Consider the following 144,179-nt stretch of genomic DNA (forward strand, 5'->3'; position numbering starts at 1 on the left):
CCTCAGCTACCTTGACTGTGTATTCACCCACTCCCGTAATGCTTTAGCAAATCTACAAAGGCAGGCACAGCACAAGTCAGCCCCCTGGCAAGTTATGTAAACTGCCACCACTCTACTGTATTTCTGCACAAGCACTTGGCAATCTCTCAGCTCTGGCAGGAAGTGCGGAAAAGTCAGATAAATAGCTTGCAGCTCCAAGGGATTAATGTCCTGGGCTGAAGGTTGCAGGTTTGATCATGAACTTCCCCATTCCGTCTGTGTCCTTGGGTGAGATGCTGTACTCAACATTTCCCCTCAATCTGCTTCTTACATTTGAGGCGTTTTAGATAAAACCACACTTGAAGATAACTTTATATTACACGCTTTTTTCCCCAAACAATTTCATGAATTTTAATTAGTTTTTGATTTCTGAGTCTGAATTTGCTCAAAGAAAAACATCAAACCAAAAAATAAATACATGTAATTGACCCTGAATAACTTGACGGTGTTAATAGAGTCAAATTCAGTCCACATCACTCCAATAAGCCAAAAATGTCATAACTGTATTGTCCAATAAAAAAGCCAACACTTAGTCAATTTACTTATTAGATAGAACAAAAAAAAACTATATTTTTACATTTTAACACACAATAAAAACTGAGTAATGGTTTAGAAGGATACACCAATTTCCACTGAAAAAAAGCGAACAATTTGATTTATATTAAAGTTTTCCAAAAGAATAAAAAAACGCCAATACCTCAGAAAAAACAGTTTTAATAATCCAATTAATTTCTATGACCAAATTTACGTAATTGTGTAAAACAGTCTTTATATATCCTGTCCTCACTTATATGACACATGAGGCAGACAACTCATGAAATCGAGATTAGACGGAAACCTCCAGAAGACCCAGACTCGGTAAGGACCACTGTCATCTAGGAGTCTCCAAATAAATAAATAAATCATTATGGACAAAACGTATTTGATGTGCTTGCCAAGTTCTTTTGTGTTTTAAATTCACTGGGTGCAAGGAAAGCAACAGTAAGCCTGTAAACATGGAAAGTTGAGGGTTTCATTTATGAGTGACCTTCACATTTTAAAAGTGAATCAAACTAAAGAAAAAAACAAAAAGAAGAAAACTGAATTCTAAAGATTTGCAGTGAAACGTTCATTTGACTTGATTTGGTTTCTTACAATCATATATGAGGCTTTTGTCTTGGTCACAACTACCCTTACAGTTTACACACGGGGATTAGCAAGAAGATATTAAAAAGCACATTTTTTCTACAGCTACTCTGCGGACGCTGGTCGTAGTGAACAAGGGTAAGTAAGAGTGAAGTAAGTGAGACACACAAAGGGGTCAAGTAGCAAGTGTCCTCCTTGCCTCGTACAGGTTTGCCCATTTTTTCACAGCAAACACTTTATCTACTTGTAAGGGCATTTGTGATTCTTTCTTTTACTACAGACTAGAGTGTGGCATAAGGACAGCAGCATCACCCGAACGTCATGGGGGCGTGGAACTCCCATTAGCCTTACAAACACTTCACCATACACTTACCACATGTATAACAGTGGTACGTTCCATTTCAGCAATCCTCAAGGGAACTGCAAGACACACCTGTGCTCCTCTTAAAGCCTTAGTCACAACTGCCCTTACAGGTGGATTTGGGCTGTCTGTTGGTGAAAAATGGGCAAATCTGTGTGGGCCACCTACATGTCCCTCAGGAATTTTTAAGATGGTAGACCAACAGGTGAGCCTCTAAGGCGAAATTTTCATGCACATTTTTCTAGAGGCAAGTTGCAAGAAACAATTTGTAGCGAACCTTATGAAGGTAAAAATGCTCCAAAAAGAACGCACTTGTAGATTTGATTTGAGAACTTGTAATATAGAATGTGAATACTTGTGCATCAAAAATCTGCATCTGTGTGTAAAAATCTTCTGCTGTGAACTGACAAATTTCCATTTGCATGAGTTCATTTAGAGTTACAACTTCAAATCTGTGATTACAACTACTCAAATGTGCTTCTGCGTGTGCTCGAATCTGCTGGCGCAAATCACGAGTGCGCTACAACTGCGCTCTGAATTCTGACACATTCCTTGGGAGAAACGTGTCAAAACTGATCTGTGTGCGAAAATGGAACTGGGGGGATGGAGGGTTAGAGGAGGCGGAGTCAACCAATCAGAGTGCAGCACTTAGAGGACTTGGTAAAGTTAGAAAGGTCTTCACAGATTCGGACTTCCTGCTTCAATAATTCTTCTGATAAACGTTCAAATGTGACAGCAAGTCTCTCAATCATTTTGTATTAACATGGAGAGTGAACTACAAATGCATTTCTAAAGAAAAAAGTCTGTTTTTTCCTGCATTTTAAAAGGAAATGATATCTTCGTGCTTTAAATGCAGACATGCAGCGAGACGGCTGCCAACGGACTGTCAACAGGAAGATCGTCTTTGTTGTAGCAGGACAACAGGGCCATGGCTTTTGAGCAGCTTTATTATAAATCATATGGAGTAACATTTTTAAAAAGATATATTAGATTAGATTAACGCGTTCCCCGCGGCTGTGGCAGACCCAGGCGACGGCACGGCGACGGCACGGCGACGGTGGAGCACGGCTGTGGCAGACCCAGCCCACTGAGCGACGGCTGGGTCTGCCCGAGCGACAGGCGTGCTCCGCCGTCGGTCAGCGGGATCCTCTGCCTCTCCTTCCTCCGCGGAGCTCGGCGTGTGTTAAAACAAAATGATTCTCAAATCAAATCTACAAGTGCATTCTTTTTGGAGCATTTTTACCTTCATAGAACCTTTATAAGCAAAACTTAAGTATGCGAGACAAAAAAAGTCTTATGACTTTTTTATTATTTACATTCTGGCTAATTGTGCGAATTAAGAAGCCCATTAGTGCTGTTCCAGGAAAAGGTGCATGTTTTTTTGTGTGCAGTTAGAAATAAAAAAAATTAGATAGTTTAGTTTGCCTATGGGCATGGAGCCAGTGCTCACACCTCACTAATCCCTGGAGTGCAGCATTAGGTAATTATATGACAGCATCAGCCATCCATCGTAAGCGTGTGTGACTTCCATCAGCCTTATAAATTCTTCTCATACACTTACCAAACCCACGACAATGTTCAAATTTCATGACATCCCTTGAGGTTGCCGCACAACCCTCAAGGCAACTGCAAGACACACATGCGTTCATCTTAAGATCCTGTCTGCGGACGACCCAAAAAACTGCTGCACCCGCACGGGTCCACCCCCCACGTTACAGTTGCATGTGACATGCATTTAAGAATGCACTAAAAGCACATTTCTGAATTTGCATTCACCTCTTGGTGTTCACACTGGACAAGGCAGGACGAGATTCTTCTTTTTTTCTTTTTCTACTGTCTAGTAGCCCATGTCCGCCACCTACAGATGGAAGAGGCGTTGTTCAAAATGTCGACGTAATTCAAATCTCGGCAATCTTGCTCCAGGCTTTTTCTTTCACAGCTTTATTCCAATATACAGTACAGACCACAAGTTTGGACACACCTTCTCATTCAAATGAATGGGAAGGTGTGTCCAAACTTTTGGTCTGTACTGTGTGAAAGACTTCGTGTCAGAATTCCGACCGCGTACAAACCGCAATTATTAAAATTCTCCTTCATGATCAATTTTCTAACACTTGGCACTTCGCTGAGTGGAACGCTACCAAATCAGAGTCCCTGATAGGTCAAAGTTCGAGCTGGTTAAACTTTCAACTTTCAGCCTTCAATGGGTTTTGTATGTAGAGTGAACTCAAGAGTTTTGAATGCAGCTGCACGTTGCAGAGGGTGGAGTGAATGTAGCTTCAGGATGTGCTTCAATCAGCTGCTCCTTTCCATGACTACAACGTTGGGACCATTTCTGTCCCAAAGTTGTTTACAACGGTTGTTTAAACCATTCACCTTCAAAAAAATAGTTTTCCAAACTAAATATTCAAAGAAGAAACGTTTTAGTTAAAGGTAGGCATTAAATGGGAAGGCTCAAATAGATTATTTGATTTTAACATGTCCGTCTTGTCCTAACAAGTGTTTTGAATCCACTGATCTGCTGCACCTAAAACCTCAGCACCCGTCCCAAATCAATATCAGACAGACTCCACGAGTTAAGACCCAGTTAAAGGATTTAGGGGGTAATGGGAATGGTAACTCCTGGCAGATCCTCCTGCGTTTTGCTTTTCATTTAAATGAATCCTGGGAATACAGCAGAAGGGCAAGGTATTTACCCTGACTGCAAGGCAACTGGTGTACACCTCCAAACAGCTTTGCTGCCACACTGAAGCCTCGGTAATGAGCTGACGGGTGCAGCGTTTAGACTGCGATTGCCACTCAGCTCTGAAGGGTTGACTCTCACTTGAGTGTCTTTTGACATTAATGATGCCAGCCAAAATGGCACACCTTCCCACTGATTGCCACATGTTAAAAAGGAAAACTAACTTGTTGATGGTGTCAGCTGAAGATCACAAAACCAAGATTTTGTTGCACCTTTGTCTCATTTCTTTATTTTGCAGTAGAATGTTGCTTTGTTGTAAAAATACACCCACGACTGTTTGTTTAAGGGACTAAAAGAAACAGTCAAAACTGGACTATAAATATATATATATATATAGTAATGCACGTCCACTTCTCAGCCCACGGACAATCACTGCAAAGATATGAGAGACAGGGAACTGTACATCCCGAAGGACGAATTCAGAGACTCTGAACTTGGCATGCTGTCTTCCTGTCTCCGCACTGTACTGGCAGAAGTGAGCAGTTTTGGGAAAAGTATTTCTATACCTTTACCTGTTTTGTAGGCAGTTCTACAGCCAGTGTGAAGGCTAACAAACTCAAGCAGGGCTTTGGACCGTACGAAGAACACTACAGCCTTAAAAATGAACAAGAAGTTCTGACACATCACCTTTAATGTGCTAATCACTGCCACACCGAATAGATTAAATTAATTTTTTATTTAATATTAAAAGTTGTTTTTTTTTTGATAGAGCAATTTCATACATTTCTGTCAGTTAAGGACTTTATGGTAAATGGAGTATACTTGCGTTTTACAGTCATACTCCCATTCACACACACACTTCCACCAGCGGCAAGATGGCGTCCAGCATTTTGCCCAAGGACACTTTAACACATGGGAATCTAAACTGCAACCTTCCGATCAGAGGTTGACTGCCTTACTACTGCACCATGGCTGCCTCCATTTAATTCCTCCTAGGCTTTATTTGCATCGATACAATACATTCGTTTTTGAGTCTTCTGTTTAAAAGAGTTTTGTTTCTGTGATGCTTCGTTCACACCGACCGGCGTGTTCAAGTCTATGTAAACACGTGTATTTGCGCGTTTCAGGCTGCTGCATTCAAGACTCTGGCGTTTATGCATCGCAGGTTTAAAAGTTTGTTTTTGGGCTTCACAAACAAAACGTGCAACCATTAAACGTGAACGTTAAACCAGTTGAATCTTGACCAATCAGGGACACAGATTTGGTAGGGACGTATGGGTAGCATCCCTCTTCATTCACAGAAGTGCCAACCGTTTGAAAATGGATCACGAAGGAGAAATTAATATTTACGGTTTCTACCCGACTGGAATTATACCGCACAAAGTCTTTCAATTATTGGAATAGAGCTGTGAAAGAAAAGCCTGGAACAAGATTCGCGAGATTTTCATTATTTCTACATTTCATACCAAGCCTCTTCCAACTCTGAGTATATGCGCCAGTATTGGGTAGACTTGAGTGAACACCGCATACTAAAAGCACGTAGAAAAACCCACGTTTAGCACATTCTTGAACATGCATCACATAGTCCAAGAGGGATGGCATGACACCACAAATGTCAGAAGTACAAAAGACAGAGTTAGTATAAAAGATGACCAACCAGTCAGAGTAAAATATCTACATGACTTAAGTATAAATCTGAAATTCCAGGAGATGCAACAGTGTTACTAAGTGTGGCAGGTCATGTTTACAAATCACAAAACAATTTTAGCTCTTTTTTTTTAACCAGGAGTTTGTGCAACATTTGCTCAAAAGCAATACATAATAGCTGAAAAACACTCATAATTTTGGTTTCTTGATGCCGCACAGTGAGGGGGAAAAAAAAGCAGCATTACCCCAAAAAAAACAACATTATTTGTCTTCAGCCAATGACGGTACGCAGACTCAAAACAGCGATGTGTCAAATTGTGCCTTATTCAGTCACAGGACTCCCACCGGATACGCTGTGGGCCTAAAGGCATCTGGATGCAGCGATGTGCAAGTGTTCTGCTTTGGTTCTAATATTCTTGCATCTGTGAATTTATACTGATGCTACTCTGACAAACAGCAGAACTCGTTTTCACTTTACATTATCTAGTAAAATCCCCATTTTTTTTTGGAACAACGACAGCATCATGAAAATCAAACAATATAAAAACAAACTGCGGTAAACGGCACTTTGACTTTACCAATGCAGTTTATGTCATTCGTATCTTTATAATGCCGATTGGTACCAATGGAAAAAGGTTCATGTACTAATACCATATAAGTACAGCTGTGAAATTAAGAAGTACACTTGAACCATCCTAATAAAGACTGATGATCCCAATATGGAGCTGCATGTGTCTTGAGGGTGAAGTCGGAATTCAGTCAATTCATTATTGACTAACAGTAAACTGTCAGGAACCCATAGAGATGGAGCCCAGAACAGAAGCCTGGGCTTGTGGGAGGAGTGGAAAAGTCTGTTCAATTTGTCAAAAACATTTAGCCTCAAACATGAGTCCATCAAACAAAATGAGAAAACACAGGTGACAAAGCAGGTGACCTGAAAATCTGACACTTAAATAGACTGAAGATCATCAACTGCAATGCAGACAGCTGTGGATAATGAACTATTTGAATCTGGTGTGACTGTGACAAGGGGAACTCACACACCATAATAGCATCATTCACATGTGTTTAGTTGAGTTGTTATCTTCTTTACTTTTTACTCTTCCAATTAGTTAAGACAATTATCCAAACTAAGTCTGATTCATCTACATCTAGATATATATATTTCTTTAGTTTTTTTTTGTTGTTGTTTATTTTGGTTGCTTAAAATATCTCAAATCCAAATTATACTATATAATATTTTCTTTCGGTCTTGTGTAGCTCCAGAGGATGACCTCATTGGCACTTTACCAAAACGTTAAGATTAAAGAAAGCAATGAACAAAAAGCACAATAAATGTGAAAAAAAAACTTAATTGAATATTCAAGCATGTGTCCAAATCTGAAGCTGGAAACTTCCGTTTAGAATTTCTGTGTTTGTTTTTATAAATTTTCTGTCACTCTATAAATGTTTCCAGGACGTTGTCCTTAAAGCCACAAAAAATCAAAACATAGCTTAGTTCCTCACATGAAGAAGTGACGTTCTTTGTGTTTTAGAGAACTCACCGTTTTCATGTGATGTCCCGGTTTTGCTCTCCTGATTATCTTTGTTTTATGTGGAAAAAGAAAAGTGTAAATTTTCATCTCTAAAAGACATTTTATTTTAAGTTTATGTTCAGATTACTGTAAATATTAGTGTTTGTGCCACAGGAAAGGAATGTATTTTGTTTATTAAAAAATGGATTGGATTGTGTTTTTTTTTCTTTTTCTTTTCTGTGCACTTCCAAGTCAACATATTACTTCAAACAGTCCAATGTTTGTTCTCTGGTTGGCAGAAAATCTAGAAACTCTCACAACAACTATGCTTAAAAAAAATAAAAATAAAAACTTTTAGCAGGAAAAAAAATAATTATTGTACTTTTCATTTGGAAGAAAAAGTTGGAGATGCATTGCTTTTATCAGCTGTAGTATTGCCCTTTGATTTTATTTGTTAAACTATAACAGTTTGTTATATATATTTATATTAAATCTATAAAAATAGAAAATATTGGACTGTGTGTGAGGATTGTGGTCATTAAGTAGGAACATTCTTTGATTTCTGTTTGTTTTTTTGGTTCATGTCATTTTCTCTTTGCAGGTTTGCTTCTAATTCTCAGCTGTTTCCCGTTAGTTCATTATCATCATTGGTATATTTAGGGCTTCTTTCAAATCATCTGTTTCTCAACCGTTTTGTTTCATGACTTGGTTTAATTGTGTTGGCAATTCAGCAATATTATGAAAAATGCAACTCAACTATTACAACCTTCTTTCTTTCCATAACTTTGTTTTTTAAACGTTTATTGCTGATATTTTTTTTATTTTTTATTTTATTTTATTTTATTTATTTTTTTATTTTACTTGTCCTGTCCAACAGCTAGGCAGTCAGATGAGAGCTGAGGGCCTCTTGTGTTGGACATATTTTATTTTAACAAGAGGGGTTATTCATCTTCAGACAAACCAAAGGTATGTCTGAATAAACCCCTTTTGTAATTGAGGCCAAACTTTATTAATTTCAACCATGTTTGAAAATCTTTGGTGTTGGACCGGACGGAAAAGGAAAGAAGGGAAGAAGAGAGAGGGACGTTAGAGAGAGGGGGGGGGTGATAGTGAAAGGGGGGGTAAGAGTATTATTGCTGATATTTTTACTCACCAAAAACATTTTAAAATGTCAACCCATCAATGTAAATAATCTCCTCATTAAAAATCCCAAGGTAAATTATTGTTCCCGAAATTTTCATTCAGTGTTGAAATGGTCTGGATTTTTGTATTTGTCCTCCCAAACCAAAAAACAAGGAAGGAAAACCTAAAGTGACATTCCCTCTGTTTATGTGAATGATGAGTGCTGACATGCAGACGTCTGTGGCCAAAAATTGAGACTGAAATAAGAGAAAAAGACAAATGTATTTTTGATAATTAAAAATTAGTCAAACCAGTTTTTTTAAGGAATTTCCTGAAAAGACTTTATATACTTTATTTATAATAATACTTTTTATTAGACCTTAGTTCAGGCAGATTCCTTGTTCCATCTGTTGTTTTTCTTGTTTGTCTTTGCTCTTTTATGTCATTTTGCTGTGACTACTATTTTTAGGACAATGGTTGCTTCTATTTTTAGGTTTTCCTCTTGTATATAAAGCTTTTCTCATTGTTCATCATCAAATGACTAGAAATATAGTCTTTTTATTATTTCTTGCTTCAGTAATTGTTCCCACAACTGTTTGACCACATCTGCACGATTCAGATCATCAAAATAAAAATAAACTCCTATTCACAGTAGGTGGACTGTAAGAAATGACTGTATAAAAGGGAATCATCTGGCTGGTTACATATTCTTACCCTCCAGGCATGCTCTTTGGATCCAAAGGCCTTCTCAGCCTTCATGCACAAATTTAGAAGTTCAGAAATGCATAATATCACTGACATGCAGATCGTGATGTGGTTTTTGTGTAGGACCTTATAGTTCCAAATAACAAACATTTAAAAGTTCAATTGTTAAAATCTAAATTGTTAATGGGTCAAAAGTTACTGAGTCACTTTCTGATTTTACTTAGATATTTTGATTTTTAACTGGTGTGTCTTTTGGATTTTTCTAGATTTGCTTCTTACAAAACTGATGTTTGACCATATTTTAACTGAAAATTTACCGGAAGACAATGTTTTTTCCATAGATTTTTTTTTCTTATCTCTCCCTAAAATAGGCAACCATCAAAATTCTGCTGACTTTACATTTAGTTGTCAATCTAAAATTTCATAATAAATAAACAAAACACCTCTGTCCACAGAAAAGCTCAGTGGATGGATGAGTTCTGAAGCCCCTGCAGTTTACAAAACCCCACTAAAAACATCTGATGGTCCAACATCTAAAGCTGACGATCCGGTTCTATAAAATGAAAGCCAAACCATCAGCAATTTAGCTTCCATTAAAAGTACACAGTTTCCTGTTTGGGCTTTAATAAGTCTCTGAGATAACAATACAGAACCTTTCCCTCTGATGTAATGAAGTTTTGATTGGTTTTTGTTTCATGTGAGGAGTAACTTGAAGGCACAGCAGAAGAAAAGCTTTCATATAAAAATGTGAAGCAAACAAATTTTACACATTTTCATTGAATTCCAGATGTCATTTAGTTCAAATATATGAGAAAACACTGCGGAACAAACAGTTTCACAATTTACAAGTTACAGCATACCTCTGTTTAGTTTGAGGTTTTTTGCTTTTGTCAATACAACCGGAGGAAAGGGGACAGAATCTGTGAGCCCCCAGTGTGACCCCCCATGCCATGGGCAATAAACCGTCTGCCACTCTTATTAAGGACATTCTGATAGCAACCAATTAATCAGCAGCTGCAAAGGAAAATAGATGCACTTAGATCAGTATAAATGTAGAAGTAAAACAGAGAAGAGAGTGGAGGTTACGCAATACCCGTTTTTGGAACACTATTAGAACAAGATGAATGTTGTTTACTTGGAGTCTATTAATATTTAATACATTTTGAAAGAGTAAGTTTACCTCTATACCTCCCACAGTATAGCACTGTTTCATGTAACATGTAAGAAAAAGTTCTAAAATGACTTTTTAAATGAGGTTTTTGACCATTAATGTTATTTTTTTTAAGCTATTCAAGTCCAAGTTTATTGATTCTTAATTATTTTCATTTACTTTATGCAAACTTGATTATATTTCCTAACTTCTGAGGTGTGAGACTAATGTGAAGCATGGACATGGTGACCCCAATGTCTGAGACCCTAAACATTATGTACAGTTTCATGATTTTCTTCATATTTGATGGTTCTGATTTAATAAAAAACTGCTAGCAACTCTGCATGGGGGTGTAGCGGTTAGAATCCTGCCGGGTCTATTGTGCAGAACTCGCATGTTCTCCTCCGGCATTTTTTTAAATGTTCTTTTTGAATCGACCTCAGAAAATATTTAATCAAGTATTTGTCTGAATGTTTGGACATATTTGCATCTGGCAGTCATGTAAAAAGGCCTCAACACAGTAAGATGGTTTTATTCTGTGCTTGCATTATTAGAGGGGAAGAAGCAAACAATGTTTTCTTGCTTCTCGAAACGTCTGGCTGAAACTCCCAGAGCTGTCTGTGTCTAATAGTGCTGGCTGAAGTATGGCTAACATATGCATGTCTCTAAAACAATCAGTCTTGTTTATCCAGAGCTCTTGAACCTCAGAGGATCAGAAAGTCTCAGCGATGAATTCTGATTTGCTAAATCCCGTTCCAATAAATTGCAGTCTTTCTGTTCAAGCTTTAAAAACTAACTTGTTTTCTATTTAAACCCCCTGCTGATACATTCAGGTGAGAATAACGCAATAAGAAAGGTTTGGATAAAAGATTCACCAATTGTGTGTTTTTAGCTTCACTTATGTTTGCTCTGTAACATCCTCTCTCCTAAAAAAGAAAAAAAATCACAACCACACTCCCCAAAAAATAAAAAGTAAAATAAAAAAGACACAGCAGGTGAAACTGTCATAAAAATGAGTGTCAGAATCTCTTAAAGGGCTTTAAAAAATAAATCTAAATCAAGTAACCAAACCACAACACATGTCAGGAAAATCCAGAGCAAACTTCAAAATTACTATGGGATGGCCACCGAGCCTACATCTTGGTGGCTTTTTTGTGGCAAAGTGTGAAATTTTCCAATTTTTTGCACAATAGGGGAAGAGAAAATGTTATTCAAAGAATCTTTACAAATTTTCACAAAAATGCCACCAGGCTAAGATTACAACCACAACCAAAGTTCTGGTTTGACCTCAGGATGAGGCTTCCAATCTCGAATTTTCTGGAAAAAAAAAAAAAAAATCACCTTTAATACATTCTATAAAGTTAAACTCCTCCCAGGGGTTTGCAGTATGTTTGCGCCCAGCTCCCCAAGCATCAGAGGCTACCTGGGAAAAAAAATATCCCTTTTTAGGTTTGTAGATTTTGAACAGCATTGGTGTAGGACGTTTTTTACCAGAATACGTTGAAAATTAAAAGCATAGATCGTTGGTTCAAGCTGAACAAAACAATATGACAGACAATATATACATATTGGCAAAGTGGGCGTGGTTAACAAAATACCTCAGTTGCCACGGACATCCAGATGCTTTCTTTAGCTCATTCTTTTACTTAGACCTGTTTGTCACCTCCAGGTGACCAACACATTGAATGGCTGCTATGGAGATAAAACCAACAGAAAAGCTGCCCTTTAGAAAAAAATTTGTTTCTGTTTTTTTGGTAAAATTAGTGGCATGCAGCTCTGGCCAGGCCAGAAGGGCTGAGTGAAGGGCCCCAAGCAGCCGTTCAGCCAGTGAGGGCAGGTAGAAAGGGGGTCATGGGGGAGGGGTAGAACTTGTGGGCCATACATTACCATTTACAGCTTTGATTTTAATGTGTTTTGACTTTGAAGGCCATATCAATCTTAAGTTTCCTTTAACTCTCATTTCTGAATTAAAAAGCGGTCTTCTGGATGCATCTGCGAGGTTTTGCTTGTCTCCAATGGGATTTTGGACCACTCTTCTCTTTTAATTATCTGCAAATGTTCAAAGTTGGAGAGCCTGATTGCCATCCCCATGGCTCTTGGCACCCCCAGATTCTCAACAAGACTGAGCTCAGAAGTCTGGCTGCGGCCATTTAAGACACTGGTTTCCTTTTATTTATTTATTTATTTGGTCAGCCGTGTCTTCACACTCTGGCTTGTTGTTCTTGGCTGTTTCTCTTTCGGGAAGTCTCGAATCGTCTTTTGGCCAATTGGTGAGCAGAATGTTCCTTTGATATTTCTGCCTGATTCACTGGGGAAGAAAACAGAGAAAAGAAAAAAAAAGTTGCTTTTTGTAAACACAATCAAATGAATTAAACTGGAAAAAAACACAACATAAGCTCATTTACTTCAGGTTACACAAGTCTCAAAAACCCCTGAAGTTGATTTTTGACAAATCAATGTCTCTGAAAGGTCAATAGGTAAAAACTGTCTTTATCATCTGAGGAATGTGTTGAAATCAAAAAGCATTTCATAGATCAAACCTGGAAATTATAATTCATGTTTTATCCTCTCTCATTTAGATTATCACACCCCATTTTCCACACTATAAGGTGCACCTTATTTTTTCTTCAAAAAAACAACAATGTCTTATAACTAGAAGTGGCTTATGAATTAACTCATTTAGCACTTTCTTTTCTTTCTTTCTTTTTTCTAACGTGTCCAAAAGCTGAGCAGACAGATGAGAGCTGAAAGCCTTTTGTTCTAGACATATTTTACTGTAACAATAGGGGTTGTAAATCTGCTGACACATAGGTGTATATTTACATAAACCCTTTTGGTAATTTAGGCTAAACTTCAAGTCTTTTGTTGGACCAGACGGAAAAGAAAAGGGAAGAAGAGGAGGGGGGGGTAGAACCGTGAAGCAGCACAAAGCAACAAGTTGCTGGATGTTTACAATCATTACAATCAGGTTTATAACTGATATAAATCCAGAAGGGGGCGGGGCCTGTCCACACACACACCCCCAAATGCCACAAACATACCTGTTGGCTCCAGAATGGCCCACATACAAGACAAAACACAGTTCAACTGATGTTCACACAAGCATACTTATGCCTTCAGATGTGAAATATTTCATTCAGTCACACGAACTAGTTGTGCAAATGTGAGCTAACACCTGTGCTCAAGTGAGTGTTTATGTTCCTCTAAAATGGATGATGGAATGTAAAAAGAAGGAGGGAGAGTACCCAGCCATCCCCACACCAAGACCCCCGCCATGGCAGCAGTGGCAGCCAGGACCCCCCCCCCAACACCCGCACGGTAGCAGATAGAGAACAACCCCCCTCTGGGCAATCGCATCCGCCACCCAGGCCAGGGCCAGCAGGAGCGCCACAGGGGCCCCCAAAGCCAGACAGCAGGGAGGCCCTGGGGACAGAGAGTGCAAGCCCCAGGCCCACCAGGAGAGCAGCCCCCAGCCCCAGAAAAGCAGCCCACCACCACCCAGGAGTTCAGGGCATCCCCCCAACTTTAGGAAACTAAAATGTAAATGGGGTTCCCATCAATTCTTGTTTACTTGTTTTTTCGTACACATTTAATTTACGCTTGATCATCTTGTAAGAAACACAAGGAATCTGGAAAACTTCACCTGAACTGTTCATTACCAAGTATTTACCTCTGAAGTTTTGGCTAACGATGTCCTGGATCGACCTTAGGTCAGTGAATCGGATTGAATAGGATCATTCCAAATGAAACACAATTGACTATAAATTGGATCGACAACCACAAAATTGGATTTTCTTTATTTATTTCCTTTATTTAATAAACAGGAAAAGATTCGATCAGACCTGACTCAGTTTAAAAACTGGTTTTCAGCAGGTTCCTGTTATGAAACAAAAATATTTGCTGCACTTCTAGTTATAGGTATTGTGAATACTCTAACATTGCTAATGTGTAGCATTAGTTCTAGAATTTCTATAGTTTTTTTCACATTTCTGTACATAAAACAGTGGTTTTATGTTCATTAACACCAGAGGGCTTTAAACGGATTTTAAACGGACAATCACTTACTTCTTTATTCATCAAATAGAAATAGTTATAAAACATATTAGTAGATTATTCTTCTTATCACATTGTCAGTGTTTTTGTAACACTGCCAAGGTCTCTTTATTATATTTTTAATGATGGTTTTCTTTTTTTTTATAGTTGATAAAGTCTCCATATACACACCAGGAAACAAAAAAGGAAAAAATGCTGCTAAAAGGACAAAGTAAAGTGATACAGTCCCTATCAGTCCATATAGAGCTCTCAGATGACACTTTTTAATCACATACACACACCAGTGGGCCATTATGAGGTGTATCTTATTGCAATGACGACGCATTACATTAGGACTTCAGCTGTAAAGGATATTCCATCAGCAAATTTCCGCACGGTTGTCCTCGCTGTCGCTCCGTTTATCATAACAGCTTGAGAGTAGATGACCCGCCAGATGTTTGTAATCTCACACCGAGGAGCTTGTGGCTGGGGTCACCATACAGATAAGGACACAAGCTGGGATTATAAATAACGGCAGTGGGGAAAAGGCTGTAGATTGCACCTTAATCGCAGATAACAGGCACATGTCCTCCTTTACTCTCATCTAAAATAGAATTTGCAGGATTTGTGTTCATGTTTATCTTTCACCTTCTTGAAAACAATATTGAAATGTTACAGCTGTGAGGGGAAGCATGTTTGTTCGATTCTCTTGCATCTTGGTGAGTGCAGTCAGGTTACTGATATCATTTCAGGAGTGGTTTTTAATCATAAACAGACTAATGAGAAGGGGTCGGGCAGAATTTACCCAGGAATAAAAGGCATCAGCACTTGTTACATCACCACCTTCTTCCCTCTGTCATCCTGTTTGCCCCGTTTTCTGTCTCCTTTCTTCAACACCTAAAAACAAAAATGAGGAGACATAAAAGTCATAAGGATTTATGATCTTGTGAAGTTGGCCTGCACAGGAAATGTGCTAAAACAATCTTATGGCAGCTTGAAGTATTTAGCAAATCATTTAAATCAATTTATGCATTTGACCAATCAGGTGGACGCCTTCACGTTGTTGACCATTCGGATCTCTTTTATGTTAGATGGTTGCCCCCTAGATCTTCTTCTTTCTCTTTCAGCTTTTCCCATCAGGGGTTGCCACAGTGAACAAGTCGCATGGTAAACTTGGCAATGTTTTATGCCGGATGCCCTTCCTGATGCAACCTTCTCAAAGCAACCGGGCTTGGGACCGGCACAGAAGTAAAGAAGGGAACAGGGAGCAGCCTGGATTTGAACCCTGGTTTCACGGACGGAAGGTGCCGCAAACCAGCACGAGCTAAACCGACTCCCGGTTGCCCCCTAGAGATACGAAAGTTAACTGTTATTTAAATTAAGCTGTTGCAGTGAATTGGAAATTGTTTTTTTTGTTGTTTTGCCAATTGTTCATGTATCACAAGTTATATCGTCATCGCAATATTGATCACCAATATCGTGAGTTTCTCACATATCGTGCAGGCCTACTGTGAAGCATTTGCACATTGATGTACAAAATGAAATTTCAATCAAAAAGGCTGAGAAAATACTGTCAAAACAAATAAATCATTGAAAAACTATAAACCAATGGCTTTCCGAATACTCCAGCCCTGCAGTGCCGCATGTGTTGTCCTTTTATACTCCACAGTTCTGAAACATGTTTCACTCCATTAGTGAGTGAAAATTGGAGCCATGGAAGTGTAAAGAATTGGACATCAGTCCCCCTAAGCCCCTGAGGTACATCAAGAACTGTTGCCTTGCCAAGCTCTTCCTGTTAAGAGCATGTTCTGCCTGTGAAGATGGCTTAGCAGCAGAGAGTACATTAATGCAACATGTTACTTTATGCCTGCTGAGTCCGGCGCTGCCATTTTAGTCTCCAACTTCAGGGAGTGGAAGGAAGATGCAGCTGATGAAAAGATCTGTGCCTTCCCATGCTGCACTTCAAGATCAAACGTTTATTTTATTTATTTATTTTTTAATAACCTTTGTGTACAGAAGTTGCCTCATCTCTTTATGCTTCAATGTCCATGGCATTTATTTTTAGCTGCACTGCTACACATGTATGCAAAAGCATGCATGGTTCTCAGTTGCTTTGCAATTGAAATTGCCTCAACTACAGACAGAAGTCAAATTCCAGGAGATGAGGTGTTTGTTCTGGGGCTGCAGAGCGACTGTCAAAGTAAAAGCCAAGCTTGCTTTATCCCCAAAATGCAGGTTAGGATACCTTTTTCTTTCTTTCTTCTAAAATAGAATAAAACATTTTAATGCATGTACATGCCAAAATCTATCAAATGTTCAGTTTGATACTAATTGTTTTTAGTGGAGTATCTGATTGGTCAGTTAACAACTTAAATAACTTGAACTACAGAAATAGAGGAAGAATAGTATTTTTGACTAATAGATGACTGACTGACAGCTATTTATTTATCTTCATTTACTGAATCTTAAAAAAGTAAAGATTCCCTTGTCCCAAGAAAAAAAAAGTCTTATTTTCTATATAACAAAATTATTATTAATTTTTTATATTATTAAATCTTATTTTTTGTTTAGCACAATAATCTTAGATTGAGGAAAACATGTCTTAGTGACTGATTTTTTTCTTTTTTTCTTAGACAGACCTTTTGTCTTACCCCATTGCCAGATGTTTTTTTTTTCTTTTGTAAAGAAAATGTGCCCATGGGGTAGGAATTTGTGACTTATTTCTACAGTGCCTTTTTTTGCAGTGTATAAAGCACTTTTCATACATATGTTACACAAAGTGGTACACATATAAAAAATGTAAAATAGATGTTCAATTTCATGATGTTAAACAAGTAAAATAAGAAAAGCTATTGTCTATAAATAGTCGATGGTTTTAAGTTACCTGATTTTTTTTCTTTTTTCTCCAAAGAAAATCTTAAATCCTCACAGAAAAAATATCAAGTAAAATCTAACGTTTGCAAGAAAATTAGCTGAAGTCAACAATAAAATCGTTTTTAGCTAAGACTGAATTGATGTAAGGTCAAACAGAATAAAACAAAGTAACACTGTAGCATCTGGACTATACATGAATCCTAACAGATCTATTTAATCGTCTGTGTTCATCATATTATAATCAAATGAAGTTAAAAAAAAAACTGCACCCACCCACCTATTTCATTTTGAGCGGCACATTGACGACAGACGGAAAAGGTTCTGGTGGAGACGGTGAGTTTCAACTGCGATGCTGTGAGATGTCGCTTCTCTAAAGTCGGCAACAGCCATCTTCTCTCATCTAAGTGTGATAAAACCCTCATGAGTCTGAAATCATTTATCATGGCACCTGTTCGACAAGCTGAAACATGAAGCAGGTATATTTTCAGCTGCTCCCGTCGCCCGTCGGCACATGTTCACATCTACAGTACAGATGACAGGCTGTCAGACTGACATCCCATTCAGCACAAAAAAACTCCCCTCATATCTCACCTGATATACTCTTGACACCCACAATGTGGGTCTGAACGCCGATCGATGGTTAGACCAGCCAACAACAGCCACCAGACAATAAAAAAAGGAACAAGCATAAATGTTCAGATTAAAACTTTGAGATCATTCTCGCTGGTTTGTATTCATATGTTACGCCACAAGGGATTAGCCTTCCAGAGGGCTGTTGGGTATTTTATAACTGGCGCGGCGCACGCTTTGGTCTCGGGCCGTGGACATCTGGCTCAGAGCAGATTACTGGATCCTGTGTGCTACTTTCCTTGTGACCAAAGCTACACATCGGCATCTTAACTGCGGCAGCAGGGAGGGGGGGTATGCTTTGCCTTTTTTTTTTTTAATCATATTAAGCAGGATCATTAGATAGACTCATTTACACAGTGCTTTCATGAGGTGTGTGAGTCCAAAATCCCATTGGACGCCGGCCCGATCTCTTTGTTGGCGACATGCATGCAAGATTAAACTGTCTGAATGCAGATAAAATACTAATTGCCTCTCTAATTTTTCCAAATCCAGATGTGATTTAGAAATTATGAGCAGCTCAAAAACTGCTCATTAAATTTTTTATAAACAAAAATATACAAATAGTTCTGTTGTATACCGGATAACCAATTAAGAGCATACATTCCTAAATTCCATTGTCACATTTAGAATGAGGCTTTAAACCAGAGTAATTATGAAGGTATTGGATGATAATGAAGGACTGCTCAACTAGTCTGGCCTTAGTCACTTACTGCCCTAATGGGTAGTTACGCAGAGAACAAATTTCACACACCTAGGTGGCAGTACAGAAACTACAACCTGCCTTTAACCTGTGAGAATTGTGCAGTTTCAGTGATGTTTTTGGTCCTGTTTTTGAGTTGTCCCCTGTCAGTCACTCCAGCTTCATGATATTCATCCACAGCTGTCTTCATTTCTGTTAATTGACTCCTGTGGGTGCATGTGACTAAGGCCTTGGCTGGAGCAGTGGATTCATGACCACTCTATCTATCCCCAAGCTGCCGTGCTCCATAAAAGCATAAAATAATACGATAAAGCATTTAGGCAGATCAAGTCAGACTTTACAATTACCTAGAAACAGGGTCTTCATGTTCAATAAGTCTGAAACCATCTTTGGGTGCTGCAAACATTGCAATATGAAATATAGATATGTGTCAAACTGAATGATTTCTGCTGCAGCACAGATCTTCTAGCAGGCTTTGCTTAATGGTGGAATACTCAATGTTAGGCCACTCCCATTAAAAAAAAAAATGCCCGTCGATTATCCCTTTGCAGCATTTCATGCTATGATAGCACTAATGGTAAAAATAGAAGCCTGATCCTGGCCGTTTAAAAGAGGATCAGCAGGAAGGTCCTGCTGGGGCGACCATTAGAGAGTTCTCTGGAGGCTAATGCCAATACAGTGACTGTTTTAAGCCGGCTCCAGAGACGACTACAGCAGACGAAGGGCAGTCGAGGCGCAGCCTCTCATTTACCAGTGATGCATGGATTGATGAATCCCACTGAGGAAGTTGCACATATGTGACATTTATCATATGGATGAGTGCACTCTCTGAGCTGCTTCATATGCTGACTAGATGGGCTAAATGGAAATAGATTCTGCAGGAATAAAGTCATACTTTATGTGTCTGTGTGTTTCTAGATGTGCTGCAAGAGGATAAAAAAAAAAGGTTTATTAATATTCATTCACGAGTCATTTATTAATACCGGTAACACTGATTCATATTGGTCTAGTCTCAAACGTATGTCATATATGAAGCTTACCAAATTCTAAAGCGCAGTAAGCCAGAAGAAAATAGTTTGTCAATCAGACTTTATTACCTGCGTTTGCTGTAACTATAGCATTAGCATAATCACAAAACCTGTAACCAGCAACCTTGTTTGCAAGATGTAAAAAAAAAAAAAAGAACTGTTCGACTCTCCTGCATGATAAACATGTTATTTTAAAATAACGCCCAACCTAGTTTGCAATTCGTAAAAAAAGACTGACATTCTGACAGAGCGCCGTGTACTTCTCAAAATCGCTTCGACATGAACAAGCATCAGAATTGATCAATGTCTGATGCGCTACGGATTATAAGGCGTACTGTTGGTTTTCTGGAATATACGGTTTTCTGTCCAATCAAATCAAATCAACTTTATTTAAAGAGCCCTTTTACGATTAAAGTAGCTCAAAGTGCTACACATAACACATTTATCCAAATTAAAAAACAAACACACAGCAAGACAAAAAAGAAAGAAATATAAAAAACAAACAATGCCCCCACACAGACACATCGTAGTATTAAATAATAAAATGAGACACTGATAAGATGCCAAATAGAAATCTGGCTTGATCCTAAGTGGGGAAATATGCAGCTGGAATTTTTATTGACTTAAAAAAAGCATTTGACACTCAATCAAGAAATCCTACTTGACAAACTGGAAGTCTATGGGATAGGAAGATTAGCGTTAACTTGGGTCAAAAGCTATTTAACTGGAAGAAAACAATTTGTGGTGTCCCACAAGGATCAATTCTGGGCCAACTGCTATTCAATATTTACATAAATAATATATAGTCATTTTTTTAAAACTTTTAAAACTCATTGTTTGCTGATGACACAAATATATTCTATTCCATCTGATCAGAACCGGATTACGAAAACTATACAAAATGATGAAATGAAATAACTCTTTTTTTCAAGCAATAAATCAAATGCGAGTTAAGTTTTGTTTTGTTTTTGTTTTTATCTGTGTATTTCATCTATTATATAATGACTTTGATAAAGCTGTGTTTATTAAATATATATTGACTACAATTAATAGTTAAAATAAATAAATTAAATCAAATCAAACCTATTGATACAAATATGCATTAAACCACTTCTAAAATACCTTAATTTAGCTTCTACCTATAAGCAAAACACACGTGATTTTGTTTTTAGATGGAAATATATTAACCCCTGATTTTCTCTCCAAATATAATGTATAAGTGTACATTTATGTATTGTTGAAATCTAAAGGTTGATTATCGTTTTTCAAACCATTGATATTTACAAGTTAGAGTTGTTTTTTATTTCATTAAAGTTCATTGTGTTTGTCTTGATATCTGACGTCTTCCGTTCTTCTATTATTACACACGGTTGTGTTTTTACACATACATGTTTCGACTCATGTCTTCCGCATCAGAGTCGTGTTCATGTTTAAGATTCACATTTACAGTTTTATGAGTTATGTTATAATCATGTACAAATATGATTTCATGCCTAACGTAGTCCAAACAATAAGGCCAGGAGAAGATTTTTGTGTTGAAGAAAAATCCACAACATGTGCACTTCAATGTAGCTTCAAGCTGTGTTCATCAACGAAATCTTACTGAAAATTGTCCAACATCAAAGCTAACTAGCTTTGGAAATCTGTCAGAAATGTTCTAATCACTGTGAAAGAAAACAAGAAAGTGAAAGCTGGAGAGGTGGAGAGAAATGTGGAGAACAAACGAGGAATATAAGATGCAAAAACTGCCTTGGCATGCAGAGGAGGAAGATGACCACTCTTTTAACCCCACTGTAACAGTCCTGTGCAATCAGCAATCTAAACCGTCTCATAGAAGCCTTTGCCTAGAGCTATGAAATCAAATATTACAGTCACCTTCACCAAAGATGAGGAAAAAATGACTTATTACTTATGATCAAAGGTTGGTGTTTTCTGCAAGAATTTGCATCAGCTGTTGAAGGAGGGTCATTTCCAGTAAATGAAAACGCATTCACAAACAGACCAGGATTTTCTTTTTATTGCTTTTGAAGTTTTAATTCACTGAAGGAAGTTATTGAAAGCAAAAAAAAAAAGTCTGTATTGATTTTAAATGTGTTTATTACACTTTTTTTTATGATTAACAGTCATAAAATACAGTTTTGTCATTGCTGTATTCGCTATTGTCATTTGGAGAACCTTAAATTTGCATTAAAATCTAGGAACAAGAAATCAAAATACCAACAATCCATGTTATTTCTAATTACTTTTTTTTTACACTCAAATACATTGTTTGGTTGCTTAAGCAACTGTTGCTTATGGGTGAACTTGCTGAGCAGCGAACCTCACATGGCTCCAGGAACTCTTGTCAAACAAGGAAACATAAGTAGCCTCTGTAATTACTAAGCCTTGACTGTGAATCTGGAGCGAATGAAAATGGTTTACTTCCAGTTCCAACGAAATGACGTCAATTCAGTCGCCACTTTGACAAAATAAGGCTGTCCCCAAGTTGGAACCAGAAATCTTTAGTTAGCAGTGGTTGATCCGAGTCGGTCAGAGTCATTTCTATGGTAACCACTCTCACCAATCAGGAGTGAGTTTATTGGAAGTCCAGACCCCCTTCCACTGAAAGTGAGCTACACAAAATCTATCAAGGACCACCTACTTTTATTGAAGCGTCTGATCATAATTTGAATAACTTGCAATAAAAAATGTAATTAGGTGTTAAAAAAAGGTATCAGAGAAAGAATAGTTGTTCTGACCATTAGAATGAATGGGTAACAGCTGTTCATTTTCTATAGAAGTCTGTGAGATTTTGGCTTCTCTGAGCCAGCGGTTACTTCCCATTTAGAACGCCAGGGGGAGGGACCACTCAAATCTGTTATACAGTTAAAAAATGTACCTTTTAGTTTTCTTTTAATGATCCTCAAAATACCTTTGATTTATAACTGGTAACTTTTATGTATTTGAAAGAGTTCCTGAATAAATATTTTGTTGGGCAGTCTACTTTAGTCAAAAGAAAGCTACATTTATAACCTTTAGAGCTTGCTTTCTTAATGTTTGTGCCTCAATTGTCCAGTTTTATATTCATGATCAAATTTATTCCTAAAAAAGTGACATGGCTTTCTTCTCAATAGATAACCATTAATCCTCAGCTCTTTAATTGCCTCAGTGAATGTTTTCTACCAAATATCAAGCTTGTTTGCCTCCAATATTTGTTCATTCAGTAAGTCAGATGAAATAAATTTAGACTATTTGAAAAGAGCAGCCCTGCATAATCTCATAGATGATATAAACACACCCAATGTCCCTTTGTTGCTGTCAGAACTTGGCCCTCCTCCCAACCTGCTCCTTCCATCCCTGGTAAAGATTCACCTGTTCAAATACTTTTATAACGTGCTGCTCACCTCCTCAGCACCAACGGTTGTCTAGAATTCTGTTCTGCCTGCCTAAGTCTGTCTTTGTACCTGATCTGTTCTGGACTTTTCCTGCAATTTTGTTACCAGATTTTCTTGCTTATTAAGAGAGGCTGTCTGGATTCCTTTTTTTTACTCTTTTACCCTAATATCGTGTTTTGTGCAAAAGAGCTGTAATTGAATATGACTGGATTTTGGAGAAAAATAGAGAAAACATTTTTTATTAGCCCAAAAGAACTAGGTTGTGCTCCATTGTGGTACCATGGATCCAAGAGGACAAATACAAAGTTTGATCATGCACTTCAGGCCTTTGCTTTCTGCTGTTGAAACATCAGAACCTATAAATATACTAAACGTTTCCATGAAAATGCATAAGTGCAGAATTCTCTGACTCCACTGCACCACCTGTTACTGTCATGCTTTCCCTCTCCCTCTTTAAATGAGCTGTTGAACATTCTATTGGTCTGGTTTTGTTGCATGGTGGAAGAATTAAGAGATATCAGTCTTCCACTGACAATACTGCTGCTGGCAGGAAAGTGAATGGAAGGAACGACTGCTGTTGCCAGGATTAGATTTGTTCTTTTCTCCACCACCGTCTCCAGAGAAGCCGAGCTCAGAACCAACTAAGAAATACTGAAGTACTTTGGAAACGCAAGGGAAGGCAAGGCTGAATTGAAAGTGGAGCAGGCAGTTGCAGAGTGAGGAAAAGGAAGATAAAAAAACTGCCAAAACGGAAAGTACACTGCATAAAAGTAAAGCATATTTTTACACATTTGTTTGGAATTTTGAGTTTGGAAAATATATAGAAAGGATATAGAAAAATGTGTTGCTAGTCAGAAGCTTTGACATGTTTGTCCAGTGGACAAGTCTAAAGTATATTAAAATTTAAAGGCAAAGAAAAATGTGATAAATTCAAGCGAAATATTCAAGTTCAACGAACAGGTTAGACTTAATAATTCTCATGTTTTCTTTACATTTTGTGTAGTTTTTACTGTTTTGGTGCTAAATGTATTTTATTGGGCTGTATGTGAGAACAGCTGACAATTTCATCAATCTTTCTTTTAGGACTACCCGGTATACTTAGCTTTCTTCCTACTTCTGTTACTCTGATTTTCTGTCTGCCATGACTTTGAGAATTCAACAGCTTGAGATTTGATCTGCGCCAGCCTGGAATTGCCTCTGCAAAGCCCCCCGTTACATTAGAAGTGTCAAGTAAAACGGGTAATGACGTTTTTATCAAAGACATGCCTTTCAATAATCCAAAGTGAGAGTACAGCTGGGGGTTTCTGTGTGTGCATTAAAAGGATATTTATATACATGAATGAAATGAAAGGAGAAGTTGTGATTTGTATGAAATCATTTGAGCAATGCTGCGCCACCAACAGCTGACTCCCTGGGAGGAGACAAACAGAATGAGCTTTACTGACTCAGTGAAACAATGACCTGGTTTGGCTTGCAGCTTCCCCTGGTGACAGAAAACAGCAGGATTTTTAAATTGGAAGCTGTACAAAGATAAGTTTGTCAAAGTAACCTGTGTATAAGTGGTAACATTTGGTGTTTTATATGAAGGTGATATTTTCCTCTCAGTTTTGCATTGTTATGAAGAAGAAAAAAAGGAAACTGTTAAAACAAATCTAAGTGGCGAAAGGTGATTGTGAAATTCTAAAAAAAAAAGTTCAGTAAATCTTTGGAAATGAAATTGCCAGGTCTTCAATGGAGAGGGCAGGCTCACAATGTAAAGCCTTAGTCGAATGCGCCCTTATGGAGGGTTGACCCATTGGAGTGCTGCTGGTTTTGGGGTTGTCTGGGTCCACGGGGGGTCGTAGCTGCATCTTAAAGGTGTGCGTATTGTGGTTCCCTGGAGGCTCGTACTGCCACCGCTGGGTGTCGTGACAATGGAACATACCATTGATGTGTGTGGTAAGGGTTTTGTGAAGTATTCGTAAGGTACACTTGAGACGGACGGGTGATGCTATCATACGGTGTCCTTAACTCTAGAATTTAGTAAGGTGTAGGTACCGCCTCCTTACTGACCACACAGGAATGCTACATGCACAGGGTGTGTGTAACAAGAGAAAGGGATTCATAAAAGAATAAACCCAAACGTAATACTAAAATTTAGAGTCTGTAATCCACATTGCTGTTGTACCAGAGAGCATAACGCCAGATAAACAATCGGCCTGATAGAACACCTATCCTAAAACTCTGTGCAAGCAGGCCACCCTAAGTCCTATGGGAACCCAGATGCAACAGGTAGTTGAGATTCATGGGTAGAGCTTATAAAACAGGCCCACCAATGCGTCCTTTAAAGTCTTTGTAGAAGCAGGGGGAGGGGTTGAAAAAAGGAAAAATCCTTACCATAAGTGTCTCTACTACTTCACTTTTACTTACCTTTACGACGGCATGCCCGTAGAGAAATGTGCATAAACATTTTAACTTGGCAATTGAGCGGTCTACAACCTTGACTTTTCCTGCAGTCTACCCACATGCCTCGTCCAGGTTTGCCCATTTTTCGCCGGCAGGGAGCCCGTATCCACCCGCCAAGGCTTAAGGCGAGTGCAGCTGCAGAAACAGCAGGTCAGGAAGTCTTTGGCTCCTTTCAACAAAGGACTGGAAATGAGAAGGGCACTATTTTTACAGGAGGGGTTTGACTGGCTCACCGTTTCCAACATCCTGACAGTCAGCAACAGAAAGTACAGTGACTGTTTAAGAGGGGGCCTTGTTGATCTTTTTTCCCCAGTTGATTCCTCCCCAGGATCAATATCTTCTCAGGCCTCCTTCAGTTCTCTCACTCTCCATGCTTAATCAACAACAGGAGGCTCCAGGTCTCAGAGGAACTTCTGCTTTCTGATGCATTCATGTTGTGTGAGAGTTGTCTGCAAGATCTCTGCATAATCTGGTCCAGATCATAACTCTATTAAATTGACTGGTGGGTAGAGCCGCACACTCTGCTGCTCTGACAGGGAGGTTGTTACGTTGAAGTATTGCTATCATAGACTATTTCATTGATTTGAAATATATAGAAGTGTGGATGTTTACATTCTGAGCTTTAATGAGCATGCAGAGGCATTGCCTTCAGTATCATCATTATTGCATGAGCAACAATCATTTTAAACTTGCTAACGTAATGTTTGGACGGATGTTGACGCTGGATTTTTGTTTCCAACTCCAACTACTGCAGAGTCGGTAATTTGATAGTTGAACTATCAGAAGTTGAAGCCAGAACTGATAAAAATTGGGACATCAATTAGGCTTGTCTTCATTTTTTGAGCAGTAAAAGCTCAAAATTAGATCAACTGTTAGGACAAACGAACAAGAAAGTTTCCATTAAGTTGTGTTCCAGAAAGGTTTTTTTTTTTTTAAAATGTATTTTTTATTGCATATCTGCCATGTTTTAGCTTTGCCTAAACCAATTATGACAAATTTCATGACATGTGTGATAAAAGGCCTGCCTTTCTGGTCCAGTTGCCTAATGAGATTTACCCCTCTGACTATAGTTACATTCATCTGCTGAACCCTTTAAGGTGCTAAGCTATTTAAAGCATCTATAGGTTGACTTGTCTAATTACATAGCAGATTCAACAGCGGTAGTTGTGCAGCTTTGAAATGCTGTTGATCTGATTCACTGTGCTGCTGACATCAGGTTCTGTGCTCCAGTCATTTTCCTCAACCTGTTAAGCATTGTTGAGGAAAATCCATGGACAGAAGAGCATCTGCTTGCCTGTTGTGGTTGCCCTGCTTATAGGCGAGAATGGTCAAAACCATTTTCTAGCAAAAAGTAGCTTGGATTCAGAGCTTTGTACCAGTTTGTTCATTTATGTGCTTTAAATGACCACCACTTTGCAGTTTCTGAGTTTTGTGTATTCGTTGTATGTTTGCTTTGATCAGTACAACTTCAGTCTTAGTAACAACTGCCCTTGTGGGTGGATAGGGGGGGTCTGCAAGGGCAAAACAAGCATGTGCAGACAGAGAACTCGGACCTTCCTAGAGTGTGGCTAAGGAGGCTGTACCACAGCATCACCCCAGTGTTATAATTGTGTGCAACTTACATTACATACATTACACTGGAGCATACGAGGCAATAAATATGGAACGTGAGATGGCCGTACGAGCCTCAAGGGAACTGCACGACACACACCTATGATGTAGCCACTCCTCTCCATGACCCTCCACCAAAAACCCACGGCACTCAAATGGGTCAACCTGGCACACAGATCTATGTGACTAAGGCTAAAGCTAGCTTAACCAACTGCACTTTGCATTTCTACTGCCATTTTCTTGACCTAAGCATTCCCAAAATGTTTTCTTGTATTCTTAGCAGGCCCTATTTGATGGAGTAAATTTCCAAACAAAAGAATTTTGATCACATTAAAGCATTGTAGGAGTTTGAAACTACTATTGTATATAATGTAGAGGATGAATGATCTGAGTACAATATCATAATTTATATCCAAGGGGCAGGCGTATATAAATAATTTTTCTACCCGCTCCCTTTCAAACATCATTGTTTTGTATAGTTGCTTTTGTTGTTGATGTCATTGTCTGACCTATTGTGTGAGACTGTGCTGCTCTTTTGAACATGTTTGAAATAAAATATTAAATAAGGCAATTTGAGGGACACAAGTAAAACCAGAGAAAAGCACATCCACCACAATAAATTACTGTCTAAAAACGTTGTTCAGTTTGTTTGTAAATTATATGTTATAAAAATACTACGATAATCGTGAAATCAAACAGGAATAACACAATACAAAACTAAATACATTAACACCTATTTGGAACACTTAGTTATGTAAACTGCATTGTAGAATGTACTAATGCTGAAGAAATACTTCAGCAATAATAAATAAACTAATGGAGGCAGGAAATCCAGTCTTACCTGTTTCCCAGCAAAGATTAATTAGTCATTTGTTTTCTATCATACACAAAGGGGGGAAAGGCCTTTTTTTCAAAACACTGTTTGTCTTAAACATTAAACATCAAATTTAAAAACTGCATATTGTATTAACCTCTTATTATATCCCATATATCTCATGACACATCACAGGATGTATGAAATAAAAACTTTTATTCATAATATATCCATACTTTTACACAAACAAAATAAAATGCATATCTATAGTTCCATTGCAGTCTCCATGAACAAATGGGCTGCATTGTTTTAGAAAATGCAGCCCACATATCATTTCTTTCATGAAAACAAAACTAAAACTTTTGGAGGTAAAACATCTTCTTATAAACATAAAAAAACATTACCCAACAAATGTATGACTGAATAAATGATAAGGGGATTTTTTTTCTATATTAAACAGACCTAACATTCTTTGTGTGCATTCTGACGCTCATTTCCTTCCTTTTTTTATTATTCTTTTTATTGTTGTTTTGTCCTCCAGTGGTCTGTCTAAGCTATCAAAGCTTTTGAGAGGGAAAAGGTAGGAATTTTCAAAGTGTAGCTCAGACAGAGTACAGTTGAGTACATAGAGAACAAACAATTTTGGGCACCAAGTCATTATTTACACAAGATCTGTAGTGTTCTGTAAAGGCATCCATTTTGTTTAATGTACTCTTACGTCTCCATCACTGTTTGTCTCCAGCAATGCTGGGTCAGTGTGACTCCTCCCTTCTCAGTCACTGCCTGTTGGAAATGTCACTGCATCTTCCGTATCATTGTCATTAGCATCGACATTCTTGAGTCCTGTGTGCAGAGTGGCTGGATGGCGGCCCTTAAGACATGGTTAGAGATATCCAGGTCATGGGAATGATGAGGAACAACAGCATCTGTGAATTTGAGCCCTGGCTTCTGATGCAGTGGGTGTCTGATTTGGGCTTTTTGGAACATTTCTTTTTCTTTTTGTTTGATGCTGTAGACGACTCTGGATTATCTATAAATTCCGGGGTTAGGTCTTCCAATGACTTGTCCAGAGAGTTAGACAAGGTTCCCAGCGGCCCATCATTCTGCTTGTTTTGGGTCTCGTTTTTCGTTCTTTCCTGTTGCTTGTACTTGGTCTTGGACATGTTCTCCTTTTCCTTATGAGGGTTGTTAGTAATTTGGCGACTCTTTCCAGAAACAATAGAGGACTTATCACTATCTCCAAGACAACATGAGGGAATGGTATCTTCCAAAGGGCTTTCAGTAGAGAGGAAATTGCCCAACTGTGGCTCAGAAATGAAGAGGTTTGTTTGGATTTGTGACATTTCCACACACCCTTCCAAGCTGTCCCTTTTCAGTCGCTTCAGGTCCTCTCCAGCCAAAGACTCGGGAAGGTAGCATTCCAAATCAGAGCTGGAACCTTTGAAACGTTTGAACCACTCCCATAATGTCCTTGCCCGGCAGTCGCAGATCCAGCGATTCCCGTTCAACCGCAAGTACTGGAGGGAAACCAAAGGGCTCATAGTCTCTCCTGTCAGGACTGTAAGGTTGTTGAAGAACAAGAACAAGGACTTCAGATTTTTTAGATCACCAAAAGCTTGTGGCTGCACATAAATGACATGGTTTTGGTGCAGGAGCAGCCGGTCCAGGTTGACTAAGCCCCGAAACATGTTGTTTGTCACTATCTTGATTTTGTTATTGTGGAGGTACAGATAGGTGAGATTGGCAAGGTCTAGGAATGTGTCATCGTGCAGAGTCAGAATGATGTTGTCCTGCAGGTAAAGGTACTGCAGAGAAAACATTCCTCGGAAAACTCCTTCAGGAAGTTCTGACAGGCCGCATCTGTGCAGATGGAGGGTGTGCAGTTTAGTTAAGCCCCGGAAGGCTGTCGGGCTGATGGTGCGGAGATTGCTGTTGTCTCCAATGTCCAGTTCCTCCAGTTTCTCCAGGCCAATAAAGGCCCCGGCCTCAATGTAGCTGATGTTGTTGGAGTAGAGCCAGAGAACAGTGAGGTTATGGCACAAACTGAAACTGGTGGACCTCACCACTGTCAGCTTGTTGCTCTGGAGGAATATTCGTTGGCTCCGTACAGGGATATCAGTCGGGATGGAAAACAGTCCTTGTTGTTGGCAAGCCACAGTGAGTCTGGGCTCACTGTAACACACACACTTGGCAGGACAGCTTTCAGCTTGAGTCAGAAGATTCAGCCACATCACCAGAAAAAGGAGTCGCCCCCCTAAAGAAACAACAACAACAAAAACAAATCAGTGAATTAGCAGATGTAAATACTGTCATAGTCTGGTTGTCATACGCAGAACTGAAACAGCATGTCCTCCTGACATGAGCAACATCAAATTTCCAGCCAAAACATTTGGTTGCAAGGAGAGTAATGTTCAGTTCAGTTCAGTGATGGTAATTAAGCCTGATTCAAGCTGTGAAGCTGTTTGGATGTAAGGCAGCAGGGGTCCTCTGTGCTGCAAACTCATTTAAAAAAGTGTGGGTGGCTTTTTATATGGGATTATCTAATTTGAACAAGGCGGACAAGACTAATATAGTTGCAATTTTCCCAAAGTTGGCATTAAACCTAATAGTAGGAAATAAGGCATCATGACAAGCAAGAAGAAAGATGGCGACAGCTGAGAGCTGGTAGGAGGACTTTTACCACAACTCAACTAGGGAAGTTTGTTTTGTTTTGTTTAGCAGCGAAAAATTAATATTTAACTGCGCCTGCCTTTTAAAAGGATTTTGTTTGAGATTCCAGGAATCCATTAAAAAATATGTCATTTTTTAAAGGCCATGCTTAGAGTGTAAAATCACACAAAGATTGACAAACTGCTATCAAATATGAAAGTATACCCAAAGGGTGGCTCATCAAATCAGTGAGTAACTCCTAGCTTGATTTCCCAAAAAACAATTTGAGGAATGGTACTGTCAGGACTTAAGCTTCCTGGTTCTCTGGTTCTCATCTTCACTGCATCTCCCATCAGCCACCACTCACTGTTCCCTGATCTTCCCTGGCTTTTTTGCATTTGCTGATAGTCTGAGCATTGCTTCTCTGTTTGTCCTCTCGGTCTCGGTTGACCGTTGCCTTCTGTGACTTCGCTCTGCCTCGGCCACGACCAGTTTGTTTGGTTATGCACTTATCAGCTCCTTGACCATCTATCGACCCCTGTATGTGCTTAGACACAGTTGTACATGGATCCAAACGCCTCCGCCTCTTCGTCACAGCTACATTTCAGATCAGTGGGTACCAGAAATTGGACCAAGTCATTGTTTTGCAAGTCTCAAGTAAGTCTCAAGTCTTTTTCCTCAAGTCCAAAGTCAAAGCAGGCAAATCCCAAAACTCACATGACAGCACCCATCTGAAGAAAAAAATAAAACTACAGCTATGTGGACCTAATTTGATTGGATGTTGTGCTGACAGCGAGCACAGATGCGCGTGCACACACACACACACACAGATGGTGGTGCGGTCTGTGTCAATATATTTTTTCTTTTTGTGTTGGGGGGTAGCAAGTCTTTTTCAGTCAGAAGGCATAAGTCAGAGTCAAGTCACGAGTTACTGATGTTAAGGTCCAAGCCAAGTCTAAAGTCCTTAAATTCACGACTCGAGTATAAGACATGTGACTCAAGTCAGTTCCTCTGCTGGGTAGCATCCTAACCTGTATCTGCTGCGCTAGACTTAAACCAACACTTGACTAAAATGGTCCAGAATAGAGTTAACTTGAAATGTTTGAAATTATGAGATCAGAATTTTTGTTTTTAAATTTCTACATTACAGCTCAAAAACAAAATAGTCAGTCATACAATACGCAGTTGAAAACGCATGTGAATGGTGATGCACTTCCAATGTTATCACTGCTAAGCTGGTGAAACCTGCTCATGATGGAAAAATGATTGAAAATTAAAAAAAGACAGAAGTGCCATTGCTACAATAAGGCGCTCTGTCATTCAAAATAAACACTTTGGTGACCAAACAACAAAAGGTCAAAGGTAAATACCTGTTTTCAAACTGTGTCAAATATTTTTTTAACTAAATGTAAAAAAACAACAACAATTAAATGATGTCTACAACATGTCTTATGTCATGTCTTATATCTTTATGTCATAATGTTTCTTTATCTTATCTTATGTCTTATGGGCATGTGCCTTAAAATCTTACAATCCAGACATAAAGCAAACTAATTCCTTACGGTGATACAGATAGCAGATGTATTTGCCCTTGAAGGCATTTGTGATTTTAAATAAGGCTTATCTCTGTGCACTCTCATTGATTATTTTTTCTAACTTGGTTTCATAGAGCTCACTGAACATTTGTGTTGTACCTACAATGGGCTGGATCACCACAGGAGAACAATCCCCATCGATAACACGGTAGTGCAGAGTAAGAAGTCAAGGCTATCTGCTGCTGCATCCTTCATGTAGAGATGAAGGTATCGGGCTGTGACAAGTATTCCTGGTGTCATCTTATAATGACAGGAATTCCTCCGAATCTCTGAATCCTCCACAGCTCCTGTGCTCTCTGAAGACTTCCAATCTCAGCCCCGTGGAAGGAATCCAAAGCTTGCAGGCATGAAAGGTACAGAGTCTCTGGAAAAATGTATGAGCCTTGCTCATCCCTCCCTGCATCCACACGCCTCGCCCTCTCATTCGGCTGCAATGTGTCGTGCTGCAGCTCATCTGTGGACCTTGTTAAACGGAGCAGTGGTGTGGCCTGACAGCAGTCCTCTGCTGCGCTTTCCCTCCAATCTCTCTGCTCAGCCGTCAGACTGCCACTGGAAAGCTGTCAAGACTTTCTTCTCTTTCTGCATCGCAGCACTTTTTCCTCAGCACTGCTTTACAATAGCAATATTTTACCGCACAAGCCACTTGCTGTATCTTCTCTGCAATCTTTCCCCCCCCCCCCCTTCGGCTGTCTATTCATTAACAGACTATTTCCACCCACGCGTCGCATGTCAAAGCCTGATTTTCTCAGCTCTCAGCATAATATGTCTTGTCTTTGTTAGCATCTGTTAAATGACAGCAGAAACCCTCAGTGTCATCAACCCCTTGCTGATATTTCCTCCTTCTCATTAGTACGTCTACGTCACACAGATCACATTACTTTATGATACAGGCCTGCTCATCGCCAGACCTTTCAGGAAGTCTTCCTATCATCAAGACGCCTCAGTTACACCTTTAACGGCTCATTTATGATCCACAGATTCACTAATAATCTAGTGTCATGAATTCTTTTCATCCTGTCATTTGGATTAAAAACCTTGCTACTCAAATCTTGGAAAGCTTCATACAAACAAATTCAGAAATATTCATGACTATGAAAATCACCACCAAAATCTAGCTCCCAGCGCTGCTTTCTCTTTACAAAGACTCCTAAACTTTAGGCATATTCTGTCTTTTGTTATAAGGTCGGGCACATTCCTAAGAGTTCCATGAAATATTCAAGACGGGCCCCATCAAGATAACAGAGATCCAGCATGGCAGCCGCTCTTCAGCTCTGTCTTTATAAGTCTGTTCAGAAGAGCTGCTTTTAGGTTCAAAGGAATCCTGAGGGGACGTTGATGAGAACTTTAGAAGAGGGTTTGACCACCTGTCTCATGGCTCTGTACTTTCACAATAACCAGGACATCTGAACTGAATAATACACTAACAGATCCTAAAGTCTGCAACTATCAGGGAAAAATACTAATAAAAAATGATAATAATACATAAATCAACAAAGATGTAGACCAAAAATATGTATAAATCTATTACTTTCACAACAGGAAAACTATCAAAAACATTAATGGGGCCAAATTATCCTATGTGGCTAAAAAGAAAGTTCTAAATCAAGTAACCTAACAAAAACACACATGTAAGGGGATATCCAAAGAAAGTTTTGAAATTATAATGGGATGGCAACAGGACCTACAGCTTGGCAGCCATTTTGAGGCAAAGTGTGAAATTTGATCATTTTCACATTTTCCCTCACGGGGGGGACATTTGTTCGGCCGATCATCACAAATATTACAGCCACGCCGCCAGGTTAAGGCCGCTATCTTTTTTTTATTATTCTTTTTTCCTTTTTTCCCCTTTTTATTATTATTAAAAAAATAAAAAATAATAAAAATCATAAAAAAAGGGCTGCCAATTTCAAGACCAATCACTGTTGGCACCTTCTACAAATTTAAACTCCTCCGAGTGATTTCTGTCTATCACATCCTGACTCCTCAAGCATCACTGGGAGGCTACCAGGGGAAAAAAAAATGTTTTGGACGGCGTTAAAATGGCGAGCTCACAACAGTGGCGTTCTCCTGTTGCTTGCATTTTTTAACCATAATATTTTGAAAACTAAATACAGGAATTGTTGATTCAAGCTGAACAAAATATGAAAAATGATGTGATTATTTACCAATGTGGGCGTGGTTGACTAAAACCTTGGTTGCCAAGAAAGTGCAAAAATGTACTTTTTCAGATTTTTCTAAAAATGACACAGACCTGTCCCGCACCCCCAAGCGACCAAGAAATAAAATGGTTGCTATGGAGATAAAACCAATAGAAAAGCCACCATTTTGAAAAACCTCTGGTGAATTTGTCAGGTACAACTCTGACCAGAGGAGAGGGGGAGAGTGAGGACAGGATGCGGACATGCGGACCATGGAACACCCCTCGCTTTAATTTTATGTTAGATTCTCACAAATTGGAAAGTGAGACATGTGAGGGAAATGTTTGTGAACAAAGAGGAGGAATCTGTTATAAGAACAAACAACTGTTGCTGTAAAACTCATGACATTTGTGCAAGTCCTCCATAACACACAGGTGAAAGCCGTGGGAATCCATGCAAAGGTTGTGCTATACCGGTTTAAAGAAAAAAAACAAATAAACTATGCTAAATGGAGTTTTTATTTGCTTTAATTGCATCTTTAACTAGGCAAGAGACAATGAGGAGCTTTTTAGGCAAAGAAATGCAGGGTTTTACAACCAGGCCATTTCATGGTTCAGACGTTTTTGTACTTTACTTCAGGAACTTCATTGAAAAGTTCTAACTACTTTCTACGCACAAAAGATTTCCTTTTTTTATTGATAAAGACAATGTTTACAAGAGAGTTCTCACAAAGTCTTTCCTTTTTTTTAACAATCCGTTTAAACCAAATTGTTATCTGTGTTGAACACAGAAGTAAAGTGTTTGGATTCATTGAACAGGTGTTTTCTAACGTATCTTGTGTTTGGTTTAATTTCACAATACCCTCATTATATTAGCTTCTTTTCCCCTCCCTTCTTGGTGAGGATAAGCCTCTTATGCTTGCTGCACTGCTTGCAGCTGCAGATCAAAAAGACAGAATGTGTGTGCACTGTGTCCACTTCACTGAGTGAGTGTGTTCGAAAGTCTGAGCGCAGAAGTGGCGAGCATGTTTTCAGAGAGAGCAAAACGGCGGCGGAGCACGACTTCCATAAATTGCGAGAAAAGCGCGTTTGCTCTCTTAGAGCCATAATGCATGCACTTGAAAATGCACTTTGTGCACACAGGCTTTAGACCTGCTTTTGTTTCCGACTTCTTTCTCGCAGATTTGTCAACTGTACACACACATTTGCATAGAATTTCTCTCCTCTGTGAACAAGGAAGGTTGGCAGCAGCAAAAGCCTGTACTTATGCTTCGCTTTTAGCAGCCTTTGTGCACTTTGTACCTGCTAACGCCACTTCTTCATTTCGCCTCATCACAAACGCATTATTACACCACTTCTTAGTCAGAAACAGGAGTCTGTCTTGTTCTTCTTTACTTCAACACAATCCCTCAAGATATAACCATCAACCTTTTTTTGATTGACGCTTCTTGAGCAATGCTTGTTTTCATGTGAGGATTTCCTACACTGTTGCACAAAAACGCAGAGTTATGGCTTTAAATAAAATAAAAAAAGCCTACTTTCAGTATTTTTTACCTATTTCTCTACTTGCTTGAAACATAAATTATTCACCCAGCAGGAGAAAAGGGCCATTTCACCAATTTCAAGGGGAGTTCTTCTGTAATGATCTGTGGAAACACATCGTTGTTCACCTGGTGGACAAAGCCCCGTCACATTGTCACATCGTTTGCTACAGACATGCTTTGGGCAACTTATACAACATGCAAAGGAAGATAAGTAGGTGAGATGCAGATGTGTCGTACATATTTCCAATTTTTTCAAGACCCTCCAAATCGTGCACACTGTGCAAGGAGCCTATTAGTGCTGTTCATGTGATAAGTGTGTGCTCTTTGCGTGCAGCCTGACTGTTAGAAATGAAGAAATTAGACAATCAGAGTGTAGTTTGTTTGGACATCCTTCAGAATTTATATGGGCACTTATGCATGACGTGCACACCCCGTGTATGCAGCACTTGTGTGCAGTCAGTAAGTAGCAGCACACTTTACATACGGCTACTGTGGTGTAAAGACACCGTACGACAGCATCTCCTGTGCGTCATAAGTGTGTGCGACTTACAAAAGCCTTATGAATACTTTACGATACACTTACCACACGCACAATGGTACGTTCCATTTTTATGACTTCCCTTGAGGTGGCCCTACGAGCGTCAAGGAAACTGGAAAACACATCGGTCCAAGTCTAACAAAGTGTACTTGCCTCGCCCCTTTCAAACTGATCATTCGAGTGATCACTAAATTGAAACCTAGAATTAAAGCATTATTTTTTGCAGAAATAATGTGATTTGGTAATCAATGCGGAAGGCAAAAGCGGTTTAATCACAAATGATGTTGCCAGTCCAAATCATTGCCCTTTTTTCAGGAGGACATTGTAATCAGCTGCAAAAGCGAGATAGAGATGTCAACATAAGGTTTATGAGTGGGTGTAGACCCCTTCGTTTACATCTCAGCATGTCACTTTACAATATTTCTCACCCATTTGCATATTATCCAGGCTAGTTTATGGCTCTAAAAGAGGAAAGGTTGTTCTCACTGCTGCATTATCCTCTAGTTTAAGAACTGCATCAAGTGTTAGGACAGCTTATTCGCAGGACCCCCGATTTATCACGCTGGCTTTACGTTGAAGGGCTGGGGATTGGGCAAGGACAGCTAACATGACAGTCTTATCCCCCTCGGCCCGCGGAAGAAGTGATGTCTTTGTCAGAGATGAATCACAGCGGTTTTCCAAAGGGACTTTTGAGTCTCCTTCTAAAGTTATACATTATTATGATGCTCGGAGGCAAGCCATTTTTCAATATAGGCCTAATTTTACTGTTTTTAGGTCAGGCATCCGTAATTTCCACATACATTATGCCAAAGTGTTATCACAGTCGTACAAGATGAGACATTTGTATTCCAATTTTAGTAGAGCCAGTGCCGCTTTATGTGCTTTCAGGATTTCTGTAATAAAGGCTCATATAGTCCCTAAAGTCATAAAATCAAATGTTAATATGACAAGAATGCACAGAATAAATATTTCTAACCACCACTTAAGGACTTGACCCTATGTTAAACATTTATTTATTTGGGACAGTGTGACCTTTTGTGACTTTTGCAGCCCTGGCTGCTTCTCTAGTATAAATATATCCAAGCAACGTTTATAGTCCACTAAATTATACCAGTTGCTGCATAATTTGCAGAAATTCCTTCAATAATTTAACACTGAAGGTCTCGTACACAGAGGACGCCAATAATTTTGATAACCCAAACAGTGATTGTCCATTTATGGTATGGGGTATTCTTTCCCATTAAGATTTGGATACAAAAAGAGTCTTTGCTGGACTTTGAAGTTTCTTCTTCTTCTGCCTGAAACTTCCGGAGCGCATCGTAAAAGTTTTACGTCCTCATTCTCTCATGTGGAGTTTTCAGTGAACTTATACTTTTTTTCTAAAAAGTCAGAATTATAGAGTAGCCTACAGTCACTCTGCCATGGAAAAGAAGGGAGAAATTCCATTTAAAGCCTCTTTGAACCTCTGTTCCCTTCCAAAGCTTGAGAAAAGTTTGATCGCAGGGGAGAAATGGTCTTTACTCGCTGCTAGGGCATAATCATATGGAAATAAATGTCATAAAGAACATCACTTTAAATTCTATACTGTGTAGAAATGTGCCTTGTCACTCACAATATACTTTTCAAAGAGCCACTTTTCTTTTGATGGTTTTCAGAAAAAAAAAAAAATTCCAAGTAAAGGTAATATTTACAAACTCTTCAGACTAATTTATAAAGAATGTATGTGCTTCTCTCATGTTCTGAGTGTTAACATGAATGTTTCACTAAAATGATACCTTGGATTATTTCAGGAAATAGATATATTTCTGTTTCTAGAGCTTTGAAAATGTAATATTGTCCCTAAAATCAGTCTACAAGTGCTCCAATATTCACAGAAAACAACACAAAGACAGCCCCAACACTCAACCCTGCAACACAGATGCTACGGTCTAAAATAAAGATGCAACCAGATCAAACGTGTTTTTTAGGACAAGATGGACCAGAGCCCAAGCTGGAATCCCTCAGCTGCTGGTGATGTCTTGCAGGCGGATCAGCAAGCAGATGAGGACACAATTAGAAGATGAACAGGAGGGACAGATGAGGTCCTTTTTTGACGTGCATGTGACACAACCCTTGCCCGAGCAGATGGCTCATGAATAACTGAAGGAACCAGAGGTCGACTGGCAAAAGGAAAAACAGACATACAGAAGAATATGTGTAAAGACCAAGCCTCCACACTCTCTTCCCAGAATCAAAGCCATCTCTGAATTGTTGCAGTTCCACCAACGATCACTAGTGACTGGTGCATTAGTGAAGATTCAAGATTCAAAGGGTTTATTGTCATATGCACAGGAAGAAGCGGGTTTCCCTGCACAATGAAATTCTTACTTTGCTGTCTGCTCAGAATGCCAAAAACAGTATACAGGAAATTGAAAATTCACAAAAAACATACAAAGAAAAACACAAGATGTCAGGCAAATTCTAAATATGCAAAAACAGTGATAATAAACAGTAGCAAACAATGTGAAGGAATTTGCCTTGGAATTGTGTGCTAAAAAGTTATTACTTCCACCAGAAAAATAAACATTAAAAGTCTGGTTTAAAAAAATTCTGTTAATTGATTTGTTTTCAATTTCCATTTTTATTCAAGACAGCTCTGAGTGGGGTGAATTTTTTCTTGCCTGTTTTTATTTTTTTAGCTTATTGATTTCATTAGAGCTGAAATTTGTGCAAAATTATAGACATGTCTTTTTTTTCATTGACAGGTGCGGAACCAATGGTTGGACTCCATCAACCTTTAGTGTACTCAGTCTTATCCAAAGTTAAGGCTGTGTCCCACAGCCACTATGTCCCTTTTGCGCATAATGCACAGATGAAAACTTGTCATATGTGAGAATACAGGAAAAAAGTGAGAAGTTTTGGTTTTTTACGTATAATTTACACAAATGAACCAGGTTAAATCCACTGTAGAACTATTAATAACCCATGCAAAGAACACATAAATCAAGATAGAACATGAACTGTGCATGTTTATTGCGCTGATTATATGCAATTCATTAGTGATTTGTGTCTTCAATAACATCATTTTAATGTAATGTGTGCGCCATATACGAGACATAAAAATATACGTTGGTGGTCCATGCATGACAAGTCAGTTAGACATATGTGGAAAACTTTGTGGCTTTGTGACACGGCCTTTAAAAGCAGGTAAAGAAAACACTTCCCCTGTTTTTCTAACCAGAATTTTGGGTGTCTTGAAGGATCCAAATGATCACCAAAACAGCTGCAATTGCCAACCAATATAAAATGTAATGGAAAACGTGCCATCTTTAAATGATGTAGGTCTTCACGTAAACAATAGAACTTTAAAAAAAATGCACCACAATGTGGTACAATCCTTTCAGCTTCAAGAAATGGACACAATAAAAGCTGAATAGGGCAGTGAAGAGCCAGAAGGCAGCAAGGAAGCTAAAGTTAGTCAACTATGCCAGTGATTGTAACTGTCTTATGAGTTTTATTAAAAATAAAACACACACACACATGAAAGCAAAGCTCTAAATATGTTATTGAGAGTTGTGAAATCTGCACTGCTGTGATTCATTTTATTCCATTTCTTGGGTCATTTTATAAGCTATCAGTGAATTACAACAATGAAACGTATTTAGACTTGGAGCAGCAAATGGTTGGTAATTGAAACAGACATCATACACTTCTGTATGATTGGGAAAAACTATTCCAATACCAATGAATCTCATTCAAACAGTGATTTCAAATGTTTTAAGTCCTGAATTTTAACAAGACAATCTAGGTTCAATGCTCTAATGGTAGATTCCTTATTTTGACACATCTTCATAGAATCACACGATCACATGACCATTGTTCTCTTTCTGTATTTCACTGTATGTTCCAACACAATCGGCCATTTTAGAAACAGTTTGTTTCAAGTTAGTTTTACTTTAGAAACTAAACTTTTGTCGTTTATAGTCAAATGGGTAACTGTGGAGATTATCACCTCGGTGTACATACCATAACCTGAAAGAAGTCTATACTTTTACTCAACGTTCTCATCCATACATGAGAGCCTTGGTCTGTATAAGTATAATCAATGGTAATGCAACATATATTTCAAAACATTCAGACTCAGCAATGTTGTTAAAGGTAGATGAGGTGGTGGTTGACTGTAGCTACCAGGAAGTAATAGAGGTAGGCATAGGAAGTGGGCTGCTTAAATCCTGACATTGAAAGAATGAGCTTGCAATCAGAAAAGTGTCAGATCAAATATCTGCCCGACTGGCAAGCAATTGGAAAGGAAAATGGAGGTGAGAAGTGCTGCCTTTCAAAACTGCCATCAAATTACCATCGACCCCTCCATGATGCACTGACCTCCCAGATGCTCAACATCATTCAGCAGGTTAGCACAGACTGCAAGACTGAGCAGCAATCCATATACAAAAACTACTTTCGCAGTACACCGTGGTGAAAAGTACTTCAGTAATACATCTACTGAATTACAAATGTGCTTCAGAATGAAAGGGAAACTTGTTACATTACAATCTGAGGAGCTTTTCTTTAATGTGTACGTTTTAAGACAGAAATCTGCTCTAAAAATAAAATGTTACATGTTTTTGTAATACACAAAAAAATGTAATTGTATTTTTTGTAAAATCAGCAATATTACAGAATTTTACATGTTAATAGCATTATGGCAGGAAAAAAAACAAAACAACTAAAACTGTTTGCCCAAGCTGCATGAACTTGCAAAAACTAATTTTTCATGTGTACAAATACTGTACTATAAAAGCGATATTTTCTTTCTTTCTTCTGAAATCCGTTTGGTATTAATTTTTAGTTCATTTTCAAAGAAAGCACTGACAAACAATGGGACTTTTACCGCTTTGGCCCCCTTCACTGTATTTAGGAACTGGACTGAGTGAGTGGGACATCCCCCATAGAAAAAGGTTTACTTCAGGCTCAGATGAAATAAAGTCAACTTAGTTGCCATTTTTTCGGACTATGGACTTCGCCATGTTAGATGTTGTCAGTAAGCAGTGATTGGTCCAAGCCGGTCTGAGTCAACGTTTCTATGGCAACCACTATATGCAATTGTTTGAAGTCCACAGCCCCACCTCTTGACTACACAAAATTTGTCAAACGTTTTAAATGTAGGACATGGTGGCCAGCAGGCTCCACCTACTTTTATTGAGGGACTGAGTATTAGCTGCTTATTTTTATATAAAACTCTATGGGATTTTGGTTTCTTGGAGCCACCAGGTACTTTCTGTTTGGCTTCACTCACTCCAGTTCATATGTACAGCCAATTGTCCGATGTGGTCTAATTTGATAAAACTCTTAAAACCTGTATTCTCCATGCTAGCACACACATGGTATGCACAAGCCATTTGGTGACATGACGTTAAAACATACTGTTGGCACTTATTGGGTTTAACTTTGCTCATTTAAATCCATGCGACTCTTGGTTATGTGAGCAGTCAATCTCTGTAAGACTAGAATGGGGTTCCACAGGGTTCTGTGTTTGAAGCTGTAGATGTAAATGGTCACATTGGATACTATATTGTTCTGTATTTCAATCCTTTAAACTACTTGAATATCAATTGCCTATAATTGATTCTGTGGTTCTGTATCATTTTGTAAAGGCTCTAAAGGTCCAAAAGGCTGATTTGGGACCCTCTCCTTGTTTGAAAGCCTCTATTCTTAAACATGTCATTAAGAAGTGCCGTTCTGTGCTAGTTTGTAGTTAGTGCTGGTTGGATGACCCAGAGGCATCTTTTTTAATTATGCAGCTGCAGGCAAAGTCTAGGAGACATTTTGTGATGCAATGGGCGCCTCTCTGGTGCGCTGCTTTCTTTAGTCTTTGTGTTTTTCACTTTCTAACTTTGGATGTTTTTCCTTCCCTCCTAACCTGACCTTTTGTCTTTATTATATCTTTTTCTCCCCACACAGTTTTTAAACGAAGACCCATCCCTTTTATGTCATCAGATAACGATTATACAAGAACACTGGGTACGTTTAGCAATTTTTCTAAAAGGCTTTGGCTAATGTGATGAATAGAATTTAGCCACCCATGCAGAGTCCACCGCGTCAGTGACATTTTAACTTACATAAAGCAACCACAATGGATGCACCATTGTTTTACGGGAACAAAACTTGTTTCCGCTGGATGAGCACAATGCATCAAAGAGCTAAGTAAATTATGCATACTTCTCACCTCACTTACTGAGTACACGGGCTGCACTCTTGGAACTATTATTGCATTTATCTACTCAAACGCTTGTTATATTTCTTCTAAATGACATCATGGAAGGCTGACGTAGATTTAGGCGTGCTTAAATGCCACTAAAGTGGATTAATTAATGTATGGTGGAAGAGTGCCACTGGATTAGGGTGGCAAAAATGCCACATTACTCACAACTGCACTTTATCGCTGGCAGCAACCCAAGAATTCCTCCGTGTTCCTGACGGAGCTCGCTGTGAAATGCTCCGTGGAAGGCGTCGGGAGTTGAAGCTGCCCCAGAGGTTTTGAAGAAAAAACTCAAATCCAGCCTTTTACCCACCTCTGTGTGTTGCAGACATGGGGAATTTTTGATTGTGTATCCATGTAAAAATGGAAATAAGCTTAAAAAAGAGGCTGGCATCCCACAAGCCCGTGTGAGGATGCACGCCTCAACAGGTTTAGAGCGACAAACCAAAGTGCCCTACTTAAAGTTTAACTTCCAAATGTAAGATTAATGCCGTGCAAATACAGGGAAATCTTTTTTTCTGGTTTACACATTGCTACTTCAAAAATGTCTGTAGTACATCCTTAAAGAAGTCTTAGCAGTTTAAAACTTTTATTTCTTTTTAACTTTTTTTGCAAGTTCATCCTGACATGCTTTAAAGAATTTGGATTTCTTTTATTTCTACTAATACATGAAATATGTCTTAACAAATAAGAATGCTTTGTTCAGTGTGAAATCTGCCAACAGTCTTATTTATTCTATTTTTTGTTTAAATATCATGCCAACGTTTTAAACATATCGTACTTAAAGCTGGTTATTTAATATAGATTGTTGATCCTTTAAATTAAATGTTGATGTTTAAACATATAATCAAATTATTTCCTGTGTTTATCATCTATTCCATGCTGTGTTAAACCCATAAGCACAACATAAAACACTGAGTCATGGTTCTTGGCTGAACAAGTCTCCACCATAAAATCTGCGAATGATAGCGGCTCTTGTAAATATTGGATGAAAGCTTTAGTTAATGTTAACGGCTCGTCACGTATGGTGTCAGCTGGGGAGCCGGAGAGCAGCCACAGTGCTCACAGGCAGCTCGAGAATGTAAAGATGGGAAAAACACGGAGGTGGTCTGGCAAGAAAAAAGAGCCGTAATGAGGGAACACGCAATCTGATTCAAGTTTGATGTCATTTTAACTTTGCTGTGCTGCAGGCATGTTTGAGCGCTCAGAGAACGCCGCGTTTTGTTTTTTTCATGCCTGGAAGAGGAGTGAGCAACAACATTATCCACTCCACATGCTTCTGACAGCTTCATTACCACGGATCCCTGTGTTTGGCAGCAGCCCTCTTACAACTGGCGTTTGTGCTTGTTGAAGAAAAACTCGCTGTGTATGAAGGGTTTCTTCACGAGTCACAAAGCGGAGGAAAATACATCAAACAAGCATTTCAACTTTGACCAGTCTAGACTTAAGTTGCTCTTCAGTTCCATTTAAAGGGTTTTGTGGCCAGAAAACCTGCTTCTGTGATAATGTGCATTAAAACGGCTCAAGCAAAGGGCTGGCAATCTATTTTGATCAACGATTCACAGATCAAACCTTGATTCTTCCTATTTCACATAATATTTAAACACCATCCTTTAGAACAGGAGGCCAGTATCAACAAAAACAACAGATAAAAACACAAAGATTTGGAAGAAAGACATGGGATTTATCTCTGTTAACAATGCCACGCTCTAAAGTTTTTCTGTCAACTTCCTGGTTAACTACAGATGTAAACAAAACATAAACGATCATTTAAGAGCAAATCCTGAAAATGTTCTCCACAGTTTTTCCATCCTCAAAGTTTAGCTGACTGTGACAAGAAGACGCCAAATGAAGAAACAACAACACCTCAATAAAAATGAAACAACCAGAAAACACTCACAGTCATTTCATCGAAACTGACATCAGTGATTCCAGCAGAAAACACATTTTTATTTAAAAAATGAGAACCTTTACCAACACTTTACTTCCGGTGACAGAAGCAATTTTAGCTAGTTTAGTTTAGTTTGTTTACCTAAAATCTAATATTATTCTGTAATTTTATAACAATAATTACACTACCTACAGTTTGTTTTACTACACTATATTTACATATAGTTACAGATATTTATACTCATTTTTTTGGGATAATATCACAAACATCCAATTATTTAGATACTCGTTAAACTGTATAACTGTATAGGGCATACAGACAGCAGAAAAGGTTTTAGTAATCATAAATTAGGAATGCATCATCTACAAACTATCTTCAGCTCTTTTTACAGTTTAGTTGTGTCCGAACAAAAGAACATGAAACACAAAAATGCAGGTTTTGTTTGAGTCATAGTTGTACTTTTTTCATTTCAGAGTAAATCGACATGTTTTAAAAATAATTTTCATATAAAATAAGAAAATGTGATATAATTTTATTTTTTGTTTTTTTTTGTTAATAAATATTCTTACTTTAACTCACAAATGCACAGACTGACTTCCCTAAACAAGTCCTTTTTTATTTTTTTACGTCTTTTTAGCAGCATGAATGAATTGGGCCTTTGCAGACATCCAGGTTTTTTATGCCATGACTATTAATTCACTGCCGTCTAATCACAGATGCTGGCTTTTAAACCACGTTCTGGCAAAAAAAATAAAAAAATCAGATGCTGCCTTTGGTCTTTAGTCCAAGAAAAGTTTACAAATGGTTTCCAACAAGAATTAAAAGACTCAAATAGTCAGAGCACAGGACAGCTTTTCCCTTTGCAGTCTCTTATTTTGAAGCCAAAATGATTTGGCAGAATGTCTCTTCCTGCTTTAACTTCCCTGCTTTAGCTGGACCTGGAGGGAGGATCGGAGTTCACCGAAAACAAATTTCAGGCCTGGGATCCACCTCAGTTTGTGGTTTAAACAGCAGATATTTCTTCTTTCGTCTTAAAATCACAATTAAATTTATTTCACCGTAAGCAAACACTGTTTAGCACAATGTTGAAGAAGCCAAAGAGACTTTTTTTAGGCAAATGATCTTTCTTACACCAGGCATATTTTATTTGTCCATAGATAAAATGCTAATTCGTCAGACTTAAGAAGTTCGATCGATAGGATCGAGCAGACAGGAAGTTTTAGAGGTGATCAAGACAAAAGGGTTGAGATTACACAAGGTTTTTCAAAATAAAAACATGTGGTTAGGAGGAAATACAAACCAAAAACTGTCTTTGACTCATTATATCGCTCTTGGAGGATGCCTAACAAAATAACTAGATCAACCAGATCTAATTAGTACTAATTAATTTGACCACACTTGTAAAATAATTGAAAATGCTTTAATGGTTGAAAAGATTTTTTGATGTTCTCCTGTGACCAAAGCCGATCCTCTCAGTGGGATTGAAGTAATCAGAGAAGATTTTTTTTTTTTTTTTTGCTTGAACAGTAAGAACAAAGAAGCATCTCTGCATAAACCACCTTCTGAGTCACATTATGGTAGCTGCAGTTTCTATTCGTCACACCAGTAGTATTTTAATTTTATTTTGTAAGCTGTCAACCTGTCAACATCCTGTAAAGACGAGAACAGCTGACCACAATTCTCTAGTCCTGCCATGGTGTCAGGTAGAAAAGACCTTGAGTTACAAAATATTTTGTAAGATTTGGATAGTTTGTCATTGGGTTATTTTTTTTCTTTGCACTGTTCCTGCAAACTTAAAAAGAAAAAAGTTAGAATCAATCAGAAATTTACCATCAGCATTTTCTCAATATATTTTGAGCAACTTTTCTTGAAAGTGGGTTTGCTGATTGCTAATTTGTTCCTGACATAGATTCTTGGTCTAACCTTTGAAAGCCTTTTGCACCTTGTATAGGAAGAAGCACACACATTAATCACTTTGTGGTAATGCATCAGGGGATGGGCTGCACTGTAACAGAGTGCCGTATTGAGTAGCATCCATGTAACAATGCGGTGAATGACACCGCTATTGTTCATTGATTGAGAGCGAGTCTGGGAAAATGGGCCTGAAAATACTTGACAAGACAGATCATTATTGACAACCTTTGTGCTGCCATAAAGGGTCATTCCATCCTCCTCTTTCCTTTTTTTTTTTACAGGATTGTTAAATTTCCCTGCTGACAATGCAGATGTGTCAGATGCAATCACCTCCACCTGGCCGGGACGGGACGAATCAACAGAGACAACAGCGGGTGTCCGCTAAATCCCTGCCAGAATCGCTCATCACTTTAAAGGAAATGCTGCAAACTTTACAGAAACACTCGACAAAAGTTTCAGTGTTACGTCGCCGACCAATTATCTCAGTATCGTATGGACTTTATGAACGTTAATGTATCCAAGATAATGCCATGGAGTCCAAGATGAGCATCAGAAGAGGAAATGGGGAATTCTAGGTGAATTAAGGTCAAACTACTTGTCTTTTACACTTTACACAAGTTTGTAAATTTGTATAAAATATACAAAAATGAGATGACGGCTTACACCCAACTGTTGTATTGGCGCCCTAAATTTTAAATAAATAAATATTTTTTAAAGAGCGAAATGAAGTACAATCAAATGTGAGCTAATGGAAGATATATAAAATAACTTCATATTGGAAATAAAACTGAATGACAAAGACATGCTTTTGAACTTTGTACAAAAACATACTCTGGCCTTACTGTGATGCAAATAAACAATATTGATTTAGACGAGTAAAAATCAAACAGTAAGCTCTACAATTTCATATCTAAAAGTCATAATACTACTACTACTAGTAACAGTAGTAGTTGTTAAAAATAATAATATTACACTTTTCTTTCAAAAAATGTTAAAAGTCTCATGGCACCTATGACAACCCTGGGACTCTTTTTCTGTTATGTGTTGGTTATTTCCAAAACTCTGTTGTTAAAAGCAGAAACTCAACAAACAGTTTGGGACCTCCTTCCTGAATTTCTGTCATGGTTTGAGTTTGTTTTGTCTTGGGTTTTGTTTTAGTTCTTGTTCTGTCTTGAATGGTTCTGTTTCCTGTTTTATTTTGAAAAGGTTCCTGTCTTGTCATGTCTTGAGTTGTACTTCCTTTGGTCCCCATCTGCCCTGATCGTGTTCACCTGTGTCTTGTCTGCCCTGTCTGTATATAAGTCTGGTCTATGCCTTCCTCTTGTGCTGTCCATTAACGTCTTCATGTGATAGCGTCTTAACGTCTTCATGTGTCTTCGTCCCTTCTGCCTAGTCCATGTTTCTTGCCACGCCACAGTAAGTTTTGTTTTATTTTGTCATCCTGCTCGGCAGCGCTTTTTGTTTGTTAATAAACCCTCTAGTCCTGAACCCGTTTGCCTCCCGTCTCTGCGTCTGGGTCCTACTGGCTCTCGAGCCCCCTTCACCGTGACAATTTCATCACAATTTACCAGCAGCAGAAGACTACACTCAAGACTTTGCATAGAGTTGTGATGTGGGAAATACTATTAGAGGAAATTTAGTTGAAGAAGAAATGCTGCACTCGATAATACACGACGACACTGACAAACTCAGGCTAAATGTAGAGGCAGAGCACCGCATCGGATGCCACAGTGGCACCTGAAACAGCAATCTGAGGATATTCGAAAAATGAATTTTATAATATTGCAAACTGATAAAAATGCACTTCCGCAGCAGCGTTAAGATGGTGTTAGAGTTGGGTTAGAATTATGCAAGAAAAATCCAGGATTTATCCTGCTTTGCAATGACAATCAGCAAGCTTAAGACTGGCTTTAAATCCCATTTCCTCCAAATCGCATTCCCGCTCTGATCTTCATCCTGATCATGTTTACTGACTGCTTGATTTCGAAAACCAACATGCAGTTAAGTTTGTGCAAATGTTAAGACCTCCATACAGAAAACCACATATACATCTTCAAAATAAAGGATCTATTGCATGTGATTGTGCATGTGGCTTCTGCAAAATCTTTCTTGAACAACTCATGTTGAATTTCTTTTCATAGATTCATTGAGCAATCACTTCAGTTAAGGCTCCACTGTACTGGCACACATATGATGTGTCAAAGATGTAGCTGAATAGATAAGAGGGACAGCAGAAATGTCAGGTACTGGGGGGCTAGGCCACTTAAAACCAATAATGAACTCACAAAATGTCTGCGGTAGCTAAAGCCATTGAAATGAAATATGGCTATAATGCATACTTTCTGAAATTAAAATGTAATGCCAATAAGAGGGAACAATTCATCCAGTTTTGATATAACAATGCATTTGCTTTTCCAGTTTTCACAAAGAGCTGTCTATAATCTCATCAGAGTTATTGACCATGGCCTTATCCAAGGTGTTTGCGTTTCCAAAATTTAAATTTAAATTTTCTTCTCTTTTTTTTTCTTTTTTTTTTACTTTCACCGTCTTATTTTTCATCTACATTGACAATCCAGCAAAACTTTAATTTTCATCATAGAGTGAGATGTCATCTCCATGGAAGTGTATTATTTTTATTTTATTATTTTTTACAAAATGAAAACAAAATAGAAATAAGTGATAACATTTATTTAAAAAAATGCCAGGACAAGGTGTTGTCAATGGCTGTTCAATTACAATTGAGTTAGTCGGGTAAAACAAATAGCTGATATGCTTAAGTTTACAGATATGCTTGAGTAAGACATTTATCTTGAATGGCTAAAAAAAGAAAATGGCTTCTTTCTTTGTCCTGGAAGGTCACGTTATTAAATTAAAGGTTATTTAGCTTTTTTTTTCTTCTTTTTTTTACAGTGTACAATAAAACTGAATAGGTAGGGAAAAAAAACTTGGCTACACTTTTTTACTTGATATGTTGAATATTAATGGAATAAACATTTGTAAGAAAACCTGCACCAATCGTTAACGCATTAAACTTTGCTGAGTAGTAGAACTGATGAGTAAGATCAAATTAAACTCAGAGATGCATCCTTTGAAACAATATAACGTGAAGAACTAAAAGAGGACAACTGTAGATGGTTAAAAACTCATGAATTGGCTGCTGCTGTTTGAGAAGGACCTTTACCTGTAATTTGAAAGAAAAAAACATGTAGGATACATGACCCAGACTATCCAAAACGTGGGGGCATTTTATTGACCAGGGGATGGCCAAGAAGGGCTGGACCGTTGCCTAAGAAAGGAAAATCAATGAGATCCGAAGAAAAGGAAGATAAATGAGACGGGCAGCAGTCATGGGGGCAGCTGCCATCTCTCGTGCTATTGTGATTGCATGTAAAGGGTAGTTATTACAAAGTCGGCTGGCTTTTTCTTTTGGCTATCATTTACAGCAGATTCAATTATGGCATCTTCAATGCACACACTGTATATTGCAGCACCTCGTTATGTGGTTGAGGCACATGTTATCTCCAAGAACGCCTGTTCAGTTCCATCTAATCGTCTGGGAAATAATCACCAACCAAGAAGTGCAAAAAATGGAAATGTTCTCAAGCATTTACAGCAGATGACAGGAGATGACCAGAAAAAAGGAAAATAAAGGGATAATTAAAGCAGCGACTGGCCCACAGGCGCTACCAGCCCCTGCTGCACCATTTTGACCCATCCTTACTTGGGTGACCTGGCTTCCCCTGCCACCCTGGACAGATCACCATGTGACGAATTTGGTGAAAAGAAAAAACACCTTTTTCAATACGGCAGCTTTCTGTTGGTTTTATTTCCATAGGATTTCCTCGGCGACTGACGTTTATCAACAACCACGCCCACATTCCTAATATGTTCAAATCGTACGTTATATTTATTCATTCAGCTTGAACCAACAAAACATGTATTTGATTTTCACAATATTCTGATGAAAAATGTGTGCAGCAGGGGAACGCCAATGTTGTGAACATGCCATGCTAGCGCTGTTGAAAATCTAACATTTTTAACTTTAAAACTTCATTAGATTATTCCCCGACACGTGTTCTGATTATATTACTGGATTTTGAAATGCTTTTACCTCCATAAGAAATTTTGGCCCCATTCATTTTTTTTAAAAAAGTTCCCGCTGCGATGTCATCATATTTTGAGGGGGAGTCGTTTACCCTGCCCAAAATTCCTTTTCACCGGGTACGTGATGCATTCAAATTTCACTGTGTTTTTTAATAATGTGGCGGGCGGGGGCAACATTTTCGCTCAAAGGTGCGGTAAAAAACCCAAAATAAAACATAAAACAATCAGATCTTTCTGTCGTCTGATAATAGTGTTTGTCGGAATAAAAAAAAAACCTGGCATATTATTAGTGCGCTCATTCTGTCCGTCTTTCTCTCTGATTCGTGTCGTTTGGATGTGTGGGTGGCTCTGGAGGCACGGTGACCTGGAAAAGACAAACCTCTTTCTTCCTTTCATCTTTTGAGTCAGTTCCTGTAATAAAAATGCACGACGGCCAAAACTCGCATCCCGCTTCAGCTGCCCCGCTGGACAACAAGAGCCGTGCTCACAGACGCGCTTTCCTTTTTCTGCAGAGGCATTTTCCAAGCACTGCTGTCAAAGGAATACATTTCAATTTTTTCACACAATGAATATTTTTGAAAATGCAATAAATATGGGAGTAGGCTGCAAAACGTGGAGCACATGTGGATGGATTTTTTACATTAGTGAGGGATAGACTCTCGTGTTTTCGCCTCCCTGCACAAACATCTGATTTATTCTTTCTACCAAACCTTCTACTGTAACCTAAAGCAGAAGAAAAGTGGTGCTTTCAAATTAAATTTAGCCAACTGCTACTCACTGCCTTTTTCTGTATATATATATATATCAAAGCAGAGAAAAGAGACCTTTAAGCACACAAGACGCTCATTCTTCACTGTGCTTTATGGGATAATGACAACCATCGGTGCACCTTGTCAAAAAGGGAGCAGAACCGGTGAGGTTATGCAGAACTGAGGAAAAATGAGAGGTAAAAAAAAAAGAGCCAGAGTTCCGTTTGTTTCATGTGAAGAAGAGGGCTGTACGTTTGAGGAGAGCCGAGCTAATCCCAATTTCTGTGCAACGTCGCAAAGCTAAATCTGCAGCGTGTTTGTGGAGCCTCACCGGCAGGTCGGTTTCTTTTACCTTCCCTGCGTGGCTTCAGGTACAGAGCGGCTGCAGGACGCCTGTAATGCGCCATCACAAAGGTGCTCTGGAGGCGTCTGGTGTCACATCTTTCTTTCCCCTTTCACTTTTAGCTCCATCAAGTTAGAGCTCTGACAATGGGATAATGGAGCTTTGGTGCTGATATTTTCAAGGGACACTTTTCCCTCACCTTGTGCACCCCCCCATGCTGGAAAGAAAAAAGCTGAAGTCCTGTTGATTTAATGAGCCTTTTTCAAGAAGCTTCTGAAAGTGTGCACTTCCTCCTTAGGAGGAAAGAAAAAGAAAAGAAAGGCTTGTGCATTATCTACCATCCAGCCTAATACTGCCTCATCATTCCAGACGCAAGCGCTGGAAAAAAGGAGATTTTTGTGAAGGACTTTTATAAAAATTAGGGAGGGGCAGGAAAGATAGCTTCTGTGGAATATCACCATATTTCAATTGGCAATACTTGTATAGATTTCAAATGCTGTCAAAACTATTTTTGGTAAATATTTTTTAGGCTAACAGGTCAGAGTGTTGTCTCTGTTTCACCAAAACAACTGACTGCTAGTTGGTAGCGCACCACACCGAGTCTCTTTCAGCAGCTCTACACCAAAACAACAAGATCTCCTGAGAACCATCTTGTGGTAAATGTTCAATCATTAGTTTCCCACTTTTTGTTGTTACAGAGCTCAATGACACAACTCCGTTTTAACGATGGTTACTTTAACTCGGTACCACGTTGGTACCACTACAGACCCATGCAGACCCATCTGTACCATATAAACCATTGTTTCAGATGTGCTAATCAATTTGCATGCCATTTATTTTTGATGTACACTTCCAACTAATCATTTTACCTTTTCCAGCAATTGTGGGTGGGTTTATGGTATTGTGAATGGGTGTGGCTGTGAAGGTGCATAATCTGTCCGGAGCTTCATTCAAAATGCTGAAGGTGAACCCATGGAAAGTTCACAGCAAAAGATTCCAATTCAGCGACCTGATGGATCAGAGTTTTTTTTTTTTTTTTTCCCATTCATCTTTGTAATCCGTTTGTTCCCTTTCGGGGTCACGGGGCTGCCAGAGCCTATCCCGCCCACTTGCGGGCTAAAGGCCCTGGACAGTTCGCCAGTCTGTCGCAGGACCCAATGGATCCGAGTGACGTGTACGATGCTCCGAAAAAAGACCGTTGTCATGGCGATGAGTGGTGAAATACGTGTTTACTTCAACGTGTGTGAAAACGGGGATGCAGCGCTGCAGTGCAGGCTGTCAAAAAGAATGAAATAAAGCATCGTATACATTCTCCTTCACCCTGCCATGCTGCTCTGTCACACTTAAAAAACATTTTTAAGAAATATAGGCATGCTTTTTTTTTTTTTTTTCCATTGGTTAAATTCAAAGTACTTTTTAAATGTGTGTTGGAAGTACACAGCACTTTAATTTCTATAAAACCTTATTGGTTCAGCCACATTTATAATTTGTTTTTTTATACACTGAAAAGTATTTGCTTGTGAAAAACAGACAACGCCGAGTGTTCAATGAATATTACTTAATTTACCAAAAGACATTCCCTTCAAATTTGCTTTTGTGAGATCCTGTGCTTTCTGCTCTGATTATCAAATTAAATGTATTTTAGACCATTTTAATTGAGTATTAATATACAGGCCGTTTTTTTGTTGTTTTTTTTAAAGCATGCTCTTTTAAAAAAATGTGATATATTGTCTTAGTGTCTTGTGAAATTGTGGGATTTATATACAAAATATTCTCACAATATCATTTATCAGGTGGTTTTTCAGTTTCTTTGTTTCGGTTGGTAACCGACCAATTGAAGAGCCACTGAGCTGCAGTCTATGAAGCAGAAACATAATAATCCATTTAAACATCAGCAAAGTGTCGGTTTAGGTCATTTTTATTCCTATTACCTGTCTCTTTGTCTGCCTCCTGTTGGACTGATAAGTTCACAAGTCCCGGGAGATTAGTCTCCTTTTTCGGCTGTAAAGGTCAAACTTTCGCCAAAAGCCAGGTTCACGCTGTGAAGCCATTACTCCTTGGTCTAATCCTTCAGGTAAGGGTCAGACCAAATCTGAGTGGAGTGCCATTCCCTTCTCAAAACGCCCTGTAACTATTTGTGTGCCTCTCCTCCACCTTCCTCTGGCTGATTTCAGAGAGAGATCAGCGCCTCGTGGCTGAGCGGATAAGCCTGGACTGAAGATCCAACTGCTGCAATCTCACAGGAAGCAACAGTGTCAGAGCGATGGGTCGTTCAGGTTATCTCCTAAGGCCCCTCTTTTCTTATGCGAGTCACTATCTGAGCAGAAGAGATGAGCAATCCAGCACCCAGACGCTCCGCCAGACTTTACCTCAACAGAAAACAAAAACCCGCAATTAGCAAACAGCACTACTTTATCACCTAACTGGGTTTCACCGCAAGTAATTGTCTGTTTATGTGAAGGTGTGGGTGTGCGTGCGTTGTCAAAGTCCTGAAATGACAGTAGCAGTGGTGCGCTGGTGCAATTTGAGTGTCACTGTACTGTGAGATGACTCAGCTGACAAGGCTCCGTGCTTTGCTTCCTGGGTAATGAGCCGGTCCTGCCCGGAGAAAAACAATCTGGTATTTTTAAACTGCATCTTGCAGCTGTTCCTTCCTCCCCAGTGCTCTGGCTTGTAAGCTCTTGGTGGCTTGTAATATGCATGCCATTTCTAGTGCCTGTGCTAATGGCCTTGGTGTGTGTGAATAATAAACGTGCATTACAGAGCTTTTAGCGCTACTCTAGGACCGTTCATGCCCTGCAGATTTAGACTTCGTTCTTTGCACAATGGCCATGTACACATGCGAGCGGTTGAAATGGCTGTCTGCTTCATTTGTTAGCCCATTGTCAGCTGGATGTTAGCCAACTCTTTTCCAGGTGCTGCAGGAGGAAGTCTGAAGACTTAACAGCTGCCCTTGTGCTACCTTAAACTGAGGCTAATCTTCTTTTTTCAGGCACTAAAACTGCAGTCTTGTTAAAGTGAATGTCAGAATAAGTGGCTGTGTTCTCTCAAGGACCTACAGATCTATGTAATCTTAACATTACAGGAAAGAGCTCAGAGTTTTTTCAAAGCTCCTAACACAGTCGCCACGTACACACGAGTTACATGAACGCCTTGAAAAGGGGGTTTAATTCTGCAACGCCAGGGAGATCCGTGACTTTAACATAGTTTCAATGACCCCATTTTTGCCTTTTCTCTTTCTAGGGTGGATCCCAATGTAAGGAAATAATACCGCCTGAGTCAAGTCCCCCTTAAATTTTGATTCATTATATCAACGTAGAGAGGCCTGATGTTTCATTTATGATTTCATAACATCAACACATTAAAGACAAACTTTGTTTCTCTTTTCAACAGGACGGTTTTTGTCATGTCGATGTTTTCCCACAGAAGAAATTTTCTTCAAGATTCTGACCACAGTCACTCCAAGAGTTGAGTGATTGATCAACCAGCTCCTTACCACGGTTTAATGAAAACCTCTCTTTTCTTCAAAACTCAAACACCATCATCAAATCAGTGATGTCCTATAACATCAACCTTTTTCTGTTTCTTATTTTGTTTCTGTTTTTTAACCTTTTATTTGGATTTCTCGAAATTACTTTTGTTTTTGTAAAAACATTTTACATTTTTATTTTATTTATTTAACCTTTATTTAACCAGGAAAGTCCCATTGAGATTAAAAACCTCTTTTACAAGGGAGTCCTGGCCAAGAAGCAGCAAAAAGTTACAAACACAGACAACAAATAAAATTACAATTTCAATTATAAAAACAGTTACATTTAAAGGAGTTGACCTCAAGTGCTCTCAGTCTGGCTTTAAAATCATTTACAGAGATAAGTTCAGGGAGCTTCCAGGTTTTTTGCAGTGTGTTCCATGAAGTGGGAGCAGCGTGAGAAAAAGCTCTTTTTCCCAGTTCTGTGCGCACAAATGGAATACTGAGCAACAGTTAATAATTTGAAAGCAATGAATATGAATCAACATTTCTCCTTGTTAGTAAATCTCCAATGTAGGAGGGAAGCAGTCCAAGCATGGCCTTGTAAATAAAAGTGTACCAGTGTCCTTGCCTTCTTGTGGACAGAGATGACCACCCCACACGAGAGTACAGTTCACAGTGATGTGTTAATGCTCTACTATTGGTGATAAACCTCAGAGCAGCATGATACACAGAGTCTAATCTGTAAAGACAATGATTTGAAGCATTCATGTACATCTCGGTTTCAGTAATTTGATTTTTAATATTTGTTTTGCTTTCTTTAATCAAAGAAATGGTTATTTTAGACCGTCTCAATGTGTGAGAAACCTGGGCGTACTTTTTGACTCTGAGCTGAGTTTCATTCCTCACATCAGAAACGTTGTGAAAACAGGACTTTATCATCTTAAAAACATTGCCACAGTCCGCCCATTCCTCTCTTGCCAGCGAAGAGTTGCTACTGCATGCTTGAATTTTTAGTCGTCTAGATCATTGTAAAGCCGCGCTCTCTGGTTTACCAAAAACTCAGCGGCACGAGTTCTGACGAGGACCGGTGGCGGGAACACATTACACCCATTTTAAAATCGCTGCATTGTGATCTTTAATATGTTTTCATGTTGAGTGATTCCTTGATATTATTTGTACATCAGGTCCACTGTACTTTTGCACCAAACTTTGGGGAAAGTTCTTGGCCTCAGCCCTAAAGGGAAACCATGATGGAGAGTTTTCGTTAGTTTCAATATTTTTGTTACAAAAAAAAAAAATTTTTTAACCACTTAGTTGTAGATCAACCCTTAGCAATTTCTAGTTTGTGTTTTTAAGAAATGTAAAACGTTTTGTTGCAGATTAAATAATGTTCTCTTATATTACAAAAGTTAAACCAAAATTTGATTCTGCATAATCTTTTTTCATTTATGGATGGATGGACGGATGGGTTCGGAGTCCAATCAGTCAGGATGTAACTGGTTACCGGACCTGGGTCCGCTTGGGTGCATTCACACTGAAAACTTGTTCCACATGTGTCCAGTCTGACTGCACCCTTATATTCTGTCGGGTTCATTTGTTTGTTTTGTGTACCTTTTCTTCTGCTTTTCTTCTCCAGTTCATGGTGTGCATCAATTTGCCTACCGTGCTCCTCTGGAACGATGTTTTTCAACCTGAGCCAAGGTTCACTTGTTTACCGAAAATGTAAAGAAAAAGAAAGTGAAACTGTCGTCTGTAGCAATAATATGGTCATTCTTATCAAAAAGTCTTAAATGTGCTTAAAATAACACATATTTCTGTCCACTCAGTATGAAACAGAGTGGATGTTCTGGCAATGGTAAATGTTTTTTGGATCAATTAGGTGAAATTGATGAATTACCCACGATGCATCTGACCATCTCTCATGGCGCACTGTTATAAAACACTGTTATAAAGTCGCAATGGATTTTTCTGTTCCTCCATCATTTGCTTGGTCCAACACTGCTGACTTTTGGCCCTTTTCACACTGACTTTTAAACACAACACCTTGCTCCATGTGCTGGTTAATCTATTAAAAAATGTGTTAATGAAAAATGAACTTATCAACAAATCCTTTCAAATTCGACACAAACTTCTGATCTCTGTAGATCAAAGTCAGGACAAAACAGAACACACATAAAAATCTCATTTACATGTGAGTAATGCACACATCTTAGTTAGCGTAGATAGGATTTATGCTCACAAAGCATAAGCACACACTAATTGGACTGTTTCTTTCAAGTTCTGATGCATATTATTATGCCCCGGTGTCTACATGACTTGCATGGATGATAGAAAACAAGGATGAAAGCGTTTAAAGTCTTCCCTCTTCATTCAGAGGCTCCAACATTGTCGGATCACCTGAGCTGTTGTCGCCCGCCTGACAGAAACCATTTCCTCCCCCGTTCTGGGCACCTAACCCTCCGCCACCTCTTCCTTTGCCCCCAATAGAGCCAACTGCCCCTGCCACGATAATTTATGAGCGCATGCTGATGCGGAAATCACAATTTAGCTTTTTTCCCAGGATCCTCCATCTGTCGTCGGCGCTTTAATATTTGAGGGATATAAAACTAGAGCATTAAAAAGGTCGTGAGATAACAGAGAATATTTACACACATTTCCAGAAAGCAGAAAGAGCCATGGCTGCCTTTCTACGGGGCATCTTGGAATAGCACGAGCAGAAGTTGTTTGCGCTTCTTTTTCCGACTAAATCTTTAGTAGACCTCCTGCCGTAAAGAGGGGCAAATAACGAACTGGTAGCTCAATTCTGAGCAACAAATCCTGCTCCCACAGGCTATCATTAATCATACTATGCAGCAACATATTAGACAAGAGTCTTGTCCTGGAGTTAACCTCGCACACAAGCGCAACAAATTCTAATATGTTGGTGATTCTGATTTTTTTTTTTTACCCCAGCTACTAACAAAACATGGGCTAATTTTCCCACAGTGCCACTCCACATGGACCTGCTGGAAAACGCAACCCTCTGCACTTTTTGACTTGCACAGCCTCCACTCATCTCTACGAACATGAACCTCCATTTATGATTAATGACATTACCGTCTGAGCCACGATAAGAGCTCATTTAGCTGTGTTAGCAGGGACCTTGACTCTATCTCCACTGACTAATCCCACGGCTTTTGTTATGATTAGCAGGAGCAGAGCTGTAATCTTGCTTCCTGCGTCCCTCCAAGTGATGCACCGCTCCTTTAGAAGCACGGCAGGTGACGCGGCTCAGAACCAATGTCAATGTTTGCATGTTTGCATCGCCTGACACTCTTGGTGATTTCCAACAGTCATTGACAGGGGAGTATGTCATTCATCAACCCATTTATTATTTCAGCAAGAGCCGTCCCTGGAGAGTAACCATCAGAGGCCACTTATTCTGAAGGGACTCATCCTGGAGGGTCTGTGGATGATGAGGGGGATGCTGTTCAGTCTACATGCTTGAAACGGCAGCAGATTCCTACGCTGCTATTTGATGCTATTTGATGCTGCTATTTAAACTATTTGATGAGTGCAAAGATTTCAAATCTTGTTTTTAGACATTCCAGATATGCAATGAAGTTGTTTTTTTTTACTTATCTTTGCTCTACGGGGGTGTCCATTCTTTTTGCTAGATTTTGTGCACTCAAACTATCTGAGGACCAACAGTTCGTATCATAATTTAGCCAATAGCTATCAAGACATTGTGCACACAGTTCTTAGAAGGTGCAGGAGAGTGCAGATTACTGTTTTTATGACCAATATGGCCAAATGTAGCCCATGGGCCGGACTTTGGACATGCCTGCTCTACGCCTTTTCAAGCTCTACTTAAAATCCCAACACTTGAGAGTTTTTTCATCTAGAATTAAGTAAATTATTACTAAAATTGGTCAAAATCATTTTGTGTTATACTCTTGAGACAAGAAAATCTTGATTTAAGACTCAAAAAAAAAATCACTGTTACATTTGGTTTAATTTGAATAATCTTATGCCAAAGTTGAGACTTGCATTTATTGTCATTATTTTGGAAAGGAAAATGCAGAGTTATGTCCCAGGACTAACTGCTAGTTTTAGATTTGATGAGGATTTATTAAGATGTACTTGTGCTAAGATTCTCATTTTGTTCTAAAATAAGTAATTTCCACTCAAGTTTTTGTCACTGAAATCAAAATAAACTACAATTAGGTCAACAAAAACTCAAAAAAGGCACTCCATTTGCATAGAACTACCAAAAATACTGCAGAATATTCCATTTAAACTATTTCTAACAGTTAGCTGTTTTGGCTTATTTTATGCCTTTTTGAAAGCTTGTGTGAAACTATGTTTCTAGATTTTAACTCATGAAATGTCTTGCTAAGTAAAAAGGACAGAACATTTTACTACTTTCTAGGGATTATCTTCTTAAGATTAGTGTTCTTTTCCTACTTAGGCTACCTCTTTTATGAACATCTAAGCAGCAGTAGCAGTTTTTCTCTGAGTCCTAATAAAAGTTTCTGTTTGTACAAAGCTAGAGATTTTAGGGGGAAACAAGCTCTTTAATTATGTAAAAACGTATTTTATTTGGCAATCATTTCCACAGAATTCTGCAGAAACTGAAATGAAACCAAGCTGCTGTTCATGAACTACTGCAGAAATTCACAAATGAAGCCCCATCTCACGCTAACGACCTCTCAGTTTCATGGATTTCCAACAGAGCGCTTTGCTCCCAAACTGCAGCCTTGGTTTAGGTTTCTAAAGTTTCCAGGTTCCTGTATACCAGCTGCCAGCTTGGATTCAGGAGTTTGACCTCATTCTATCTTTAAGGGTTTGACCTAAAACTCTGCTTTTATGTAGGCTTTGCATTTCGAACAGGTACAGGTGATTCCTGCTTCCGTAACTTCTGGTCACTGACTTTTTATGTGGTGTTATTAATCTCTTTCAGTTAACAATTATTTTTTTCAATCCGTTTTTTAGTAGTTTTCATAATAACAAGATGTCAGCTCTTTCTATATTTTCTATGTGCTTTTCTTGTGTTTATGCATGATTTTTCCACTTGTGAAAGGCGTGAAATCCCTTCGCCCGTTCTGTGGAGCAGGTGTATGAATAAAGCAGAAGTCTTTGACTCTGCGTTTTACCCTGATTTATTTTGTCAGTCCGTGTTTTTAAAAGTGCATGGTGGGCTGCAACACCATGTCAAAAAAATCTGACTTTTCTGGTGACTCAGCTCCTGTAACTGCCAAAAGTTTCATGCTCCAAAGATTGACAATCTGGCATTTTCTCTAAACACAATGACACTCTTGAGTGGAGGCCTCTCGTCACACGCGAACAGTTTATTTTCATGACTTCTGCCCTCCAAAACTCTGATTTGTCCTAATTCTCACCTATTGCAATGAGAATGAGATACTTCATAGGTTACGAAAGACATGAAAGAAATGAAATAATGATCATTAATACAACCTAAAGAAGCAAAACAAATCTGTTTATGAAAAAAGAATTTAAAAAACTGTAATTGCCATTAAAACAAGTGAAAATTGTTATAAATTTGCTATAAATTGACTTAAAATAAGTCATGCCATCTCAAAATAAAATGACCAAGTGAGTTTCTTAAATCAAGTGTGTTTGTTAATTTGTCTAGGCCAGGGGTGGGCAAACCTTTTCACTTGTTTAGAATCCCATAAAGGATTCTAAACTTTGACTGAAAGGCCAGACCAGGAGCAGATACGTGGAATGATTTGGTAATCCACCTCATACGAGAAAAAGGAACAATCTGGACGAAAACACGCTTTCATTTGGGATTAAAATGAATCTATCTATCTATCTATCTATATATATATATATATATATATATATATATATACACACTTTAAAACAGAACATTTCTGAGTTTTAATTTCCTATCTGTGGCTTTTGTTCTTATTTTAGTGCCCTGATGTCCCTCAGGGAAAAACACACACTTAGAGAAATGCTGCATTCATGTGGTGTGAGAATAATCTGAAAAATGACCGTCAGACTCAGAAAACACAGATGAACATCAGAAAAACGACAAATTTTCTACCACCACATGAACACAAAATAACTTTCTGCACCTAATCAAAGTCAACTGTGGTGCACTTTCTATGGGGAGACACCAGAATTACAGGGAAAATGAAACATTAGTAAGGAGTATCAATATCATTTATTCCAGTTTGATGGAATTATATAATAGATGACCGCAATTTGTCTACCCCTGATTTAGGCGCTTTGCAGGTTAAAAAAAAACCTCCCATAACAATGGTTTTTAAGATGCTCTTTTGGTATTTTTCTGATGACGAGGAACATAAATAAAGAAAATTAGCTTCAAAATATTTTTTCAAAGTATTTGTTTATTAAAATTGTTGTAAATCAAGAGCTTATTTGTGACAAAGACAATACGCTGGGCAGGCCACAAGATCCCTGCTCCACTCAATCCTGATGGATCCACTGATGGAACGAAGGGGGGAGGGGTGTGTAAACAGAGAGCTCTCAGCTATGGGTGACGGGAAGGGAGGGCAGGGTTGCTCCTCGTCAACGCAGCCCACAGCTCAGAAGGGACTTTCTAATGAACGACTGCCACTCTGCGGAAACGATGTCCTAGAAAATGACACAGGTTTTTTTTTTTATTTGGGCTAAATAAGACAATCATAATTTAAAGACCACTGGGAACGCGTGGAAATAGATCAAAAGATGATCAGAGTGGGACCTTGATTAAAGAAACTGACTGTCATTTAGTCAACAAGATTTGGTCAAAATAAAAATTAATAATAAAAGTAAGGGAATAATTGCAAAAATAACATTTTTTAGGACATAAATACATATAAACTATATCACGTACTTTGTTGCTGCTTCATCAAAAAAAAGAAAGAGAGATTTCCGCAGTAAGATGCATCCTACAAGATGGTGCATTGTGTGGCACTCACCCTCAGCAGGAGAAACGCAGCACACCATCTGTTTCTCAATGCTTGACAACAAACAACAGCCACACATTTAGACCTGGAGACAAGGGCTACTCTTGCACTTCAGCCAAGAATTGTGGGAAACTGAGAGGCGGCTTCATGCATGCAGGTCAGGCTAAAAATGAGATAAAAGCAATCACCAAAGATCCATTTTGATCAAGAGGCCTAAGCTGACACAGAACATCCAGGAATGATGCTAATTGAGGCAGACACTGCAAAGGAGCTGCTTGAAATGAGAGTCTCCACGGAAACGGAGCTTAAAAATAGGTAGCTGGTGGAGCGAGATGAGAGACCAGAGAAAACGCACAGTGTTGACCCATGTTCTCCAACCATCACAGTCATGGAGATGCAATCCTTGTTTCATAAACGCTTACATAAATCCAGACAGCACGCCTCCAGCAAAACAATCATGACTTTGGTGGATTAAGATTAATCTAGGTGATTTACTGAGAGTTCCCACCCCAAACAAAACAGAACCAAACAGAACCGTGACTGCACCGTCTGTCACCGGAATGCAGCCCAGAGACACCTGCACACAAAAGAAGAAGTGTAAACAGATGGAGGAGGGAAGAGAGGAGACCTGATGGGGTCTGGAGCAGTGAAACAGGCTCAAGCCTGCCCCCTAGTGTTCATCCCACTCCCTGCTCAGAACGCCAGCCAGACTTTCACCTGTTTTCTCACAACCCAGTCTCATCCTAAAATGTGTAGTAGCTACATTTGTCCACATGAAAATGCGTGAGAGTTTTACAAAAACGCCCCCTAAACTGTGAGGCGGATACGTTTCATTTTTCTATTCATTTTCTACAAGTCTTCTCAGGATCACGTGACTTTGGAGGTTTGGCCTGCCGTGAGCAAAAAACATGGCGGATGCACGTTCATTTTTCGGTGGAATATCCCATAAAACAAGATATTTTGAGGACTAATTTTTATTTTGACAACATTTCTAGTGAGAAATATACCATTTTCTTTTAAAATGTGCTTTCATGTTGGACATACAGTTTGTAGTTTGCTTGTTTCGTTCAACTTTTTCTCCCAAAGGCTCTGTGTTACGTTGGAGAAACACGTTAACTTTCATTCATATCTGCAGACGTGCGCGTGGGTCACGTGACTAATATGTTTCTCTTTTTTCCGCAGAAAATGCCATAAAATAGGAGTGATTGTGGACTAATTTATTTTTGAAAACATTTCTAGCAGTATATATCCCCTTTATTTTCATAATATCCATTCATTGCAGACATGCAGTTCGTAGTTTGTTTGTTACGTTCAACTTTTCCTCAAGGATCTGAAGCTTCTGATCTTTTCCATAAATATATGCGGGCTGACGTGGGTCACGTGACGTGAGTTTCTCTTTTTTCATATAGAAGATCTCGTGAAAAGGTACGTTGCTATTTATTAATTATTTTTATTTACATTTACGGACCCGTGTATAGGTTTCATGCTGTGTTGATCAGGCTTTGATTGACATGTGACAACAAACCGGAAGAATGTTGTTCAGGAACGGACTGGAGAGTTCTCTAAATTTACTTAGCGATTTTTTTTATTCAATAATCTTTTACATGTTAAAGTATTCACACTACAAGTCTAAATGCTGTGTACGATGTCTGATCTTTTCCATCATATCTGTGGGCTGACGTGGGTCATGTGACGCGAGTTTCTTTTTTTTTTCCTGTGGAAAAATCTCGTAAAATAAGATCGTCTGAGGTTTAATATTTAGGTTTAATAACATTTTTAGGGACCGATGTACTCTGTCGTAACGTCCATGCAAGCGTATTTTTTCAACATCAACTAGTTGAGTTTAGAAATACACTGTATAATTAAAAAAAGACGTTTGGCTCTAAACTGGTTTTGTGATTGGTCCCACGTTTATCGGGAAGGTTAAGTTCTAAAAATAGGCCCAGTGACAAACAGGTTTTTATTTTTTTACAGAAATTAATGTTTCCATTACTAATGCAAACTTTTTGTTTTGCAGGTCTCATGTCGCATGACAGATTGCAGTTGTTTTTTTATACAAACTTTATTGACTGTAACAATTCAAAACAATTCCCAACAGCAACAAGAAAGAAACAAACCAGAGGATTATTATGAAATTTTTCACAAAAACATTGAAACTGACGCACAGATTGAATGTTTTAAATGCTTTCTTATTGTCAGAGTTTCTTATTGTGTTCATGTTTTGTTTGAACTCATTGATAAAGTTAGAAAAATGGGGGGGGGGGGGGGGGTATGATTTCTAACTTTGTATTTATGAATAAAAATAAAAAAAGGTTAATGATGTAGAATTGTTCTTTTTTATGGGATGGACAGTGGGTGAGGCACGACAGATTGCAGTAAAACTAAACAGTAAAACAGTCAAACTGCTACCACAATAGTGTTGAACTTCTGTTGAGAATAATTCATTCATAAATCTGTCTATATATTAGAATATCAGCATCTGGATCATTTACGTCTATTTTAACATAAAAGAGGCTAAAAGAGGACATAACATCAACAAACAACAACTACTAATAAATATTATAGGAAATAAGGAAACTAAGTATAAAAAAGTAAAACAAAATAAATGTACATAGTATATTATTTATTATTGTAAATAAAAAAATAAACATGTCTGACTAAGAGTGGGGGTTGAGGTCGGGGTTTTTTTGTCTCTTTTTTGGGATCCAGCGTAGAGGCCATGACCCCCCCCTGCAAGAAAAGTAGAGAAGGTTCAATCAAACAGTGATAGAAAACGATGGGCTACAGTTTGTTCACTCAGTGCTTACAGGGCGACTGTTTTTAATTTGATTAGTGTCAATTATCCTTTGTAGGAAATATTAGTATTATTCAAATATTTATGAATAATTACAATATTACATTGATTTTTAACGCATAGCACAAAAGCATCAAATAATCAATATCTAACAACTTGTAGAACATGAATAATAAAACTTGGACATGCATCCATCATCTACCCCTTTTGACCTTTTATTGACAAAATTAGAAAATATTTATATAATTTTAAATAAACAAAAAAACAAATTAGGCTGATTATTATTTGGACTTATTTATTTGCGACCAAGCAAAAAAACTGATGGAAATTCATGTTGAAGAGGCACGTTGCTGGATTGTCCGTACGTATTTTAACCATAACCCCGCCTTCTTTACTTGCAATTAGGCACTTCAAAATAAATAAATAAATTCATTAATAATATATACAACATAAAACATGACTAGCACTCCATTAACTCCATCTGGGTTTCATAAATAAAATAAAAACGTTTACCACTCAAAACAATCATCAGAACTCTAACACAGTAAATATGCCAAACAAATTAATAAAAAAGCATTTATATACGTTAGAGTTCTACTTTAAAATAGTAATAATGTAAAATAAAAACTGCTCCTTTTTTCTTTAAATGTCCTTATTGCATATTAATCTTTTCCTCCAATCACACGGCTGCATTCTGAAAGATGAAAAGTGTAAACTTGTTTAAGAGATGTTTAAGAGGACTACTGTAAACTAAGATAAATGTGTTAGTTAAAATAAAGTAATAATGCATAGTTATTTTATAATAAAAGACTAAAAAAGGCAAATTAATAATACAAAATCCAAATCTTTACAAATTCGGCAAGTATTTTGTCGTATTACTTTTTACTGGTGGAAATGCAAAGAAAGCGAGCGACAACTTAGAAGAACTGGTTTGAACATGAATTATTGCACAAAGACGGAAAGGTGGGCGTGTCTCCAGGAAAGAGATCCTCATGACAACCAACATGATTTTTGATACGGAGGCTGATGCTTCAAGGAGAAAAGAAACGTCAACAGCCAGTGCTGATCAGAACACAATCCAATGTTCTCATCGTTTGAATAAATCCTGAAATGTTCATCTGCTGGTGTTTGTCTGCATTTTTTGATGATATTTTGCTGCAAAATAAACCCATTAACCATCACTGTTCTGTCTGTGATGGAATAAACGCCAGGGCTACTATGGGAAGATATACGGTAGTCAACATTTTCTTGGAAAGGATTCTTTTTAAATAATATTTTATAGAATCTTTTAATAGTGTGTAAAATGTTTTTAACTACAAAACATTTTAATTGCATATTATATGTTTTATATCAACTGTAATGCCCATTAAAAAGAAAAGCTAAAGTAAACTTGAACTGAATTATTTCTTTCTTATTAAATATTTGAGGAAAAGTGTAAAAATAACCACCAGATGAATAATTCTGTATTTTCATATTTCTTTGGAGAAACATTTGTTGAGGATAAAAAAACACAGGAATATCTAAAAAACACATCATTTTTGCTAACTGTGCAGAAAAATAAGATTGTACCAGGATAGTAAAATGTCAGAAGTTGGCACACTGGTGGACGGCTGTGGGGCTGAAGTGATGGGAGGATGGATGTCTGAAACGGTTGATGGTTGGACGGCTGAAGCACTGGAAGGCTGCTGGTTTTTCCAACCTTAATGGATGAAAATGATGAAATGATTAGTGTGGTTGTTTTGGTGAGACATGACCAGATCTGCTGACGGTTCACAAATGAAAGTTTCTAATTAAACTAGAGTTCATGCACATTGAAGTCATGTCATCAAGCTTCCATGAATAATGAGTTAAAACAACAGACTGAGGTGAATGTAAAATTATTATTACCAGTATACCTGATACAAGGCCTTCATCCAGGCAAAGCACGTTTATGCTTGATCAGGGAACTTAGGGCAACTTAGGGGGCACAACATGTGTGTGGTAAGAGGCGGGACTTTTTGGCAGGTTTGGCAGCAATTTTTGTATCGTCATCGTCAAAATTTAAATTATCATATAACACTGTGAACAGATCGACAATTGGTTAATGACTCTGAGTGACAGATGGTAAATACATACCAATACAGACACTTCATCACATGTGAGGCGTTCTCTTTTGGCCTGAAATCTTTGTAGCCCGCCTTACATTTGGATGTTTTGGCGGCCACAGCGATCACAGTTGATGCAAGAAGTTGTCGAGCCTCGTGGCAGAGTCAGCTGAAAATAGGAAAAGCAGAATTTTTATGTCTCCAGTTCCCCATTCTGATAAGATTTGGGGAAAATATTGCCATATTAATGACAATGGTTGTTAGTTTTACAATTAAATTAAGGTAGCAATTGAAGTCTAACAGTTTTGTAAGAATGTGCAGGTTATTAGTTCTGAATTTTAAAAAGAAAAGTTATAAAAAAAAAAGGTCATGAAGACTTGGTTTTGAGCTGAAGATGTCTTTCCTCTTATCCAAAAATGATTTCTGGAATAAAACTGGTAAAAAAGCAGTTTGACTGGATCAGAGAAAAGGTTTGAGCGAGTGTGACGTCACCCATTTACTTCCAGATCCTCATAACAAAGTCAATTCTGTCGTCGTTTCTCTGTGATAACGACGTCACCACGTTGGAGCCAGTTGACAGTGATTGATCTGAGTCAACGTTTCTATGGCAACTACTGTCGCCAATCAGGAGTAAGCTGTTGAAAGTCCACACTGCTTCCACTGAAAGTGAGCTTGGTGGAATTTGTCAAACAAACATTCAAGGTGGCACATGCTATTACTGAGGCATCTGTTGGTCAGTCTATAATTTGAATAACTTGTGATAAAGAAACAGTTTTGTAAAACAAATAACTGGAATTAGCAAAAACCTGTTTAAAAGGGTATCACAACAAGAATGGTTAATCTGACCCATAGAATGGCTGACTGACAGCTGTTTGTTTCTCTTTAGAAGTCTATAGGATTTTGGCTCCTTGTACTTCCTGTTTGGAACGTGAGGGGGAGGAGTCAGTCAGTCCAGGTCTCTGAGACAGAGACTGTTTTAAAATATTTACAAAACCAAGTCCAGATGATCGTTGTTACAACGTTTTTTGTGTAAATTTGGAGAAAACCCCTAAATAGGTCAATCATAACACTTTAATATATCAGGAAATTACTGTTCCTTTTTTTGCCGGGAAACCGGCGGTGGCGCGAGCGCTGCCATAATCATTAGCTAATGTAACCCCGATTCTCACAAACCTCCCTTCCTCTGCTCGACCACAATAACTATACAGTCGAAACAAATAATTAATACATGTTTCTATGATCATAGTACCCTGCAGTCGTGTTACGTTCAGTCTCTCGATGGACTGGAGGCCGTATTTTTCAGCACCGCTCCTCCGTCACACAGTAATAACAACAACAGCTGCATTCATCTGTCAGATGAAAATACTTTCAGATGATCATAAAGTATTTTCATTAATGCCTCTTGTGTTTACATTTCTTACCTTTGAGACTTCTTTAGCTCGCGCAGAGATGCAGAAAGCGCGACAACCAGATTACCTTTATTGACGCCCAACACCCCCCGACCGGCGCGCGGACACGTGGGGGTGGGGTGGCTTTATGTGCACGGCGCGCACGCATGCGTATTTGCACTAAAATTTTCACATGGCCTCTTTGGCATATAAACCTAACATTTCTATCATTTGTGTCTAAATTACGAGCAGTAAATAACACAACTTGATTTGTGTGTGTCAAAAAATATTTCATGTTGGGTCTAAATCAGATAAACATTGTTCATCACATCAAATATTTACATATTTACTGTATTATACTGTTTTCATATATTTGTTACTTTTATCATCTAAATTGTCCTAAGATTTATGAAAAAATGAAAATCACACACTGAAAAATAGGGTTTGCTTTATCATTTTATTCTGCATAATGGAATGTTTGGCTCAAAACTGAGCTCTTTGGCATCGACTCAACCATTGGGTTTGGAGGAAGAGAATTGCTACCTATGACCCCAAGAACAGCTTCCCCACTGTCAAACATGGAGGTGGAAGCATTATGCTTTGTGGCTATTTTTCTGCACAGAGCTACGTCACCACGTTGATGGAGCCATTAATGGAAAATCTTGAGTGAGAACTTCCTACCCTCCTTAAGTCAGGACCCTTCAAATCAGTCATGGATGGGTCTTCCAACAGGTTAGTGACCTAGAACCTACAGCCAAGGCAACCAAGGAATGGCTGAAGAACAATCATATCAAGGTCATTGAGAGGCCCAGCCCATGTCAATCCTATGGAGAGATCTCACAGTCGCCAAGCAACAGCCACCAAATATTCATGATGTAGAAGGGTCAAAAGAAGGGCAAATACATTTATATAAATTCTTTCAAGTTGATTTCTTTCTAGGTTTGCAATTCTGCACAACAAACAAAGGACAACAACTTTTTTTCCTCCAAATAAAGGCAAAAACCTTGAAACTTCATGTGAGTTCTTGGCAACTGCCATTTCCCAAATCCTGCTCATACTGGACCCACATCTCCATGTCTTGGATATAAGTAATTAACTTGCCAATAACAAAGACTTATGAAAGGTCACTGAGGTGAACTTTGTAGACAAGTGCGGAAACTGTATAGTGTAAGGCTGATCGGCAAATAAAAGACCATGAAAGTCATCTTGGACTTTAGTAGGCATAGAGGAGGGTTCACAGCTTCCCTTTCCTGGGCATCCCCATCTCAGCTGATCTAACTTGGTTTCCTAACATCCAGGACGTTATCAACAAGGCACATCAGCACGTCTGAAGCTGCTGGCAACCTACCGCTCAGCCAGTCCAACTGCATCATGGTCTGGCTCTCAGATCAAACTGAAGAAGAGCAGCAGAAGCTTCAGTGCTGAAGATACTGGAGCAGATCATCGGCTACCCCCTTCCCTACCTGTCATCCTGTCTGAGTAAAGGGACGTGTCAAGGACAGCCCCCTTCCTGCAGCTAACATACTGATACACATATCACTCCACACTTCTAATATTCTTAATTTCTCATGTCATTTACCCCTAATTTAAGATAACCCATTGTCATTTTGCTACATTTTACTTCAGTCTTGCTCAATTAAAATGTAGTCTGTACCCTGACAAAGGATTTGGAGATGCATAGCACATTATATGAGTTTAATAGGTCAGTGTTTCATTCTAAGGTGTTGGACATACAAATCAAAGGCCAAACGTTTGAGATAAAATGAGAAGTGTCTTCAGCACAGGTGTGAGCACTGAAATGTTTAGCTAGTGTTGTAGAAACTTGAACGGAGGTTAAAAAAATAATGTAATTGTTGAAATTTAGGTTGAAAAAACCTTCATTGGTGCGGTGCAGAAAAAAAATCTCTCATTTCAATTAAAAGTCATTTATTTATTGGTACAAAGTTGAAATGAGGTTTTCCTTCTTATAAGCCTTTTTTAGGGGTGGAGCTGGGGCTTGAACTGCAGAAAGTCTCCTCCTCAGCAGACAATTAGTCCCTCATGTTCTCTCTCCATCAAGGCCTCTGTGCTGCCTGAGAATGAAATGAAGAGGAAAACACATAAATGCCACAAGCCCTGGACATCCATGCAGATCACAAAGAGAAACCTCCTGGCTTTGCGGGGCAGAACCTTCCAAAAGCTGGGAGGAGAGCTCTTCAACCACACTTCAAGGACCCGCAGTGCTGCTGGACTTCACCAACCACAGTCTGGTCAGCAGCATGACATCCTAGAGCCTTTAGTTCTTTACCATGGCACCATAACCTGCAATCCATCACATCATGCTTGATCAGTTATGCAACAACTTTAGAAAGTGTAACCCTTGTGCTATCCTAGGCACTTTACCATTGGGAGTTGGGTCATCTAGACCCACTAGACAGTGCTCTGAACCTTTTTTCTTCAATGATTTGTGATCTTCACTGGTGTCCATGGATTACATGAAATCTTTTCACCTTTATCCACCTTTGTCATGGTAGGGAGAACACCTCAATGGAAGGGGGGGGGGGGGGGGGGGTCATCTAAGATAGCACAAGGGTTACAAAAGATTTTTACCATATGCTGATTCTTGTTTTCCTGATGCTCAGACAAAGCCCTTCAGTGTTTTTCTCTGGGTCATTTTGATTGGTCCTTGTGGGAAGAGATTAATGTATTAATAATACTGAAGAAATCAAGAGATATTCCACATCAACAGCATGAGAGTAACATGAAAGAAACAAGCCAACATTTATCTACAACATTACCACAATCTTTACCTGGAGGTATCATTCTGGTAACGTCTGCTCCAGCTTTTCTGACTTCCGCTTGTTCCAGCCACCGGCCTGAACGGCGAGGATGTCTGTGCAGAATGAAAGGATCAAAATGTATTAAACTGAGAAAACAAATTACACAAAAAGGATGCATCTTCAATGAGTATTTACCAGTTTTTGACACATATGTACTCGGAAGATGTGTCTGCTGAAGAGAGGAAGCTGTTCAGTCGGTTCAGTCCCTTTCCCTGAAGTTGTCCCTTCTTGATTTCATCCTCGGATCCTCATCATTTCAACCAAAATGTATGTTTGCAAACTTTTGAAACATAAGGGATTAGAAAAAAACTCCAACAGGAATAATGAGAAATAAGCCGTTGATAATTATTACCTCACACATCCAAGAGTGAACTTGAAAAGGACACATGTTCAACAGGTCCTGCATCTCAGGACAAGGAACGCCAACCTTCTCCAAATGCGATCAGAACTCGTAGACTACATCAGAGCAGAAGAACTGCAAGGTCTGTGGAGAAAGCCGTTTCTGCAAATAGAAGGGGTTCATGAAAATATCTCAACGGAACAGGTTCAGGAAGCTCGCTCACCTGGAGAGAGCTCTGAGTGGAGCCGCTTCCACTCTACATCCAGAGGAGGACGCCTCCCTGGGGGGGGGGTTCCATGCATGTCTCACTGGGCAGAGGCCCTAAGGAAGACCCAGGACACGCTGGGGAGACTACGTCTCTCAGCTGGCCCCGGGGTCCCCCAAGAGGAGCTGGAGGAGAGGGAAGTCTGGGCATCTTTGCTAAGACTGCTGCCCTCACAACCTGGTTCTGGATGAATGGAAGAAGATGGATGCATGGATGGAACGTGTTCAGTCCTTTCAGCAAAACTCCACGATGGCAGACTGCGATCCTTCCTCATTTACTTTGCCAGAAGACTTGTTGGAGGACTCTGGTGCTGCCACAAACTTTCCTGCTCCACATCTCCCATCTCCAGGATTCTATCAAAACAAATGAATATTGTACATAAACATGATGATATGACACAAAATACATTAAGACATATAGGCAGGCGTGTTCATTTTCTTAAGGAAGAAGACATTAAAATAGCTTTACATGTTCTATTGCCCCATGAATGCAGTTCACAAAGGAGGTCTCCACAGTGTTTTTGGTCAGAAACGCATCTTCAAAATAACCACTGAGCCTAAAAGAACAGAAAAGTTTACATAAGAAAAACATTTATACCATCAAAAATGTAGGTGGAAAAATTTTTTACACACCCCAGTTGGCTCTCAAAACAGTACATTTTGCAAGTTCCATCCACTGCTACAGCCAACATGGAGGGAGAGCATGCAGGACCCTGAAACAGATGAACCTGACAGCCTCTCCATCTCAAAGTTAGCAGAAAATCAGTCCAGGAACTATTTGTGCATGTTGTCTCCAAATAACTGACCCGTCTGAAAGAGGAAAGGGAAAAAAACACGAGGTTCTTTTATGTATATACATACACACATACAAGAATCAGGAATCAGACTTTCTAACAGAATTTTTAGCTATTATAAAATCGTTCCCAGTGTTTTTTTTAATTACGATCATTTTGTTTTTAAAGACATTTTTCTGCAGCACAGCAGCTCATAAGAATTTCACCTCAGAGCTGTGGTGCAGATGTTTGCCTCTGCTAATTTCCCATAAACCGTTTGTTGATTCTCTCTCCCGCTAGCTTATAGCACCTCACAAGCCCTAGCCGACATTAGCATAGCAAAAAAAAAAAATCAATGAGCAACATTGGAGCTATCCATGTGTACACTTTTGAGCCAGATACTAGCTCAGACTAGGGAACTCAGGACATTAATGGATCTACTGGTTTTTGTCTGCAAGTGGATGCATCAGAATTGGAGCGGAGCAGAGACTTTGGCCCATTCATGGCAGTTAGAGCGTCACAACTAAGAGCTTTTTGAGACAATGAGTTTCATCTTCTCCTGATCCATCGAGATTTGAATAAATACTCAGAAACAGTTTTAATCTTATATTATTCTGTATATGTTTATATTTTTGTTAATGTTCTCAATAATGAGAAAAATGTTTGATCTTAAAAACGTGACTTCCATTGGAGCGGCTCTTTAACTTTGTTGACAACGCTAGGATAAATAAATGTGGTCAGCCAAATCAGCCATAATTGTTTAGACCAGGGGTTTGCAGCCTGAGGCTCCACAGCCACAAGTGGCTCCTTGACCCCTCCTTTGTGGTTCTCCGACAAAAAATAAAAATGTTTTTAATTCAAACAAATATCCTATTTTTCAGACGACACAGCGCATCACGCAAAACAAAACAGTCAGATAAGTCAAACTTTACTCAACTTGGTGATCTACTCAACAGTTGAAGCAAAGTATTACTGTGCCAGGCTCCTGACTACAGTACCCATAATGCTTCAATAATCTATCAAGCGGTAATGCACAATATTTTAAGAAATTCCAGCATTTATGACCAATTTTTTTAAACCTGACAACGTACCACAAAAAATCAATTTGAGGTCAATACGCACAATTTAGAGGGCCTATCCCATGCTAGCCATTTAGAATAAACTATTTCCTCGATCTCTGAGGCTCCGCCTTTCTCTTCTTGTGGGTGTCGCCTATTTCATGACATCAACCTAGAGTCGGCGTCGGCAGCGTTTCTGCGTTTCTTCCATCCAAACTTTTGCAAAGATGGATGTGCATATTGTGTAATGAAAGCATTTTGCTGATCACCGCTAGCTCCATAGAGGAAGTGGGGGTGTCTGTTAGCCTGGAGGCGGTTTAGCTGCACAGGCTCTTCCTGGAAGAGGCTGCTCCTCACTTATGATGACGTCACAATGTGAGGACCCTCTTATTGTGAATTGGGAGGGGCTGGTGCTCAGAGGGTTTCAGAGGAATGTTGAGAGATGCGTGAATGGATCAAAATACTGCTGTGGATTAAGTTTTGTGAGGAATTAACATTATAATACACTTTAAAATTTTAAAAAGTTGATATTGCATGATATAGGCCTTTAAAGAAATACTGGCTGAGATGTACTAACAACATAAAATCTACAATGTGTAAAAAAAAGCCTTTGTAAACCCCAGTAGTTATCCAGTTTCCAAAATAACATAAATGCAAATGAGTGTTTGATTTTCTAAACGCTGAAGAGACACCTTGTGTGTCCTACTGAGTTCTGCACAGTGAGACATTAGAAAGGCTCTTAGCTGTTTAAAGGGCTGCAGACCCCCGTTTCTGGCTAAATGACCCAAAAGGAAACTTACCTCTGCGGAGACCACGTGACGTTTCCGCCCCCGTCCTCTATACAGAAGAGGCCTTCACCGTGATGCTGCGGCCTTTTAAATTTAAGATGGAAAAACGCCTCGTCATTCAACGTTAATCCTAAACAGCCAACACGTTTTTACTAAAAACCCATCTCTGGTTTCCCAAATCTAAACATTACATTTCTACAGAGAAAAGTTCAAAGCATCGCCCACCTTCCAGCTGTCCAAGAGTTCTTCAGCCGCGCGCCTTCCTGCGGGTTCATCCGGGGGTTTCCGGGGGAGTGGGGTGGGGGTGCCCGTATGACGCTGCGTTCACTGGCTTTTCGAAATGCGCACTTCATGTCAATTGGGGCAAATTGAAGGCTTAAAAGCCTGATTACTTTAGATAATATATCCTATTTAATATATCATATTTAAAACTTTATTGAGAATTACTACAGGAAACAGTGATGAAACCTTTTTTAACAGATAAATTAGAGCACTTCATTGTAATACTATAATATATGAGATACGTCAAAAAAATTGACAGTTAAAGAAAAAAGAATATAATAGATGCTAATATTTTATAAACTCCATCAAAATAATTGTTTCATCTCATTTATCATAATATTTATAGGTTTTTTATCACACACCATTAGACTCGTAGTGTAAATAAATTAAAATGCAGAAAAATCAATTTAAAGAACTCTTTGGTCAGTCCCTGAACTCAACATTTTTCCGGTTTGTTGTCACATGTCAATCAAAGCCTAATCGCCGCAACAGCAACACGGAACGAGAAAACCTATACACGGGTCCCTAGAAATGTAAATAAAAGAAATTAATAAATCGCAACGTACCTTTTTACGAGATTTTCCACAGGAAAAAAAGAGAAAGGCACGTCACGTGACCCACGTCAGCCTGCATATATTTATGGAAAAGATCAGACGCGTTCAGATCCTTGAGGAAAAGTTGAACGTAACAAACAAACTACGAACTGCATGTCTGCAATGAATGGATATTATGAAAATAAAGGGGATATATACTGCTAGAAATGTTTTCAAAAATAAATCAGTCCATATTCACTCATATTTTACAATTTTCTGCGGAAAAAAAGAGAAACATATAAGTCACGTGACCCACGCGCACGTCTGCAGATATGAATGAAAGTTAACGTGTTTCTCCAACGTAACACAGAGCCTTTGGGAGAAAAAGTTGAACGAAACAAGCAAACTACAAACTGTATGTCCAACATGAAAGCACATTTTAAAAGAAAATGGTATATTTCTCACTAGAAATGTTGTCAAAATAAAAATTAGTCCTCAAAATATCTTGTTTTATGGGATATTCCACCGAAAAATGAACGTGCATCCGCCATGTTTTTTGCTCACGGCAGGCCAAACCTCCAAAGTCACGTGATCCTGAGAAGACTTGTAGAAAATGAATAGAAAAATGAAACGTATCCGCCTCACAGTTTAGGGGGCGTTTTTGTAAAACTCTCACGCATTTTCATGTGGACAAATGTAGCTACTACACATTTTAGGATGAGACTGGGTTGTTTCTCAACATCATTCGTCCATCATTCTGTGTTTTTCTTAATGTGTTGACTACAGAAGAGTGAGGCACATTTTGGGGTTCAAATCTGCAAACACTTAAGATAAATAATCAAAAAAGTGAGGCATTAAAAACGTGTGCTGCAGGAAGAAAAATAAAAAGGTTGAATTGAGTGAGAAGCAGACAGCTTAATGACTAATGGCCCTGCGCGCCCCTGAATGAACATTAAAGATGGTTCCACATTATTAGAGAAATTCATTATTTGACAGATAAAAAAAGAATGCAGTTCAATAGAAAGACCTTCTTCTGCTCGGCTTTAGAAACGTCTCCATTTAGTCCTGCCAGCAGAAGATTTGATCAAATAATATGTGATGCTTTAGCAGAGAAAAGCCAGCAGCAGCAGGCAGGAGACAAAGGGAAGCCGCTGACTCTCCACTCTCTCCAGGAACGGCATTAAGTTGCTTAATGACAATGAGGGAGGACTGAGTTGGTGTGAGATTAATGCCATTTAGCTGCCCTCATCATAAAGTTCAATGGACCAACAGCTCATTAGAAAGCCCTGAAGTTTAATTGAACGAAAACTAGCATCACATAAACCGTATTTCATCGCATCAGGATAAACTTTGATCATCGCTAACGCACAGAAGCACCAGCGAAGCTTTTACTCTACATGCACTCCATTACTAGTTTTGCCAATCTGTGCAGCTTTCCGAAGCTCATCGTTTTATGACTTTATGATACTCTATCCCCATAACGAGCCTAAATGGGGCACTGCCATTATTTTTTTGTTACCGGGGGCTTTTTGAGGTCCGAATTGTATTAATTGGAACCCTGTAAGTTTGAGATGGCACAGAGTCAAAAGCTTTGGTGTAAACGAGTCAAAAAATGGTATGAACCAGAACGGTGGACATTTCTTAATGAGTTGGCTTGAAATTCCAGAATCAGGGCATGAAACAGGCGGCTGTGATGGCAACATGTAGCAGACTGTGCCTTTGTGAGCTGGTTTTTGTTTTCTGTTTTGCCCTTTGTTTCCTGCAGCATCCAGGGGTGAAACTATAACTTTAGGCAAAGGTGGGTGATTGCTTGGAGGCCCCAATACTCTAGGAGCCCTAAAATAAACACACCCATTACTATTTAACTCTGTCAAAAAATAACCCCCAATTACTGAAGTGGCATGAGACTGCTCATGTGAAAGTGTTTCGTCCTCCTCCGTCCCTCTGCAGCAATGGACTATTCCGTTAACGGCAAGTTAGCGAGCAGAGACTCTTAAGCAGCGTTCACACTGAACTGTGTGTGACTGTGCTGCAGGGGCGTTCTCTTTCACTGTTAAGTCAGTGTATAGACACATTCAGAGGTCTGAAGCATCCTTTGAGCGATGGAAACGGCAGCCCGAGTTCAAATATCTGAACTTTGAAGAAATTGCATTGTGTGAACTGATCAGGTACTCGGCCTTGGCCCATGACGTGTTGATGATGTCAGCAGTGGATGGAGTCCAAAACCAACATTTGAACATCCTCCTCCTGAACTTTTTGCTATGTCTTTCTTATTTAAACAGAGAAAAATAATAAAAAATATCCTCTAATTTTCTTCCTGTTTTTATTTTTTCCCTCCTTGGACTAATGCGAGACCCCAAGTGGTCAAACTGGGTCACAAAGTGACGGAGTACCGCTGAAAGATGATGAACCTCACCATACTGGGAGCGTCTTAATGATGTCATGAACTCAGACATGGAGACGTGATTACCGATGCTTTTGTAAAGATCTTCAAAATGAAACAACCTGAACTTAGATAAACAGATAGATGGATCAAGCTAATGGGGCTTTAACTTAAAGTTTATTAAAATATTTTTGGACAAGCATAAAGCGGTAAATTTGATGTGTATCAAAGGAGAGGCGGCGACCAATGAAGAAGTTATTCGACAGACATTTTAGTTAAGTATTAATAATTATATAACTGCTGCAGAGGGCCCCATGTTGGTGTTTGCCAGGGCCCCCCAAACCGCTTAGTCCACCATTGACTCAAACAACACAGACTGCACCGTTTACAGCTCCTGCTGTAACTTCCTTGAATGAAACCCGCCTTAACCTCAGCTATCGGACATGCTGCAACATCTGTGGACTGGGACAGGGATGGCAAAGGAGGATAACCAATTTCTTTTTCGTTTAATGGATTTCTACTGAGCTTTGCACACTTTTTCACTTGAGAGCTTGGTCCACCGTACAGATAGCTGGCTGACAGATCCGGGCATGAAGGTTACGACCTTCTGCCTTTACACCAGAACGATCTCAAATGGACACGATAAGAAACTACCCTTTGCAAGAAAGGCACATTAACTGTGGGCAGAGTGGCCCCGATGCAGCCGGCAGAGCTTAGGAGTGGAAATGCAAAGCCACCATCTCACAGCGAGGAATGGCAGACTTTGTGGATTACAATTTTTTTCAATATTTCCCCCTAAACTTAGGCACAAAGCAGGGATAAGAGAACAACAGCCGGAAATCCGCTTGTACATTCAAATGCACCATCAAGCCTGTTTGCGTCTGGAATGATTTCCTGTGAGGCATCTCCACATGTGTGATCACAAAAGAGACGTGCGTCTTTGAGAAGCCTGCCAACAGCAAGTCATGCTGAGAAATGGACAGACGTTCAGGGTTCTGTCTTATCTGTAATGTCAAACAGGTAGAAGGTATCTGATGGAAACGTAGGCCCTAACCGTTACTTCAAAGATCAAGACGGTTTTGGCTTTTTCTTCTCCAAAACACTGACGCTTTCTCGAAAGTGACGAGACTTTGACATACTCCCCTAAAACAAAGTCAATAGAGGCTCTCCTTATCAGGAGAGCATGTCAGCATGAGAGAGGAGAGTGACTCAATCATCTGGACTCCAGAAGCCACTCTGTGACTCAGATCAAATCAGGAGCAGAGACTGGCAGCTCCTCATAGGCATCAGAGGAACCGACTACAGACTTTGTTTAACCAGGAAAGGTCAATAATTGAATAAATTATTTAGAAAACATCAAGAGAAAACCGGTTTTCATTTGTAAGTAATCTAACCTTTGACGTCCCACTCCGATTATTGTTTGATTCATTTTCAAAGCCTTCACAGTGGTCTGTTAATTATGACTATGCCGCAATTAGCCCAAATCTTAAAATATGCAAGGCGGCAGGAGTTCCTTTGAAATTCGTCTCTGAGAAAAAACTCTTGGCCCAGAAAAACCCCGCCTTTCCCTCCCCGTTGCTGTGAGCTCACTGTTTACACAATCTCCCCTGCTAGCTTACAGCCCCCTCACAGCCCCAACTTACCATTACTAGTTATCCAGCCGTATAGTTTTGATCCAGATAACCCCTCAGATAAGGCTTTAAAACTATCATCAAATCTTTAGGCTCCACCAATAGAAGCATTGACCATGCATGCAATTTATTTATGATCAAGAAATCTGCAGTGGTCTGAAGAAAGATGAACTTTTTGCATTGTTGCATCGTTCATTGTAATTGTAGTATTATCTGTAATACAGAGAGAAATATGTCTAAGGTTTTCTAAAGTCATGTTGGTTTCCTTTATTTATCAATTTCAACTTTGCTGAAATCACAGGATACATGTTTATCTGTGTTTTAAGCAGAATTTCTGTCTTTTTAAATAGTCAGTTTTTAGTTTCTTTGATGCTTTCTACAGAAAGTAGTCTGCGTTGATACCTAATTCTGCCCGCCTCAGTTAAGGCCCAAACGGAATGGCCGTGATTTTAATGTGAAGCTCAGAATAAGCAGCTTAAATAAAAGCCATCTCAGTCAGTTGGTGTGATCACGCAGTTCACGTCCTGAAAGCTTGGCGAGGCCACTCGGACTCAACACTGCTGCACTAAACAAGGTCCGATTGACTGCACTGCAGCACCCGAACTACCATAGTTCAAATAAATGGGATTGCACAGACAGGAAACTAAGGAAGTGGGGAAGGACTGCTTGATTTTCACAATAAAACCCCTCGTGCTGTCCGGAAACATGCATGGAGCGTGCAGCTGTTTGTGTTCAGGCCATGACTCTTGATCTGATGGCTAAATTTGATGACACTCATGTTCTTGGTGTTCCCTGTGAAAGGTGATTGGGTATTTTTATTTTTATTGCTTTAACCGATCTTCTCATCACAAGCTCCTCCTCTCATTGAAGCCAAATCTTCATCTTCAATCTGAATCCAGGATGATTTACTCCAGTTAAAGCTTGATTTATGTTTCTGTTAAGCTCCTTTGGTGAGTCCACACACAGGAACTGCAGCACTTTTGTCATTTTGTAGTTAGCTTGCGTTGGTTTGCTGTAACTGTTGGGGACAAATAGTGACAATTCTAATATTTGTGTTATTTTTTTAACTACTACCCAGAAAAATGTCAAAGTCTGGAACCTTTTTGAGCATTTTTGTGGCAATGCTTGATATCCATCTTTTTGTTACCTTTTTTTCATTATATTACACAATCATAGAAAGAAGATACAATTTTACAAAGATTTTAACTCTGAGTAGTAAACAAAGTCATTTTTACCCCCAGAATCCCCCCCCCAAACTGTTTTTGATGTTTGATTAACAAAGATCAAATGTATAAAGACAAAATAAAAATGTATGAAAAAATGAAGCAAATACAAGCCCAAAATGATGTGTAGATGTAGAAATAAACAAGCAAAGCTCCATTAAACTATACGTTCCAAGGATTTATTCCACATAGCACAATTATGTCATAACTCTTGTTGTGTTTCAAAGCGAAAAACTGTTTTGAAACTTTTACATGAAACTTTAATTAAAAACTAGGCTGTTAGCACGTCTGCATCTCGCCTCGTTCATTGTAAACAACGCATGTGATTGGCAATTACATCCGTGAGGTCAGAGACACGAAGGGTCAAAGCGACTGTTCCCGACATCAGAAATTTACCAAATGATCGGTGCAAAGTGAACCAGTCCTGTTATAACCCTTGTGCTATCCTATGATGCTACGCTTACATTCACGTGTTCTTCCTACCATGACAAAGGTGGATAAAGGTGAAGAGGATTTCATGTAATCCATAGACACCAGTGAAGATCACAAATCATTGAAGAAAAAATGTTCAGAGCACTGTCTAGTGGGTCTAGATGACCCAACTCCCAATGTTAAAGTGCCTAGGATAGCACAAGGGATAAACTGTAGTTGCACAGACTGAACATGTAGGGTGTTGCAGGTGTTGTTTATGTGGCATAACTCAAGGAATATTCAGTGTATAATTTTGAACAGATGCAAAATTTACGGGCTTCTTAAATTCATTCGAAGCGTGCAACCTCTAGCAACCGATGAGTAACGCAGTTTGCATTCAATCTGAGGCATTTGATAATCCAGACGGCGATGGCACTAAAACTAATTATTCATAAGAATAACAAAAAGAAAACAGCAAATTCTCTACATACTTTTTTAAAACTTCTGGTTTATTTGCTATCCATTCAAAGACTTTTCCAAAGTTTTCCAAATAAACCTGAGCTTCATATTCTAAAACCCCAGTAAGATAAAGAGCAAGGGTACAAGACTTTTACCCACAATTCATAGGTATGCAAAGTGTTTGTATTACTTTGCATTAGTTAGGAGAATATCAACATGACAAGTTGGAAAAATTCAAGCATCAATCCTTTGAATTCTAAACTGAAGCTGTTTTAAAGAAAAAACAGGAGTGCAGTTGGCAAAGTAACCGCTTGGGGCTTCTCACCCACGCAAGCCGGTTATTATTTACTTCAAAGTAAAACAGTCCAGCTAAACAACAAGGATACTTATTCTTAGCCCATTGTAAGAAGAAAACAGTTCTTAAAGGTTGAACAGTTCTTAAAGGTTGAGCCTTAATCTTTCAACATATCTGTCTAAGTTGACTAAAGAACTAATAAAATAATTTGACTTAAAATCCAATAACATAAATACCAGTCGTTCACATGGCCTCTACCGCTTTTGCAGTAAGAGATAATCCTGCCAACTGTTCAGTGGTGTCCAACCCTGTTCATTGTGAGATACCGCTCTGCTTGTTGGGCAGCTAACCTTGCTTTAGTAATTACCGGCCACTTGGATCAGGTGTGTTCAGTCAATCAGAAACTGGACTCACTCAACTCAGCCAATGAGCAACTGCTAAAGCAGGGTTAGCTGGAAAACAAGCAGGGCGTTAGCTCAAGAGTAAAAGGCCAGGAAATGCCCGAATCTGGAAACAGTTGGGTAGTGGGAACACGCCATCAACAGCGGGGGGAAAAAAGACGCCGGGGATGTAGACCGCCTGCATCTCCAATCAGCTTTGGGCCGTGCCGTTTGGCTGGAGGTAAAGACTGGAGGTAAAGCTTTGGTGTTGAAGGGTTAAAATTCAATGCCATCAAAAAGTCTTCAACTAAAAAACATTAGTTTTCAAAAAATTCACTTTGAAATACATTTGTCATAGCTATTACATAACCTTTGAAGTTAAATAGGTTCTGATTTAAACTTTATATCTGTTATAAATCTGCACTGTTGTAGGGACTGATGTTCTTCTCAGACAAGCCGCCTAGTGGTCATGTGGTGAACTGACCCGATTGAAGAAGAGGAAGTTAAGGTGTCGAGTGGAACTCAGGAAAACAATAATAGTCAGCAGTAAGTAAGGATGACCAAGTGAACCCAAACCCTAGAAACAAAGGAAAAAAAGAAGCACGAGTGTCTGCATTGTTGTTTCGTCTTTATTTTCTTGTGGATCAGCCGCTGCGTCCAAGGCCCCTGAGCACATGAACATGCCAGTCCTATTTATAGCAATGTGCGACTTTCAAAACCATTTTCTATACGGCATCTCTGCTGCTCTTTCAAGATGACAGTTCACATCCGTCGCTTTCATCAATTTCCCTCACCTCCTCTCAGAAAGAAAGCTGGCTCGGCTGGGATCCGACATGGAACTGTATGAAGGTAATGACACAAATATGCCCACAGACGTCCTGTCATTTATCTTCTCACTACTTTTTGTAAGTCAATTAGCCCAGTGAACGTGCTGTATTTGTTATTATCCACATTACACCACAGGTAAATGACTTCTCTTAGGAGCAGACACTTCTATCAGTTGTCTTTGACGGCAGCTGGACAGGAATTAGGATGATGGATTGAAGACTCAGAATGGAGCCAACCAAAGCTTGCTGATTCATACGTGTTTTAGCACTGGATTTATATGAGCAGGAAGTGAAAACTAACGGCAAAGTAAATAAACCTGACTGTCCTTCAGTTCCTCCTGTTTGCAGGATCTTCTGCAGCATCTGCATGAAGGTCTTTCTCCAGTGTTCTACTCAACAAGCAAAGTCAGTGACAGCAATGTCATGTGGGGATGAAGCAGCTGAAAGTCTCCTTTAAGAAACACAAGCTCCTCTGCACTTCATGGCAGTCTGGCAATGCGGAGAAGGGAAAGGATGTGTACTTTTCTCTCTGAGGGGCTGTGGTTGAGAGGTGTTCCTTGTTTTAAGATGTCAAAACAAGCTCAAAGAAAAGGAAAAAATGTGTGCACAGACTGAAATAAATATGCATGAAGTTGGAGTGTGACAGAATATAAAATTTGGTACTACAGTTGGTACTGGATAGCTTATTTTGAAGCACAAAGTTTTCAGGAGATGATCTCCATTTGGCTGCTAACTCGAATGATTCTTAAGAAGACAGAAATAACATTTGGCTCGTAAACCAAATCTGGAGTTTTTCAAATTCTAATGCATATCCTACTAGCCCACAATCAATTTTAAGTTTTAAAACAGCAAAAGCCCTAAAGGCTGTGTCACACAGCCACTATGGACATTTTGCGGATATTGCATGGATGAAATTTGGTCATACGTGAATATACGTGAAAAAAGTGAGGAAAGTTGTGGTCTTTACATGAAATTATCACAGATCCATCAAGAATGAACCACGTTAAAACCACGGAAGAAGTACGAATAAACCACGCCAAGAATACATAAATCAACATAGATAGGACTGACATTAACCATTTGTGAATATTGCACTGTTTATATGCAATTTATCAGTGGTTTGTGCACCAATAATGTAATTTTAACATATGTGTGCTGTATACGTAATATAAAAGTTATACATCGATGGTACATGCATGAAAAGTCTGCCAGACATACGTGGAACACCCGTGGTAAGCCAAAATTCTGCTAACTTCTAATTCCAACATTTTGTCCACATGGCCTTGCTATGGATGCCTGAGAAGTTACGAGACGATCGCCAAAAATCCCTAGGACAACTTTTCGTTTGTATCTGGTGCTAATGGTGCTTTTTTTTCAAAATGCATGAACTTTTTCCAAGGTCAAAGGTCAACGATGCTTCTGTGGCGTTTGTAGACTAGAGCTGGCAGCAAGTGTGTGCGTTTTCGTGACCATCACTCAAACAAAAGTGTCGTTTTCCCATATTGTAGAAAAACACAAAAAACGGTAATTCTCAGGGTGCGCCACAAAATGGCCGCCAAGCCGTAGGTCGTGTGGCCATCCCATAATGATTTCAAAACTTTTTTGGGATATCCAAGGTCTTTTACAAGACAATAAAAAGAATATGCAATGAAACTGCAAGAGTGTTATTGATCAAAATGCATACATTAGAAAACATTAACTTTGAGGATATACGTATATACTGTATATTTGCATAGATCAGACAAAGGAGCTTGATGTAAACATTTTAGGTCATTTGAAATGTTTCGCATTCTTCATCTCATCTTCACTCCTGCTCGTCTCGCCCACATCTTTGACATTATAATGCTATATGGCATCTATCATAACAGATACAGAAGCCATGGCTTATGGTTGATCCATGAGGGTTAAAATATCCATAAACTGTAAATCTGAATGTTCTGAAAAGATTAGGCTGATCAAAAAGCTAAAAAGCTTTGTATTATTTTAGGAAAAATCAAATCACTTACTTTGCGATGGATTTGAAGATGTCAGATATTTAAAATCTATATCAAAAATGTGACAAAAAGCAAAAGTCATGGCTTCAGTATAGTCTAAAGTTGACCTTAAACACTTTAAATGACACAGAAAAAAAATAAGTCCAAATCGTCCTAAAAAAGAAACTTCAAGGTTTAATGAGCATGGCTTTTTCAGGAAAGTAATAGCAACGGCCAAAGTTTATACAGCAATAGCTGTGCAGAAATTTCTTTTAAAACAAATCTAAACCTATGTGCAGAAGCAACACAACAGAGAAGCTGTATCGCAATTCAGCCCCTCATCATGGGAAATGATCAAACGATCAATTTACCAAAGAAATAGGTGGAAATTGTTACACAAAACAACATCTTTATTTTCACCTTGGCATGAGAAGGGCAGCACGCATGCAGTTTCAGTTAAGGCATTCAGAAGTATTTGACCTCAAGAATCCAATTTTATTTCCAGATTGATCGCCCTTGTGACAGTAGAGAGTTACACAACATTTGTGGATTCTTTTTACAAGACATATTATATCATGTTGTGTCTTTGCAGCTTTTTTAACATTGTAAAATTTCAATTCACGGCTGACTATTTCATGTCGTATAAATGTTCGTATAAGCAATAACCATTCACCAAATGAGTAACGTCATTGCAGATTTTCATCTAAAATGCTGCTTTAGAGCAAACATTTCATGTAAACAAATGTAATAGTAAGTTATTTTGCGATATTTAACCCTATGGGGTCCAGATGACCCCACCCTCACATTGACGTGTTCTCCCTACCATGACAAAGGTGGATAAAGGTGGAAAGATTTCATGTAATCCATGGACACCAGTGAAGATCACAAATCATTGAAGAAAAAAGGTTCAGCACACTGTCTAGTGGGTCTAGATGACCCGACTCCCAATGTTAAAGTGCCTAGGATAGCACAAGGGTTAAAGACCCACTCCAATGAAAACTGTGTTTTTAACATGTTCTTGTGGCTCCAAGCTGTACGGCTGGATAGCTCTGTCATTGCTCGCCATTTTTGTTGCACCGGTAATGTTAGGTTGGGGTTGTGAGTGTCTGTAAGATCGGGGGAGAGTGTGTAAACAAAGAGCTCTCAGAAACGGGGGGAGAGGATGGGAGGGTGGGGGCTGCTCAGCGCCAACAGTCCTGTCCACGACACACAGGGAAATTTCAAAGGAACTCCTACCGCTCTGCAGAAACTACGTCTTAGAAAACGACACAGGTTTTAGGGTTTTGGCTAAAACGGCATGATAAAAAAACAAACACTCCACTCCATTGGAGGCTCATTTATAGATTTAGAGATTCTGAGACAGTAAAAGTTTGATAGCTTAAAAAATAATAACAATAATTACTGTGCAATATTTATAAGAAACATGTAACAACAGAATAGGGCGTGAACAGTTGCAGGTTTTTCTGCTTCCTTTGTGGCTGTGAGGTTTGTGTGTTATTTTTGTCGCACTGCGTTTTAATTTGGAATGGTATTCTTGGAATTAAAGGAAGATAAAAGGGATACTGGTGCTTTGTTAATATCTCTCTGAAGGTGGACTCAATCTGGCAACTGAATGTCTAACCCTCATTTTCTCTTCCTCTCTCCCTGTATTCAGCACATTGGATGTGAGATAACTGCAAACTCAGCTTAGTAAGGGCTTACCTTAGCTGGAGGAACTCTTAAAGTCATCTCCTTTCATCTTTCTGGTTGCCAAATAAACCAAACAGTTTTTTTCTTTTCATCACCATCTGGACGATGAATATGTATCTATGTAACTTTTCCCTGTTTGTGCATGCCGTCGTGCTCAGAGTCACAGATCGCACCTGTCTGGCTGGATTTTCAAAGGTGTGCATTAACAACACCAGCGGTTTGATGGGCAAATGTGTGCAAAGAAGAGGACTGCAGGCTGTTGATGGCTGCGCAGAAATAACTACTTGTGCACAGTCATGGCCGTTATGCAAGTCCTTCATGCATTTAACCTGCATAATCCTCCATTAGGACGGCAGATAATAACTACGGGATAAAGTAGGAGCGACTTTGTGCATTTTTAGGTCTAAACTCTCTAGACAAATTTCCATGTTAATTGTGGTGATGTAATATTTTTTTCGTCACAAAAGCTGCTTTTATAGTTGATGCACAATGAGCTTTAGCAAAAGGTCTGCAAACAAGCGTCTATGAAAGCGGAAGCGTTTTAGTTGGATTCCTTGTTTAGTCTTTGATGTTGTTGCCATTCTTTCCTCTTTTTTTTTTTTTAGCTGGGATTAAGATACATAAATACATATTTAGAAAAGTATTCGGGAAGTTAAATGGTACTCTTCTCCTTCACTGACCCTAAATGTCTTTCTTCAGTATATGAGGCACTTCCACAAGAGAGTTTCTGAGCCAATGAGAGTCAAGTGTGAGACCTAATCCATTACACTTTGACAACATGGGTATCAGCGCACTACAGCCATGCGGGCCCTCCATCTTAACTCGCCTAATACGCAGTTAATTACCACTGTTCTGACCTGCCGGTAAGACGAACCCATGTTTCTGTTATCTGTGAAGAAATGCATTAGCGTATGCCCCCTTTAATGGCTTTAATTAGTTGTAAACAGAGCTGATTCTCCATTTAGGTGGATGAGAAGTCAATGCGGCAACGCTGTCCCAATTTGCAGCTCTAACTCTATCTCCTTGAGATGGGGGTGAAGGAAAAGGCGGCTCACAGCTGACAGAAAAACCCTGTTTTCACTATATTCACTCTGTGAAAGAAAAATGACAACATATTGACAGAGAGGAAATATTTCAATGTCAGTAACACAATCTTGAGGATTTTTTCTTTTCTGAAGGAGTTGAGGAAACATGAGTGGATGTAAAGAAAAGGACTCATTATCTTGTCAGTGTGAAGTAAGCATATCTCTGAAATTACAATGAAGAGGGAGGATCAAAATTAGAAGTGTTAGACGAAGACATGCTCTCAGTGTTTAGAAAAAGACATCAACAGTCCGCCACAACTATGTTTTGACAGCATAGCCTAAAGTCCCACTCAAATCATCTTCTGATCTGTTTTCAAAGTGTTTCCAGTGGCTTTTTAGTCATGAAGATGCTGTTTTTAGCCAATATCTAAAAATCTGCCATTTTCTAGGACATACTTTCTGCAGAACGGCAGAAATTGATTAGAAATTCACCTCTCAGCATAGTAACAACTATGTCTGTTGTTGCGGAGCAAACCCCCCCCCCCCCCCCTTCCCCTCCCCGTTACTGAGAGCTCTCTGTTTACAGTACACACTCTCCTGACTGCATATTTTCTATGTGCTGTCTTTTTCAAACAGCATTTTTTCTTATGCTCCTGATTCACGACAATTTTGAATAAAGAAATAATCAGAAATGCTATTTTAATCTTAATCATCGTTATATATGTCCACTAACATCAGAAAAATGTTAAAAGAAGATGTTAAAAACACCAAAAACACATCGCAGTGGATCGTTAAAAATCTTTGAAGTTTCCATCTGACAAAAAAAAAAGGCCTATAAAGTGATAATCAGTAAGCTGCTGTGCATCCTCATCCATCCGCACAAAACTTTCCATCCTTCAGTCCTTTCATTTCCTGACTAATGCCTTGCATGGTGCAGTGTTCCCACACTGGAGGAGGCTAATGGCTCTTGATGGTTTCTTATGCGGGGCACTACAGCTTTTGAGTTAGCTGGTCTCCATCTTAACAATAAGAGGATGGAGCTGTCAGGAAATGCCGTCAGAACACACTAAAAGAAAAAAAAGTTCCAGCATATTTCTGTCACAGGACCGAAACAAACTAGTTATTGAATGCGTATTGCATTTGTTGTTTAATGGTCATGTGACAAATATACCATCCATCTATCCATTTTCTGAACCTGCCTATCCCTGCTACAGTTGGGTGAGGGGGCGCTCCCTTAGAGATAGGGTGAGAAGCTCGGTCACCCGCGGAGAGCTCGGAGTAGAACCGCTTCTCCTCCACATCGCAAGGAGCCCAAGTTGAGGTGGCTTGGGCATCTAGTCTGGATGCCCCCTGGACGCCTCCCTGGAGAGGTGTTCCGGGCATGTCCCACTGGGCGGAGGCCCCGGGGAAGACCCAGGACACGCTGGAGAGACTACGTCTCTCGGCTGGCCTGGGAACGCCTCGGGTCCCCCCAGAGGAGCTGGAGGAAGTGGCTGGGGCGAGGGAAGTCTGGGCATCTCTGCTTAGACTGCTGCCCCCGCGACCCGGTCCCGGATAAGAGGAGGAAGTTGGATGGATGGAGTTGGGTGAGGGCGGGTTACACCCTGGACAGGTCGCCAGTCGATTGCAAGACCAAAGACACATTCATGTTCACACACTGGTTCATTTTGGAATCTCAAGTTCACCTATGAAGCAAGTTTTTGGATTGTGGGAGGAAACCGGAGATCCCAGAGAAAACCCACACATGCACAGAAAGGTGGTTTGCCCTCTCTGGGTGGGTGGAGTGCTCCTATCCCACATGGAGGAGTTTAACTATCTTGGGGTTTTGTTCCTGAGTAAGCGTGAGATTGACAGGCGGATTGGTGCAGCGTCCGCCGACAACTTTGCTGTCGAAGCTCTCAATTTATCAGTCAAACTTTGTTCCAATACTCACCTGGTCGTGAGCTCTGGGTCATGACCAAAAGAATGAGATCTCCCTTAGAGATGGGGTGAGAAGCTCTGTCACCTGGAAAGAGCTCGGAGTAGAACTAAAGCTCCTCCAAATCAAGAGGAGCCAGTTGAGGTGGCTTGGGCATCTGGTCTGAATGCCTCCTGGGCGCCTCCCCGGGGAAATGTTCTGGCATGTCCCACTGGGTGGAGGCCCATAGGAAGACATAGGACACGCTGGAGAGACTATGTCTAGCTGTTTCCCCTCAGAGGAGCTGGAAGAAGTGACCTGGGAGAGGGAAGTCTAGGGCATCTATGCTTAAACTGCTGCCCCCATGACCCAGTCCCAGATAAGTGGAAGAAGATGGATGGATGGAAGTTTAAAAATAATTTTTCTCTATAAAACAAAATAAAGCCAGGGGGAGTTTCTTATTTTAATCTAAAGGCAAGAAGGTAAGCAGGTAGAAAGAGCAGAATCCCCAGAATCACCATGCTTTTATTTTTATGAAAGCATGGTGATTTTATAAAAATAAAAGCATGGTAAAAGTGCATGGTGGTTCCTCTCACTGTGTCACAGCTTTAAGTCTTCAAGGACATGTTTTCAAAGGTCTATGGTCGAAGCGTATGGAAGCTTATGCATTCAATAAAAAAAGGAGTGATCTTCATTCTAAATGTTGTGTTCGATTTGTTCTATTTTTTTAAGAACTACAAAAGCAAAGAACTCCAAACAGGCTGGGCTGTAACCTCACCTGCTTATGAAAACTATAAGATAGCCTACAATTAAAAGTTGAAAAGCCACGATGTGACATGAACCATATCTCGAAATACAAAAGAAAAAAAAACATTACTTTGAAAAACATTTAAAATTAGCTTAAAAAACAGACTGTGCCATATAGTTGACCACACAGTGGCTTTACAGACCATTTCTCAATGGTTTTGTCACCTTTAACCCTTGTGCTATCTTAGATGACCCCCCCCCCCCCCTTACATTGATGTGTTCTCCCTACCATGACAAAGGTGGATAAAGGTGGAAAGATTTCATGTAATCCATGGACACCAGTGAAGATCACAAATCATTGAAGAAAAAAGGTTCAGAGCACTGTCTAGTGGGTCTACATGACCCAACTCCCAACGTTAAAGTGCCTAGGATAGCACAAGGGTTAAACTAATATGGAGAAAGTGATAGTAGTTCTTAATTTGAAGGAAAACATCTGTGGTTTTTTTTCTAGACATGAATAAATTAGAACAAAGATCAAGTAAAGAAAACTTCCTGTCTGCTCAGTACCTTTTAATGGAAACTGATGCACTCTAACTAAGTATGTTCTTTATTAAATGTTGCCCACAGTGGGGGTGTGACAGCTCAGGTGTGTGTGAGCCTTAAATTGAGAGCATTACATCTTTTGTAGCACTTCTTAAACCCAACACAAAACAACAAGGGGGGAGATTGCACAGCAAAAATTCCAGCCAAGCTGGCAGAAATCTTCCGATATTTCCATTTCTTCTGGACTGTTAGATTCACTGGAGCAAAAAGAGAGAAAAAACTTAAATCAAGATCACAAGAGGCGAGGCGAGGCAGAAGTAAGAGCAGCATTCCTGCAGGCAGACCCACACTCGGGCGCACACACACACAGTGGACAAAGGATGTGCCTCCACTCTTATGTATTTAAATGTACTTGCATTTAAATTCTATAACAAGTCTTCACTTTTAAAAATTTCTAGTTATTAACAACGTCATAGATCAGGGCAGTCAGAGAGAACCATCATGCATGTTCACAGTCACACTGGATAATTAGGAGGTGACATATAATCATATATGGACATTTTCAGACTGTGCAAATGGAGGATTCTAAAATGGCAACTGGGGTTTGAACTAGAACAATCTTTGCTAAAAAGGCAACAGTGCTAGCCAACAGACTGCTTTTCAAGACTTCTTTCAGCTTTTAATTTGTGTGCATTGAATTATTTTGATCAGATAGTTGACTGAGAACTGAGAAGAAATAGTGCTTTATTGTATCATTTGGGAATTATAGCAGATAGCAAGTCTAGTGGAGCTCTAGCTCCAGTGTTTACATTCTTTACATTCTACTGTAGCTCTTCCACTGTTAGCATGATAATTCCAGCGGATTCAAGAGAAAAGTAACTTTGCGCTGATGTGCAACACTTCACAGTAGTACAGAGTTTGTGCAATTGATGTAAATCTGCTGAAAAGTGGCGTTTGTGATAATCTCATTTTTAACCCATGACTGTTGTCATGTTCTTACAATAGGTCCAACTCTTTACCTGCAAGAACATCTTATTTAAACTTAAATGAAAATAGGCTTTTCACAACATTTTTAGGTTACAAATAATTTAAAATAGATTAATTACATTAATTAATTTCAGGTCACGATTGATTAATCCCACACAAGAAAAATAATCGCATGACTGCACTATTTAAAAACACCATTTTTATTGGTCTTTAAACATTCATTACAGACTGAAAACAGTTTTTTTTTAAAGAGTTCATGGGTGAAGGTTTGTTTTCCAGAGAAAAAGACAGAAAATGTCTCAGGATTAAGACGCAGTTCCTCTTTTTTGGTGACAATCCTAATTCACGATGCTGTAAAATGTCCACGTGTCCGTGGATGATGCTAATCCCTGCTCTAAAACTGCGACTAATTAATCTGTGGCTTTGATTACATTGCCCATTTACATGATGGGTTTGTTCCTAACCTCCCCAAAGGAAAGGGGAGAAGGCGGAACAATTTCCTGGCTGTTTCTCCAGAGTTAACTGTGGGAGGTAGGACTGTAACACCAACCATTCACCCCTGCCAGAAATATTGTCAGCTTGCTGAACCTTGTGTGACTCAGCATGTGATGGGCGGTTGGTGCAGCCAGCGCTCGGATGCTGAGCTTGTTCCGCTGAAGCGTGTGCAGACCGCGGAAAGATGAGGGCCGGGGGAAGAGTGTGCTCTCCCTCCAGTCTCATATTTCTCTGTGGTATAATGTGCTGACTATTCCTCTGATACCTCCTAAGAGCAAGGTGGGAACCACTTCACAGTCGGCCATGTAACTCAATATGCTAATGCGCCGCACAGCAGGCACAAAAACACAACCTGTCCATTACTCACAGCAAAACCACGGAGAAATCGGTTCAAAACCACCAGAAAAGAGACTTTAAGAACAAGCTGAGATGTTTTTTTTCTTTTACAGAAATCACTTCAGCTAAACACACCCATGAGACCAATCGCTATCAAACAGCAATCCAACTAGATGTGTTTTCTGAAAGGTTTAACCCCTAAATTAGAAAAAAAGAAACAATTCAAGCTGTGAGTCCGATTAACAGACAACGTGTTGGCCGGATCAAAACTCCTCCAACAGAGAAGGGCTGTTCTTCTGAGGGGGGATGCATGATGGAAAACAACATAATACATCATATTTCTGAAATGTTGCTCTAATGACCAATTTTCATCCAATTTTCCAAGTTTTGCTCAAATGAGTAGCTGCTGGTAGAAGACCTAAGACGCCACACTGGGACACAATTGGCTTCAGATTATTTTGTTTCTCACACAGGCGTCGTACTCAAGACCCCCCTCAGCATAATTTGTTTACAGCTCAGACGAGATGGAGTGTTGGGAGAGCTCATCCTTCTACCGACTATAATTGCTGTGATGATGGGCTTCACAGGGAACACGAGCAGCCATGTGAGAACAAGGAAGGATTAACGTAAAAGCTGTCTGCTGAGTGTGTGACTCACCTGCGCTTACCTGTTCATAATTCTATTGAACAAAGCTGAACTGGACTGAGTGGAGTCACTCATAGAATACGGCTTTCTTCCAGCTCCAACCAAAAGAAGTCTATTCAGACGCCGTTTTTTTCCGACCATCTTGGAGCCAGACGTCATCAGTAAGCAGTGATTGGTCCGAGTCCGTCTGAGTTATACCTCTCTCACCATTCAGGACTGAGCTTGTAGAAAGTCCACACCCCTAAATTGGTGTCAATCTGTCAATCAAGCGTTTAGATCATTTGAGGTGGGACCACCTACTTGTATTGAATCATCTGATTGTTCAGTTTATAACTTGAATAACTTGAACTACAGTAATATGTGACCCAGAAATTGAGGATTATTGAGAACATGTACAAAAAAACAGGTGTCAGAGCAAGAATGGTTATTGACCAATAGAATGAGTATCAGTAGTTTATTTCTCTGTAGAAGTTTGGGATTTTGGCTTCTCGGACCCGCGGGTACTTCCTGTTAGAATCACTAAGGGGGGGGGGGTGTGTTAGTCCAGTTCTCATCAGTCAATGGTCGTACCATTAATCCAGCAACATTGGCTGTTCAAAAGGTTACTAAAATACTTTTTTTCTGACAACTGTTATAAGGAGTCAGAAAGAGGTGGGACTAAAATTGTGGGAGAAAAAAACATTTTTAAAGATATTTTATTGATTTTTCCATTGCAGTTCAATTATTTGCTTCAGATCAAGGACTCTAGTTATCTGAACACAGAACAGTTACTCTGCTGCTTTTAAAGGTCTACAGTACAGACCAAAAGTTTGGACACACCTCATTCATTTGAATGAGAAGGTGTGTCCAAACTTTTGGTCTGTACTGTAAATCAGGCAAAATCACATTTTTTTTTGCTTTTAGGAGTATTGTAATGTTAAATCCTCACAGAAAAAATATATAGCCCTCCCAATCCACAAAAACGATTGTAATGTGATTGTGATGTCACAAAGTGGGGAACAGCCCCAGACTAACGCATACATACACACACAGACACACGTACACACACACACACACACTCTAGTGGCGATAGCGGTGATCAGCAAAACACCTAACAAAAACTAACAATTTCGTTGCTTCAACTTGTCGTTACTTGCCGTTGTCTAGTGGCACACAAGCCAAAGGCTTCATCTCATGGTTATTCTACCTTTTTCATGTAGAAAACCATAATTTAAGGGGCTTCAGATCATGTTATTTAGATGGAAAATTCTGCTTTCATCCTATTTACTTTTGTCCCTGCTGGACCAATGTTTTCTTTTTCTCTTTAACTGTGCTGACATCGACTCACTGACTGACTATCTTTAGAGCAGAGAAGTTCCTGCTATAAATGAAAAGCATGTTTAATACGGATCGGTCAGATTCTTTGAGCGAATATCCCATTTCACTAAGATTTTACATGCTCTCATTAGCTCAGCCATAAGACATTAGGGATATTATATCCTTTTTTCCACTCTTATCTTTAGCATAATTGTGGGAGTAATAGCAACGTATAATGATCATTTAATGAGCTTATAATTCAAAGTGCATGTATGCCCTCTAATTTGAAAGCAGAGATATTTTCAGTCAGTTTTTTTTTAAATCAATTTAATAGATGAAAGGAAAGGATAAGAAAATAGCCCATCAGGAAAAATATACTGATTATCAGCCACAAATATTATATCTGTATAACTTTAGACATTTATGCTATGAACCATACATCTTGTATAGGTAAAAAAAATCTGAGAATTCAAAGTGTTTCTATCCCAGAAGCTCAGAACCACAGCGGTTCACTCCGTCTTTCCTCTGAGCCGGATTTTTTAGTCTCTGATGGAACTCGGCTTAGTGAAACTTGAAACCGCCCGTGACATATGGTTTTTGTGAACCTCATCAGTGCCGGGAGTCCACTTCCAACACTTTCCTGCCAGCCACTGGATCTGTGCTGAATCTTCCACCATCATCTTCCCACCCCTCCCAACCGCTTCCCCCGAGTCCAACAGATTACAGATATTATAATGGACATCCTGGCAGCCGAGCTGCGGTCACATTTAATTTGCTGTGGCCTGATATCTACACAAGATAATCAGCGTTTACACCTGAGAGTGCAGACGGAAAGCTGAGCGACAATATATATGTAGGAATGACAGTAATGGAATTATAAAGAGAAGAATGAACAACAATGTGAACAGAAATGATGGAGGCAATGGGAAGATGCTGATTCTGGAGGAATATAAGTTCAGCTTACATTCCACTGGGACAGAAGAAGAATACAAATGAAGCCTACTTGTTAAATTTATATTACAATAAGGATCATTTTAGGCCCCTAGATAAAAGACAGTAAAACCTGATTTTCAAATTGGAGACCTTGAGTCTTCGCCTGCTCGGATTGCCTTTCCTTCAGCGTCATAATGACTTGGCCAGGCAGCCTTGTTCGATCTTTCTGCAGCACGCAGCTCCACTGTTAAGCATGGCAGAAATATGGCATTTTGGAACTCGTCTTCTTTAAATCTTATCTGCATTTCAAACTGCTTGGCACCTGTAATCTAAAGCAGGCCGTGTTCCCAACAGCCGATGGCTGACAGTGTTCCTCCTGAAGGACTTTCAGGATTTCAGCTATGAACAAGGAAATAACGACTCACTTCCCCCAACATTCGGTTCAAACCCTGATTTCTTTTTTGGTGGGGGGGGCTCACAGTTTTGTCTCGGTTCAATATATGATTTTTCTTTATACGAAACAACATAATGTTTATAATTTGCTACTAAGCAAGTAATACTAAAAAACTTTGTTCTACGACCACCTACACGGAAGTCCATCCATGTGTCAGTCAACTCTTGGTTGGCGAGGCCATGCTGGTTTGGTTCCTTTGATATTTCCTCTACAACCTCAGTTTGAACAAAACTACGCATAAAGATAAGTCGATTCCAACCGTTTCCACGATGCAGAGAGGATATTCCTTTAGCTTAAGCGAGTCAACAACTTGGCGTCAGGGATTCAACTCTGCTTCAAAACACCCACCCCATCTGTCGAGCTCACAGACTAATGACACCAGTAGGCAGACTCACATGATTAGAAGCATTGGTGAGGAGTTCATCTCACGTCACTACTGCTAATGAGATCAACATGGCTAAAAATAAAATGCAATATTTTTCTACCCAGGGGTAGAAAAAAAAAACATGCTTCTTCCACAGGATATCCCCCAATTAGCAGACAGCAGCGAACAGGAAGTATGAATTTTCGGTTCAAACTGAAAGCTCTGGCAGCAGCTGTTTAGAAATGCCAACTGTATGGAACAGGAATCGTTCAGGGGGGGCTGACAAACGTAAAAGTAACTAAAAAAGGCCCAGAAACTGGCTTTAAAGAGCCCGTTTTACGTCCTGATGTTGTTCCCCACATTGCTGGAGGCTGGACGAAAGTTAATGTTTACATTTATAATTCAGCCTAAATAAAGATAGATTGGACCCCTAAATTATTTTTTTTGTTGCAACAACAGGGAAACGAACTTTTGTTTTTTCATCCGGAGTGATGGCAAAGGTTTAGGGTAATTGGGTTTGTAATTAAAAAACTTTTAATTAAACTTAAAAGGATAGTTTTTGTTTTTTTTAACATGGAGATTCAAACGACTAACGTATTGACCTAGATAGACTAGTTCTTGGTCTGGACTTGAACATTAGAGGCTTGTCTGACCCCATAAGAAGGACTGATTGGGCAAAGTAGAGCCATGAAGCTTGTTAGTTTAAAATTCACAACCAGATTCCACAGAAGTTTAGTTTACAGTCTCCACAGGACAAAAATATTGACAAGCAAGAAAACCTCTGAATGAATTTCATGCTGAAGGATCAGTGTGTTGATGAAAACTTTCATGAAACCCTTAGAAAATTCTTTGTGAGCCCAGGACTCCTCCATACATGTTATAGTACATTCAGTGTATTCTCATACCTCCAAATCCCCATTTTAATGTTTTAATCTAAATGTAACTTTTATGATCCTAATCTGATCAGAAAAAAAGGCATTTAAAGTGTCATATTTGGGTTATGAGCTCACTTGGAAAAAAATCCATAATCTTAATTTATATGTAAATTTAGTCCGTTTTCAAGACAAAAATTACAAAGACGACATTTTCAAAATTAATGAAAGTGTGGAAGTCCCGATTCGATCCTACGATCAGAAAACACGTCGTTTCAGACTTTAATCCGGAATTCAATGTTGCCTCTCATTCAGGGATCGGATGATTATTTTATTCTGGTTACAATAATCAGTGTTGTGTATTTCAAGCTTGTTATTACAGATAAATGCCCCATTAGGGGGCTGCCTATCATCAACGGATCACAACCTTTTATTGCCGTACAGTGGAGCAGAATATGGCTCTAGTTTCAGCTCCAAAACGACAAAATTAGCAACAAATTCAAAGATTTGGACTTTCGGGATCAATAACAACCAAAGAATGAAACAAATCAATCAATTTTGAAATAAAGTCATTTTTTATTTTTACAAATTTTTTAATGGCGATATGAATCACGTGTGATCCAAAATAGGTCTAAAGATCCTAAAGCTAATGTCAATCACCTGACACCTGACTATTACCTGTTTTTACTGGTTAACAGTTAACTATTTTTTCAAGCTACTCTATAAAAGCGCTGTGTTTAAGCTTGAAATGATAAAAAACAATGAATAAACTAGGATCTGTTTATTCAATTTGTCCATGTTTTCAGTGTGTTACAAAAGTATCTGACTGGGATTCAGTACCGACGGATACTCGGATCAGGTCCAGCACTATATTGTACTTTAATCACGAAGTAGCTGTGCGTTCAAACTTCCATATGCAGTTATCTTAGCCTCTAAAATAATATTTGAGTCCATTTGTGCTTCCTAACTACGTGTTGTGCTTGGCAAGGAGTGAAAAGATTCAAATAAAGCTTCTCATGGACATGGTGACTCATAAACCAAAAGCATATGAACACCTCAAAGTGAACACCCGCTGGACGGATGTGGACTGATTATAATTCATTTACTTTGATAAATGAACCAAAAAGGGGGGGTTTCAATTTTGCAAGCAATATGATTTCAGCACAACAGCTCCTTGTTAATTAGCAGATCGTGCACCCAGCAACGTGATTCATTTTCTCCTGATATTCTGTCTCTTTTTTCTCCTCCTTCCATCTCCTCCTTTTCTTTGCCAGGCAACAGTAAAGGCAGGTTGATGAGCAGTTCTTGTAAAATATGTGAATCAATTTAAGCTATACTCAAATGTGTGCAGACCTTGTTTAATTGAAATACAATTTAAAAATGTTCTAATCGTAATTTTGGATGTGTCTGTGAATGTTTTGTCAATATTTAGATCCGGCTGAAATGGCCAGCCGCTTTGGCTGAGCGGCACTGCGGCCTGCATGAAGAGAGGCAGAGCCGGTCTGACTTGTGCGGCTCACAATGTCTCCATTCACACGTCTAATTTAAGAGCGGCTTCTGTTCTGTCTAATTAACAATTTACTGGGCCATCAGTTAGCCTCTTCTTTGAGGTATAATTAGCGGCACCGGCATTCAAGCGATTCGGTGCACACATTCACATCTGCAAGGAGATTAGAAAGGCCAGACAATTTTTAAAGGACTCCCTGATAAACAGAAGAAGAAAAAAAAAAGATGCAAGAGATGCAAGGACTCAGAAAACAACCGTGGAGCAAAACGCTGAGTCGGAAGACAATGCATGCGCCAGAAAGAATCTGCCGTTTATGCGTGTAAAGTACAACCAATATGTGGAATTACTTCCATGTAGGAGGAATCAGCCCCAGCATATTCACAACTACAAATCACGTTTCAAATACCTGCATCTCCGCTAATCCCGACACATTTTTCATGCACTTAAATTCCACGTCCTTTTTTTATGGTTTTCTTTAAGCAACTGAAGGGCTTGATCTGCTCTCTACCGTCTGCATGTGCACCTTTAGAGGATTAACCCCCCCACCACCAACAATTAAGGCTCCACCCACATCTTCCTGGCATTTATGACACCCACTTCAAAGCAAACTTTTATTTTACAGTTATAAAAACTAAGTGTATTTTCATGCATGCGCAATCAGTATTGGTTGTCTCTCCGATATTCTAACAGCACAATAATAACCCACAGAGAGGATTAACCACCAGTAATCTGAGGGAATAGTTTGTTTCATTTTGACTGCTTTTTGCCTTATTTTTTTGCCCCTTAGCACCCTCTGCATAAACAAATGGAATTTTGCTCGTTTATCCACTTAGTTCCTCTGTTTTGCTGATTAGCAGAGAAGGGCTGCGAGAATTGGATAACCTAGAGAGGATGGTTTCAAGGATATTTGAGGCTCGCGCGCACTTGCCAGTGTGTTTGTGTTTGGGTGTACTGTACAAACAAATGCGGGGCTCCTTGAAGGGTGCGACCAATTAAAAAAAGACCCCGAAGAGCCTGAGCTCATCAGGATGCAGACAACACGGCAGATTGACTCTCAGATACCGTGGCCTGTCGCTGTAGCTCAGACATTATACTGCCAGCCTGCAGTATTGACATCCTTATTCCATAACCACGGAGAAACCCATGCCAATATGGATGGGATCAATGTCAAACACTTCTGCACCTTATCAGACGTTTTTATTTTTTTTCTGGTATGCACGGACTTTAGATATCAAACTCCTGTCATAAACCTAATCTAAAACAGTATTACACGCAATCCCAAGTCAAACACTGCAACAATCTGTAATACATCTTAGGCAGTGTTATGTCATTTTACAGAGCTGTCATATGAGATGCCATCAATGCAAAGAAAGATGCTTAAATACAAGCAAATCTTTTTATAACAAATCAACAAATCCGTCTTTACTTATGTCACCAAAACTGTCACTCCCATGTGCATGTGGATGTATACCATACCATCCACTTTATAGGGCGAACCAGATTATAAGGCATCCCATCATTAAAATGTCTATTTATTTAAATATGTTATATATAGCAGCGGTCTTCAACCCCCGGGCCGGGGACCGGTACCGGTCCGTGGGTCGGTCCGAGCTGCGCAATAAGAATAAATAACTTATATTACTTCCGTTTTATTTATTTCGGAATTTGAAAGATGTTTTATTTTGAAAAATTGTCAGATTCTCTGTTCCATCCGTCTATGTCCCTCTTGACGCGGCCAAAACGCTCTTCTTGGTCATGTGATATGATACCGCTAAAATAAAACCAGTCTCAGTCTGAATAAATTCTGTTCTCGGAGTTGAGCAATTGGACCAAATGGCCACCGTAGCCAGTCATTGCGCGGTGTAAATAGAGTAACCGGGCAACAATAAGACACAGCAACTTATTGAAATGTGGTTGTATGAAAACAGGCTCATTAAAACTACTTTTAACTTGATACACATTGTTTCGCACTGCTTTCCCAACAACCTAAATATCATAAAGACTTGTCAGCGTACCTTTTTAGCCGTCACCTCTTCAGTAACAGCCTTGCAGCATGCCTCTGCCATACCAAAGGAGCAAAGGACAGAGTCGTACATGACGTTGACACAGATGTTCAAAATGGGTCAGCGAAGTATAAAGTATGACTAAGTGAATTATCCTGACAAAGTTTGAAAAGCGCAGACTTCCGTTATTCTTTCTCTCATTGCTTTCCCGCGCCATCGTAGTTCCTGGCCAATGGCTGAAAAGATCAACGTGATTTTGTTTGCAAGCTTTGGTTCGGAACAAAAGTCTGAGTGTCGGCAGTCTAAAGATAGACCAAATGCAAGGTTCATGGCTCGATTTGCACCAAATTAAGTCGGACCTTTTTCAACCTAAATACCTCCTTAGGCACATTAGGCAAGACAACAGAGTCAGAGATAAGCCCATCAGTCAGTCAGACTTTATTCACGTTCGTTCACGGTAACCGTAACCATAGAACTTGTTTTTTGAAGCACACTAAACATTAGCCTTCAGAAGCGTAAGCCACATTAGCATATTCACTACCTGCAACTCCCAACCTTGTTTGCAACATGTAGAAACAGACTGATAGTGCTAAAACAAACATTACACTTTCACTCATTCCCACAAGTGGTTTGGCAGAGATTTTTATGCCAGATGTCCTTCCTGACACAACTCTGTATTTTTATGTGGGCTGGGGACCGGCACAGGATGACCCAGATTTTGGCCCCCTTGTTGCTTCGTTGTTAGACGCTAGGTGAAGGGTCTTCCCCGAGGACCCACACTGGAGGAAGCTCATCTGGGAAATGAACCTGGTTTGACAGAAAGTCGCGTATTTTTCAAAATCACTGCGACATCAGTAAACAAAATCAGAATGAATCCATAAAAAAGGCGCTCCAGATTATAAGGTGCACTGCTGTATTTGTTTTTTTTAATTGAGGCTTTTAAATCTGTCCTATGAAGTGGAACATACGGTAAATGAATTTGTATTAGTATGCGGATGCTTCTATGTTTGCATTTCTTTACCTTCTTTTTTCCCAATCAACCTACCCTAACTCGGTTTGACATATGTCTATGTGTATATTTGCTTGTTTGTCTTTTGATTTGATACCTTAAACTAATTCCAGAAAGAACACTGAATGAAAAGGAAATGTGAACCATTAGAGAGAAGAAACTGTACAAAACAAGACTGTTAGGATCAAATAAAGTTAATATTTCTGAGTTGATTTTATCTGGAGGTTAAACCATGTTTTAAACATTATCTTTTATATCTTTTGATTTAAGTTGTTTTATGTTTCATTGCATTGTGATGAGGCGCCATTTCTAACCTTCTAACACCAAGAACTAAGCTTTTCACAGTTTGTTAGGAGTTCACTGTAAATCATAATTGTGAGAAAAAAATATTCAGAAAATCATGTGCTAGTTAACGTATTTGGTTTTGTTTGTAACATGAAGGACAAAATGCAGAAACACAGACTGGACATCCATAAGACCATAAGGAATTGAACTGGCCCAAATACAACAGAGGTCTGAGTTCTCCAACCAGTGATCACTTTGCAATGATCTAGACTTGAGCATACACATAGTAGGTAGTAGTTTTCTCTTTTCTGTGGTTAATCATCCACCAATAAATGAAAAGAGGACTGAAGTCTTGTAAAGCTGCTGTGTGTTTGTTAGGTACAGTGTCATCTGCGGTTTAATTTTCTTTTTTTCCCTTTAATGCTGAGCTTTTTTGAAGCAGTCGACACGTGCCTGTTATTTAACTGATGTTTTATCTTTAGAGACTCGCCCCGGCACATTTAGCGGTTCTAGCATATCCATAATACACAGGAGTCCAGTGATCTGCAAGCTGGCCTTGGCGTGGATCACTTAATTGTGCACAGAACAGAGTTATCACAGGAGCCAAACTACTACATTTGTACTGGCTTATGGTGTCACCACTTCAATACACTCTCCTCTGCTTTAATACTTTCTGGCAAACTAGTTTACGAAATCAGGGAATCGATAAAGACACCAGAACACTAACGATGGAAGGGGGACAGTTGAGAAAAAGGAAACATTTTTTAAAGACCACCTCCATAAATATTAAGTTAATTTTCTAATGAACTACTGCCACTCAGTGGTCTTTTAACTCATAGTTAAAAGACCACTGGAAATGCATTGAAAATAGATCAGAAGATGATCAGAGTGGGTCTTTAAATGAGTCCAGTAAAGTCCATGGGACACACTTGACTAACAGGTTGGGAACCATTGTTTTAGATAACTGTTTAGTCTGTTATACCTTTTTAATTTACACGTTGTGTTCCAAAAAAACCAAACAAGGACAGTTTGTTTCTGATTGTTATTCAGAAAATAAATAAATAAATAACACAGGCTACCTGAAGCAACAGGGGCTGTACCAATGCCCTGCATGGCAACATCAATTTATACTCCTGCTACTAAAGCATGGATGCAGGGAACAGTTTAAAGGAATAATATGCTTTCCTTAACGGGGCATCCTTTCTAGAGATGGCCATTCTTCTTTTTTAGCAAAGAACAACATTCTGTGCACAGTGGATGGGAAGGGCTGTACAAAGATGGCGGGTTCTCTAAACTGCAGCTCACGCAGCTTCACTGGAACAGGCCAGAAGTGAATTCTTTATGCTTTCTGGTCAAACCAGGAGTGCAGAACAGAAAAAAAGCAGCAGTGTATAGACAAAAGTGTTGCAACACCTAGACATGAGTTTTCAGGAAGAGGGATTGAATAATCCAAGACTCTACTTCATTTATTTTAAATTTTAGTGTTTCTTTTTTTTTTTAAGAAGTGAAATAAAAATGCAAATAAAAGGTTTTTCCAAAAAAGCTGCTGGGCTGATACATAAAATGCATGCACTTCAGCCACATTATATTAGGTTAATTACACTAAAATTCTGCTGTTTTTTTACTGTGTTGAAAAGCATGACCAGCATACATTCATGTCAAAGTGAGTTTTGATTTAAATCTTCCATCAGTATCATAGAATATAAATGCTTTCCATTTCCAAGTGAACAAGTTCAATTAGCTGCTATTTTGTTCTGGAAAACTTCAACTGATGCTACAAGAGGATTTTTGGGTTATTTTTTTGGATTTGAACAGATTTCAGATTGAAATATGGTCCAGTAAAGTCACTATTAAACTGCAGGTTTGATATATTAGTGCTTTAAAGAGCACCTTAAATATCTAAAGACATAAACTGTATTGAAGTGCAATTCTAATGAACTTCTAACACATGATGTTGCTCCCTCTTTCACCGCCCATTCTTGTTTTACATACATGCAATTCAATTATTTTAAGTTTCCATTTTGATTTTTGTCTCTTTCTGACATAATTCAGTGTTTCCAAAGGATCAATGGAGGTGCAACCTAGTCATAAGAAAGTTATAATAAATGTATTTTTCTCCAGGAAAACAAAGATTCCTTGGTCAAACAAAGAGACTTGTGTGTGTGTGGGGGGGGGGGGGGGTCACTCAAGCTACATCCACCACTGGTCATAACTCACATTCCCAAAGTAACAGTCCATCATTTTTCTTCATTTTCTTGCGCATAGACACACTAAGAGACACCTTAACGAGAAAACATACATCTTGTTTTATGTCTCACTGCCCTCCCCTCCCTCAGACCCCACAAACGCGCAACACTACACCCACACACACATTATTCCTGTAGCCCTCCCCCTGCGTTTGTGTAAACATCCATACAGACACTAAGATGGATCAATTTCACATTCCCTTTCGGGAGGCTGAAGATGCCTTATCTCATTGTGAAGCTGTGCCGGTGTTTGATCTCACCTAATGCTGCAATGCAAATCAGTCTTTTTCTTCTTTTTGCACGCCATCGTTTCTTTTCTTTACGGTCTAACATGCTCTGAGCAATTATCTGCTTCACCTCCGGAGCTGCATCCTGTGGCCCAGTTTTGAAAACAGGGCAGATTTTATTTCTCCTATTATTCTTTTTATTTTTTTGGGCAGTGCAGTGCCGAAAACCTTTCTGATCCAAGCAGAAAATGCCTGCCATCGTCTAATAGTTTCTAAGTCCTGAAGAAAAGGCATTTAGTAGCATCACAATGGTTATATCCATTTATTTGAACTTTATTGGCTTTGCTTGACAGTAGGAAAGGAGCAACGACCCCCCCGAGCAACAGCTTTCCCACAGAGGCATTTGATCATATGCTGACTGGGTGAAAAAGGGTGTAAATTAAAGTCCCTGCTCAGCCGACACTTTAAACACAAGACACGACAGGCCATATTTTCACAGCCAAATCAGGTGCCTTGGAGATAGATACCAATTATAACTGAGACATCAGACATAGGTGTGTCAGCAGCCTGCTGCTAAATCACGCCAACAGCTGGATGATGAAAAGTTGCCTGAAAGGTAAGGTCTGAGGGACCCAGAGCCATCTTGTGCCAGTGATGGGCTGTGCACTTGAATTTGCATCAGTCTGTGACATATCAAAGAGAATGCACAAGCAGATTTACGTCTTTGATTCTGCAAGTGGTGCCGCAGAGTTATTCCGCGGGCCAGCAATAATCTGCGGCTTTCTTGCCATAATCCTCTAGTTTTAGCCAAGTAATGAACATCGGGAGGAAGATGCAGAGTGTGGGGTGTGTTGCATAAGCCCTGAGTGCGTGCGATTCTGCTCCCGTGGAGTGTGTGCACGTGCGTGGGGCAGGCCAGAAACGGGGCTTTTCCCTCAAGCTTTTGCTTTTTCACTCAGCTGATGGAGCCTCTTCTCCACCCCCGTCGCACCTGGAAAAGCTTGGGGCCCAGAAAAGCAAAGGGCACCAGGTGCGTTTGCTGCCTCCTCCCTCCACTACCACGCACATGCGCGCTTCAACACACTCGCAAGGAAATGAAATTCTCAAGCATTTCTGCTGCGCTCAGGAGGTCCGTAACGCCTTCATTAGAATACGTCCAAGCCCAGAGACCCAGCTTCCGGTCAGTTTGGCCGCACCTCCATTGGGGGGGGGGGGGGGGGGGATGCTGCTTCCGCCAGAAAACAACAGGAGCCAGGGAGCTGGGGGGGGGGGGGGGCGGAGGCACCAAGCGGGCTATTTCCATCCTTCATCCAAGCAGCACACGCACGGGTTAAGTTTCCACGCCGCGTGTGACCTATTGACCACCGCAGACATCTTTCAGCCACGCGTGCACACTCACTGCTCTGAAGAGAAAAGTCTGAATTATGACTCATGATCCGAGACTCCAAGTCAAGGTCGTTTCCAGCTGCACCGTGATGTTCACAGCTGATTCTGACGCACCTTTTTTCCCCGACCCAGATATCAAACTAGAATGTGTTGCAAGGCAGAGAAGAGCCGTTCTGCTTCCTTCTCAGCCATGCATCACTTTGACCAATCCGTGGGAGAGATGTCAGAGTCAACTCCAATTGGGACACCTGGTCTCTTTTTCCCTTCTCCGGCGCGGGGCCGCCGAAGCGCGCGCGCAGATGTGGGTTTTCATCTGTGCGCAGAAACCAGACGGCATCCTCTGCTCTGCTCTGATGAGGGAACTTTAGAGGTTCTGTCTGTCTGTCTGTCTGCCTGTCTGCCTGCCTGCCTGTCAGACTGAGTCGTACTCACCATTAACAACGACGGTCCTCATGATTTAGACCAGCCTGAAATCCAGGAGCACTATAAATCCAAATGACTCCCACGGTGGGGGGACAGAGACGATATCCGCTTTGTGAAGCAATTTATTGTTGGCTGCAAATCCAGCGCGCGGCCGGACGCGCAAAAGCACCCCCTCAAACTTTAGCCGTGGGTCTTCCCGAGTGGGGAGAGACGTCTCCGTTTGCACCCTGGTTCAGTCATGTGGACGTGGGGTGGAACGGAACTGTCATCCATAAACATCCAGACAGGGAATGGTAAAGAAAAAAGAAAAGAAAAGAAAAAACCTCCCCAAAATCCGAGGGAGGCGCAGACAGCTCCGGAGGAAGGAGCTGAAAGTGTTTCAGCAATCAGGGCGAAAACCCAACTGGATCCATCTGTTAGTAATCGCAGCACATATCCGGTCAGGTCTCCGCTCCGCGCGCTGTTATTTCTCCAAGTACACGGGCTGGGGAGCGCGCTGTGAGCGTGGATGGCGGCTGCACTGGTGCGCGTCAGTGAGCGTTTGCCACGGCAGGGTGGAGAGGGAGGAGGGGCGGGGCAGAAAGGGGAGAGATGGGGGGGACCCTGGGATGATTCTTTCATGGGTCTGTGTCACGCAGCAAAATAAAACACAAAAACCTATAAAACTTGTTTTTGTGTAGTCTAACCCCTTCACCCCACCCATCCCCATCATGTGATTCCTGACCTGTTTCCTACCACGGAAGACATAAATAAGAGGGGGGGGGGGGGGACAAATCATTTCGGTTCCTGATAAGTGGTGACTGCGGGGTTTTAAAGAGTGACTTTGAAATCTAATGGTACTTCTGCAGCGCCGGGCGGCGCTCTGATGAATGTTTAATGCGCAGAGGTTTGGGGCTGCTGGGGGTGGGGTGTGGTGGCTGAGGTGGGTAGGGACTGTGACGTGAGGCGCATCTATTTGTATGGGACGCAGCCAGACACGCACACGCGCAGGCACTGTGGAAGAACAAGCCGAAAAAGGCAGGAGGGGGGGGGAGACTGGGACCCGAGCGCTGTCCAGGGACGGACCGCTGAGCTGGTCTAAAAAAAGGTTTTTGTTCTATTCGGTCATTAATTTCCCACAAAATAAGCTTTTATGTTTGGCTAAAGCTAAACCCCCCCCCCCCCCCCCCGACCCCCCGTCCCACCTCAAACTGGATTTTTGACTCTGCACTCTGGCACCGTGGAGTGACGGTGATAAAGTTTGTCTTTACAAAGTGCTTTGACTGCTCAACAGCCCACTCTCACTGTGTCAGATCCACTCAGTGTCGCTCAGGGTCTCCATCTCTGCCCTGTAGAGGCTCCTGAGCGCGCTGCTATCTGTAGGTACCACGCGCCCCCTACAGGCCGCCACGAAAACCACTTCCTGCAGAGTCACTGGAAAGATGATCTCTGCAGAGAATCGGTTTCTAAGCTTTTTTTTTTTTTTTTTTAATATGAGCTTTCAAAATAAGATAAGATAAAGGTACTTTATTGATCCCAACCTGGGACATTGGACAGTTGGAGTAGTTTGAGCAAAAACAGCAGAATTTTACATAGATATCTACAGCAGTAATGCAGTTTATCTCTGGCACAAGGAAGACGACTTATAGGCCAAATCCGAATAGCTTCCCTACTCCTCTAGTTCCTTCCTATTGCTCCAACTGTAGGGGCATTTGAAGCTGTAGTGGTGGCCGAAAGTGTTTTTTTAAGGCAGACCTGTAGTAACTTAGGGCTGGGTATCCATCTGCCGGTAGAGTGATGTGCGTCATGCTGTGGCGCAGAGGAGAAACGCATTTCTACACATGGGTAATGCACAGAAGTTGACATTTAAATGTAAGTATTGAGCTTTTGTTTTGTTTTAAAGTTCTAAAAACCAATTTTGCTTTGAATTTTGCTAGCGCTAGCAGCTACATGCTAACGTAGCCAACTATTGATGTCGTCATCAAGCGTTAGGACACTTGAAGACAAAAGCTGTGTCCGAATTCCTTCACTACTCAGTGCTTAGTGCACCATGTAGTGTGTTTGCCCTTTTGTAGCGCTGTCCTTCCAAAATCCTGTACTCTAGAAATTTGCGAATATAGACCACAATGCTTTGCGTTTGAACAATTTTGGCACTCAAAAAATGTGTTTGAATGTTGTTGGTTTTTTTTAATAAACCATCCACGTTTTCATCTTCAGAACACAGTGGATTTATGAATAGTTGTCAGAAAAGTGATTTGATTTTCAATCTTTTAAATCGGTGACATCACATTTGCGGTTAAAAAAAAAGTAGTGAGCATGGTGCACCAAGTTGCTTAAGAAATCCAGGGCAGTAGATAGTCCCACACTATTTCGTTTTTTATTAGTCAGGGATTAGGGAATTCACACATCGCCACAATTTTTCCTCGTATTTCCTTTTGTAGGGATAAATGTAGGGGTAGGGAGAACCCATAGGTCTAGGGAAGCAATTTGGATTCGGCCAAACGATCCTATGGTGTGAGCCGAAACGTCCTTAGCCTCTTGGAAAGGCCTTCCACTATTCATCTTGTAGAGGATGGAGGGTGATCAGGATTATTCATAATGGATAAGAGTTTGTTCAAAGTCCTCTTCTGTCTATCGCTACTTCAAAAACATCCAGTTTGCAGCTCATTAGAAAGCCAGCCTTCTCTGGAAAAAAGAACGACGGAAGAAAAAACAGATCCTTGCAGCTGACATACGATTCAGTGTTGGCCCACAGAAAAGCCTGTTTCTGTTGAATGGAAACAAACACGCCTCTGATGGGGCGCCATTATCTGACAGCAGAAACGCTTGCATTAATAACGCTAAAGCTCACTGACAGATAATGGACGGAAGATTGCCGTGGAGAGCAGGTGAATGGAGCCCTCTGCCAGGTGTGCGGTTTATTTGAATGAAATGGAGGGTGCAGTTTGCTAATCTCAAGCTTACAACTACCACCAATATTGAGTCACACCATCAGAATATGTCAGTGTCTGGTATTTACTCGCAGCAGAGACGGGCAGGGCCAGATGGCCAGGGAGATCCGGGCCAAAGCCGCCGCCGAGAACGAGGTCAGCATGCACAAAACAAAACGCTGCCATCATTCACAGTTGTCTCTGCCTTTCCTATCCAAACAGGTCTGATCCCGATCTTTGCACGCCGTTTCCTTACGTTTATGTCACAAGTACTTAAGAAACAAGTTTTCTAAATTATTTTCTTGTGTTGATCATGAAAGGTTATGATATTCCAAACATGGTCGATCTGATAGGAACTATCACTGCTGATCGCTTCCTCTTCCCATCACAGACATGGCTGCACGTGAAAAGGACAATGGTACATTTCCATAAACGACAGACTCATGGGGCTTGGGACCTGCTTTGAAGAATGCAATAAACGTGGTTTCATGAACACACATTTAGCCCAGTGTTCACACTGGGAAAGCAAGGAGGGGCTTCTTCTTCTTTCACCTGTCCTGCTGTTTACTAGTGCATGTCTGCTACCTGCAGTTGGAAGAGGCTTATGTCCAAAGTGTCGAGGCAGACAAACCTTGTAAATCTTGCTCCAGGTATTTTCTTTCACAACTCTCTTCCAACGCGGTGTCATAGAATTTTGATCGGGTACAAACTGCAATTATGGATTTCTCTCCGTGATCAATTTTCAAAATTTGGTACTTCCAAGAAAGGGACGCCATTAGGCATGTAACGACTAATTGATGAATCGATTTCTGTTCCTAAAGTCCAACCAGATCAATCTCTCTGAGCCAAGTTGTTAATCGAATCGACCTATACCATTAAAAAATTGTTACAAAATGAGATACATTGATAAATAATATTGGAAAATGAATTGGTATTTATGCTTGATAGGTTTATTTTAATACAATTTAAAAACCACCGTCACAGTGGAAATCACACACGTCAGCGAAAATGGATCAGTCCATCATTCCAGTCCAATGTGTGGAAACACTTTGAATTTAGCAGTGTGCTAGAATGTTCTAACAATGTTCCCTTTGGATTATTTGGATGTAGAAAAAAACATTGGGTTGAAATGTGAATGGGTATTCCATTATTTCTTATTTCTTTGTTTGTACAAATATTTAATTTACACTTGATTATCTTGCAAGAAAAACAAGGACTCTGGAAATCTTCATCTGTACTGTTCAGTACCCTGAAACCACACTGGTTGAAGTTTTTCCCAAAATTGTTCTGGATGGATTTTAGGTCAGTGAATTGGATCGTTCAAAATAAACCAACATCGACTTTGGATCTTATTGGCAACCAAACAGTAAATTATGCTATGAAACGAATTGCTTTGAAAATTAATCGTTACACCCCTAGAGTCCTGTATTGTCAAAGTTTGACCTGGTTTTACATACAAAATGTGCGTTCAGTGTCTGCGACTGTTGTACGGAGAGCTTGAAAACGGTCCTTAAAATGTTTATACCATGGTCTGGGTGAATTCTCGATTCTGATTGGCTGCTGCGTGTGCGTTTAAAAAGTGATAATCCGCAGTGATTATAACCGGTACATCTTAAAAGAAGTTCTGGTCACATATAGCTTTAATGTTCTATATCATTGCGCTGGCTTCTTTAAAACAAACTTTTTCTTCGTAATCTGGACAAAAACAAGCGGTAAAAGGGGATCTTTCTCTCTGAACTGATGCTTTATTTCGTGACGATCAGCATAGATGTAGCTTTCCTTTGCCGCTGCACTCGAGGTTACAGTGACAACGCGCCGCACCACATGACAAATAGTCTACCTTTTGTAAAAAAAAAAGTGATTCAAACAGAAACAGAACCAAGAATAAAGTACTAAAAACTGGTTGAACGTTTTGTAAGTGACCATGGTATAAGCGGGTTAATGGCCTTCGAAGTGTGCATAATCAGCATTAACGGACTTCGCCGAAGCAACCGTCCGACGCTTCGCGGTTCAGGCTTCCACCCCCACGTTCTTCTTTCTCTTTCGGGTTTTCCCATCAGGGGTCGCCACAGCGAATCATCCTTTTCCACCTCACTCTATCATAAACATCTTCTACCCTAACGTTAGCCAACTTCATGTCCTCTGTTAAGACATCCATATATCTCCTCTTTGGCCGTCCTCTTGCCCTCCGGCCAGGCAGCTCCATCTCCAACATCCTTCTACCAATATATCCACTATCCCTCCTCTGAACATGTCCAAACCATCTCAGTCTGGCTTCTCTGACTTTGTCGCTAACACAGGCAACATGAGCCGTCCCTCTGATGTATTCGTTCCTTATCCTGTCTAACCTGGTCACTCCTAAGGAGAACCTCAACATCTTCATCTCCGCTACCTCCATCTCAGCCTCTTGTCTCTGTCTCACTGCTACCGTCTCTAACCCATAGAGCAGAGCTGGTCTCACCACTGTCTTGTACACCTTTCCTTTGAGTCTTGCTGACACTCTTCTGTCACACAACACTCCTGACACTTTCCTCCAACCGCTCCAACCTGCCTGCACTCGCCTCTTCACCTCTTTTCCACACTCCCCATCACACTGAACTGTTGACCCCAAGTACTTAAACTCCTGCACCTTCTTCACCTCAGTCCCCTGTAACCTAACGCTTCTACCTTGATCCCTCTCGTTCAGACACATGTATTCTGTCTTACTACGACTGACCTTCATACCTCTTCTTTCCAGAGCAAACCCCCACCTCTCTAGCTGTTCCTCCACCTGCTCTCTACTCTCACTGCAAATTACAATGTCATCCGCAAACATCATTGTCCAGGGAGATTCCTGTCTTACCTCGTCTGTCAGCCTGTCCATCAGCATAGCAAACAAAAAAGGACTCAAAGCTGATCCTTGGTGTAGTCCCACCTCCACCTTGAACTCCTCTGTCTGACCTACAGCACATCTCACCACCGTCATACTTCTCTCATACATGTCCTGAACTACTCTGACATACTTCTCTGCCACTCCAGACGACCTCATACAGTACCACAGCTCCTCCCTCGGCACCCTGTCATACGCCTTCTCTAAATCTACGAACACACAATGCAGCTCCTTCTGACCTTCTCTGTACTTTTCCATCAACATTCTCAAAGCAAAAATGGCATCAGTGGTGCTCTTACGGGGCATGAAACCATACTGCTGCTCACAGATCTCCACCTTCTTCCTAAGCCTGGCTTCCACTACTCTTTCCCACAGCTTCATTGTGTGGCTCATCAACTTTATTTGTTGGGAGAGGGGAGTGGATAACTGAATCCAAGTGCAGACACAAACTGATAGAAGTTAGGTTATTTAATTTGACTTGGCAGGCAGACTGATAGGCAGGCAGGCAGACTGGAAGGCAGGCAGGCAGGCAGACTGGAAGGCAGGCAGACTGGAAGGCAGGCAGGCAGGCAGACTGGAAAGAGATGCAAAAGTTATTTTAGTTGCTCTTGAGTGTGACGGATTGTTCAAAGCCAAGGACTTGTTACCACAGGGTGAACAATAATCTGGCGCTGGCTGGAGATCCTCCTCAGGAATAAATAGAGTCTGTGATGGCCTGCAGGTGTGGAGGTGCTGATTGTAGAGATGAGCAGCAGGTGTTGGGCTCCAAGGAGGAGGCATGCTCAACAGAACCACAACATTATTCCTCTATAGTTACTGCAGTTCTGCGTGTCACCCTTGTTCTTAAAGATCGGAACCAGAACGCTTCTCCTCCATTCCTCAGGCATCTTCTCACTCTCTAAAATCCTATTGAACAACCTTGTTAGAAATTCCACTGCTGTCTCTCCTAAGCACTTCCATACCTCCACAGGTAGGTCATCAGGACCAACGGCCTTTCCGCTCTTCATCCTTTTCAGAGCCTTCCTAACCTCATCCTTTCCAATCTCTGCTACTTCCTGCTCCACAACAACCACATCTTCCTCCCTTCTTTCCCTGTCATTTTCTTGTTCATCAGCTCCTCAAAATACTCCTTCCATCTTTTCTGTACACTCTCTTGGGTTGTTAGCACCTTTCCATCTCTGTCCTTAATCACCCTTATCTGTTGCACGTCCTTCCCATCTCTGTCTCTCTGTCTGGCTAGTCTGTACAATGCCTTCTCTCCTTCCTTTGTGTCTAACCTGTCATATAGCTCATCGTAAGCTTTCTGTTTGGCCTTTGCCACCTCTCTCTTCACTCTACGCTGCGCTTCCTTGTACTCCTGTCTACCTTCCTCAGTCCTTTCTACATCCCACTTCCTTTTAGCCAACCTCTTCCTCTGGACGCATTCCTGTACTTCCTCATTCCACCACCAAGTCTCTTTACCGTCTTTCCTCTTTCCAGATGACACACCTAGCACCTTCCTACCTGTTTCCCTGATAATCTCTGCTGTAGTTTCCCAGTCCTCTGGAAGCTCATCCTGACCACCCAGGACCTGTCTCAACTTCTGCCTAAATTCCTCACAAGTTTCTTCATTCTGTAGCTTCCACCACTTGGTCTTCTTTTCTGTTTTCCCTCTCTTCTTCTTCCTGACCTCCAGAGTCATTTTACACACCACCATGCGGTGCTGTCTGGCTACACTCTCTCCTACCACCACTTTGCAGTCATTGACCTCTCTCAAATGACCTCGTCTACATAGGATGTAGTCCACCTGAGTACTCCTACCTCCACTTCTGTATGTCACTCTATGTTCCTCTCTCTTCTGGAAGTAAGTGTTGACTACAGCCATTTCCATCCTCTTCGCAAAGTCCACCACCATCTGTCCCTCCAGATTCCTTTCCTTCACACCAAACCTGCCCATCACCTCCTCATCACCTCTGTTGCCCTCACCAACATGCCCATTAAAGTCTGCTCCAATAACAACTCTCTCTCCTCTGGGGAAACTCTCTATGACCTCATCCAACTCACTCCAGAATCTCTCCTTCACTTCTAACTCACAGCCAACCTGTGGCGCATACCCACTGACTACATTCACCATCACCCCTTCAATTTCTAACTTTAGGCTCATCATCCTGTCTGAGACTCTTTTCACCTCTAGAACACTGTTTACAAACTCCCCCTTCAGAATCACTCCTACCCCGTTTCTCTTCCTATCAACACCATGATAGAACAGTTTGTATCCTCCTCCAATACTACGTGCCTTGCTGCCCTTCCACCTTGTCTCCTGCACACACAGTACATCTACCTTCCTTCTCTCCATCATGTCTGCCAGCTCTCTGCCTTTCCCTGTCATTGTGCCAACGTTAAGAGTCCCTATTCTCAAACCTATGTTCCTGCCTTTTCCCTTCTCTCTCTGGCCACGGACTCTTCTGCCTCCCCTCTTTCTTCGACCAACAGTAGTCAAATTTCCACCGACACCCTGTAGGTTAACAGCATCGGTGGCGGTCGTTGTTAACCCGGGCCTCGACCGATCCGGTATGTCTAAAGTGTTGTGGATGATTCGCATGGTTATTTTGGCAATTTTTTTACGCCGGATGCCCTTCCTGACGCAACCCTCTCTATTTATCCGGGCTTGGGACCGGCACAGAAGTAACTGGCTTGCAACCCCTGTGGCTAGATTAGAGGCTTCCACCCCCACGTTAATTTCTGATAATGCACACTTGGTCGGCCATTAACCCGTACGTAGATGTGCGCGAACGCAAGAGTTTTAAACTGGGAAGCCCAACTACGTTCACATTGGCCTCGTCAACGTGCACTGAAGCGACCACTCCCAATGAAAAGTCTATATGTAAACCTGCGTAAGTGAGCAGACTTGACAGTGACTGGGTGAAGTCCATTAATTGACGGAAGTGCCAACCGTTTGTAAATAAGCTGATCGTGGAAGTGAGACTAATAAGTGAGGTTTGTGCACAGCCAGAATCATGACACAAATTTGATCATACATTGAAATAGAACTGGGATGGGAAAGAGCATGATATGCACCGCATCAACATTTTGCACCAAGCCTCTTCCAACTGTAGGTACACACGCTAGTATTAGGTAGCAACAGACTAGTGTGAGCACCGTATGCTAAAAGTACATTCCAGAACCTGCGTTCGGTTGATCGTCCAACACATCCCCGCTGTGTATGTAGCATTAGAATGAAGCTCTTCCACAAAGAGTGAATGTAAATTAACTAAAGGATCCCCATCGCCATGTGAATGAAAATGAAAAGAGAGATTGAGAATCTGAAATTCATGACAGTAATGACATGAGTCAAGCTGTTGAGTCTCCAAAGATTCCTCCAGGCTGAAGCTCCACCAGTCTTTCATTGCAAAGCAGGGAGATCAAAAGGAGAGAAGCAGCATGAATGACTGATTTTGTGGAGGGAGAGTCGACTGTGCTTCACCGCCACAGACAGGTGCCAGTGTTAGTCACAGTTTAAGGATTTTGCCTCGTTTAACTTTGCGCTGATGGGTCATGATATGCTCCTGTCACAGGTTCTGCAGCGTTTTCATGGCCACCCAGATTTTCTCTTCACTGATCTCTGTTTATGTCTCCTACACCCGTCCAACCTATGCAAATGTTCGAGAAAAGTGCAGGTGGTTGCCTTCATAACACATTTTCTGCTGCATTTGGCTTTTGCTAACCCATAACTAAACTGTAATGCTGTTTTTTTTTATTTTTTTGCTGTTGGCTACAAGGCTTTTTAGCCTCCCACTAAAGTAAAAAGCATTTAGACACAAATGTGGGTTTATTTTTGCATTTTCCTCCTTTTTCCTTCTTTTGTATGTCTGAACATATTGAGAGAATGTTGTAATCTTCTAATTGATGATGGTTTATCTTCATTTGAAAGTTCATTTCTAAAGTCAATTGTGTATTTAAAATAAAACGGTAAAATAAAACACATAATAATAATAATAATATTAATAATAATAATTATTATTATTAATAATAATAATAATCTTTCTTATCTGCATATATATTTTCCGTGTAACTTGTTATTTTGTGTTAAAATTTATCACGTTATTTATGCATGTTTTTTTCAGGATGTTCACTTTTATGCCATTTACTTTTTTATGTAATTTTTTCTTTTTCTAAATATAATGTTGAACGGTTCGTGTACCTTTAAAGGACTACACTTTTTAGATTAATGGGTCTACTTGATTTGATTAAGTGTTCATGTGCAGAAACTTAAACATTTTTGAAACAACTCTGATATTTTGTTACAACTGAGTTTTAGGCCCAATTAACAAAAAACTTTTTTTTTTTTAAATTTACGACTTTAAAATTCCTAATTTAGCTTCAACAAAAACCTCAACTGAAGTATCCGGCTATAAATGTGAAAAAAGTACATCTTTTTTTTTTTTTTTGAAGTCTCAGTTATAAGAAGTGGTTCAAAGTGGTTCTAACGTCCCTCTCTCTTCTTCCCCTCTTTCCTTTTCCGTCCGGTCCAACACCAAAGATTTTCAGACATGATTGAAATTAATAAAGTTTGGCCTCAATCACAAAAGGGGTTTATTCAGACATACCTTTGGTTTGTCTGAAGATTAATAACCCCCTCTTGTTAAAGTAAAATATGTCCAACACAAGAGGCCCTCAGCTCTCATCTGTCTGCCCAGCTGTTGGACAGGACAAGTTAAAAAAAAAAAAAAAAGAAGTGGTTCAAAGGGCACAAAAGCAGAAAAACAAGCTTTACTTTGTTAGACTGCACTCACTAATAGATAAATCTAACAGGTAAATCCTCTTAAGGAGGTAATGATTGAGCCCAAAGTGTAATAAAATGACATAAGTCACTAACTCTCAGTAAAAACGCTGAAAGCTGGCAGAATGTGCTCTTATGGAATTAAGAGTGTTGGTTCTTGTATCATCTGTGAATATTAAAGACATTTAAGTCCTGGACAGACTATGGAACAGATTGGAGAGCCAGAACTTTTTTTCTTTTTTTGAAGTTTTTCTTTAGTATATGATGCCTTTATGGCTAAATTTATTTCAAATTATATACTGTATTCTAAAAACGTAGTTTTTCCAATCAAGATGAAGCTAAATTAAGTGGAGTCCTGGATTGTATGCTCTGGAATAGTGACAAACCGCATGAAGGGGGTAAAATGTAAAATGTATATTAACCCACAAAAATATATTTGGTTTTATATTCATGTTGTTTTTACCACATTGACCAAAGAAAACCTTAACACTGCAATTTTTTAAGGTAAAATTTTCATTAAATGTAACATGATGTCAGACAAATTGATACAATTTGATACAAGGTGGCTGAGGCATCTTCTGGATGCCTCCTGGACGCTTCCCTGGGGAGGTGTTCCAGGCATGTCCCACTGGGCGGAGGCCCCCCCGGCCCAGTCCCGGATAGACGGAGGAAGATGGATGGATGGACGGACAGACGGACGGATGGATAGATGGATTGTGACATAATGAAAAAGCCAATGCAACACAAAATCTGCAACAACAAAATATGTGTAAATATAAAAAGTTCCTAGGGGCAAAAAAATAGACAAGGTTGCATAATTATTCTAATAGAAACATACAGGATCTGGCATTTAATTTAACTATTTTAACTTATTTTTATTATTTATTTTCTACTTTTGATGGAGAAAAATGATAATTTCATGAAACAATTCCATACTAATATTGTTTTTCTGTTTTTTTATTAAAATATTTTGCTTAATATTTAGTCTACATAGCAGGTCTCCATGTGACATGTTTTAGTTAATCTCTCATTGTCATTGCCATGCAACTTGAAAAATCTACTTGCAGTGCAGTTACAATATTGACTTTGTTTTTTTTTTTAAGTTTGGTGGTGTAAAGAAAAAAAAAACGGCTCCAACTGTCACACTGATGAATCATCTTTGAAGTGAAATCGTCCCTCAGGAAAAAGCTGCTGCCGCTGCTGCTTCTGCTGCCGCTGCTGCCGCTGCCGCCGCTGCCGCTGCCGCCGCCGCCGCCGCCGCCGCCGCCGCCGCCGCCGCCGCCGCCGCCGCCGCCGCTGCCGCAGCCCCTTTCCTCACAGGCACCATTACACTCTGCACCATCCACTTATTTGTTTATATTTTTCATTGCCTATTTACTTTTTTTTTTCTTTGTTCTTAACTTGCAGGACAAAGAGTTTACGCTCCTCTTCCCAGCTTTTGCTCATTAGGTCTGGGAGTGCGATATTAATTCTAGGCTGGGTGTCGCCATTAAGATCAGGTGACAGCTCATTTTCCTTGGTGGCCAGCAGAAGACAATGGAAGTGATGGAATTGTATTTCTTTTTTTTTTTTTTTTTCAGGCTGTAACCTCATTAACTCATTGAAATAAAGACAGCGTGGAGTTGTTTGCATTAAGCTGTAATTATGCTGATTCTCTTACTTTCTGCCTCTCTCTTATGTTTCCATTTGCTACTTTAATTAGATTCTCTTCTCAAATACTGACAACGTGGACTTGCTTGTGACTCATGAATTAAGCCCCCACATAGCCATCACTTCTCACGCGGGTTTGAGTGCTGTGTGGGAGAGGAGACGGGAAGGCAGACGGTGAAGGAGAGCTCTGTGCAGCACGCCTGTATCTTCACCATTACCTGGCCTGTCAAGGCTACCTTCCTTGAGACTGTCACTGGGTCTTAGAGGACAAATATGTGTAAATTTATTCTCTTGCAAGTTGCTTGACCTTGATTTTCTCTCCTTTTTCTCAAAGAAAGGCTGCAAAGACACTGCAATGTATGGATGAATGCAGAGCTCGCACATCAGACTCATGGGGACTTAATACTGTCTCCTGAGTGATGAGAAAATGTAGCCATGTCTTTTTTTCCTCCTCCTCTTTGTTCACATCGGTGTGACTGTAGATACAGTCTAAGCAGGAAGTTGGAGGATTCAGATGAAATACCTTCAGATTAGGTATAAAAGTGCAAATCCAGAAAAAGAAATAAACAACTTTGCCAATCAGAAGCCCATCATTAAGGAGGTGAGATCTCCTCAAAAGCAGCAAACATGAAATGTTATTTACACATTTTTACAGAAAAAAAAAATGTTATCCCTGCATTTGCGTTCAGCATTCACGTTGCTTTTTCCTTATTATGAATTTGTGGATTTTGGGTTTAAATGATCTTCCACCTGTTAAAATCTAATGACAGTAATGTTCATGTTTTAAATGATTTTAGAGGCTTAAGGTGTTGCAGCTCCCAGAGGTCGATGTGTTTTTCACACCTGGTGCAGAAGTGTTGATACATTTAAAAGTTTTACTTTTTGTTCTCTTCCTTCCTGAAGAATTAAATAACATTTTTCTGCAAGGTTTTAATTTGAAAACAATTTTTGTTTAACCCTTGTGCTATCCTAGGCACTTTAACATTGGGAGTTGGGTCATCTAGACCCACTAGACAGTGCACTGAACCTTTTTTCTTCAATGATATGACATGACATCTTTCCACCTTTATCCACCTTTGTCATGGTAGGGAGAACACGTCAATGCAAGGGTGGGGTCATCTAAGATAGCACAAGGGTTAAATGTCCTAATGCTACTCTCTCTTTCTTTACATTTCTTCAGAAATGATCATTCATGGATTGAAAAGATTTAGGTGTAAAAGTCCCACTCTGATCCTCTTTTGATCTATTTTCTATAAGAAGTCTGAATTCTGTCTCCCACTCTGGTCACCAGCGGGAACCGTCTCCAGAGTTCTAACCACACTACATCTCCCAGCAACCCCAGCACACACTTCCTGGATAAAGCACACCTGACTCTTATTCATTAATCAATCTCAGTCTACTTAAGCTCTGCACTGAGCCCCACTCAGTGCGAAGTATGGTTTGTGCCACTCTACCTTCATTACTGAGTGTTATACGTAGCTGGACCTGATCGTCTGTCTTCTGACTCTGTTTGCCTGACGTGTTATTGACTCCAGCCTGCCTGGCCCTGATTTGGCTTTGTGGACTTTTAGCTGAGCTAAGAAACCTGCTGCATTTGGATCCAGCCGTCTGCGTGTTCTTGTGACATTTTCAGAGTTCCCAGTGGTCTTTTAACTGTGATTATGCCATTTTTGGGAGGGGGGAAAACTGTTGTCTAGGACAGTTTTCTGCAGAGCAGAGAGTACTTCTGAATTGAGGGTGGGACCATTGGCAACCCATCCCCCTTCCCATTATTCACAATTTATGCGCTTTCCCGCTTCCTTAAAGTCCCTCATATCCCCAACCTAACATCACCAGAAAAATCAGCATTATCAGAGCTATCCAGCTGTATAGCTCAGATCCAGATTCCAGCTCAGACGAGGAAAATAAAGAGGTTCATGGATCCATTTGTCTGCCAGTGGATGCATCAGAGCGGAGCAGGGAACTTGTGGGCCGCCCAGAGTATTTTCTACGTCACAAATAAGATCGTTTTCAAACTGCATTTCTTCGTCTGCTCCTAATTCATAATGATGTGAATAAAGAAATACTATGAAATGAAATTTCAAGCTCAATTTTTCCTTTGGCTCTTTTGATCTTAGAAAAGGCTGATTTTTAGGAAAGGCTTTCTGCAAACCATCAGCAATTGAGGTGTGAAACATCTTTATGCAGTTTGGTCCAACTCTGAGGGTGCACTGTGAAAGCAAAGTGTCAACCTTTTCAGTATTCCTCTCCTATTTGACCTGGCTGACTGGCAGCGTGAAAAGCAGCCATTGTTTGGGACAACTTAACCTCAAAGATGCAAACATTTCCATGTAAGCTTTAATGAACATGTTTTATTAGCATACACCTGGGTGCAGATTCATGTTTGCCTTTTAATCTGCTTGGCCTAAAATATGCAGTGTTGCAGTCAGTGTTCTTTCCGACTGTGTGACACCCCTCCGTATAAGCGTGATTTGCATTAGCTGATCAAACTGCTATGCTGTTGCAGCCTGGGGCCAGGCACACAGCCATCAGACTCTTTCATCTGGAGTGGAAATTGTTGCGGCTTGACATTTTCTCCAATTCTATACTCCTATTTGTGCATGAATGGCTTATTTTTATTGCTCAATGTTTGATTCAAGACCCTTTCAGCTTGTTTGTCTTTCTGAGGAGAGTGACAAAAGCATCCGTCTGCTGTTTTGAAACTATTTGAAAAATCTCAGGTGGTCCATTTTCAGAACTCTTGTTTGGAAAATGCACAAGAACTTGTTTGCTCATCAAATATGGGATTGACAGGGATGTGTAGCAATGATGTACCAAGTAACTACAAGTGCTTTCTTTATTTATTTATTATTTATTTATTTTAATTACAGGATGTACAAAAAGACACGAGTGATATAATTAACGTGAAACATTTTGCTGAGAAATTTTATAAAATTAAGTGAAGTTCAGTTAGTTAAATATAATGAAATAAATTTAACATTTTAAAATGCTCTGCAGCACAAAAATATAACATATTTCAAATCTACTTCATTCAAAAATCAGTTCCTCTAACATATTTTGAGACAGATTATGACAGGGTCCCATAGTTTTTAGTATATTCTTGTGTTTAGGACACTGTACAGAGAGATACAGCCTTCTTCCAACAGGAAAAAGTCTTCAAATACGAAGGGAGTTTGCACAAATGTACACCTTCTGCATCTAAAGATCACATCACCAACGCAGGAGGCCCTCAGTTTCTGTTTGCTCGTCGGAGGAACAGGACAAGTTAAGAGAAAAAAGAACTGGACAAGACAGCCGACGAATCAAAAACTGGAAGACCAACAAGAGAAAGACAAAGACAGCAAAAATTACTGTTGAGAGAGCAGAAAGACAAAAGAACGCAAGTGAATCTAAGACAACCTCCGGCCGTGTAGTTCTAACACAGCCTAGTAAGATTTATATATACAGCATGTCCTCGTTTATCGGGAGAATTATTTACGTGTTATTTTCTTGGAACATAAGATGAATTCAGCAAAGTGGTAAACTTTACTTCTTTTATTTTTTACACTTAAAATTGATGCTTTAATGCTGTCAAACTCCTCACTACAATTTTTATCCACTTTTCTCAAACAGTCATGACGATTTTCCCACTTTTCTCTTATTCAAACTCTCATCATGAAAACACCAAAAACATCCTTTTCATCAGAGTGGGTCTTTAATCTGCCTTACGCATTCTGCTCCTCGCATGCAGAAACAAGACCAAGCACTGTGGAACAGTTGGACACAACATCAAATTGTCCTGATTTGCCCTGAACAAAGATGCCATTTTGCCCTCGCTCTCTCGCTCCCTTTGACTGTCTCATTCTACGCGTTGGATTAAAAATCTGCAGAGTGAGCCCAGGCAGTTCTCCTCAGGTTCCGATTTCTTAAATCCTACTCATCCCAGATTATTTTGGGGTCTAATATCTTCTTCATGGCAGATAAAGTCGATTACACACCTCTCTAAATGGAGTTTGGTAATTTGTCTCGCTTTGGTCCGTGAAATCTCTCACACCTGCCCCCTCACTTGATTCCACTTTTTTTCTTTCTTGCTTTAAAATTAAAAACAAGTCAATTACAACATTAGAGGATTCGGTGAAATAAGGGCCGAGTAAATCTGACTGCAGAGGTCCTGTTTTGAAGAGGAGACGGCTGAAACACTACTTTGGGGGTGGAATCTACCAGTTCAGGCTTTGCTTTTTTACACTCAGACAATCTCATTGTGGTTCTGAATCTGATTGGATTATAAGCTTAGTTCATTTTTTCCTGATCTATCTTTGTATTAGAGTCTTGGGAAGCGCATGACAATGAGTGTGATGATAAGGAGTTTTTTCACAGCACAGCAGGTTTGTTGTAATCCACACAGTTCTCATCGAAAAATCATCCCTTTTCTCTGAGTGTATGTAACTCCACACACCAACCAGGTGTGGATAAACGTTCATCAGCAACATTTTGAATTGCTAATGAATTTGTGCGGTGGGATTGTATGATCATACACAGCACGGATCAGAAAATACTCTGTAAAACGCAGCATCAATGCATCAAAGCCAATGGATTCAGATGATATAAATCTGCAAACATGTCCACTTTTGAAAATAAACAGGACCTGCTGGTAAATCTAGCAGATTATTACAGTGTTATGTGAAATATTGGTCGCTTCTGAAAGCATATAATCAGTCTTGAACACAACATTAATCTTCTCTCCTTAAGCTCACAGAAGACGATAAGACGGCATCAAGACTCCGGAGCTGAAAACCCCCTAACCCCTAAAATAATGACCTCTGATCCGCGGCGATTAAACACAAAAAAAGGAGGCTGTGTTTTTAATTTAGACGAAGCATTTAGGAATTGTCTTTAGAAAATCTCTACTGCACATAGAAATAAAAGCCCCGTACCACGACACATGAATGTACCGGTCCCTCTTTCTTCTTTAACATCCTTTGTGAATCTCCTTCATTTGACAGGTACATTGGTAGAGCTAAATGTGAGATGAAGCACCCCATTAAATTTCTAGGAATTTACACGAATACAAAAGGCTCCAAAGCAGTCGGGAATGGTCTTGTGAAATATGAGACTTCGTAGTTCTGCGCGTAACAGCATGTACCTGCTCTGCCTCCGGCTTTGTGCGTGAAATTGATAGATTTAGGGATTAGTCGATTATAGATATCCAACAAATGAGATGGTATTGAATTCAATATCTTTTAGTTTGTTTCTTTAAAGAGGATCCTGTGTCGCTGAATGAGGAACGGATGTTTTCACAAACGGGAAGACCCGTCTGCACACAGATGCATGTGGCTGCCAATGTGCATTATGGTTTCCTTCCAATCTTTGGATGAAATCCTCTACATCTCACATGAGATTTGTGAGCGAAATCACAAAGCACATCTCTCTGATATGAATGCCTTCATCTGATGCTCCTTTAACGGCAAAGTCACACGTTATTGGACTTTTCAGTAGAAGCAATCTAAAGTCAACAAGAAAGGAAACAGAGTAGAAGTTAATCATGAAAAAATGTAAATGTAAAAAAGTGAAATAAATCAAATAGATCTTAGGATATAAAATTATTCCTCTACCAAGCACACACAAAATTGGCTCTCTTTAACTTTGGGATAGCAAGAGCGAGAAGTTCTGTCCTGGACATTTTGAACTTTAAAAGAAACTCAAATCCTGAGACCACCATTCGAATGCAGCAAAAATACACTTTTAACATTGTAACAGCAGCATTTTTCAGCTAAAGGAAGAGCAGAAAAATGTATGCGCTTGATAAGGACATTATCCATATATATATATATATATATATATATATATATATATATATATATATATATATATATATATGATGTTGGCCCCAGAAATGGGGCCAACATCAGTCACCTCCTCTACATGGATGACATCAAGCTATATGCTAAGAGCGAGCGTGACATTGACTCCCTGATCCACACCAACAGGATCTACAGTACTGACATTGGGATGTCATTCGGGTCGAGAAATGCAGCCGGATGGTGACAAAGAGAGGCAAGGTAGTCCACACAGGAGGGGTCTCACTACCAGAAGGAACAATAGCAGACATTGAGGACAGTTACAAGTACCTTGGAATCCCACAGGCAAATGGCAACCTGGAGCAGGCAACAAGGAAAGCTGCAACAGCTAAATACCTCCAACGAGTAAGGCAAGTCCTGAGAAGCCAGCTCAATGGCAAAAATAAGACCCGGGCAATAAACAGCTACGCACTGCCTGTTATCAGATACCCTGCAGGAATAATAAGATGGCCAAAGGAAGAGATACAGACCACGGATGTTAAAACACGAAAGCTCCTCACCATGCATGGAGGGTTCCATCCCAAATCCAGCACCCTGAGACTGTATGCTAGCCGCAAGGAAGGAGGCCGAGGACTAGTGAGTGTAGAAGCCACTATCCAGGATGAAACATCCAAGATCCATGAGTACATCAAGCTCAAGGCCCCAACTGACAGTGTGCTCAGTGAATGTCTCAGGCAATGGAGAGCAGAGGATACAGTGCTGGAGGACAGATCCTCATGGGAGGACAAACCCCTGCATGGGATGTACCACAGAACCATAACTGAAGTGGCTGATATCAAGAAGTCCTACCAATGGCTAGAAAGGGCTGGCCTACAGGACAGCACCGAAGCGCTCATCCTGGCAGCCCAGGAACAAGCCCTGAGCACCAGAGCAATAGAGGCTCAGATCTACCACACCAGACAAGACCCAAGGTGTAGGCTGTGCAAAGAGGCGCCTGAAACAATCCAGCACACAAATGCAGGATGTAAGATGCTGGCAGGTAAAGCATACATGGAGCGCCACAATCAAGTGGCTGGAATAATATACAGGAACATGTGTGCAGAATATGAACTGGAAACCCCAAGGTCAAAATGGGAAACACCTCAGAAGGTGGTAGAGAATGAGAGGGCAAAGATCCTGTGGGACTTCCAGATCCAGACTGATAGGATGGTAATGGCAAACCAACCAGACACTGTAGTGGTGGATAAAGAACAGAGGAAAGCCGTTGTGGTGGATGTGGCAGTGCCAAGCGATGGGAACATCAGGAAGAAGGAACATGAGAAATTGGAGAAATACCAGGGAGTCAGAGAAGAACTGGAGAAAGCCTGGAAAGTAAAGGTGACAGTGGTGCCTGTGGTAATTGGAGCACTCGGGGCAGTAACCCCCAAGCTGGAGGAGTGGCTACAACAGATACCTGGAAAGACCTCAGACCTCTCAGTCCAGAAAAGCACAGTGCTAGGAACAGCTAAGATACTGCAGGACCCTCAAGCTCCCAGGCCTCTGGTAGAGGACCCGAGCTTGGAGGAAAAACCACCCGCGGAGGGTGAGAGGGGCGTTTTTATATATATAGTTCATTTGAGTTTTGGACCCAATCATTCAAGAACCAAGTCCAACTCAGCTGATTTGTTGAGAACAGACAGATAAATAAAGATTATAACTCTTCATAGTTATATAATATGATTTGAGCTTTAGTACCCAAAAAGATGATTTTTCCAAAAAAAATGATATGAAACCTGTATGTTTATAAAAATGAACATGAAAAAAAGGCATTATTAAAATAACAGCAAATCATTCAAAAAGGAATTATCCCAGCAAAGGTATCCATCATAAAAAATTGAACGGTTTCTTCCGCAAATTCCATTGGTTTCTGATAACGGACACCTTGAAGGGCATTATCATGGTAACCATGGTCACTTACAAAAGAAATGAATATTAAATCAATTATCAGTCCTTTATTCTTGTTATTTTTTTCATTTAAATCCTTTTCCACAAGTGGACTATTTGATCCACAGTGCGATGCATTGTCGTGGTCATGGCTACAGAGCCTGCACCGACCTCGCTCTGCTGCAGCTGCTGCCTGAAGACTAACCAGTGAAGTCATGTCATGTTACGTGATCAAAAGCATCACATCAGAGGAAAAGCTCACCTCTTATCGCTCGTTTACTGCTAATGATCTAATTTGATAAAGATCCTGGCATGTCCATCACAGAGCCATTTGAAGGACAGAGATCTTTTTCTACTTTTCTACCTACTGGCATTTAGGCAAGTGTAATAACATAGATCATTTAGGCTTAGTGACCAGTTATTCTTTTTGAGGTGTCTTGTTAATGGACAGCCTGGAACCAATCAGGATCGAGTATTCACCTAGACCATGGTAAAATGCGAACTATGTTAGGTACCGCGGTGCCAGGGCGGCTTTTGTTTTGTTTCTGTTCACTTCCGGTTTTATTTTGACACTTCCGGTTACTGGTTCCTTATTACACTTGTTGTCTTTACGTTCATTGATTGTTCGCACCTGTTTCCCATTCACTGTTGTTTATATTAATCTGTGTTGTTCCGGTACTTGTCACCAGATCGTATTGGTTTACTTGCTTCTAGTTCAAGTCGTTTACGATTAAATTCTTGTTACCCTTACTTTCTGGCATCGTGCGCTAGTGTCCACCCACCCATCCTGACAAACTATGCATCCTAGGTCATTAAGCTGAATGTTTTTAGGATCAAATATTCTTCAAATATCAATAATAAAGAAAGCAACATGTCATCAGCATAAACTCATTGAAAAAATGCCATCCCGATAAAGCATTTTAAAGGACAAATGGGTAAATAGACGAAATAATGTTAAAAACACAAAAGAAAATCCTTCTTGCAGTTTGAACAATGTGATGAAATCTGAAATTACATTTTCTATGCTTGTCTGTGTTTTGTCTTTTCTTTTCTTCTTTTGCATCTCATTGGTAAAGTCCAACTCATTTATCATTTGTTTTCTGATGTTTGCTATCCTAAGCATGCTGTGCTGACTTCATCCAGCTGGCAAATGAGATCTTAGCCACCAAACTGCACACAATCCCTTGGCTCAACTTTCATTTAGTCTCTCTGCAGGCATCCAGCCTTCAGCTACTGGCTTGTTCTGCAAAAGGTCAGCAGGAGCTTTCTTTACTCATAAAGACAAGCCAATTAACACATTCAGTCACTCTTGGAAAAGGCAACAATGCTTGTTTGGTATCCTTCCGTATGACAATAACTGAATGCAGAGAGGATGTGGGAGGAAATGAGGAAAATCGCTGGAGTTTAATCTGCACCAGCTTTACAGGATGTGTCCACAATCTTCAGCAGGCTCCACGGAAAAAACAAAAAAAAACAGACCAACTGAACGTGTGGCAACTGTTTCTGACAAGTTTTACATTTACAGTGGTTTTGTTTTCAAAAGCGGTTAAAGCAGGCGGACAGGAGTCCTACTTGACAAGGCTGAGATGCTTTATGATGAATAATAAAAGGAGTGTTTTCATCAAGTCCCTAATTGGCTCAAAGGAGAAAAACATTAGTGTGGACAGTTTGAGACAGAGCCCGCCTGCTTGTCAGGATGTAATTGAGGTCCTTTGTAGATAAGTTTCTAGTCATGATGCAAAGAGAAGACCGCTAAACGCAAACGCTCTGGATCAAGGATAAACATTTAGTTTCACACTGAGCAAAGGAAATGCAATTAAATCCCAACACATAAAGTGCTAAACATCATTAGATGGAAGTCGCTTCGCCCAATTTGTCGAGATGTGTCTGTGATGTCATGATCTAATGTGCCCCTCTGAACGACACAGAGGCAAATCCAGCTGGAGCAGGAAAACACTTAGCTTGAAATATACTCTGACAAGAAAACCAGCCATTTCACTTCAGCTGCAAACAGTTTTGTTATTTCAGTAAAGTGTATAAATGCACAAACAATGTGGAGAGTACAGTTGCAATCAAGATGTGTAATTAAAAAAACGGACTCAGGTTTACCGTCGAAGCGGCAGCCGCCTGCTGTAAATGAACCAAACAAGTTTTTCTTTACTGCAAAGGAGGGTCTAAGGTGCCCAGTTTAGTTTAGTCTGTTTAGCTAAAGTTTAGTATTCTCCTATTTAATTCTATGCGTTTATGATCCTTTTGATTGTATGTCTACTTTACAATTACCGGTACGAAGCCCATTGAGACGACTGTTGTTGTGAATTCGGGTTCTACAAATAAAATCGATTTGAATTGAACAAGAACAAAGTAAATGCCAATTGTCCTTGTGACAGCCACGCTGAAGTCTCTGCCAACCTGAACCTCTTGGTTCTAGAACTGAGACTGGTAATCTGCTGCGATCAAGCTGTTCATCTCTAGCCTCTCTTCTCCAAATACATTTATGAAAGCCAAACTGAATGTGACCGAAAAGTGGAAACAAGAAGCCGAAGGATGTAGAGATGAGAAAGCCAGTCCTGTCTCCCCTGACCACTCTAGCTGATGTATCGACCGTACGCAAGGCAGCTGCTGGTCAATACCAGACAGCATTAAAGGCTCTCCTGAACCCACAATATGACACTGTGCATGTTTGCCTGTGAGTGTCTGCTTATTTATCGGAAAACAAGCGGAATACGACAAGTAACTTCTGTGAAAACCTGACACAATACAGCCTGTTGGTCCCATTGAAAGACGAAAATACTGAGGTTATTGGAATTAAACAAATTCACATCAAAAACAAATTTCAGAGATGAAATAAACCACCAATTTTTTTATTGCTGTGCATATCTTATTGTACTCTCCCACAAAATATTGGGGAAATATCTGGAACGTCAGATGGAATAAGATGTAAAATAGTTTTTGCTATGACTTTAAAACACTTTTTTCATGTTTTTAACGGTTTGTGTAATGTTTGGGGAAAAAAATGTCATTTTTTTCAATAGAAACTTTTTTTTTCACACTCAATACTCGAGTGTTTTATAGTGTCCTTTTTCATGAGGATGAAGCCTGCCCTGTCTTGTTGTCTATCAGGTAAGAGTTAGCATGTTCCCACCTGGAGGCTGGTTACAATCATTGTTGAAACTGCTGAAGGACTGTGGTGTTTGGGGGCCCTGCCAGTGGCAGTGCTGGCTGAAACTGCTTCATTCACAGCAAGCTGAGCTGCTTCTGTTAATGATGTGTCCAGCTGAATGCAGTCCCTGCTCTGTGTCCTTGAATGAGACATTGATCACTGAATTTGTTGCTAGTCAATGCGTGCGGCTCAGCCTCAAACGTCAAGTCAATACATTAATAACAACTTCAGAGGGGATTGTTCTCAAATGGTCATCCCAGAGTGATACAAATGTGGGTTTTCATTCATTCAATTGTGTATTACTCACAAATCTTGTTTTTTTCCCCATAGCCTCTCATATTTTGGTGTCCATTACTTTAATCTATTTTCATTATGCAAAGAAAACAACATTCAGTCAACATCTCTAGAATCAAAGTGGCTACTCTGTACTTCAGACCAAGCAGGTAGGTGTTAGTCATTAGTCACTGCAGGGGTTCGTGTTGATTTCCTCTCTGTGGGGGTGTGAGATGTATATTAAGGCGTTACTTCGATGATCCTCCCATCTTCATACTTATAATTAGTACAGAACTGCAGGTTGGCATCAAACTTTCTTCCTGGTAATGAAAAATCCTCTAATGTGCACTTAGAAAGTATGTTTAGTTGTGTTTGGTCTGTTTTATGATTCCTTAAAAGCATTATAATTGACTTCTGGATGCAGCCAAGGTTAATGCTGTTGCTCCACCAAAGACTCAAAGAAGCTTTTATGGTTTAAGGTCCCAAAGTTCAACTCGGAGGGACAATTGAGGGGAAACATGGAGGGCGGAAAACCTTTAATATACAGCATGTTCATAATGTACATCATAAAAATCAGCATCAATACCACAAAACCCAGTTTATTCAGATTCAAGCTGGATTTCTGGGAATTTAAGACTTACATGAAATCTTTCCTTAATGAATAGATTTTGTGGGGGGTTTTCAGTAAGGATCAGTCGCTTTTCAATTATTATAATTGTTGCTAGTTTTTGAGGTAATTAGTGTCCCTCATGCATAGATTAGGTTAAGGTTTAAAGACCCACAACGATGAAAATTGTGTTTTTAACATGTTTTGTGGTATTTTTGTTATCGTGAAGGACATAAAGACAATTAGGCTCAAAATTGCGTTTCTTAGTTGTTTGTTTGTTTGTTTTTGTTTTTTTTATCAAATCAACTTGAATCGGGAGAAGACAAAAAATGTCATTTGAAAAAGTTTATATTTGTGATATAATAAATACCCTGAGTGGGCTACAAGCTACCTTGTAGCTTGTTGTGACTCTGGGCCTCCTGTTGATGCCCAGAGTCAGAACTAAACAAGGGGAATCAGCGTTTCAATATTCTGCAGCTAAAATCTGGAACAGCCTCCCTGAAGTCGTAAGACAGGCCTCTTCTGTGTTCATGTTCAAATCTAGACTTAAAACATTTCTGTTTAGCCGTGTATATGACTGAAAGGTCCTTCCTACACTTTTCTTTCCCTTCCTTCCTTTATTTTTAAATCAATTTTCAATATATATTTTTTTTTTCTTTTAAAGTAAATTTTACGTTGATTATTTCTATGATGTATTGTGATTTTAATGCATTTTTCTGTTTTGTGAAGCACCTTGAATTACTTTGTGTACGAATTGTGCTATACAAATAAACTTGCCTTGCCTTGCCTTACCAGCTCCTCTCCACTCTGATGCATCGACAATAGATCCATGAAAGCCTTTGTTTTTCCTCGTCTGAGCTGGAATCTGGATCAAGCTCCAGTTGGTCACTATTTTGTTGGGGGTGTGAGGGACTATAAACTAGTGGGAGAGCATTCCCGATGGCTCTTCGGGTGAGGCAGATGTTGTTCATGACTTGTGGGTGGGGAAATAGCCACCAATAATCTTCTTGCAGGGACCTGCAGCAGGACATGGTGCGGGTTCTGTACAACACGGTGATCGGGTCAAAAGGCTTTCTATGGTGCCAGGACTCCAGGTCTTCAGAGATGTGCACACCCAGGAACTTGTTCACCCTCTTAACTACGGCTGCGTTGATGGTTCGAAGAGCATGCTGGGTGTGCCCTCTCCTAAAGTCAATCATTCATCTTCTTCCGTTTTATCACTTTCGGGGTCACAGGGCTGCCGGAGCCTATCCCAGCCACTTATGGGCAAAGGCAGGGGACACCCTGGTCAGGTCGCCAGTCTGTCGCAGGGTCACACATATCACACACCCATGCACAATCACATTCACACCTATGGACAATTGGGGCGACCAATTAACCTATGAAGCATGTTTTTGGACAGTGGGAGGAAGCAGGAGTCCCCGGAGAGAACCCACGCATGCACGGGGAGAACATGCAAACTCCACACAGAAAGGTCCCCCATTGTTGTTCTGCTTCAAGTCCCCCAGCCGGGACTTGAACCAGGGGCCTTCTTGCAAGAGCGCTAACCACTGCTCCACCTTGCCACCTCTCCTAAAGTCCACAACAATCTCTGTATAGATGTTCATTGAATCATGTACAAATTCAAATGATTTTTAAGTTTAAAAACAGATAAAAGAAGCCTTCTTTTTTTCTTTTGGTTATATCGTCACGACATAAAAACCCTGGCTAAATAGATCAGATCATTTCATTATTTTTCCTTGAAATACAGGAGTTCAAATCTTGCTTAAAGTGATTATCCATCCCCAGTTGTCTGTATTCACCTCCATCCTTTCTTGCTGGTGTATTTTAATATCTCATTTGTCCACTGCCCGTCTGCGCTGCTCCAGTCTTGTCAGTGAAAGGTCACTCTGGCCCTCCAAGCAGAGAGCACTCTTTCTCCAGGGAAATTAATGGCTTGAGCCTTCATGTTCTGGCTCTCTCGTTCTTTGTAATTTGCTGGCATTGACTTAGTGCATCACTTCAAAAGGTAAATATACACATGGTCAAGTATGCAGGCTGGAAACAGATGGACACTCTTCTTGAGTGGATGAATTCAGAAATGTGGTTGATGAATGCAAAAACACAGAGGAATCAGGTGGAACAGATGGCCTTAAAATTGTAATTTTTTTTTTATATACATGTATCTCAGATTTTGTCTTGTGTGTGAACCAACATAAGAGCAAAGCTATTACTTCTGGTTTAATTAAGTATATGTGAATCCTGGAGTACGTGGGAGGTTTGTGTAGCCAACTCCATCGCCACTCCCTACCACTGACATGTTGTTAATGACGTCCTCATCCTCCAAGTAACCAGAAATTATGATAAGGAAACATGTACACCCCCCATCCCGCCCCACCCACATATTCCTGTCAGGCAGTTGAATTTTAAACGCACAGATCTGCTTTCACAATGAATGTTCAGGTGAGGGGTTTTGGAGATGTGAGGGGAGGGCTGGCTGACCTTCATAGAGACATAACTCCTGTCATAAATCGCTAGTAATTAGCATTCAGTAGATTTTTGGACACAAAATATCAAGGTGAGTTAAAAAAAGAGCGACATACAGTTTAGTGTAATACTGCTTTGTTATATAGAAAAAGTGCAGATTACACGCCCTACCACTGCGGCCGTGGTGCAGCGGAAGGGCGGTCGACAATCGTAACATTGCGGGTTCGATTCCCACCTGCCCATGTGTCGAAGTGTACTTGGGCAGGACACTGAACCCCACCTTGCCTCTGGTGGAAGGTTGGCCCCAGTGTTCGGCAGCGGAGCCGCCACCACTGTGTGAATGTGTTTGTGAGTAGGTGAATGGGTCTGTGACTGTAAAGCGCTTTGGGCCTTCGAAGAAGGTAGAAAAGCGTTTTATTAGTATACGCCATTTACCATTTACACAACTACTTGATGGAACAATTTTCTTCATTTGCATTCTAATCTCTGTCATTTTTACTGATTCATCCCACCGTCTCTACTCATGATCTTATACAGTATTAAGTTTAAGTGTGGTCTTAATTGGCTAGTTATTACGGAAAACCTGAGCAGAAGTCTCCACTGCCTCACTAAATCTCCAATGCTGCTAACAACGGACCATTTGTAAGCCCTCTGATGGCAGGACAAGAGGGGCATGAAATCCTTTTATTCCTGGTAAAGGGACTTATAATACAAATGACAGCAAATTGTACCATTAGAGATTAATCACAGGGGGCACATACTTTTGAACAGGCATCCAGCATAAAAGAGTGAGACTTTCTTTACCCAAATGTACATTTTTAAGCTTTGCTTTTTTATGGACATACATCTGTCACATAATCAGTATTATTACTTAATTCCATAGCTGTTACTACGATAACTTTAACTGATGAGGTACAGTCATTATATGAGAACTGGACTTAGTAGCCCCTCCCCCCTGGTGTTCCAAACAGGAAGTACACGCTGGCTCCAAGAAGCCAAAATCTTGTAGACTTCTAAAAAGAAATAAACAGCTGATACTTAGTCATTGTGATGGTCAGAATAACCATTCAACCATTCTAATACCATTTTTAAAAATGTGTTTGAAAAATCCTCATGTTTTCCATGGTATTCTTTCTGTAATTCAAGTTATTCAAGTTTTAAACTATAACTTATAAAGTAGGTGGAGTCTGTTGGCCATCCAATGTTCAAAACATCTATAGATAGAAGTCATGTAGCCAGATTTCAAGTGGTAGCGGTGTAAGCTTCCAACAAGCTCATTCCTAATTGGATAGTGGTTGCCATTGAAAAGTTGACTCAGACTGACTTGGACCAATTGAATCGGTTACTTCAAAAGGGGCCCAAGTCCACAATTCTTCCAAAATAGAGATATTATATGTTCTATGGTCTTCAATGGAAAAGATATCTGATTATGAGCAAAAAAGTCCCAAGTCCGATGTAATGTCTTGACTATGCTTGACATTTAAAATACATTAAGAGCAAAATTCCTGGACTTGGGCCTCTCTTGCTTGGGTTTAGCTTTACCCCATAGATGGCAGCACTAGTTTTCCAATATGGCAGCGCCCCTGTTTAATTCAAGAAGGGCCCAAGTCCAGAGACTTTAGTTTGCTAGTCCTCTGAAATTATAAAAGTGAGGTGCTTCATATTATAGCATTTTTAAGCTGTGACATGGTGCTAAATCTGGTATGTATGATAAGTATGAATCATTTGGTGTAGCCTCCCTTTAAGCTATGACATTAAAATCATTTCCTGGAAAAACAAAGCTCTTGGACTTGGGCCCTTTTGAACTAACCGACTCAATTAGTGCTCACTGATAATTTCTGGCTCCAAATGGTGGCATCGGTATCGCGACAGAAATGGTGGCTGAAATGACTTCATTTTGTTGGAAGTGGAAGAAAACCATTTCCTATGGACTCATCCGGTCCAGTTCTCAAGTACAGTTAGTTAGTACAAACAATAATAAAAACCTTTCAAATGCTTTATGACTTAGAGGCTTGATAAAAAAATAATAATAATAAATTGATTGTCGTGAAGTTGAATCATGGCATCTGGTTTAATAAAATAAATCTTCAAGAATGAATATTGCATTTACATTTCAAAACGTCATCTGGATAAATGAGAATCCTCCCCAACAATTTAATTGATCCTTGTATCTAAAGTGTTTCAGAAGAGCAGGACAAGTCACTTTCAATATTAGGATTCGATTTTTTTTTTCTGTGCAGCAAATGAATAATTGTAAAACCTGGTTACCACATACTTAACTCTATGGTTTTTGCAAAGGCAAAATAAAATCAATCTTATCATTTCATGTTAACATATTGTTACATGTATTATCATTATTATTTGACAAAATTGGCAAAAATCTTGCAAATGCTTCAAGTTGTCAGATATACAAAAATGTTGTCACAAATATTGTCAAACTGAAATAATGGTTGACAGATCATGAAGTGACAAGTTTTGGGGAAACCTTGGTTTTTATTTGTTTTGTTTGTTTTGTTTTGTTTTTTTTTGGCTAAAGTGAATACTTTTAAAACCTTTATCATTTTTTTAAACTCAGGAAATCTTGGATGTGTGCAGTTGTTTTTTAAATAATGTGAGTTATTCAAGAAGCAGACAGGTAAAATCCTGCGAAAGTGGACAGTTGAGGTTTAAACTTTACCTGCTTCTGGAACTGTTTTGAAAAGAATAAACTCGGCTGTTTCTGCCTGGTAGGTCTGTTTTAGGGTTCTCCAAAATCCGGTTTGAACTGTTTCAGCCAGACCTGGTTCCAGCAGCGATAAAGGCTACCTTAGATTTATGATGTGACTAAGCCACTTTTTTTTTTTAAAGTGGTGTGATATTATCTTTTTTCCACACATGAGCTCCGTTTGATGGTTATCTGAGAAGCCCTGGGCTTCAGTCCCTGTTGATGGGATCAATATGTGTGATGTGTGTTGGTGTGCAGTGGATCTGACGATGGACATGATGGAGGTGGTGTGTTTTTCAGCGGCTGTAGATTGAAGTCCAAACCACAGGCCTTCTCGGGTCTCTGTGGGTGCCTGGGGCCTCCACAGTTCAAAGTTCATTGTACAAAGACGTTTGAAGAACGTTGGGTGACTGAGACCCTTATCTAAATTTCATGAATTAATCCACAGGGGTGATGACTTGGAGTGGCGAGAAGGAATGGGAGGATTGAGATAAGGCTGAAGAAACTTGATGAATGAGACAAAGTGCTTCTTGGAGAGTGGTCAAACCGAGGAGCTGAGAGGAAAGATGGCCAATGGCCAAAACTTAAAGGATACAAAAAATCTGTTTCCAGGAAACTGATTTGAATCTGTTGGACAGAAGGGGGAGTGAACCTTAGTTCGGTGCTGAAAAGATGAAGAGTTCACGATTTAACAAATCTAAAAATACTTTAGGTATTCAGGAGAAGACAAACACCTGGTTGGTCAATCATCAACAACGTTTTTAAAAACATTTAGATGGGATATTTCATACATTTAAAGAGCTTGTGCATCTAATAAAATTCCTAGATTCAAACTTTTTTTTGTCACAAACTGGTTTCATGTCAAAAATATTATCAAAGATAAGTTTATAAGAGGCTGAATTTGGCGCCTGAGTTTTAGCCTCCACTTTGCCATTTCAAAGATTCTGTAAATCAATGTTTGTCAAATTTGTTTCCGATTTGTGAAGACTCATTAAAGGCAAAATCACAGGGTAATTTCCGTTCAAACAAACCTAGCTTATTTTGGGTCCCACGAGAAAAGTAAAACACGGAGACAACTCAAGTTAGATTCAAATTGTTCTACAAGGCCGATAGATGAGTGAAAAAGATGGTGTCAGAAGTCAGAACGCTGTCACTTCCTAGGGTCACTAGCAGGAACCATCTCCAGGGTTCTAACCTAACTACATCTCCCAACAACCCCAGTGCACACTTCCTGGTGAAGAGAATCTGGTAGTTTACCAAAATAAAGGACTGTTCTGAATACAAATCTGTTTCAACAGCTGCATTCAAATGCCTATAAAAACACTTTAAAGAAATGTCTACCACTTCATGATAAACTGGTACCTACAATTACATTCCATGTATTCTTCACCTCAGCAATGAACCTAGAATCATGTCAGCCTGACTTTGCAACACATCAACAAAATTCCAGTATCACAGGTCCTTTTTTAAGACAGTTTGAAAGAGGTTGTTGGGGTCCATGGTGGACTCACCTCACAGTGAGAAGGTCTTCATTCCAATCCTGGCTGGAACGTTTCTGTGTGGAGCTCTACCTGTGCATGCGTGGATTTTCTCCTGGAACTCTGACTTGCAAAAACATGCTTCGTAGGTGAATTGGTGTCTCCTAATTGTGCTTTTGGTGTGATTGTGTGGCCCCGCTGAAGAATGGCAAACCTGTTCAGAGTGAACCCCATCTTCACCTAGCAGTAGCTGGGATAGGCTCCAGCAACCCCATGATCACAAAAGAAATGTGGTGGGTTCTGAAGATGGATGGTTAAAAGAAATTTTGTGTGTTTGTCAGTGTGAGGGTAATATAAGAGGGAAAAAAAGCATACAAAAGAAAATGGAATATTTAAGATACCTCCTGAAGAACACAAAAGTTGTGTAATTGTATCTATATTGTACGTATTATTATTAGAAATTGAACAATACCACGATAGAACGCCAAACACAAAACTTGCACATTTATGTGTTTGTGTAAGACCACTTCATTTCCTCCCTTTCTCGTGTTACTTTTCTCTCCAGTGTTAATGTGTTTCTCTCCTCTGCTGCTTTCAGATCCATGAAACTGCAACCAGCCATTAGCTCCCGCAGCCTCTTGTTCTGCAATTAGACAGCTATAATGTAATAATTAGCACTTTGATGTGCCTTTTCAGTCACATTTCCATTTTCTTTATTCTTCTCTGTATAACGCATGAATAAACCTTAACTGACCTGCCGTGGAGCCTTTTGTTTTGAACCACTCACTGATTTCACATTCAGAACAGGCTAATTTTTGGTTGTGGTCATGCCAATAAGGGAACACAGCAGGTCATCTGGTGACAACTGACCTCTGTGTTCAGTGTTTTGGTAGCTACAGGAAATCAATATTCAATAGCAGGCTAGCCGTGGCTTAGTGGCTGTCTGTTGTTGGCTGTGTCATGGAAAACGTCTCTGAAAAACTGCTCTTGACCTCATTTTGGTGCTCTGCACTAGGTTTTGATAGATGCAGCTCAAATTGAAAGTTTATATTTGGATTCAGAATGCAGTGTACGGCTGTGGGGCATGCGTTTCACCTCTGAAATATTTACGAGTCAACGCTTGTGTCGGCATGTACTGCTATATTGCTCAGGACAAGGAAACAGCATTTTTTTTAGTGCGGTGCCACAGGTGAACAAGCAGAGCTTGCTGAAAGTGACTGCCTGAAAGCCAGTGTTGATTTAAACTGGCCCATGCTCCTCACCATGAAAACAACAATGCTAATCTGTCTTAATGGGACTGCTTGACGTGTGGCTCCAAAGCTCCACAGAAAAGCATGTTTCTCTTCCTCTGAGCCCCCCGCTGAAGCAGGTGAATGTGTGGACCCCTCAGACAGGCCTGAAATCTGGTGTTCTGTTTTTTTTATAATATAATTCAGTTGAAAAGAGAGGGTGAATTTGGGATCAATATCAGGTCAGCCAATGATGGATGGCAGTGTGATTACTAATTTCAGTGTGAGACAAATAACCGCGCTCGGTCCTTTGAGTTGAGAAATGGGGAGAAAAAGTGTAACACAAAGCAACAAGGGGCACCTCACCTCCCCAATCCACATCCCCATTCACACTCCCATCCATCTCCATTGCTTCTCCACTCCTGGCTTTCACTCTTACTTGGTGAAGTTTTGTAATAACTGCTGGGGTAATCACATGAGGGAACGTGTGGGGCTTCACCGTGAGGCTGGGACTGTCTGACTATGGGAGGAAAAAGATAACCAGGGAGGCTCCTCTGCATTTTGGTCCTGACAGTGATGTCACTGATGACCAATAAAGAGAATGACTTACATAGACAATGCATTGGTGGTTATTTCACGTTGGGATCCTAAAAGCCTAGTTTCCAACGAGTATGGTACGGTTTAAAATGGTCCAGGCAATACAGGTGAGCGTTTCCACTCAAAGTTGGACCATCACGGAGCATGCGGAATATAGCTAAAAAAAACAACACCAATGGAGGTCATTCATCAGCTCATTTTCTCCGCTTGGCTTTTGGTTCTTCATAGATACGAAGCATTTAATGTTGTTTGAGAGAAGATACAGGGGTATACAGCCACTTTCTTGGAGCTTTCTTTTGTTGTAATGACCTACAGCCAATGAACCACTTTCAACAGTGGCTCCGCCCTAACAGGTCCGTTCCATTTTGCTATGGACCCACAACCAACAGGGGCCCAAAAATGGGACAGTTCGGTCAGGCTGAGTGGATCCATTTTGTAATGGTAATGTTCAGACTTTTGGCCGCTCAGTGGAAACTAGGCTAAAATCTACTAAACCATGGTCTGGGTGAATATTCATTTTTGATTGGCTGCAGGGTGTCCATTGAAAAGTGATAAAGGACACCTTAAAAAAGACGTTTCTGCCACATAGCCTGCATGTTCTATATTTTTGCGGGAAATGCCAGTAACCGGATCTGGAACATAGGCGGACACACAATATTCTACAGTTTATCACAATAGCAGAAAAAATCTCTGTACTTCAAATGTCTCAATGATGGACAAGTCAAATGTTCCCTTCAATAGCAATGATGCCATGAATTTTAAATAGTTTGTTGCTTGCTTTTGCTTACATTAATGCTTGATATAAATAACTTTAAAAGTAATTATTGAAAGAAAATGCTTGTTTGTTGATACAAGGACAAAACTTGTACTTCATCTGGATAAAAGCCAGCAGTAAAAGGTGAATTTCCCTCTGAAATGCTGCTTTGTATCACGGAATGTGACGTCTAGCTTATATCAATTTCCTCCTCCAAACCAGAGTGATGTCGGTGTATGCCAGCTGTTACCACGACAACGCATTGTCCCACATCCCAAACAGTCCCCTTCTTGTGGAAATAGATTTAAAAATAAAAAATGTCAAAGTTTATGTACTAGTAATTAATTTAATACTTATTTATTTTGTAAGTCACCATGCTATAGCGCCCTTTGTGGACGGTTCACCCCTCGCCATTGTCTATTAATTTCTGATAATGGACACCTTGTCAGGCATTATCCCTGACATATATGATATCCCACATAAAAAAATCCGGCGTTTGCTTTAAAAAGTAAAAAGATCACTAAATTTCAGGAGATAAGATGGGGTGGATAGGAAATGTCACTGAGAACCAGAAAATGGGACATGTCCACCTTTCTAGGTCTTTCAACGCTCAGATGAACTCATTAGAAGTTAATTAATCACAGCCATTGATCCGTTGTCACTCTTCCCATAGCAAGTCTCCACTAGATTCCACGGCTCGGGTTTAGCTCAGCCACTCAAAACGCTGAGCTCTCGTGTCTCACCGACTTCTCCACCCGGCACTGCTGTTTGTCCTGGCGCCATGCTATGTAGCATGAGATGCCATCTCCATCCCAGGGATGTGAGACAGCCAATATGACTGCGGTCAAGTTGGAGCTTGAAAGAGTGTTAATGCTGTATTGAATTGCACTTCATTGCATTATTCTCACGCTGAACAATCCACATTCGCCCGTCAACCAGCTGGGAATAGTTTTCTCAAATAAAACACACCTCAGGGTAACTGCAGTGCTGTAGTCTGAAATGTTTATATCTTCAGCCAAATTTATGATACAATTTTTTTAATGTAATTTAGTCTTTTTTGACTTCAGACTGGAACAATGGTTATAGAGTGAATTTCTCGGAGTACACCTTAAATTAGACATAAAATTCAGTTGCTGTATAATGCAAAACATAGCAGAAATTAAATGCAAATAGTAATAACACTTGCCTTTAAACCGATTCTTGACTGCACCTAATATATTGGATAAAAGAATCAATTTTATTCTAATCAAGTGCTATTATCTTTCTTTTTTAAATAGTTCTCGAACTGTTTATTTCAATTAAAGTGTAATTCAGTCCATTTACAAAGCACCAGGTCTGTTGTTTACTTCTGATTTGGCGCTACAGGAAACATTTAGTTGATCAAAAGGATGGGGGGGCTTACTTTGTCCACTCTACACAGTGAACTTTCCAGGTTGTGTTCAATAAACACAAGAAAAAGTATCCGTGTTGTTTTTCTATAGTTGTGACTTATAAACATCACATTTTCTGTTCAGTTCATGCAGAAAGCCAAGTCATTCATAAGGGTTCTCATACTTTTTCTCACAAGCGCTGATGATTACGTTTTATAAAACGGGTGAAAATGTGGAGGCTTTCCGATGTCACTTTCCTTAGACACAAAACTGTCCCAGTCTGAGTCATTTTTTGCTCTTCCTCCAACTAGGGCAGAAACATACTCATCACCCACTCGCTTACTCATCACACACTCATTTTCCACAACTGCTTCATTTTATTCATCTTGACAGAGGATTCCTTGGAGCCGGTTCCGACTGTCACTAGAAAGGGGCGTGGCCTATGCAGGGGCAGAGACGCTTGAGCATCACAAGGCCACAATGGAAGCCCTGTGTTAACTTTTTTAATTCAATCTGAAGCTGATTCACTCAAAAAATAAAATTTAAATCAGGAAATATATAGTGTCTTGTTCTTGCATGCCAATTTTTATCGCTACAGTGGAGAAGTGAAGGCAATAAAGGAGGAAAAGTTAGAGTTATCTCAACTTTTCAAGTGAACAAAGACAAAAATAAATAAATAAATAAATAAGTTGTTTTTAACCAAGGATAGAGATTTGTTTAAAGGAACAAAATCAATCTCTTTCTATATTCAATAGGAGGCAATCTAGTCTTACTCATGGTGTCTATCTTGAACTAATGCAGCTGGTCATACTGGAGCTGAATTGCCCTCTTTATCTGTGCAGCATTCATGCAAAGAGAAATGCTCACTTCTTCCCTGTTTCTGTGTTGACATTCTGTTGCACCAGGTTAAAACTTGTTACTCCCCAGAGAGTGCAGAGTGGATGTGCCCAGAAATAGAACTGTCTCTGTGCTCTGTGCCCTCAGTGCAAAGCCTGCAGTGCATGCTGACTGCTCCCTCTTGTAATGTTGCACTTGGATAGAATAAAACAAATCTCCTATATGAGTTTAGGTTTAAAAAATCATGAATAAGTAATTATTTTTGATTTTTCAACATCAAAAGAAAGTTGTCTTCCAAAAACGTCATGAGTTGGATCACTAAAATGTTTTAATAGAAGCAGAGAAATGTCTAAACATCATAGAGCTGTGATGTCAATATCCGTGGGGTGTATTTTTGTCATCTGCACAGCAGCAGCTTGGAGACAATCTATCATTCAGAAAAGAGGTTGAAATAGGGTTGTGTCTAAACATTCTGAAGACAATTGTTTTTGTTTTTTTGGTGTTTTGAACATGTTTTTGTGATATTCTTCTGTTGATGGAGGACATATATTAAGAAAATTAAGATCTATTTTTTCAAATTGTTGTGAATTGCCACTCTGCATAATTGAAAGACCACTGGGAATGGTTTGAAAATAGTTCAAAAGGTGATTGGATTGATATTTTACCTTTTGAATGGTTGTATAAGAAAATGATAAAGCACTTGAATGTCCTTCATATTTTAGACCATCATTTAGCCCTTGTGCTATCCTAGGCACTTTGACATTGGGACTTGGGTCATCTAGACCCAACAAGGCAGTGCGCTGAACTTTTTTCTTTAATGATTTGTGATCTTCACTGGCGTCTATGGATTGACATGAAATCTTCTTCACCTTTATCCACCTTTGTCATGGTAGGGAGAACACGTCAATGGTTATCTTGGTTACAAATTCAGTGTCACATGCAGAGTTTTTTGGATCACTTTAGTCTTTCTGTTTGCCCTCAGTGAAGACACCTGGTGATGCCATATCCAGCCACTTGGCTCCCAGTAAAGCTGGTACTGGTCTGTGAGACAGTTGGTCCTGGACCATTGAAAAAAGAAAAAAAAAACACGATCAACGTGTTTGTAATTTTATTTCTAATCTGTTTCTGAAAGAAAGTTTATTTTGGAAAACTGCTGGGTTCTCTCCACCACATCAGAGTCATTCTCGACGCATGTCAAGCCGCTTGGTCACGTGTCATAAATCCATCAGCTACATTCTTCAAGGGGCTTTGTTGACCCCTAAATTAAAACCTCCAAGCTAGAAAAGTTAACAAAAACAAATGTATTTGGAAAGTTTGTTTTGGCAGAAATGATGCAGTGAGAAAATAAAAGAAGTGCCTTTCAATTCTAAATTAAAAAAAAGCTGCATTTAACAGACACAAACCAGGAGTCTTTACTCCAAATATGGATTTATTTTGACAGTTGTTCCCACAGACCATAATAATAACGCAGAATATTGAGCACCCAGCAGTCTAATGTTACAAGGATGCTGCTAAATTAGATTGCTAAAATGATGGATTCACATTTACTACATTTAGAATACATCACTTTTAGTGACCTTTTTTTTTTTATTTATCCATCGCACCTTAAAAGTAAGACGAGGCTGAAGAAGTTGGCATCCAGTTTTTTAGCTTCCACTTTGACAAAAGTTAAGGAAAACTGAAAGCCAAAAGAATAAATAAATAAAAACAGACACCCACATCAGCCTCATCCATGGTCTTAAAAAGATCGGAGACCACGGCTTTACAGGTCCAATTTAATCAAAGAACAAACTCTGCATCAAGAGTGTTTGCCCAAGCATTAATGTCTCTGGGCATTAAACATGTGACCTCCAGCCTTTATCATCCTGAAAGTCAGCGAGCACTTTCACCAAACTCTGAAACCGTCATTACTAAAGCTTTGTTATGACTGTGAGGACGTGGGATGATGGTATTTTCTTTGTTTTGTTTGCTGCTTGTGAGACTCCACATTTCTTTTTTCTTTAAGAGGCTCTTTAATTTACCGGGGGCTTGTCATGGATGTGTGCGTCTTCTTGTCTGGAACTCATGCTTTGACCCTGAATGAAATGAAGAACATGTAAGCAATGAGTAATGCGATTATATATGGAACCGTGATAACGTTTTTAATATTTTGGTAATAGGTGTCTGGTCTGACCTATAATGGGCCAGCGACATGCCAAGAATATACCATGCCTCTTTCATGATGACAGCTGAGATAGATTTTAGCTGCCACCATACTACGAACTCCCCATCTTCACGCCAACCTTGAGGATAATATGGAGAGGGTAAGAGAAATTAATGGACCACTTTATGAATTTACGACTTTGAACATGAAGCAACCTGTTGCTGTCAGATTGGTAGACAACATATAAAGGCTAGAAATCTATTAAATATGAGTGATGAAATGTCTTGGGATCCATCAGTAGCCTTAGGTCATATCTACACTTTCAGTCAGACAACTCTTGCAGTAAGAAATATTTATTTCACATACTTAATTTTTTCACATTCTTTAAGTTGTCATTCACATCTTTTTCGTTTGGCATAAGGCTCCGTTCAATTCCATGAGATAATTTCCATAAAACTTTCGGGTAACAAAACCCCTTAACGGAGCCCACTGGTGGAAGCCGGGGAGGAGGGAGGGGCGAAGAATGAGCGCTGAAGGGAAGAAGAGAATGAATAACTGCGCACCTGGGCTTAAATAGGACGCTGTGCAGGTGAGTTAATTGACTGAACCGCCCTAGAGGAGTAACCTGTAAAACACTGCCGAGTGTGCC

General features: G+C 39.9%; 1 protein-coding gene and 1 long non-coding RNA gene across 15 annotated transcripts; both read right to left on the bottom strand.

The window, feature by feature from the left end:
* Positions 1-28,048: 28,048 nt before the first annotated feature.
* rtn4r (reticulon 4 receptor) lies at positions 28,049-106,634 on the bottom strand. Its single transcript, XM_023958209.1, has 2 exons — positions 106,035-106,634; positions 28,049-30,108 (listed from the first exon to the last, which is right to left on the bottom strand). Exons 1-2 carry the CDS (start codon positions 106,054-106,056, stop codon positions 28,727-28,729), a joined length of 1,404 nt encoding a protein of 467 aa, XP_023813977.1. The 5' UTR covers positions 106,057-106,634; the 3' UTR covers positions 28,049-28,726.
* Positions 64,554-75,579, bottom strand: LOC111947866. 14 transcript variants are annotated; one of them, XR_002873825.1, is made up of 14 exons: positions 74,485-75,307; positions 74,272-74,343; positions 72,274-72,450; positions 72,110-72,197; positions 71,389-71,994; positions 71,172-71,316; positions 71,007-71,089; positions 70,807-70,881; positions 68,251-70,518; positions 68,079-68,178; positions 66,928-66,998; positions 66,641-66,803; positions 66,315-66,444; positions 64,554-64,681 (listed from the first exon to the last, which is right to left on the bottom strand). It is a non-coding gene; the product is annotated as an uncharacterized LOC111947866 (long non-coding RNA). The 14 variants fall into 14 exon arrangements; XR_002873820.1 differs by lacking the exons at positions 66,641-66,803; positions 68,079-68,178 and adding an exon at positions 75,540-75,579 and having other exon boundaries at positions 66,861-66,998; positions 74,485-74,590; XR_002873819.1 differs by lacking the exons at positions 66,641-66,803; positions 68,079-68,178 and having other exon boundaries at positions 66,861-66,998; positions 74,485-74,590; positions 75,108-75,307.
* Positions 106,635-144,179: the final 37,545 nt, after the last annotated feature.

This window comes from Oryzias latipes, chromosome 9 (genome assembly GCF_002234675.1).
Source record: "Oryzias latipes chromosome 9, ASM223467v1".
NCBI classification, from domain to species: Eukaryota; Metazoa; Chordata; class Actinopteri; order Beloniformes; family Adrianichthyidae; genus Oryzias; species Oryzias latipes.

What these genes read in the sequence shown, in the direction of transcription:
- rtn4r (XM_023958209.1), bottom strand. Translation starts at nt 106,056, where the DNA reads ATGAGGACCGTCGTTGTTAATG. An exon ending in GAGGACCGTCGTTGTTAATG is followed by an intron (nt 30,109 to 106,034) that starts GTGAGTACGACT and finishes TTGTTTCTTTAG; the next exon opens with GGGGGCGACTCCTTTTTCTG.